This window comes from Zalophus californianus, chromosome 1, assembly GCF_009762305.2.
Source record: "Zalophus californianus isolate mZalCal1 chromosome 1, mZalCal1.pri.v2, whole genome shotgun sequence".
Taxonomy (NCBI): domain Eukaryota; kingdom Metazoa; phylum Chordata; class Mammalia; order Carnivora; family Otariidae; genus Zalophus; species Zalophus californianus.
In genome coordinates, this window is record NC_045595.1 from 215,774,362 (window position 1) to 215,904,867 (window position 130,506).

At 48.1% G+C, this 130,506-nt stretch overlaps 2 protein-coding genes across 10 annotated transcripts; one reads left to right on the forward strand and one right to left on the reverse strand.

Annotated features, from left to right (window-relative positions):
* The first annotated feature begins 407 nt into the window (after window positions 1-407).
* DIP2A (disco interacting protein 2 homolog A) lies at window positions 408-106,762 on the forward strand. 9 transcript variants are annotated; one of them, XM_027582434.2, is made up of 38 exons: window positions 604-694; window positions 24,470-24,541; window positions 30,124-30,243; window positions 35,188-35,307; window positions 36,650-36,880; window positions 40,358-40,486; window positions 50,640-50,759; window positions 52,217-52,414; window positions 59,562-59,653; window positions 62,723-62,833; window positions 64,078-64,201; window positions 64,450-64,559; window positions 64,949-65,051; window positions 66,627-66,691; window positions 66,925-67,018; window positions 67,653-67,772; window positions 69,310-69,424; window positions 70,730-70,869; window positions 72,718-72,854; window positions 73,234-73,314; window positions 74,015-74,142; window positions 76,573-76,687; window positions 83,439-83,640; window positions 84,518-84,627; window positions 84,704-84,784; window positions 87,465-87,588; window positions 92,974-93,095; window positions 93,189-93,300; window positions 94,424-94,533; window positions 95,023-95,153; window positions 96,502-96,670; window positions 97,259-97,429; window positions 99,799-99,860; window positions 100,514-100,571; window positions 101,886-101,960; window positions 103,294-103,468; window positions 104,001-104,124; window positions 104,789-106,762. In XM_027582434.2, the coding sequence occupies exons 1-38, from the start codon at window positions 604-606 to the stop codon at window positions 105,039-105,041; spliced, it is 4,695 nt and encodes a 1,564-aa protein (XP_027438235.1). In that variant the 3' UTR covers window positions 105,042-106,762. The 9 variants fall into 9 exon arrangements, 7 of the variants coding, with proteins under 7 accessions (XP_027438236.1, XP_027438237.1, XP_027438235.1 ...); XM_027582435.2 differs by lacking the exon at window positions 40,358-40,486 and having other exon boundaries at window positions 408-694; window positions 104,789-105,041; XM_027582436.2 differs by lacking the exon at window positions 36,650-36,880 and having other exon boundaries at window positions 409-694; window positions 104,789-105,041.
* An 8,716-nt stretch (window positions 106,763-115,478) lies between these two features.
* S100B (S100 calcium binding protein B) lies at window positions 115,479-122,227 on the reverse strand. Its single transcript, XM_027585030.1, has 3 exons — window positions 122,080-122,227; window positions 118,998-119,136; window positions 115,479-116,616 (listed from the first exon to the last, which is right to left on the reverse strand). The coding sequence occupies exons 2-3, from the start codon at window positions 119,133-119,135 to the stop codon at window positions 116,476-116,478; spliced, it is 279 nt and encodes a 92-aa protein (XP_027440831.1). The 5' UTR covers window position 119,136; window positions 122,080-122,227; the 3' UTR covers window positions 115,479-116,475.
* Between the last annotated feature and the right edge of the window lie 8,279 nt (window positions 122,228-130,506).

Sequence of the window (130,506 nt, forward strand, 5' to 3'; positions counted from 1 at the left end):
GGCTGCGCAGGCCCGCGGACCCCAGACCCCAACCCCGGAGGGCGGACAGGGCCGAACCTAGCGCGCGCTCGACCCGGGCAGCAAACTGGTCCAGGCGCCCAGCTTACCTGCCCGCCTCTCTCAATGGGACTCCGCAGGGCACTCGCCGCATCCTCGGGGCCAATGGGAGCGAGCCTTCGGTGTTGCTGGGCGGGCCGGCCGCTCCAAGCCCGGCCCACGACCCGCCGCGCACGCGCACTCCCCCTCCCGCCCTTCCCGCGGCGCACGCGCATTCCGTGTAGGGCCGGCCGGGAGGCCGGGGGCGCGCGGAGTGGCGGCGGAGCCCGCGCTCGTGCTCGCGCCCGCGCTCGTGCTCGCGCCCGCGCCCGCTCCCGCGCCGGTGCGGAGCCACTCGGGCCGCGCCCCTACCCCGTCGCCTCAACTCCCCGCCAGGCAGATGCGGGTCGCGGGGCTGAGGGGAGCGAGGTAGCCTTCGCCCGCGCCGCCGCCGCCGCCGCCGCCGCCGCCGCCGCCGCCCGGCCCTGGGCCGGCCGGGACCGCGGCCCCAGCCCCTCCCGGGCGTGCTCCGGCCTGGTCGTCCGCGGGGCGCGGCCAGAGCGGGCCATGGCCGACCGCGGGTGTCCGCTGGAGGCGGTGCCGCTGCCCGCCGAGGTGCGGGAGAGCCTGGCCGAGCTGGAGCTGGAGCTGTCGGAAGGTGAGCGGCCCGGATCCCACCCGGCCCTCACCCCGGACCCCGGACCCCGGGACCCCGGACCCCAGCCCGGACCCCACCCGGCCCTGACCCCGGAACCCCGGACCCCGACCCAGATCCCGCCCGGCCCTCACCCCGGACCCCGGGACCCCAGACCCTGGCCCGGATTCCGCCCCCCCCCCTCCCCGCCCTCACCCCGGACCCCCGGGACCCCCGCCCAGCCTTCATCCAGGACCCCGGCCCGAACCCCGGACCCCAGACCCTGGCCTGGACCCCCCGCCCGGCCCTCACCCCGGACCCCGGGACCCGGGACCCTGACCCCGGCTCGGATCCCCGCCCGGCCCTCGTCCCGGAGCCCGGGAGCCCAGACCCTGACCCGGATTCCGCCCGGATCCCGGGAGCCCCGCCCGGCCCTCACCCGGGGACCCCTGCCTGGCCCTCACCCGGAGAACTGGACACCACCACCCACCCACCCCCGCCTTAGGCCGCCAGCCTTTGGGTTCCCGGCGGGTCCCCGAGCCCTGCGGTTTGACTGGGTGGTTTGGCCTCAAGCACGTGAGTCTCGACGGGAATGACCATTTTTGTCCAAGCAGTAAGGCGGTGTTTATCCGAGCTCCAGGCTGCAGGTCTGGGCTTCCTGAGGGTGGCTGTACCCAGGACCTGTGAGCCCACCCCAGCCTGTGTGTCCGCGGCCCCCTGTATTACCGGGTTGTAGCAGCACCTGCCTGTCTGCGTCGTTCAGGCTAAAGGAACATATGCAAAGCACTAACACTTAGAACGAGGTTGTTGCCCCATTTCCGGAACTCTTAAAAATTAAAAAAAAGTTCAATGAATGGTTGTTTGTCAAAAATAGACTGGAGTAACTGCACTTCAGAGGTGGGTGGCTTCGGCATCTAGAATGATCTTTTTCCGAGACTTGTGTCCTGATGTTGTGTTTGGATTCATTGCACAAAGAGTAAGTTCTTGCCCAGTTACAGGGCAGCCAGCAGCCTTTGAGGAAACACATCTAAATGTTTAACTCTGTTTTTGAAACAAATGCATTTTCAGTTTTTAGAATCCATTTTCTCATAGTCCAGTTATTAAGTTTCAGGTTGGTAAGTGGGCTCAGATTGGGGCAGTGAATTTTTGAAAGAACCATCTAAATAAGTGTGTGCTTGCTTGGACTCACTGATTTAACACTCACCAAGCTCAGAGTGGAAGGTGCAGTTGTCACCTTTGTTTTACAGATAATACAGCATCTACTTGCAGCTGTTTTGAATTCAACACTGAAATTTTTTAAAGTTCTATGATACATGGCACATTTTTTTTAATGGAAGTGCAGTAAGAAGTGGGTGGATTTGAGAATTCTTTGTGATTAGATGCCCTTGAGCAGTCTGAAAAACTCAAATTAGGAATGGTTCTGACAGGAAGTACTATCCTGAATTTGTTGTAGTTCTTCATCAAGGGAAAATCATGTAGCTGCAGACTTTACACATTTCAGATATGGTTTTGTAGATTGCTCCAAATTTCTGCTCCAGTGTATTTGTTATTCCCTCAATTCTTGTTTTGTGGCTGTATGTTTGAGTGCTTTCTAGGAGTTGACAGATGAGGTTGGATCCAGTGAACAAAACGCTTCTTTGTTGCTCCGTTTGTGCTGGCCTCATTTTAGATGCGTGTGGAGGATGTAGAGATGAGTAGAGGGTGGGTGTACGGTCGGATGTGAGTGGAGAGAAACTGGAAAGCTAGCTTAGGCCGGGAAGGGTGTGAACAGAACCTGAAAGAGGACAGAGTGCATTGCGCCAGGGAGGCAGGAGCCCTGGCCTATGTCCCAGCTTCTAGACTCGCCTGACACCTTTCTTTTGGCCCAAATAGGTCTGTGATTATTCAGGCCCTGTGACACTTGGCCCTGCTCCCAGGGTGTTCCCACACCTTTGATGCTGGCTTTTTCAGCTTGCATCATGATTGTGTTGATGCAGGGCCTCCCTGTTGGACTTGGAGACGCTTTGTGATAGGGACTGTCTTAGGCCGACCTTCGGCATCTGCACACAGTGGCTGGCATCTGGTACGCGCCCCTGAACTTCCGTTGGATGATAGCAGCTCTGAATGTGGGTTTGGTCGGCTGTCGGGGAGGCAGCCGGCAGCCTTATGGACACCCGGTAGTTCTTGTGGAGAGTCAGTCGGATAGAGTACGTGAACATGCCTTGAAACTGGCAAGGTGTTATTAGTGAAGCACAGTCCTGAAGCAACCCAGGTTAGTCTTGTTGTCATCACTTGTAAATTTTGATCAAGTAGAAGTAGGAAGTGCGACTCTGTCCTGGGCCTCCCTTCCCCCCATTGTGTGTGCGGGGGATAAACTTCTAATTCAGAATAAAGTAATTTCAAAATAGGATGGCTTTGCAGTGCTCACGTTTCTCTGAGTGAGAACTTGCATAAAGTCTAGCGTTGACACTGTGCTAGGCAGGTTAGGGGAAGAGGGACTTGACAGACAAAATGCTGCCCACGTGGAGACCGGTAGTGATGGATACCTGGATAATCTGGAAAATCCTGCACAACTTCCTTTGGACTGTACACCAGACTAGTTGACTAGTAGTGATTAGTTGAGTATGGCCCTGCCTTTATTCATAACTCACGTGTGGCCTTTTTCCCAGCATCCTCACTGGATTGTCATCATTAACCACTGCAGTTGGGGTCAGCCCTTAGGGGGCTTCTGGTCTTAGAATACACTGATTTTTTCTGATAGGGCAGGTTTGTTGGCTTTATGTTATGGATTCCCAAGAGGGAAATAACTCTGGTCTTGGCCCCTAACTTTCCCAGCTGTTTCACCCTTCTTCGGATCTCCTAGGATGAAAGGTGGAAAGCAGAACCCCACTCTTCTTAGGCAGCCCCCAACCCCCCCATCACGAACACACACAGAGTTTACACGTGCGGCTCCTTAAAGTATATGAGAATGTCCGTGGATGAGAATGAGGTTATCAGACGTGTAACTTTGACTTTAAAGAAGAATTAATTCCCAAACACTGGTACTTTACCTATTATAGTGTCAACTTACCTTCTAAATAGCTCACAGCTCATTTGGTACTGTACAGTATCTTGGGGCTGGTGGTGCTGAACTGCTTGAAAAACCTGGATGGTGGGGGCGCCTGGGTGGCTCAGTCGGTTAAGCGTCTTCCTTCGGCTCAGTCATGATCCCAGGATCCTGGGATCGGGCCCCGTTTCAGGCTCCCTGCTCGGCAGGAGGCCTGCTTCTCCCTCTCCCACTCCCCCTGCTTGTGTTCCCTCTCTCGCTGTCTCTCTCTCTGTGTCAAACAAATAAATAAAATCTTTAAAAAAAAAAAAGAAAAGAAAAGAAAAACCTGGATGGTGGTGTCAAGTTGGTGCTTTGGTGGAGTGGCCTGCAGTGGTTTAGAAAGGAAATTCCTACACAATCAACTTTGTTCCACTCCTGTTTCTTTATTCCTATTCTGGTTAATAGGTCTATTTCAAAGCTTTACCTTTAGTCTGTTTCTTGTTTTACTGCATTTTGTTAACGTAGGGGCCTCAGCCTGGTTGCTGGCAAACAAAAAGGGGAAAAGCTCTGTGGGTGTAGAGGAAGGGACTTCTTCACAAAGCTTTTTTCCTCGTTAAATGTTTGTAACGTCTGTAATTTGTTATATAATTCTTATTTTTCAAAACAGAAGCCTGACATTGCCTTTACATCAATAAGCATTTGTTGTACTTCCTAAATATTTTGTGGTATATTAAAGTTCTCATGTCCACAAATTCTTTTCATCCATCAAAGCCCAGCCCAAACGCCTTCTCTGATGTGGCTACTTTCTTGGAAGTCTCATCACACTTGCTCCCACCTTTGGGATTCTTGCCACTTTTTGTTTTTTGTATTTGTTATTTGTATATATTCGTGCATTCAGTAATTGTTGAGAGCCCACTGGCAAGCTAATGTTTCAGATGTCAAAGGTCAGGGTTAGCTCCATTTCTCCATTGATCAGCTTTGCACACTGTTTTATTAAAAAGTAATGCAGATACGGGGGCAGAGAAGTGAAATACTTCAAAGGAAGTGTGGGGTGGAGTGAGTGAGCATGAGTGAGTGTGAGTGTGTGTGGTGTGCCCCTCCCCTCCCCGCCAGGTGTTCTCTCGTGTCCATTTCCTGGGTTTTCTTCCAGAAGTAATCTGCCCGTGTGGTTCCTCTGGGGGTCCCTGAGACCTTTTCTGGGCACCTGTGAAGGAAGACTATTTTCAGTGACACTAAGATGTCATTTCTGTTTCCTGTGTTTGTACTGATGGTGCTGACGGCCATTGTTACCTCACCTACTCCCCGCTCAGCAGCAAAAGTAGGCGGCACTGTCACTTACCTGTATCCTTCCTTGATGAAACAATACAAATTAATTTTCTTAACTCTCAACCCTTGAATGCCCATCTTCTTAATAGTCCATATGAGACAATGGGAAGTGCCTCCAAGAGCTCCAGGGCCTGTTGTGAGGAACAGCACTTGTGTGTCTTGAGTTGCAAAGTGAATGAGCCGCGTTTGTTGCAGAATGCCGTGTTTACTTGAAAAATGGGTGTTGGACAAACTGCAGTTTCCAAGACTTGGATATCTGGTGGACATTTTCTGGAACATAAATGAACGACAACAACTGTCAGAATTTATGGTCAATGATAATACTTGTGCTTTTGAACAAAAATTTTTATAAAACTTATCTGCACCATGAGCATGACAGCCTCTCATTACTTAAATACTTTTTTGATGAGATCAGTGGCAATATTAATGTCAGGTTTTGATATTATATAATGAAATGTGTCAACATTAGGAAGATCTATATAGTTCTGTGAACCAGTATTTTCTAAGTATCAGTGTATCATGTTACAAATTTGTGCACAGGTGAAAAGATCCATTCAAAATAATAGACCATTGGGTTGTAACACAACAGTACGAAAAGTTCATTGATACGGTTTTAGATTTTACATTGCAACTGTTCTGGGAGAAACTACCACTTGCCTAGTTTGGGTGGTGTGGTATTGAAGAATGTCCACAGTGATCTGTAAAGGCTACTGAAACACTCCGCCCTTGTCCAACATCTGTGTGAGGCTGGATTCACCTTGTAGACTTCAGAAAAGCCAGATTACAACAGGTTGAATGCTGAAGCAGATAAGAGAATCTATCCAACTGTTTTCTACAAAGCCAGATATTTAAGAGACTTGTAAAAGTGAAACAATACCTGTACTCACTGAATATTTTGGCTTTGGAAATCTGTTATTTTTTATTAAAATATATTTATGTTAACATGGTTTATTGTAAACAAATTCGAGTGAAATATTTTAAAAATTTCACCATTTTAATTTCTAATATGGTAAATGTTGATCGATATAACACAAACAAACAAAAGCTCTTTGGGGTCCTCAGTAATTTTTAAGAGCCTGAAGGGGTCCTGAATCCAAAACTTCTGAGAAGTGCTAGTCCATGCAACTCTAACAGAACTTTTAAGGAAATACCCAAATGTCCTTGTATATTTCTTTATACTTTTTTGTAACAAATTTTTTATCTGTTGCTGGCATAATAAGGATTTCTGTTTATATTTGTAAAGACAATCAGATGTTTTCAATTTATAAAACATGCTGGAAGATCTCTGAAAATTGTACTTACTAATTGCTTATATGTCCCCCTTTACATGATTCAGGAATATTCCCCTTTAGAACTTTTTTTGTAGTGAAGCATCCTAGCACAGTTGTCTCCTTACAAAATTTTTTTCTTTATTGAATTTTGATTTATACGCTTTTAAGAGTATCAATACTATGATTTCAGTTTTAATACCCTAAAACTTTGCACATACTGTTCATTGCCAACTAGTCTGAACTGTTGAATTCCTGCTTTTGTTTAAACTTCACTTTCTCTCTGGAGTTCTGCCTTGCTCTGAGGAACACCCGCTTATCCAGTGAGGTGCCTGCCACTTTGTGTCCTTGTAGTGCTCATTGTGTCACTCCTGTAGGAGTTATCGCACGATTGTATTTCTTTGTTTGCTTGCTTTTCTTTGCTACTTCATAGGGAACACTTAAAGAGGAAGTTTTGATCTGTTCGTCTTTATGTCTTCAGCACCTAGCATATTTTAGGCATTTTAATGAATGATTGTTTAATTAATAAAAGAATAAAAACTACACGTGTTTATTTTCAGTTTTTTAAAACTTTTATTACTTTTTTTTATCTTAATAATCTCGTTGCCCAATGTGGGGCTTGAATTCGTGACCCGAAGATCAAGAGTCACGCGCTCCACCATTCGAGCCATCCAGGCACCCCTGTTTTCAGTTGTAAATTAAGAATCATCTGTGCTTGATTGAATACTTAGCTTTTTTGGTAATAGTTTTTCAGATTCAGTGAAGCCATTCATCAGCAGGACAGACCTGTGTCTCAGGGGGCCATTGACCCAGAATTTGGTTTGGTTGCTCAGACTACCAGGAAGAAACTACCAGTGGAGTGCCCGCTGGTGTGGGGCTCAAGTCTCAAGTGCCATCTGGAAGGATCTTCCAGCCCCGAGGTGGCCGTGATCCACCCATGGCCTCACCTCTGGGCTGTGGGCCCAAACCACCTTCCTGCCGAGGCCACACTTCTGTTGCAGGAGTACAAAGGCAGGCTCGGGCCTGGGAGCCTGTGACTCCTGCTGGGGACTTTGGCTCACGGACCCGTGCTGGCCTGAAACCTTGTTAGAGCTGTGTGGAGTCTAAGGCCCTTCCTGCCCAGCCTGCCTGCCTTCCCTCTACCTCTACCAGGGATCACCTGCATCGTGTCAGACAGCGCTCCAGCCTGCGGCTTGCTCCCCGTTTCCCCTCACGGGCATTTCTCTCCTAAGTCTCTTGCATGTCTGTTCTGTCTTAGCATCTGCTTCTCAGAGGCTCTAAACTGCCGTATGGGCTCTCTGGTTTAGACCCAGGTTGAAAGGCTGACTTATGTGGTGTTGTGGGGTTAAGTGCCTGTCTCCCTTATCAATGGTCTGCACTTTGAGATTGTACCTGCCACATAGTCGTTGGTCTGTGTGTATTGAATTGAATTATTCCCTCTCTCAGGACCCTGTTGCCTGTGGCTGGCTCTGGTTTAGTTGTCCATAGTGACACTTCCTGAGGGCTGGGGCCAGATGCTTCTTGCTCTCTTCTGTGACCCTGCCACCAGAGCTGGTGTGCATCCACATCCACGGACGTCTGTCCATCCAGGCTCTGCTGAAAAGAAAGACAACACCTAGGACTGAGGGCAGTGGTTTTAGACTGGTGGCCAGAACACCCCAGGCAGGTGACTTCCGTGTGCCTGGGGAGGGAGCATCCCGACCACGTGGGTCGGCTGAGCGTGGTGACTCAGGTGGTGAGAAGGTGGTGGGTTGTAGGAGGCAGGCCAGAAAGGTGGCCTGAGCCTGGGCCCAGCCCGGTGGCCCTACTGGTTTCTACTTGAAGCGTCGTGAGGGATCACTGGAACTTGTGCTTTGACAATGTATGTCCTTGAGACTCACTAGCTGCTGTGTTAAGAATGCAGGGAGGCAAGCGTGAACTGGGGTCAGATCACTTAGGTCGTCTGGTCCCCTTCTCTCTGTAGACCCTTAGTCTTACAAAGTGGGGTGGATGTACATCTAGGACTTAGAAGTCTGCAAAGAGACTTGAGTGGGGTCCCTGGTCCCGAATGAAGAGTCTCATGGAAACATGAGCCTGGGGAATGGCGTCACCCCCACAGCCCATGACCAGCACCCACACTTCACGCCGTGCACCCCCGGGGAATGGTCGCCATTGTGTTGCTGCCATGCCTGTCTCTCTTCGTCAGGGTCCAGGCTGTGAGTGCTCCATCTTTTTAGTTGAAAAGTACGGAAGAGTCGTAAGTTTTGAAACACATTTTTATTTCATCTTTTCATGTGTTTTTACCTGATGTGATATGCAGCATGTATTTAAAATAAAAATGAATCCATACAAAGTATTGGGTCACTGTCCTGTGACATAGCTGAAGAAAGGGTGGGTGGGATGAAGGGGGGTTGAGTTACTTTATTCTGCTCTGCTAGTAGATCTTTTAAAACTAATTTTTGTGCTAGCACTTTATTTACAGTAAGCTTGCTTTTGAGTAAGACTGCAGTCTTTATGGATCAATCTTTATAGAGAAAATTATCTAACATTTCTGACATTGCACTTGTGTATTACAAAGACTGGGAAATTATATACTACATGGCAAAAAACAAAACAAAACAAAAGCTGTGTTTCAAAAATCGTTGAAAGACACAACACCTAAAAATAGTTGTCTCTGTCATCTATCGATAAAGAATCACTTAGAGTGATGCACCCAGAGTCCCTCTTCTTTTTCCACACAGGAAATGAATGGCTTCTGTTTTTGAGATTTCCTGGATTCTTGGGACAGCACCTCAAGTAATCACTGGGGCAGTAATCGTGCAGGGGTTTCCTTTCAGACTTTGGCTTTGTGTTACTCAGCTTTAAGGGAAGAATAGAAATCCTGTTCCTTCAGTTTACACTGACTATTCATGACTTGAGAGTACCATTTTGGAAATAGCAGAGAAAGATCTTTTGTTTCCTTTCAGATTTCAGAACTTTTTCTCCAGGATCTTTGATAAAAGACCTTTAAATTAAGTATCTGAAATGTGAAAGGACATATTCATGCTGTAAAAGCAGGTGAGTAACTCAAAAGAGCGTGTCATAGAGAGTTCCTATTAACTCCCAGGCTCTGTTTGCTTTGCTTATCTCTGAAGATGGAGGGTGTGGATTAGCCCTTTTCAGGAAACACTAAAATTAGGAGATCATTTAGAGATAAAGGTAATAGAAATGAGATAATCTGGCCTCATTATTAGGTAATCTTGGCGTCATGGGCTGAAATGTGTCCCCCAAATTTGTAGGTTGACGCCTTAACCCCGTGTGACTATATTTAGAGACATGTCCTTTAAGGAGGGGATGAAGGTTAAATGAGGTCATACGGGTGGGCTCTGATCCAGTGCGACTGGTGTCCTTCTTAGAGATGGCAGGAGTGTGTGCCCACAGAGGAAAGGCCATGTGAGGACAAGTGAGAAGGCGGCTGTGTGCAAGCTAAGGAGAGAGCCTCAGGAAGAACCAAAGCTGCTGACACCTTGAGCTCAGATGTCTAGTCTTAAGAACGGTGATAAAATACATTTCTCTTGTTTAATCCACCCAGTCTGTGGTATCCTGTTAGGGCAGTGCGAGAAGACCAAGACACTCTGTGTGTCACCCTGTTGCTCAGCAACACTCAGCGGACTGAGTGCCGAGATGCTCATGGCTTAGTGAGGCTGAAAGACATGTACACAGTGGCTGTATCGTAAGATGTGTGCAGGCCCCCAAAGGGGAGCAGCTCTCCTAATGGGCGAGCCGGGCTGATGGAGGAGATAAGAGTTTCTTCCAGCTTTATTTGAAAGCATGTGTGAGGAGGGTGTTGCAGGAGGGCAGGGAAGAACATGCTAGACAAACGATGAGCCAGAGCTGAGTGGGCTGGGGGATTTCCAGACAGCGCTCCCCCGGCACACGGGCAGACAGGGCAGGTTGGGAAAGGTGGGGGCTGGTTTATGGCAGGATTTATGCATCCTAGTGGAGAATTTGGACTGGGCTCTCTGGAGTCTAGACCAGTGTTGAAAGAAACTCAGGTGCCTCCTGCAGCCAGATGGGTATTACAGATGTGTGGGATGAGCAGGGCTGAGACAGGCACCTGTCTGCTCTAGAGTAGCACAGTAGAAGCTCCCATGCTGGTGGAAGTGGTTTGTGCTGCAGCCGCCACGGCCTCTAAGTACCATGGCAGCCGCTAGCCACATGCATCTGTGAAACACTTGAAATGTGGCTAGTGAGATTGGGAAACTGAAAAGCCCATTTAATTGACTTTTAATTAATTAAAATGTAAATTTAAAACTTAAAATTTTAGGGGTGCCTGGGTGGCTCAGTTAGTTAAGCGTCTGCCTTCAGCTCAGGTCATGATCCCAGGGTCCTGGGATCGAGTCCCAGGTAAGGCTCTCTGCTCAGTGTCATGTAAATAAATTTTAAAAAATCTTTAAAACTTAAAATTTTAAAATACTCCCATAAAATTAGGAATATAATAAAGATCTGTCCATCTAAACTTCTATTAAAATTACAGTGGTAAGGAAAAGACAAAACTCTTTGTAAACTGTAAGTTTGCTCACACAGACAAATCCCCGAGAATCAGTGAAGTATCAGGGCTAATGAGATTGCCACACCGATGCTGGGTGCAGGACTGTCCTGTGCAGTCAGGAACATGCCTTCACACCAGGAATAACAGATTTAAAAGAATCCGTTGGAAAAAGCCCCACCTTTCACAATAGCAACAAACTAATATGGTACCCAGAAATGTCCAACAAAAGATGTGCCAACTATCCTTTGGAAACTCACAAAATATCACTGAGGAGCTTTGGCAGACCAGAAACAGGAGAGCAGAGAGTATCATGCCATGCTGATGGGCGGAGAAGGGTACTCAATATGCAAGTACACGTGTTGTTCCTAAATTTGTCCGTTGTCTGACCCTAGAATTTGTGAGAGCAGACTGCCAAGAAGAGTAGAACAAAGTTAAGGCTCATTCCCTACCAGATAACCAGGTAGGGAATTTTAAACCTGTGGCAGTAAATAAATAAACATGGTGTATTGAGTTATGTGGGAGTGGACAGACCGACCTGGCCTCGGTGAGAATCATCAGAGTGGTGGCAGAACTCTTAGTACGGAAAGAACAGCAACCATTTGCACAGCCCGTGCGGATAACCCAGCAAAGCGTCTGCTCTGCTGAAAGGCATTCTATTAGAGGTGAGTAACACCATCAAAGTCTATCCTACACAGTTTTCTACCCCTGCACTTGACGATGGGGGGAAAACAGGAAAGATTGAAATGTGATACATGTGTGCTTTCAAGAACCCGTGAGATCTTGAAAACAGATGGCCGATTTTCTGTTTTTGAAAAAGGACTAAGGGGGTGGCTATTCTTAGGTGCTTTATTTGAAGTGGATCTTCCTGAACAGATGATGGAGTCATGTGGTGTTTTTAAAGGCAGTCAGCAGCGATTGAAATACTCCCGTGTGAACCTTCTTATGTCTCTGTCTCTCCGTCCCTCCTCCTTTTCTCTTGAGGATCAACAACAACGTTTGCTGGCAGCGCAGAGAGAGTGGGCTGTAGGAGCACAAAAACGGAAGCAGAAGAGTTAAAGTTGCAGTGATCTAGGCCGTGGGACGGAGAGCATGGTCTGACGCAGACCCCGCGGGTTTCAGTGTGAAGAAGCGGACGTTGGAGGAGGGTCTAGGAGGGTTCCAGAAAGAACGCAGAAAGCACATGTCTGTTTCGTACTGTAGAGTGTGGGGTGTCTGGGGGGCATCTGGATATATGTAGGACTGGTACTTTCTAGAAAGGCTTGTCTAGCGTGGAAATCTGAAGTCACTGGCAGGAAATCATGATTGAAGTGAATACCATGACCCTGTAGGGAGACCTCAGTAATGCAAAGAGGTCCTAGAACAAAACCCTGGGGAACCCACAGCCGTCAGGGAAAGACAGAGAAAGGGGCCACAGCAGGAGGAGGAGAAGCAGGAGTGTGGGCCTCCGTGTCTCGGACACGGGAGGGGCTTTACTACAAGGAGCGTCCCTGGGGACTGAGGATGTGTTAGGTCGATATTCATGACCACCATCAGGTAAAGATGACTCTCCTCTCCGAAATCGCGTTGAAATGATAGAAATTTTATTTATTAAACATTTTTTAAAAATTTATTTACTTATTTAAGTAATCTCCACCACCAACGTTGGGCTCAAACTCATGACCCAGAGATTAAGAGTCTCAGGCTCCTCTGACTGAGCCAGCCAGGTGCCCCAAAATGGTAAAAATTTTAAAAATGAAGAAGAAATTCATAGCAGTGTAGATTCTGGAAAGTCAGAAAGGTAGCTCAGAACAGTGAGCACCATCTAAGGAGGGAAGATGGGAAATGAGGCAGACCAGTAGCAGAAGGACAGTGTGTTCTTGGAGCCGAGTTGGGGGGGTTAGTAGCAAGGAGAGGGTGTGGTTTCCAGGGGTTTTCCAGAGACTGCCATGCCACTCCCTTAGAGGGGTGGCCAGTCGTTGGCGGACGGTGCTTAGAGGGCAGGCCTTGGCCCAGCCTCCCCCAGAGCAGACTCTCCACTTAGCCTCCTCAGGAGAGCTCGCTTGAATAGGAGGATAGAATGTGTGCCACTGAAAAGTTGGAAAAACACCAGAGTAGATGGTATTTAAGTTCTCCTTCCAGTTGCAAGAGTATTCTAAGTTCTGATCATGAGTGTCCAGTAAGAATCATACCTTTGTGTGACTTTATCTCACCAAGTAATGTTTAAAAGCATTCTTGCATTAAATGTCTGCTATTTTCATTTTTATTTATTTAAAAAAATTTTTTTGAAATAGGAGAGTGAGTCTTTAATTTTTTTATTTTATTGTGTTTTATTTTTAAAAGTAATCTCTACACCCAACGTGGGGCTGGAACTCATGACCCTGAGATCAAGAGTCAGATGCTCTACCGGCTGAGCCAGCCAGGCGCCCATCTGCTATTTTTAAAAGGTTTATTATCTGTTTACACGTTTATGTAATACAAACTTGTTGGCCAAGAGCTGCATATTTTTTAAAGCTTTTATTTATTTATCTACCTGAGAGAGAGCGAGCGCGCACGGTCGGGGAGGAGCAGCAGGAGAGGGACAAGCAGAGTCTGCGCCAAGCACAGGGCCCCACACAGGGCCCCGTCCCGTGACTTCGAGATCAGGACTCAAGCCAACCTCAGGAGTCGGATGCCCAACCAATTGGCTAGCCAGGTGCCCCGCCAAGAGCTGTATTTTCATGGGAGACTCTTGTTACCCTTCTCTGTGGCACTGCTGTCTGTCTCCTTGTATGTCCTAAATGGCTGTTCAGGGTCTTACTGCAGTTAAATGGGATAATTTAGATAAAAGCTCACGAGGACTGGGGAACAGAAGGCTGACATTTGCACTGCGCAGTCAGAAACTGTTGAGTGTGGATGACTGCTTCTTGTTTAATCTTTTTTCTAATATTTGCAGTCTTTCAAACGTATAAAAAAGTTGAGAGACTCATACATACCCACGTACCTACCACTTGATTAAGATTTTCTCACACTAGCTTCAGATCTTTGGCAAAGAACCATTACGGAGAGAGTGTAGGCCACACTCACCCTGATTCTAGTCCCCTTCCCCCGGCCCCCCTCCTGAGCTTGGTGTCGGATCAGTGTATTGCATTTCCATATATCCTTAAACAGTCCAGAGTGCTGTTTTGCATGGTTTAAAACTTTACATAAATCATCTAGATGAGCCCTTCTGAAACTTGCTTTTAATCTCAACATTATGTTTTTAGAATTACGGTAATGATTATGTTAATACGATATAGCTCTGACTCATTCTAACTGACAGCTTTGTGGCAGTCTTACATGATGACACCACGGTGTATTAATTTTTTCCCCTGAGTGTGTATTTTGTAAATTAGTGAACTATTTTTTAGAGCAGTTTTAGGTTCACAGCCAAACTGTGTGGAAAGCAGGGAGGGTTCCTGTGCACCCCTATTCCCACACGTGCCCAGCCCCCCCACTGTCACAGCATACATTCGTTCTGTCAGTGAACCTACGCTGGTACCTCATCCCCCTGGCTCCGTAAGTTGCCTTATGGTGTTGTATATTCTGTGGGTTTTGACATATGTTTAGTGACATACACCCACTATTTACCATGCAGTCCTGAGTGTCTTTTCTGAAAGCAATGAGGATGACCCATCTGCAAAATTGGCACCGGCATCGCCCCATCGTCCACGTGGAGGAGGGTTCTCCTCAGCCCAGGAGCGCACGCAAGTCAGCGCGGGGAAGAGCTCAGGGAGAGGGGTGGAGAGCGCCTTCGGTCTGGCCATGCTCAAATGATGGCTGCTGAAGGGAAGCATAGGGTCAGAGTGGGCTCAGTTTTGGAGTAAGTGAACCCAGGGCAGGTCAGGGCAGGTTTGAATCTCACTATCAGCTTACCCCGGCCTCAGCTCTTACTCTGTAGGTCAGTGTGCCGCTGCGAGGCCACGGGCGTATAGAAATGGTCATTCAGGTTCTCTGTGCAGCCACGTTGTTAGGGTAAATCTGACATTGTTGACCTAGAGATGCGCACCCTTCCCAGAGTGACTCAAGGGAGTACGTGTTCTTCATGAGAGCATAGCAGTTCTAAAGACCCACACATAGGTTTTTATTGGTCTCTCATTGTAACGCATTTCTTGGTAGTTCCCCCAGAATCGTGTCGTGATCCTTGGAACCTGTGAGCATTACCATATTTGGAGAAAGGGTCTTTGTAGGTGTGATTGAGGATCTTGAGATGAGTTACCTGGATTTTTGGGTGGAACCTAAGTGCCATCAAAGGTATTTTTAGAAAAGAGAGGCAGAGGCGGTGGGATGCACACAAACGGACGGGGCGGGGGGCACTGAGGCAGGCACTGGAGGGATGTGGCCCCGTGTCGGGGAAGCTGCAGGAGCCCAGGAATGGATTCTCCCCTAGAGTCTTCAGAGTTAGTGCAGCCTTTTTGTCTCCTGATTCTGGCTCGGTGAAACTGACTTTGGACTTCTGGCCCCCAGAACTATGAGTGAATAAATTTTCCTTGATTTAAGCCACCAAGCTTGTGGTAATTTGTTACAGCAGCTACAGGACATGAATCCACTCACCTCAAGGTCTGCAACATACTTAGAGAAGATGTTTTCTTTTTATTTTTTGTTCCATATTACCTCTTTGTGAATGATATTGGAGGTCTGAAATATGTTTGTTTTTTCCTTTATGGTTCGTAATCTTTGTGTCCTGTGTAAGAGTTCTTTCCCTACCTCATGGCCATGAAGATATTCTTTTGTGTTATTTTTAAGAGCTTTATTTTATTTTTATTTTTTATTTTTTTTAAAGATTTTATTTATGTGACAGAGACACAGCCAGAGAGGGAACACAAGCAGGGGGAGTGGGAGAGGGAGAAGCAGACTCCCCGCTGAGCGTGCGGAACCCACATGGGGCTCGATCCCATGACCCCCCCACGACTTTGGCTCAGGTCAGACGCTTAACCAGCTGAGCCACCCAGGCGCCCTGTGTTTTTAGTTTCTGTTTAGAGGTCAAATATATCTTTCATTAAATTTATTCCTGGATTTGAGATACAGAATTTTTCAGGCATAGAATTTACTTTTTTTTTTTTTAAATCACAGTCCTGCTTTTTAATTCCTTGAACATATTGATCATGGTTATTTTAAAGTTCCGTTATGTGGATTCCCTGTCTGTATCTTTCTATTATCTATTGGTTTTCATGGGTTGTAGTCACAGCTTCCTGTTGCCTATCGGCCAGACACTGTAGACGTAGCAATGATTTGTGACTCTAGATGTTTCTGTGTTTCTCCATAAAGGGTTTACTTTTGCTTCTGTCAGGTGGATGGACTGGGGGTGCATCTTTAATGTGCATGTGCCTAACAGTGGGACAGCAAACTATGTGAGGCAAAAACAAATAGAATTGCAAAGAAAAACAGATGAATCCACTCTCATAGTTGGAGACTTCAACACCCTCCATCAGAAAAGGACCCAGCAGGCAGAAAATCAGTAAGGACACAGTTGGATTCAACAGCATCATCTTATCCACCAGATAAAATGGACATCTACAGACTGTTTTATCCAACAACAGCAGAACACACCTCCTTCTCAAGCCCACATGGAGCACTCACCAAGACAGACCACATTCTGGGCCATAAAACACATCTTCACAAATTTAAAAGAACAAATCATACAATGTCTGCTCTCCAACCACAACGGGATTGAACTAAAAATCAATAACAAAGAGAACTCAAAATATGTAGAGATTAAAAAGCATATTTCTAAATAACACAGGTCAAAAGAGAAATTCTGAGATATTTTGAACTAAATGAAAATAAAAACACAACTTATCTAAATTTGTGGGGTGCAGCAAAAGCAGTACTTAAAGGGAAACTATAGCATTAAGAAGAAAGATCAAAAGTCAGTAACCGGATGGACATTGAGGGCATTATGCTAAGTGACATAAGTTAGGCAGAGAAAGACAAATACCACATGATCTTACTTATATGTGGAATCTAACAAAACAAACAGAGCTCATCGATACAGAGGACACATGGGTGGTATTTGAAAGTTGCTAAGAGAGTAGGTCTGAAGAGTTCTCATCACAAGAAAAAAAATGTACCTGTGTGACAATGACTGACTGTCCTTATTGTGTTCATTTCACAATACATACAAATATCAAATCAGGTGGTACACCTGAAGCTAATATAATGTTATATGTCATTATATCTCAGTTTAAAAGATCAATAACCTAAGATTCTTCCCTAGGAAACTACAAAAAGAAGAGCAGATTAAATAAAAAGTAAATAGAATAAAAGAAATAATAAGAATTGGAGCAGAAATCAGTGGAAAACCTGGTTCTTTGATCATCTGATTTGATAGATTTGATAGATCTTTAGCCAGGCTAATTAAGAAAAAGAGAGAGAGGGGCGGCTGGGTGGCTCAGTTGGTTGAGCGTCTGCTTTGGCTCGGGTCCTGGTCCCAGGGTCCTGGGATCCAGCCCCACATCGGGCTCCCTGCTCGGCGGGGAGCCTGCTTCTCCCTCTGCTGCTCCCCCTGCTTGTGCATGTTCTCTCTCTCTCTGTCAAATAAAATCTTTAAAAAGAGAGAGAGAGAGAGAGGGAGAGAGGACACAAATGACTAATACCACAAGTGAAAGGAGAAATCACACAGATCCTTTGGAACATCTGTATGAGAAATAGATCCTAAAGGATAATGAAGGAATACTATGAACAACTCTCTGCCCAAGAATTTGATAACCTAGATGAAAAAGGTCATCTCCTTGAAAGATACAATCTGTCAAACTCACACAAGAAGAAATAAACAATCTGAACAGGCCTATATCTAATAAAGAAATTCAATCAGTAATTATCTTTCAAAATAGAAAGCACTAGGCTCAGTAGGGTTCATTGGGGGAATTCTACCAAACACTTAAGGAAAGAGATAATACCAATTCTCTATAGTCCCTTTCATAGAATAGAAGCAGAGGGAATGCCTCATTCTATCAGGCCCCATTACCCTGATACCAAAACCAGACAAAGACATTACAAGAAGACAAAACTACAGGCCAATATATCTCATGAATATAGATGCAAAAGTTCTCAAAATATTAGCAAATTGAATTCAACAATGTATAAAAAAAATTATATACTATATCTAAGCAGGATATAGCCCAGGTCTGCAAGTCTGGTTCAGCATTTGAAAATCAGTTAGTTAATAGAAAATCCATCACAACAAACAGGCTAAAGAAAGAAAATCATATGATCATATCAAAGATGCAGAAAAAGTGTTTGGCAAAACTCAACACCCATTCACAATAAAACTCTGAGTAAACTAGGAATAGAGGGGGAACTTGAGGAATCAAGTTGATAAAGCGGAATATAAGACACCCGCAATTGGGCGCCTGGGTGGCTCAGTTGGTTAGGCGACTGCCTTCGGCTCAGGTCATGATCCTGGGGTCCTGGGATCGAGTCCCGCATCGGGCTCCCTGCTCGGCGCGGAGTCTGCTTCTCCCTCTGACCCTCTTCCCTCTCGTGCTCTCTCTCTCTCATTCTCTCTCTCTCAAGTGAATAAATAAAATCTTTAAAAAAAACAAAAGAAAAAGACACCCGGAACTAACATCGTACTTAATGGGGAAGAACTCAAAGCGTTCCCTGTAAGAAGAGATATAAGGCAAGGATGACCCCTCTCGCCATTCATTGTCAACATTGCAGTGGAAATTCTAGCTAATACAATCGGATAAGAAAAGGAAATAAAAGGTATATAGATTGGGAAGGAAGAAACAAAACTTCTTGTTTACAGGTAACATGGTTGTGTGTGTAGAAAATCCAAAAGGATTAACAAGCCCTCCTTCTCACCAAAACTAATACACAGTTATAGCAAGGTTAATAATGCAAAAGTCAATCACCTGCCCATATACCAGAACAAGTGGAATTTGAAGTTAAAAACACAATACCCTTTACATTAGCACCCCCCCCAATTAAATACTTAGGTGTAAATCAGGCAAAATATGTACAAGATCTATATGAGGCAAACTACAAAATACTGATGAAAGAAATCAAAGAACTAAATAAGTGGAGAGGTATTCTGTGTCCATGGATAGGAAGACAATATTGTCAACATGTCAGTTCTTCCCAAGTTGATCAATAGATTCAATGCAGTCCCAATCAAAATATCAGCAAGTTATTTTGTGCATATTGACAAACTGGTTCTAGTTTATAGGGAGAGGCAAAAGACCCAGAATAGCAACACAATTTTGAAGGAGATGAACAAAGAAGACTGACACTCTGATTTCAGGACTTAATATGAAGTGATAGTAATCAAGACAGTGTGGTGTTGTCAACAGGACAGACAAATAGATCAGTGGAGCCGAACAGAGAAGCCAGAAATAGATCCACATAAATATAGCCAATTGATCTTTGACAGAAGAACAAAGGCAATACAGTGGAACAAAGATGGTCTTTCCAACAAATGGTGCTGGAACAACTGGACATGGACAGGCAAAAAAATGAACCTAGGTATGGACACCTCACAAAAAGTTAACTCAAAATGGACCTCATCCCTAAATGTAAGAATGTAGAATTTTAGATAACATAGAAGAAAACCTAGATGACCTTAGGGATGGTGATGACTTTTAGATACAACACCAAAGGCACAATCCATGACATAAATAATAAACACTCTGTTAAAAATAAAGACTTCTGCTCTGCAAAAGACACTGTTAAGAGTAAGAGAAGACAAGCCATTGACTGGGAGAAAATATTTACAAAAAAACACATCTGTTGATAAAGGACTGTTACCCAAACACACAAAACTCTTAAAACTCAACAGTAAGGAAACAAACAACCTGATGGAAAAAACGGTCCAAAGACCTTAATAGACGCCTCACCAGAGAAGACATACAGATGGCAAATAAGCATATAAGAAGATGCTCCCCATCCCAGGTCCTCGGGGAGATGAACTCGGCTGCGCACCTACGAGAATGGCCACCATCCAGAACACGGACACCGGCGAGCGCTGGGGAGGACGTGGAGCGACCGGTGCGCTCGTTCACGGCTGCTGGGGAAGCAGATGGGGCAGCCACCCTGCAAGGCAGTCCGGTGGTCTCTCACAAAACAAAATGTGCTAAACAACCCAGCAATCACATTCTTTGGTATTTACCCAAAGCAGTTGAAAACATACGTCCACACAAAAACCTGCACACAGTTGTTTACAGAAAATTTGGAAGCAACCAAGATGTCCTTCAGTAGGTGAATAGATAAATAAATTGGTCCATCCAGTCAATGGAATATTATTCAACACTGAAAAGAAAGGAGCTGTCAAGTCAAGAAAAGACATGGAAGAAACTTAAGTGCATTAAGTGAAGTCAATCTGGAAAGGTTATTGTATGATTACAACTCCATGACATTCTGGAAAACTGTGGAGACAGTAGAAAGATCAGTGGTTGCCAGGGCTTAGGGGGTGAGGGAAGGATGAATAGGCAGAGCACAGAGGATTTTTAGGGCAGTGAAAACACTCCGTATGATATCATAATGATGGGTATGTTATTATCCATTTGTCCAAACTCATAAAATGTACAACACAAGAATGAACCCTAACTAAGCTTTGGGTAATTACTATGTATCCATATAGTTCATCAATTGAAACAAAGCGTACCACTCTGGTGGAGGGTATTCATAATGGGGGGGGCTGTGCATGTGTTAGGACAGAGAGTGTATGGGAATTCTCTGTACCTTGCCCTCAATTTTGCTCCGAACCTGAGACTGCTTTAAAATATATATATATATATATATAAAGCTCTAAGTAAAATAAAACAAAAGATAGAAGGGGAAAAAATGCCAACCTTCTGGAAAGTAAATCTGCATGCCCAGATGGTTTCACTGACAAATTTTATCACTTAAAAAAGAAATAACACCAATTTTATATAGTCTCTCCCATGTATTTTTAACTTTTATTTTGAAATAATTTTAGTCTCATAGGTTGCAGAAATAGTATATAGAATTCATTCAGTTTTCTTCAATAACATCTTATATAACCAGAGTACATTATCAAACTATTTTCCAAATATTTTTAATTACAGTTATTGTGCTAAAAATGTAAAGAATTCAGAAGTGTATGAAGTAAAAACTATTTCTCACACCCACCTCAAGCTAAATAAACAAATCATTATTAATAATTTGTTGGGCATCCTTCCAGACATTTCTTGCACACACAGAAATATATACACTTACACACACACATAGTTTTATTTATTTGTTACCAGAATTAAATCATTCTTTATGTATATAGTTTTCAACTTGTTCCTTTTCCCCAATAGTATATCATGAATCTATGTAAGTGATACCCATCCCCTGCCTTCCAAATACCAGGGTATTGTTTTAGGACCAACAGTGTTATGTAGTAATGATGTATGGCAGCATATTTTCTTCCTTTTTTTTTTTGGACAATTAGGTTGTCTCCCATTATTTGTTGTTATATATGATGTGCTCTGCCTTCCTTGTTGCTGTGACCTTAAGGAGTTATTGAATGCTTTTGAGAATAGGCTTTTAGAAACTGTGGTGTCTGGGTTGGGATTTGGAGATAATTATTTGCAATTTTGCATTTGTAATCCTAACTGACTTTGGTTTGCGGCAGTGGAGGTCATCCTGAGCCACATACCATAGCCCTACCTGGAGAGCTGGTCAGAACAGCTAGCAGCCCACAGACCACCAGAGAAGGGTGGGCCCTGGCATCTTCCCAGAGTCCCCCAGGCACCTGGGTGCTCAGCCAGGGGCGAGCTTTATTGTGACCGAGATTCCCTTAGGCAGTCGGGTCAGGGAGACTCCAATTTTGTGTAGACAATTGGGGAGTTTGGCTCTGCTGTTTGTCTCCTGAGTGTTTACTGAACTTGGGTTCAGAAAATTTGGATTTGAGTCCCTTTTCTTTTTTTTTTAAGATTTTTATTTATTTATTGAGAGAGAGATAGAATGATAGAGAGAGAGCATGAGAGGGAGGAAGGTTAGAGGGAGGGAGAAGCAGACTCCCTGCTGAGCAGGGAACCCGATGCAGGACTTGATCCCGGGACTCCAGGATCATGACCTGAGCCGAAGGCAGTTGCTTAACGGACTGAGCCACCCAGGCCCTTTTCTATTAGCTTATTGGTTTTGCGTCTGCACTGTCTTTTGTTTTTTTTTTTTAAAGATTTTATTTATTTATTTGAGAGAGAGAATGAGATAGAGAGAGAGAGCATGAGAGGGGAGAGGGTCAGAGAGAGAAGCAGACTCCCCGCCGAGCAGGGAGCCCGATGCGGGACCCGATCCCGGGACTCCAGAATCATGACCTGAGCCGAAGGCAGTTGCTTAACCAACTGAGCCACCCAGGCGCCCTGCACTGTCTTTTGGAATTCCTCCTTGCTCTCTGTGTGGGGTGAAGTGTGCATTCAGTGGCGTGTTGGGTTAGTGTCTAAGTTGGATGTAAGAAATATGGTAACTGGTTACACATGAAGATGCGTAGCTTGGTTATGTTCAACTGGTTCAGTGAGAAGACACAAGACCACTTTTGCAATATCATAGGCATGAAGCAGGGAGCTAACATTTCATTTCTGAATGCTCCCTGGCACCTTCACCATGGAAATGTTCATTTGAAATGGGAACCAAAGAAGGAGCTGTCTCTAGGAAATAAATACTTAACTTTTAAATATCCTGGAAAATCAGTGCTCTGCTTTTAAATAGGGGTTTATCAGTTTTCGTGTCATGTAACTATATAGTTTTCATTTCAACTTGTCTTAATTACATATTTTTGTATATTTCAGAAGAAGCATAATTTTTTAGTAGATACTGCTTTAAAAAAATACATGTGCTTTAAAGTTGTTCACAAGTTAAACATTAAGAAGCTAAATTCTATAGGGATGCCTGGGTGGCATAACCGTCTGCCTTCGGCTCAGGTCATGATCCCCAGGTCCTGGGATTGAGTCCCACATCCGGCTCCTTGCTCAGCAGGAAGACTGCTTCTCCCTCTGCCTGCCACTCGCCCTGCTTGTGCTCTCTCTCTCTCTCTCTATCTCTGTCTCTCTGACAAATAAATAAAATCTTAAAAAAAAAAAAAAAAACAACAGCTAAATTCTACAATCCTATCCTGGCCCGGCTTGGTGTCTGTGAGTGTGCAGTGAGTGGGTAGGGCAAGGACAGTGCACCCCAAGGGCCCTGGCTGGTAGCAGCGGATTAGTGTGCTCACTGCGTCGTGGACTGGCTGATGTTAAAAATGGAGTGCTTAGCAGAAAAAAATAGAGTGAGATTTGCAATATCATGCCATTCAGGTAAAGCACAAATACATGGACACAAAGCAGTATACATTCTGCAGAACAAATTCAAATTAAAAGACTAGTTTGCTGTAGGGGTGGTAGGGGAATAAAGTGGGGACAGAGGGGTTAATCAAGTGCAGGGTAGGTGAGATACACAAGAGAGGCTTGGCAGGGAGGGCCGGCTGAAGGAGCTAGGGTTAAAGCAGTGCAGACCCACTGGGAGCTTGCGGTAGTCTGGCCTGGACCAGAGAAGCCGTCTGTTGGGAGAGCAGGACCTGGTGCTCCCCGACCCCAGACTCGTCTTTTGTAGGATGGTATATGAATGTCTCCCCAGAGTCTTCACTTAGATGGGAGACATTTTGACACAACAGATCCTGCAGTCAGGAGATCATGTATAGGCCATGCTTGGTGAGGCCCCCGGGGATGGCGATCCTGCTCCTCTGACTGCCAGCAACCTGGCCCTGGGCTGGTTTGGTGGGGTAGGGACTGGGAGGGGAGGAGGGCTTCAAAACAGTAAGAGCTTTCTATTAAAGACAGTTTGCCCAAGCAAGCTACTAGAGGAAATTGTAATATATATATTTCTGGTCTAAATAAAGTCTCGAAGACACGACAGATTCCCGTTGAGCATGCCAAGTTCTCTCTAGGAAACAGATGTGCACATAGCTTGAGAAGTGTTTCCATGAAGACACACTTCCTGTCTTGTTCCTGGCTGCTTTAATTCGTTTTTAGGCTGTTCTTTATGATCATTTGTCAGAACAGCAGTCCCTGTTTCCGAGTCCTTGCCCGGGGATGCGCTTTGGCCTTACACCAGTACTTGCACACATGAGCCTGCACAGGACTCACTTGGCGATCTTGGTAAAATGCAGGCTCAGGTTCATTCTGGGCGATGGCCTCAAGAGTCTGCTTCTCTTTCTTTGTTTTTAACTTTAAAAATTTTTATTAAATTTTTTTAGAATCTGCATTTCTGACAGGCTCTTAGGGGATGCTGATCACAGTTTTTTAAAAATCAAAGTATTATTTACATACAATAAAATCCACTCTTCCTGGTGTGTAGTTCCCTGGGGTTTTGACGAACACATATAGTCATGGGCCACCACCACCGTCAAAACAGAACGGCTTCATTACCCCTGAAAATCCCTCATCCCCCATTGTAGTCAGCCCTTCCCGCACCCCCATCTCTTGGCAACTACCATCTGCCCTGTCCCTATGGTTTTATCTTTTCCAGGATGTCCTATAAATGGAGTAATTCAGTTTGTAGCCCTTTGAGCCAGGCTGCTTTCACTTAGGAAGCTCTGTCCAAATTGTGTATATCAGAGTTTGTTCCTTTTTTCTGCTGAAGAGTTTTCTGTTGTGTGGCTGCATCAGCGATATTAGTGTTTCCAGTTTCTCCATTATGAAGTATTTTTTCATTCAAAAACTTTGGAACTTTGGAGGAAATATAATCATCTTTTGCCACTGTCGTTTTAGGTGACATCACTCAAAAAGGATATGAAAAGAAACGGGCAAAGCTGCTTGCACGCTATATCCCACTTATTCAAGGTAAAGTCAGCATGCTCAACTGTTTTGTAACAGTCAATTTTCTCACCGAACTTGACCTAAATATGGATTTAGAGTTTTACATTAGTATGTTTCGTATTTTATTAAGGAGGACTGGGCAACGTGTCCAATATTAAATAATAAAATCCAAATCCAATGTATCTAATATTAAATAATATAATCCACAGGTTATAATTTATAGCTTGGGTTTGGTATAGATCTCATTTCCAAATAGGATTTATGATCTGTTTATGATTGTAGAATACGATTCTTTCTGTGATTATAGTAAGGAACATCCCCTTACTTAGGTTCAGAACAAATGTTGTAAAGTGTCAATTCTTCCTACCTTAAATTGATCTGCAGAGCTAACACACTTGTCATTTCAACAGGTTTTTTTTTTTTTTTTTTTGGTGGAATTTAACAAGCTAATTCTAAAATTTACGTAAAAGTTTAAAGGGCCAAGGGATTCAGAATGTGCTCAAAAAGGAAGAACGAGGTGGGAAGATGTGCCGTCCCGGGATAAGAAGAATTACTATCACGCCCTCGCCGTGAAGACGGCCTGGTTTGGAGTAAGGGCAGGCAGCTGGCTCAGCAGAGCAGGCCCCGGAGCCGAGATGCAGACGTGGCCCGGGCTGGGGGGGAGGGGCGGCGTTGCAGGGCATGGTGCTGCCACAGCTCCCTGTCCTCACAGAAGACTTATGTCACTGGACACAACAGTGTCCGCATGGAAGGGCCAATAGGAGAGGCAAAAGCTACGGCGTCTTAGAAGATTGTACAGGAAAACGGTCACCATCGGAAGATAGGACCTCACGAGTCACTAAAGGGCCTGAGCTGTGACCCTAAGGGAGGGAGCGGTGACTGTGGTTAAATTAACAATGTCATTTCATCCAAAGTCACCATAAAGAGATTAAGGGCAAGTCACACAGTGGGACGATGATTGTAACACAAATAATTGAAAAAGGACTAGAATGCAGAACGTAGAAGGCAGCACTGTCCCATTTATTGACTTTTGTGAGAGTGGAAATGTTCTGTAACCACTAGCCATGGATGGCTCTTGAGCACTTGAAATATGGCTAGACTGAATTTTTAATTTAATTGTAATTAATTTAAACTTAAATAGCCAGAAATTCCCCTAACATGATTTTTCAAAAAGCGCAGGAGGAAACTGGGCTGGAGCCTTGAATTACTGTTTCGTAAGTGGCAAGCCTACCAGCCGACAGCAGAGAAAGATGTTCCACCTCAGTGGGAGCTGGAGGGACGTGGATGAAGCCTGTAACCTGCATGGGTTGTGGAGGGGATTCCACCAGTGGGGTGTGCACCGCTGGTAGAGCTGAAGAGGGGCAGTGGTGCCCGGGACAAACTCCGGGACGCTCGCACCTTGCCCTCTCTCTGTGCACAGCAGTGTTCATTAGATCCCTGAACTGCCAAGAGCTCAGACGTCCAGCAGCAGAACCCCTCCAGGGGGAAGCTTGAAGACCCCCGCGCATCAGCAAGGATGAGTCTCACAAACATAACGGGGAGTGAAGGAAACAATCCGAAGGAGCGCGGCCACTGCAGCCTAGAGCAGCACGCCGACTGCACTGTTCAGGACTCGTGTGGGGGAACTCGTGTGGGGAGCCTGTGTGGGGGAGAACCCGTGTGGGGGAGAACCCGTGGGGGGGAGCCCTTGGGGGGGAGAACCCGTGTGGGGGAGAATCCGTGTGGGGGAGAACCCGTGTGGGGGAACTCGTGTGGGGAGCCCGTGGGGGGGAGCCCGTGTGCGGGAGAACCCGTGTGCGGGAGAACCCGTCGGGGGGAGCCCGTGTGGCGGGGAGAACCCGTGTGCGGGAGAACCCGTGTGCGGGAGCCCGTGGAGGGGAGAACCCGTGTGGGGGAGGACCCGTGTGCGGGAGCCCGTGTGGGGGAGAACCCGTGTGCGGGAGCCCGTTGGGGGGAGAACCCGTGTGCGGGAGCCCGTGGGGGGGAGAACCCGTGTGCGGGAGCCCGTGGGGGGGAGAACCCGTGGGGGGGAGAACCCGTGTGCGGGAGAACCCGTGGGGGGGAGAACCCGTGGGGGGAGACCATGGGGGAGAACCCGTGGGGGGGAGCCCGTTGGGGGGAGAACCCGTGTGCGGGAGAACCCGTGGGGGGGAGAACCCGTGGGGGGAGACCATGGGGGAGAACCCGTGGGGGGGAGCCCGTTGGGGGGAGAACCCGTGTGCGGGAGAACCCGTGGAGGGAAGAACCCGTGGGGGGGAGAACCCGTGGGGGGGAGCCCGTGTCGGGGAGAACCCGTGTGGGGGAGAACCCGTGTGAGGGAGAACCCGTGTGGGGGAGAACCCGTCGGGGGGAGAACCCGTATGGGGGAGAACCCGTCGGGGGGAGAACCCGTGTGGGGGAGAACCCGTGTGGGGGAGAGAACCCGTGTGGGGGAGAACCCGTATGGGGGAGAACCCGTGTGCGGGAGAACCCGTGGGGGGGAGAACCCGTTGGGGGGAGAACCCGTTGGGGGGAGCCCGTGTGGGGGAGAACCCGTGGGGGGGAGAACCCGTGTGGGGGAACCCGTATGGGGTTGGCAGTGGGTTCACGAAGCCAGCACGCCGTGTCCTCGTGGAGTGAGGTGGGGACGCAGGGGGCTCCTGAGGCGCCTCAGTGTCCCTTACTGCTGCCGTTGTCCCATTGGTTTCTTCCCCGTGTAAAAATTTGTAAATGGAACACATGGTTTGTCCTGCCGATATCAGTATGATAAAGTTTACAAGAAACCAACAATAAAAAGAATATGTCCTGACATTCGTTAATCCAAAGCAAAAGCAATCTCTGAGTAAAATGGGAATTGAAGGGACTGTTAGGGTGTCTAAAACCCACGCGACAGGTGTCACCAGCAGCTGTCCGACTAAGTGACACACACTGTGGCATCTGCACCCCAGGCGGGGGGAGACGCCACTCCACTCCGGGGGCCGCCGCCGCCGCATGACGGGGGAGCAAAGCAGGACAAATAGAGCAAACGACAGTCGTCTGCACGCAGAGGTGGTGGTGTGTGATACCTTGGGACCACAGGTGACTGCCCACCATAATGCTTGTTAATACCTTAGGAAGAAAGTCACAGAACCTATATTAGGGTCATAAAATCTATATGAAAGAAATAGCCAAGGCCCTAAAATATGAAGAAAGATACTGATTTCCTCAATGGAAATTATAATTTCCAAATTAATCTGTGGACCTTATGTAGTCCAGTCTGAATACCACTGCCTGGTTTTATAAAATTTCCAAACCTGGGATTGGAAATAATAACCCATTTGAAGGAGAAAGGTTCCGAGAGTAGCCAATACATCTCTGGGAGAGACTACTAGTGAGGATGGCCTGGCCTCCAGGCATTAAACCTGGTTGTGCCCATACAGTCACATCAAGAGGGTGTTGGTGTTCGGGGCAGAGGAGCCAGCCGGTAGCCGGGAAGGCGGTCTAGCAAAGACGCAGGAGAGCGCTGAGGAGGAAGCCTTGTCTTATGGCTGCTGCCCTCGCGGTGGGTGCCGCCCGAGCTGGGTGCTCTCCTCTCTATGTGGCATCAGCAAACAGAAGCTTCCGAAGGATCAAAGCTCGAAGTATGTTTGTGGTTATAAAATACTGTAACATTCAGGAGGGTATTTGAGTCACCTTTGAGTGGGGGTTGCAAGATGGGAGACCTGGAAGTTAGAAAGGAAAAGAAAGCAGGTATGATTCATTGCCTAGAGATGAAAGTATTTCCCAGTGGCTGAGCTGCCACCAGCCGGGGCCCAGCTCTGGGGTGCGTGCGCAGGCCGGGGTCATGACCCCAGCAGACCGAGGTTCTTGCAGCTCTTTCTCAGGAACTCATTAGCTGGATGAAATGAATAGAAATTCAAAGAAGAGGAAATGACGATGTTCAACCCCACTAGTAGATATGGAAGTACAGATTAAAGTGAACCATTTTCCTCGTATCAGATTGGCAAAATTCTAAAAATCTTTCTAAACACCCAGTGCTGACAAGGGTGTGGGGAAATGGCACTTTCATGCATTGCTTGTGGGCATGCAAATTGCTGTAATCCTTTTAGAAAGTTATCTCTTGGTACCTGTAAAACTTAAAAATGTACCTGCTCTTTCTTGTGATAATTTCCCATCGGGCTTACATTTTTGTGCAATAAACGAATCTATCTCAAAGAATAAAGGCACCCATATTTTGGAATGCAAATGTAAGGATGTCCATAGGCATGTATCCATCATGCATAAGGTTCTGTGTATTCTCCATTACGAACTTTAAAGTCATTTTATCCAGTCACAGGAAACGAGATGCCAATCACAGTGCTGACCGGTATTGCAGTACTATGTGTTTGTGTATGTGTATGCTCAAATTTTGAAGAGCTAAACACTGATTTCCAGGAGTGTTCCCATCTTCTAGCTCTGTGTAACTAAACACCCCAACAATGCAGTCCCTAAGCACCAGTGATGACATCTGTTGTGCTCACACATCTGCAGTGTGGCCGGGCTCTGACGGCCACTCGCCCTGTCCACAGAGCCGAACCTGGTGTCCTGGAGGCAGTGCTGAGTCTCCCCGGCCACTGTGGTCTCCACTGTCCTTTCACGTGTCCTCTTGCTGCATTGTCTTCAGGCCACACAGGGTTGCCTCTGCCACACTGTGTCCAGCAGTGGGTTTGAGGCAGAGATAGACAGCCTCTCTTCAGGAGGTGATAAAGGCTTGGCAGACCCCACGGGGCTGGAATGCCTACTGGCTACTTTGATGAGATGTCTGGAGCCAGAGACTAAAGTGAACCTTTATCACTCTGATGAAGCATGACGGAAGTCTGACGCTGTGCTGTTCTCAAAGGTCAGCAAATTAGAGCTCAGACAATACCACGGATTCTGTTTCATGATCCTGCATGCGTGGGCCCCGTCCATTTACTCGCCACACTGTCCTACGGGCCTGTGTGGTCAGTGGCCATGGAGGGTGGCAGGCTGTCTGGGTGATGGGTTTGCAGACAGCAAGCAGGGAGGCGCCCCAGCTGAGGGCGTCAGTGCCTGAGGTCTCTGCACCCTGTGCTCTGCGGTTGTCACGGTCACGTGCACCCCTCACTCGCCAACACTGTCCCACATTTCTGCCTGTGTCCAAGGGCAGCTGGTCCGCCCCAGGGACTGCTTCGTGGGATGCTTTTTGGGGAGTTGGCTGACATCATGGGCAGTGCCAGGGAAAGTGACGCAAGCCATTGCAGATTCAGGAAACATTTACGATGCAGAAACACGCTTTTGAAGGACCTTCCCAGGAGAGTCTGCCCCAGGTGGCCACATGTGCTGTGCTGGTGGGCTCAGGGACACTGTGTGATGGTCGCCCTTTTTGCGGACGGTGGACAAAGGCAGGGCAGGCTGGGCACTTTCAGGATAGAGAGCTGGAAGTGAGTATTCATGGCTCTGTTCCCAGCCTCCAGATCCAGGGGTCTTCTGGGCTTCAAGGGCCACTGCAGGATGCATGTGCCCAGATTATTATTACAGTGTGTTCAGTATAGCAACACAGGAGAAATACGTGCTGTTTCAAATGGATTTTTCCATCATTGGAAAAGCAAATTGTTTACACAAGCTGTTCGTACAAAATTGTGTTGCAGGAGTAGATCCATCCCTACAAGCAGAGAACAGGATCCCCGCTCCCTCACAGACCACAGCTGCCGTGCCCAAACAGCAGAAGCCGCGGCCCACCAGCTCCCGGGACGAGCGCTTCCGGTCAGGTAGGGACCAGAGTGGGGGTAGCCCTTCCCCCCTTCCCGCCCCCCGCCCCGTGGACTTGGCTATAAATGGCTGCTAAAGAAATTGTTCTCACTGAAGTATAATTTACCACATCATGCTACTTTTCAAGAGAAAATCTAACCTTCCCACAATCACAGGATCTCTTAATATAACTGTAGGGTTGGTGGTCTCTCCCCAGGGGATGCTTATAAAAACCCCTAGAGAAATTGTCCTCCCCCCCACAATTAATATAATTTCTTTAAACTTTTTGGTCCCATTTTTCTACCTCCAGCTTTGGATTTGGTATTAGTAATTTTTGTATGTTATGGAGCAGCTTTACTACTATAGGTATTTTTACTATCTTTTCTTTTTCTAATTTTGGAGATTTCCTTCTAAGGAGATTTCTGCCACTCTGTGCTTTTATCAATATTTAAATTAGCCTGTGATATTTTATTTGAATGATCAGAATGCCCATTGAAAAGATTCATGTTTTCAACTGTAGGTTACATGTCAGTAGGTTTGGGGCACCCTGCTTCACCACCCTGTGTGATCATACATTTCCTTTCCATTTAAGCTCTTTTGGAAAGCTTTTTTTTTAATGATGAAAAACTTTCAACAGAGATAAAGAAATGACCATTTTGTTTAAAGAATATCTCAGAGGAATGTTAAGATTTTATGTGTTACTGTAACATGGGAGTGTGATGAAGTGACGAGAAATTTTTGATCGGATAATTTCCTACTAATTTAACATACATTCGTCACACTGTTAATATTTTCTTTTCTGATTATATAAATAATACATGCGATATCAAATATATCAGGTTTAAGGACAAAAGTAAAATCACCTGAACTCTGAATCCTGAGACAACCACCCTCAGCATCTCACTGAGCAGGTGCACACAGACACCTGCAGGTGCATGTGGAGGGTGCACGCGAGGGTTCGCACACCGCTGATACCCGCATGCACACACATGCAGGTGCACACACGTGCCCACTGATACCCACAAGCACATGCAGATACTCGCTTGCACGCACGCACTCCGTGAACGGGGTCATAGTAAAGGCCCCCTTTCTCTCCTTTCCTTCCTGCCTTCCCTGCTCCCCCCCACCCTCTGCTCCCCATCTGTTTCCATGTGACAGATGTTAATAAGCTGTGAACTTCATTCTGATTCTAATTCTTTATTTTCTGAATACAAGACCTTGATCATAACTGTGATTTGCTGGTATTTTCTCTGAGGTTTTGTCTTGTCTTTGCATTCTTTTAAAGCAGCTTTTGAAGAGCAGAAGTTTTAAATTTTATTTTATATTTATTTATTTAAAAATTTATTTTGTTTTTTAAAAGATGTTATTTATTTATTTGAGCACACACACGCGTGCACACGAGAAAAAGAGAGAGAAAGCAGCAGTAGGGGGAGGAGCAGAGGGAGAGGGAGAAGCAGACTCCGTGCTGAACACGGAGCCCAATGTGGGGCCAATCCCACGACCCAGGATCCCCCAGGACGAAAGCAAAAGTGAGTTGCTTAACTGACTGAGCCACCCAGATGCCCCTAGAAGCTTTTAATTTTAATGAAGTCCAACTTACCATTTGTTTGTGTGTTTGTTTGTTTTTCTTTTTAGTGGATAATGCTTTTGTTCTTGTATCTAAAAAATCTTTGCCTCACCTAAGGTCACAAAGATTGTCACCTCTGTTTTCTTCTAGATGTTGTATAGTTTTATGTTTTAGCTTTAGGTACATGATCCATATTTTAGTTGAGTTTAGTATTAGTTCAAGGTATGAATCAGAGCTCATTTTTTTGCATGCAGATACCCACTTGCCCCATCATTTGCTGAGAACACACTGCCTCTACCCCTCTATCTAGAAACACCCGCACAGGTGTACGCTTTGCTATTTCTGGGCTCCGTCCTGTACTGTTGATGTATTCGTCTATCTTTATGGCAAAACCATGTTTCGGTGATTATAGCTTGGTAATAATTGTTGAAATCAGTAATGCTCTTCCTCCAAGTTTTGTTGCTTTGTTCCTTACTGTTGTTCCCTTGTCTGTAATGTGACTTTTCTCCTCTGGCACTGCTAAGATTTTTTTCTTTATCGCTGGTTTTGAGTGATTTGGTTATGATGTACTGTTCTCATCGTGGCAGCCGTACTTTCAGTTTCAAAGGGGAAAGAACATTTTATTGATATTATAAGTAAAAACCTAGTGGAAATAGAAGAAAAGAGAAATCTGCGCACAGATGAGGGAAACAGTAAGCGGTAAAGGAGGGCAGGACAGAATTACATCCGACCGGTGCTTACAACACCCAACCTTATCAGCTGGGGAGCCCCGTGGAGACACCCGGAGTGGAGTCCCCCTGAGAGGCCTGGGCGGCTCGGCCTCCCTGCAGCTGAGACTTCCCGCTGACCATCCCCATAAGGGCCGTATTTATGGGGCCAGTGACGGGGTCTGAGGTTAAACATTGGCGCACCTACGTGCAGTTTGGAGTGAGCTGCATTTCTGTGTTCTCATGTCTTTACATCTTCCAGGAGCCTGGAATATAATATATACTCTAATTACATGTCTGTAATTTAAAGTAGCTCCATGATTAAGTCGTTCAAGTAATCATGGCAAATGTAAGAAGCTAGAAAACGGGTTCAGGGATGGTCCTTGCTCTGCTCTTCCTCCTCTACTCTGTGAGATAGTTCATGAGGGAAAATCAAAATGGCTATAAACGAATAAGCAGGATCCAGTTTGGACAAGGGACAGAGGCGGGCATTTGAGCTGACCCTCGCGCGTGAAGAAGTCAGTGTTGGGAGAACAAGGGGCCGGGTCTCAGCAGGAGCTAATAGCTCTTGGTGTCCAGACCAGAAGGGCCCATTTTGACCTGGAGGCCAGCTAATGTCCGCTAACCAGGCTCCCGAGGTGACTCGTGCAGCATGAGTCTCACACACAGCATGCTTTAGCCGGCCTGCCTACATGCAGGTTGGGGTGGTCCGTGATGTGGGACAAATCACAGAAACCTCCATGCATACAGTACATGTGCCTTGGTGTGCGTAGTTTTATGTTTCTTGGGTTTGCTGAGCTTCTTGGATTTGTTGACTTAGACCCCTGTTGTGCTGGTATCACGTCGATTTTTAGTTTTCTGTTGTTTTACCTGTATTTGTGATTGTGTTGGTTTCTAAGACTGCAATAGGATTTAAAGTGTGTGCTCACGGTTACTGCCGTATTGTTGCAGGGGCTCCTGGATTTGTCTGTCTCTCTCAAACACCTTCTTATGTCTGGGAGTATTTTTATTAGACCCTTATGTTTAAATGATAATTTGGCTGAATTTGAAATTCTAGGTTCAACATATTTTTCTTTAGTACTGTGTTGCCTTCTTGCCCCCAGTAGTTGGTGTTGTAAGCACCCGATCTGATGTAATTCCTTTACCCTTTTGAGCTGTAGTCAAGATTTGGAAAAATTAGAGATTAGAAATGTTTGTATACGTGCCATATTCCTTCCTGAAAATCTGTTGAGTAATGTGAGTCTATTCCTTGATCCTTCCAAGGTGATTCGGTCTTTCTCTCTGGAAGCTTATAGAATTGTTTTGTTGTCTTTGATGTTTGTAAATTTTATTTTAATACATCTGTGTGCAGATTTTTCATCTTTCCTGATTAGCACCCTATGGGCCATTTCACTGTAAGGGTTTTACATGTTTTAAAAACATTTTGTTGGAGAAAAATTTAAAGAGGTACAAAAGTGGACTTCCTTGCGTAATAACCCTCTGGACTCATTGTCCAGATGCATAGCCCCAGCCATGCTCAGTCTTAACCCGTTTATCCACAGCCCACCTATGCCCTCCCTTCCCACATGATTTTGAAGCAAATCTCAGAGATCATGTTATTTCATTTAGATGTCATAATATTCTTGGTGTCTGTTTCTGAAAAGGATCATGTCCTTGTGTCTCTAAAAGATAAAAACCACTATCACAAAATAAGTTAAAACAATTCCTTAATATCAAATATCCAAATGTTCGTATAGTTTTTAATTTTTTATTTTTATTTCAAATAAAATTTTAAGTAAGCTCTATGCCCAACGTGGGGCTCAAACTCATACCCCAAGATCAAGAGTCCCATGCTCCACCGACTGAGCCACCCACACGGAGGGAGTACCGCATAACAGTTAAAGACAAAATATCACATGTGTTCGTGCTGACACTTTCCATTCAGATCCAGGAATAGAGGCTGACCTCGCTTCCTTTCTGGGTTTGGATCTTCTTCCTCATGAGTGTCTTGGTTCCCAGGGATGGTAGCATTGCTGTGTGATCGCAGAAAAGAGTTTGTATTTCTTTTCTTTCTTTCTTTTTTTCTTAAGTAGGGGAGCCCAACACAGGGCTTGAACTCAGGACCCCGAGATCGAGACCTGCGCTGAGGACACTTAACTGACTGAGCACCCCCAGGCGCCCCCAGAGTTTATATTTCCTATGCATTCTTAGTAGATATCTCCAGAGGAACAGGCCAAAGGGTCTAACTATGTACTCAAAAGTCATTTGGAATAGTTTAGGCCAACAACTGGAGACACGTTTAGGTTCATGTATTCCATTTTATTTTTAATTTGGGGGATTTCTTTTTTATATAGTTTTGTTTTGTAACTGAAAATATTTACATGGGTCCAAATCTACAAACAAAGGAACATTTAAAGAAATCTAGGGCCAAGGTCATAGACCATGCTTATTTTTTTTTAATTTTTAAATTTTTTAAATTTAAAATGAATTAATTAGCATACAGTGTATTATTAGTTTCAGGGGTAGGATTTAGTGATTCATCAGTTGCATACAACACCCAGTGCTCATTCCATCACGTGCCTTCCTTTATGATAGGCCATGCTGATGTCTCTTTCACATTCAATGAAAACAAAAAAAAATATAAAACTTAATTTTGTTACTTCCTAAGCAGTCTTGTAGAAAGTGTCTTTATTGCTCTTGTTTTTATGTAGATGTTCACACTGAGGCAGTGCAAGCAGCTTTGGCCAAATACAAGGAGAGGAAGATGCCTATGCCTTCAAAAAGACGTTCTGTTCTTGTACATTCCTCGGTGGAAACCTACACGCCTCCAGGTATGGACGAACCATTGGCTTCTGTGGGGTTCCACAGCCCTAACCTCACAGCCTTCCTTTACCTCTCTGACCTGTAGTAAAGATTTGGAAAAATTAGGGATTAGAAATGTTTCTTTATGTGCCATATTCCTTCCTGAAAATCCGTGGTATAGACAGTGTGACTCTTACCCATTGGTGCTTGCTTTCTACAGGACTTTTGGGTAGATTTTAATTCTTTTACTAAGATGCTATTTATGCTTTTTAGTCAAGAGAGGAACCTCACATCAATGTTCCTGGAATACTAAAGTTCTCTGATTTAAGAATTTTAAAATTATTCTCATCTTATTAATGACTGTTTACTATGTTAGATAGTTAAATAGGAGAGTATAGGTTATTAGGAGGATTTTAAAAATTTATTGTTGTCTTGTTGTCATTACCTTTAGAAATGAGAACTTTTACATGGAGCTTTTCTTTAGCGAAGGTGGTGTAAGCTCTGTCTACACCACACCCGGTGTTGGTGATGTGTGGCACTCTGCACTGCTTGTCTTGTTTTTGAAGTCACGAAACATGGCAACATGAGTTTTTGGTTTGATGATGTAGTGAAACCCAAATACACCAGATTTACAAGACAAATTGGTGGTTTTGGTAACAATTCCTTTCTAAAGAAAAATAAAAGTTTATATTGTTGAAAAAATATTCTAGAAATAGCTGTCAAATTATTGTTTCTACTAAATAGATACTACCCACTTTTTAAAAAAACTTTTTAATAATAATAAAATACACAGTCATGGTGACTTGCTAGAGCCTTAACAAACAGTTAGCCTTATTGACTGAAGCAGTTGTCTTGGGGAAGGACTTGTTCTCAGAGCTCACTGCCACCTCCCCTAGGAGGACACAGGTGGACAGGGGGCGGCCTGGGTGGGCTGGGGTTGCTGCCCCAACGGCTGCACTGCCTCAGGAGGCCGGCTGAGCCTTGTGTGACGGTTGTGTGGGGCGTTCGCTCAGATGAGCACTCAACACTTGGGGACCCCACCAAGGAGTGTGCTGAAGCCATTTAGGGCTTGGGGTTGCCTTCAATCCCGGCGTGTAGTGCTCCCAGACCATCCTCTGGGGGAAGCTGGGCTTGTGAAACCACTTTCCCACTTTCCCAGGTAGGGCTCCTTGGATCTTACAGCCGGGCAAATGCAGGCCCTTCGAGACTGAGGGCAGCCTTTGAGATGACCCCTGGGCCAGGCTGGGGCACAGCGGTGCAGGTGTACAAAGCTTGCCATGTGCAGGCCTGGGAGACACAGGTGCCAGTGTGGGAACTCCGCCCTCCTCCCTACTCATCCCTACATTATGCCTGTCGTCATTTTAACCACAGACACATCATCTGCCTCAGAAGATGAGGGCTCTTTACGGCGACCCGGGCGACTCACCTCCACTCCGCTCCAGAGCCATTCCAACATCGAGCCCTGGCTCGACCGGGTCATTCAGGGCTCGTCCACCTCATCCTCTGCATCCTCCACCTCATCTCACCCGGGAGGGAGACCCGCCGCCGCTCCCAGTGCCGCCGCCACCACGCTCACAGGCCCCGCGGCCCACGCCCACATAGGTCAGTAACGAGCTGCCACGGCCTCTCCAGGACGGGGTGCCTCTGCGCCCATCAAGATCCACCTTCTCTTTTTCATCTGGAAAGGTCATTTTGGGAACAAAAGTAGTTCTTGATGCTTTTGTGGTTTGGCAATCGCAGACCGTGTGGTTTGTTGGCCTCCCTGTGGGCCGCCGAAGTGGTGGTGTTTCTGGATATCCTATCTCCTCCTGCTCTGGAGGGGTGGCCTGGTGCAGGTGGCAGGTGTAGGGTGGACGGTCCCCAGACGTGGCCTCAGTTGCTCCTGATGGCCACCCTGAGCCTGCTGCCTCTGTGTTGTCTCCACCTTCGCTCTTTGCCTTGTGAGCACCACTGTGGAGCCAGCAGCGGGGCAGGGGGCCGGGACTGCAGCCACGGTCCGGCCTTCCTAACGCCACATCCCAAGTGAAACAACCCCTCGCCCTGAACCGCAATGTCCGGCAAAGCTAAATCATAAAGATGTGTAGGTCTTTTCTAAATCATCCATTTCTTTAAATTACATTAATCTTAGAAAGGAAACATTGCAAATCTTTCATGATTTGAAATCTTATTTGCCGGACCGTAGCATAGTTCGCCGCACGTGAGCTGGTGCACGGGGCTCGCGTCCATTCTGCACTCGTGCCCTAACGATGCGTGTTTCTCGGGGGGTGCTGTTGGCACTGCCGCAGACTTCTCTTAACCCCCACGGTTTTCTGCATGTGCAGGGAAGGACAGAAAGCAGGCTGTTTGTCCCTTGCCTGAGATCACACAGCTGGCCCAGGGCTGGCACAGTTTTCTTTGCCGTGAGTTCTGCTAAAACTGTCGTGGTGCACCACGCCCATCACAGGCCGTGTCTCTGGCGGTCTCCCCAGAGCCTAAACGCCCCCAGGCAGATGCGGGCTCAGGGGCTGAGCTGCTTTCTTGTGAAATCTTGGTCATTTGGCTGCCCTGGGAGTAAACTGGATGAGTCTCAGCATCCTCTGTGGACACATCACGGATGCTCTTCACTGTTTATCTGTTGAGTCAATACAGGAAACCTGCACGTTTCTGTCGAGCTTGTGTCTTCCACCATGACGTGGGCTCACTGCTCCCAGCACACGGAGAAGCTACTGAGGGCCCTGGGGAGCCACCGAGGCTGGGGGCTTGAGGGCAGAGCCCTTGGGGAAGCAGCCCCCGCAGGCTGTTCTGACAGCGGCCCTGGGTGTCCTGCTGATGGGATGGCTGTGGTCACTCCCCAGCTGTCCTCAAGGAGGGCTTCCGGGGAGAGCTGGAAACACGGCCTTCACACCGATACATTTTTTCCTCTGTTTGTCACAGTGATTTCACATATCGGAAATAGATATCTCCAATGGGAGGAAAACGGTGTTTCTGAATATTCTGTTACCTGATTTCTGCTTCCTGATACTCTGTTCTGGGTGAGATGGTGTAGAAAGTAGAACCGCATTAGCATTGCCGAGATGTTGCAAACCCTGCTTCCTGGTGGGTTGGAGATGAAAGCGGATGTAGCATGAGCGGCTGGCGGCAGCTCAGAGCATAGAGCCCAACAGCCCTGGACTGTCCTGTGGCCGTGGGGTCTTTTCACAAAGCCCGCGGAGGTGGGGTGTGTGTGTTCTCCGTGAGGGGGGCTCTGGGGGCTGACAAGGGGGACTCCTCGCCGCGTGCGCGGGGGGGCCCTGACTCTGGCAGGTGTGGGTGTCCCACTCGTTTGGGCTCTGCCACGCCGCGTGTGATCTGTTCTTGTAAATTCCAGTAATCCTCACTGTGCAGTGTAGCCTTCTTCTGCCAAATGTTTTCTGGGTATAGTTGACTTGAGTTCCTGAATCTGAAAATACTTACCTTCCTGCTCCTTATTATAAAAATCATCCTTTTAGTTTTTAGCACTGGGGAATTCTTCAGTTTGGACTAAGGAAAGAAATATAGAAAGAAGAAGGATATATTAGGTAAAACAAAATTGAGGTACAATATATTAGGTAAAGGTAATTTTAAAAAAATATATCATTTTCAATTTTGGATTAAAGAAATTAAATTAAATCCATAAAACATTGGGACACAGATGTAAATACCTATATTTAAAAGTAGTATTTTCAGTTATAGCAGTTCATTTTTATTTTGAGTATTGTTTATTTTTATGTAGTGATTTTAAAACTACTTTGTAGTTAAGATTACCATTTATGCCTTTCATGAATATTGTTAAAATCACTTACTCTTTTTGCTAGACTTGGAAGGTTGGGGAAATTTCTTTCTAAACTAAAAGAACTTCATGATAGGCATACTTTAAAATGCTAATTTCATCAACATCACACTTTCTCACGGGTTGTGAAAACCCTGTCATTAAGTTAGATTTTTCCCAATGGTGTTTTCTGATATGTAAATAGTTTGGGTTTTGCTTCCATATAATTTCATCTTTCTACATATTTTTAAAAAATTTTGGTTTGCATTTTGCCTAGGTGATGAACTAATAGGTAAACGATCAGAATTTAAAAATCAGAAGCAGCAGAGTGGCCCCTGTGGGGGCAGAAACACGCATCAGAGGACCAAAGGGACGGCAGGTCTGTCCCGCCGGCCCTCATACAGACGCCGCGCTCACGCTCACACTCACACTCAGGCTCATGCTCACGCTCAGGCTCCCGCTCCCGCCTCAGAAGCTTCCAGTCAGCTGGCACTCCAAACAGATACATGTGCCGTACGGTACATATTAAACCCCAAAATGAGCATTCAGACAATGGAAGGAATGACTTCAAACATTTTCTGCATCTAACGTCGTTTGTCTTTAACTGTGACATTAATATCTTGCGCTCTTAGTACTTGACTGAGGTCCCCCAATAGTGAGATGTGTTGATCTGGAAGCAGGGATCATTTTTATCTTCATAGGCTTATTCTTTGAAGCCTGAAAAGGTCTTGTGTCTTTGTGACATCCAACATAGTTTTCGGGGGAGTAGGGAGTAGTTTATAGAAGCCTGGCTATTTTTTTCATAATACAACGAAAATAGTCCAATGACAACTGATTTAAAATGTGTCTCTGATTCATTGAGATTTCTTACTATTTTGTTTTGAGAGAGAGTGAGTGAGAACACAGAGGGAGAGGGAGAAGCAGGCTCCCCACTGAGCAGGGAGCCCGATGAGGGGCTTGATCCCAGAACCCTGAGATCATGACTTGAGCCGACTGAACCGCCCAGGCGCCCCCTTCACTGAGATGTTTGTCTAAAGTTCACTCATGCCTGCCAACGCATTATCATCGGAGGTTCTGGCCGAGATCCCTATGAGAACCACGTGCATACAGGTGTCCGCAGGCTATGTCTGGGAGTTCAGAGTTCACAGGGTCCCGATGTGTCTTGGTCAACCAGAATAACAGAATGAATCAGATATCAAATTCCTTGCTTAGAGCTCACCTGCTGAGGCTTTCCTTGAATGGGATTTAAAGAGCAACCTCATCCTCTTTGAAGCAACAGCCGCTTTCATTTGGGGTTTGTTTTTCCAAAGCAGATGTGCACTCCGCCCCTCCGGATGTCACCACGGGCCTTGGGGAGCTTTCGCACCGCGAACATCCGCAGCTGGCTTCTGTGCGAGGTGTCGCTCGGGGCTACAGCGGGAGTGTCCTGGAAACGGCTGGTGGTGAGCATGCCTCTCTTTGTCCTTTTGAAACAGCAGAGCACAGCCTTTCTCTTCAGGTATGGAACGTGGCTTTGGTGCATTTGCTTTAGCAAACCTGAGCCAGCCATTAGCTGTAATTCTTCAGTGCACGAGAACGGAGGCCAGCGTGTGCGGGGGACGTTACAGAGAGTGTCGTGGGGAGAAGCAATCGGCAACATCTCTGGAATGGGTCAGATGGGGAACAAGGAGAGCAGGGAGGAGAAAGCCTCCACATCTAAATTGGATGCCAAAGGAGTTTAGATCTACAAAATAGTAGGAAAACGAGAAGCCGCGGGCAGTCTCTGTTGCAGACTCCACGTGGCCTTAGTGTGAGAGCACCCTGCCTGTGACACGCTGGTCCCCACAGCCTGAGAAATGGGCATAGCGGCAAGCCTGGTTTCTGACTTACAGGCCAGAAAGGCCAGTGTGACCCTCACAGTGTCCTCATTCACACTATTTCCTTTGGAAACAGTTTCCGGTGTCTTTTATCAAAATCACGTGAAGTTTTCTTTCCAGTGTACCAGATTAGAATTGCAAAAAAATTCAGAGGATCTTAGATTGAAGGTTTTAACGTGTATTTTGATATTCTAAGCAGTAAATCCAGTTTTGTCAAGGTCTTTTAGCTCCTTGTCCAGATGCGACAGGAAAATACTGAGTCAACATGAAGCGGGCTTTCCATTGGTTCGATAGATTTTTTTTTTATTTGATTATATTTAAAAAATATGAGCTTAGTTGAGGTATAACTGACCTGTAATCAGCTGCACATATTTAAAGTATACAATTTTATAAGTTTTAAGCCATGTGTGTACACCTGTGAAAACCATCCCTATGATTAAGATAGTGAACACATCCATCTTCCCCCTCTGCCCCTCCCCTCACATCCCCTCCCAAATAAATGAGTAAATAAATAAATAAAAAAAATCTTGGGGCGCCTGGGTGGCCCAGTCGGATGGGCATCTGACTCTTGATTTCGGCTCGGGTCATGATCTCAGGGTGGTGAGATCGAGTCCTATGTGGGGCTTGCGCTCAGCACAAAGCCTGTTTGGGGTTCTCTCTCCCTCTGCCCCTCCCTATGTCTTGCTCGCAGGCTCACTCTCTCTCTCTCCCCCCCAAATAAATGATAAATCCTTTTTTAAAAAAAGATAGTGAGCACATCCACTGTTCCTAAAAGTTTCCTTGTGCTCCTTTGTAAACCCGCCCTTCTGCCCCTTTTGGCTTCCCCCAGGCTTCAGGCAACTTCTGATTTACTTCCTGACAATATAAATTAGTTTGCATTTTCTGGAATTTTATATGGATAGAATCATGCAGTATTTCCTCGTAGATTGTCTGGCTTCTGCCGCTCTACATAAGTACTTTGAGATTCACTCATGTTCTTGGATGTATCGATAGTTTGTTCCTTTTACTGATAAGTAGTATTTCATTTTATGGATGTGCTGCACTTGTTCACTTGCTGAGGGGTATTTGGGTTGCCTCCAGGTTTTGGCTCTTACAGATAAAGTCGCTGTAAATATTCTTATACAAGTTTTTGTGTAGAAGTATACGTTCACTTCTTTTGGGTCAATAGCTAGGAATAGAATGGCTGGATCATATAATAGGTTTATGCTTAACTTTCTAAGAAATTGCCAAACTGATTTCCAAAGTGGTTGTACCATTTCACATTCCCATGGCTGGTGATGAGAGCCCTTGTTCGCCCACATCCTTGCCTGGAGTTGGTATTGTCCATCTGTTCATGTCACCCATCCTACTCGGTGTGTGGAGGTATCTCATTGTGGTGTGAATTAGCATCTCCCTAAAGACTCGGGAAGTGGAGCATCTTTTTATGTGCTTATTTACCATCTGTATGTCTTTTTAGAAGTCTGTTCAGATCTTGCTTATTTTTTTAATGTGATGTTTTCTTGTAAGTTTTGAGAGTTCTTTATATATTCTGGATTCAAGTTCTTTATCAGGTATATAATTTGGATTTTCTCCCAGTCTGTGGCTTGTCTTTTTTTCATTCTCTTAACAGTGACTTTCAAAGGGCAGAAGTCACTAATTTTGATGAAGTCCAGTTTACTCATGTTTTCTTTTATGGATCCTACTTTTGTGTCTTATCTAAGATATATTTTCCTAACCCAAAGTCATAAAGGTTTTCTATGTTTTCTCCTAGAATTTTATAGTTTTAGGTTTTACATGTAGGTATAAGATGCATTTTGAGTTAATTTTAGTGTAAGTACAATATATGGATCAGAGTCTGCTTTTTCGCATGTGGATGTCCAGTTGTTCCAACATCATTTGTTATAAGCCATTCTTTCCCCACCATATTTCTTTGGCATCTTTAACAAAAATTGGTAGATCATATATGAGAAGGATCTGTTCCTGGCTGTCTGTGCCATCCCATGGCTGTTTGTCCATTCTTACACCAATCCCATGCTGTCATGGTTACTGTGGTTTTATAACAAATCTTGAAATCGTACAGTTTGTCTTCAAACTCAGCTTTTCTTTTTTTTTTTAAAGATTTTATTTATTAATTTGAGATAGAGCAAGACAGCAAGCACGAGCTGGGGGGTTGGGCAGAGGGAGAGGGAGCAGCAGGCTCCCCACTGAGCAGGGAACCCCATGTGGGACTTGATCCCAGGACCCTGGATCATGACCTGAGCTGAAGGCAGACGCCTCACCAACTCAACCCCCCAGGGCCCCGCACACTCTGCTTTTCATTTTACAGTTTGCTTTGACAAATTTGGAATACCAGCTCCTCTGCATTTTAACATATATTTTTAAGTCACTTTGTTTGTTTCTACCAAAATTCCTGCTGGGTTTTGATTGATAGTTCATTAACTCTGTAGATCAATTTGGAGAGAATTGGCATCTTAACAATATTATATATTTCAGTTGATAAATACAGTGTATCTCTCCATTTATTTGGCTCTTATAAAATTTTTTTCAGCATTGTTTTGTAGCATTCAGTATGCAGGTATTGCACCTATTTTGTTAAAATTATCCCAAAATAGGTTATATTTTTGATGTTATTGTAAATAGTATTTTAAATTTTTTCCAGTTGCTTATTACTGGTCTACAGAAATGCAGTTGGTTTTTGTATGTTGGCCTTTTATTAGTTCCAGTAACTTCTTTGGTAGATTCCTTAAGATTCTCTATGTTTGGCCATATTGTCTATGAATATGGTTTTACTTTTCTTTCCAAACTGTCTTTAGGAGCATTTATGTTTCTGGCTTTATTGCAGTGTAGGACTCCCACTAGTGTCATTGAGAAATGTTGAAAGAGGATATAACTTGCCTTGTTTCCAACTGTAGAGGGAAACCATCCACTTTTTCATGTTTGAATTATGATGTTAGCTGTGTGTTTTTCAAAGGTGCTCTTCATTAGGAAGTTCTCTTATTTTCCTAATTTCCTGAAAATTTTTATCATGGTTTTTGTTAAATAATTTTTTTTTTTTTTTAAAGAGAGAGAGGGGGAGAGGGAGAGAGAAAGTTCAAGGGGTGGGGATGGGCAGAGGGATAGGGAGAGAGAATCTTAAGCAGACTCCACACCCACCACAGAGCCCAACAGGGAACTCAATCTCACGACCCTGAGATCACAACCTGAGTCGAAATCAAGAGTCAGATGCTTAACTGACTGAGCCACCCAGGCCCCCCTGTTTACTGGGTTTTTTTTGATCTGTTAAAGTCACATATGGTTTTTCTTTTGTAGTTTGTTAATGTAGTAAATTTCATTAATTAATTTTTTGAATGTTAAACCAAAGTTATATTCTCAGGATAAACCCCACTTGGTTATCATGCATAATTATCATGCATATTTTTTTTCTGTATTACGGATTTGATTTGCTAATACATTTTGTTAAGGATTTTGGGTCTATGTTTAAGATACATAGTAATCTGTAGTTTTTTTTTTTTTTCCTTGTAATATCTTTGTCTGGTCTCGATATCAGGATAATGCTCATCTCAAAATGAACTGAGAAATATTCCCTCCTCTTCTACTTTCTTATAAGAGAAAACTGACTTTTCTATTCTTGAGTCAGTTTTGTGTATTTGAAAGAATTTGTTCATTTCATCTGTTCTCTCCAATTTAGGCATAAGTTCATGATATTCCTTTATTTTCCTCTGATGAATATAAATCAGTGGTGGTGTCCCCTCTTATATTTCTGGTATTAGTAATTAGTGTCCTCTCTCTTTTTATCTTGATCGTTCTAGCTAGAAAGTTAATTGAATTTTATTTATCTTTTGAAGAACTGGTTTTGGTTTAATTGGTTTTTTTCTGTTGTATTTACTTCAAATCTTACATTTATTCCTATCTTTTTTCTACTTATTTTGGGTTTACTTTGCTTTTCCTTTTCTAATTTCTTGAGGTGGAATCTTACATCATTAATTTAGACCTTTCTTGTTTCCTAATGAAAGTATTTAGGGGTGCGTGGGTGGCTCAGTTGGTTAAACATATGACTCGATTTCAGCTCAGGTCATGATCTGAGGGTCATGGGATTAAGGTCTGCATCGGGTTCCATGCTGGGTGTGGAGCTTGCTTAAGAGTCTCTCTCTCCCCCACCACTCTGTCTTCAAAAAAAAAAAAAAAAAAAGGCATTTAAAGCTATAAATATATTCTAAGAGCTGTTTTAGTATCCCACATATTTTGATACATTTTTTCCTTTGTAATATTCAATTCTAGATATTTTCTAATTTCCCTCATGCTTTCCATTTTGACCCATGATTCATTTAGAAGTGTGTTGTTTAATTTCAATGGATTTCCAAATATTTTGGGTCTATTTCTCTTACTATATTATATAATTCAACTCTGTGTAAATATATTAAAACTTTTTAATGACCCAGCACATGGTCTGTTTTGGGTATTTAATGCTGTCGGGTAGTTTTTCTGTAAATGAAAGTTACATCCAGTTGATTGATACTTCAGTTTGAGTCTTCTCTCTCCTTACTGATTTTCTTTGTACCTTTTCTATAACTTGCTGAGAGGCATATTGAATTTCCAACTCTAATTGTGGATTTTTCTGTTTGTTTAGATCTGTCAGTTTTTGTTTTGTGTATTTTGAAGTTCTGTTATTAGCTGCATACATATTTAAAAATTGTTCTGTCGTGATGAATTCGCCACTGTATAATTGTAAAATTATCCTTTGTGATATTTCTTATTCTGAAATCTTCTTTGTCTGGTATTATTATGGCTGGCTTCAGCTATTTGATGAGTATTAGTTACATGGCAAATCTTTTTATCCTTTTACTTTTACCCTACCTAGGTCTTTAAAATTGAAATGTGTTTCTTATAATTAGTATTTTATTCATTCTTGCATTTTTCTTTAAGCACAGTCATTTACTTCATTGGAGTGTTTGGATCACTTATAGTCAGGTTTTTTTGTTTGTTTGTTTGTTTTTTAAGTGTGCTTCACGCCCAACATGGAGCCCCATGTGGGCCTGAAATCATGATCCCGAGATCAAGACCTGAGGTGAAATCAAGAGTCAGACACTTAACCGACTGAGCCACCCAGGCGCCCCTATAGCCCATTTTAAAGATTTTATTTTTATTTATTTAGTTAGTTAGTTAGTTATTTGAGAGAGAGAAAGAGCAGGGGTGGGGTGGGCAGAGGGGCAGAGGTAGAAAGACAATCTCAAGCAGACTCCATGCTGAGCATCCAACCAGATGGTGGGGGTCAATTCCACAACCCCGAGATCACGACCTGAGATGAAACCAAGACTCGGATGCTCAACTGAGCCACCCGGGCACTCCCCCTATAGTCCATTTCAATTAGTGATTTCGTTGGGTATAAATCTATGATCCTGCTCTCTTTTCTCTGTTTGACTCATCTGTTAATTTTACTCCTTTTTCCTGCTTTCTTCTGGTTTATATTCTGTTCTATATCTACTTTTTTTTTTAGTGGTTACTGTAGAATTTACAATATTCATCACAGTATGCCTTCACATGATATTGTGTATACTACCTCAACTACTACACTGACTGACGGCAAAGATGGTTTTTTTAAATAGATGTTATTGGGACCATTGGAAAGCTTGTTGGGAAATGTTAAACTCAGATCCTTCTCCCATACCACTGAAAAGGTAAAACTCCAAAAGAATCAGACATCTAAATATAAGAAATGAAGAATAAAATGAAAAAAATTGGTGAATTCTCTTTAACCTGATTATAAGTAAAGGCTTTCTGAATTTAACTAAAAATCTACATGCAATAAAAGTAAAGATACATGAATTTGACTACATGAAACTAAAAAAATTCTTTACATGGCAAAATACCCCATAAAGAGAGTCATAAGAATTGACAAATTAGGAGAAACTATTCACAGCATCTGTGATAGTTAAAGCTCTGATGTTTCTAAAATAAAAAGCTTTTTTTAAAAAAAGATTTTATTCATTTATTTGAGAGAGAGAGAGAGCAGAGAGCGAGCATGAGTGGGGGAGGGGAGAGGCCAAGGGAGAAGCAAACTCCCTGCTGAGCAGGGAACCTGATGTGGGGCTCCATCCCAGGACCCTGGGATCATGACCTGAGCCGAAGGCAGATGCTTAACTGACTGAGCCCCACAGGTGCCTCAAACAGACTTTTAAAAATAGGAAAAGACCCAAAATCATATGGATTGCTGGTCAGCCAATTATGGTGTATGGGCTGGCATCCTGCTTTTGTAAATAACGTTTTATTGAGACATGGCCATGCCCATTCTTCCAATGTCGTCTTTGCCGCTTTCGTCCCAGAATTGCAGAGTAGGGTAGTTGCACCCAAGACTGTGCTCACTGCCCAAAATGTTTCCTATCCAGCCCTTTAAGAAAAGTTTGCCAACTCCTAGTATAGGAAAATGGGCAAAAGATAAGAACAGCCAGTTCATAGGAAGTTATAAAAATAGCTCTTGAACATCATGTTCAGCCTTTTTCATAATTGGGAATGCAAAAGAGTTAAACCTCTTTGGAAGAGAAATTGGTAAAATATACATAGGTACTTATATTTGGACCCAGCAGTGCCAATGTAGGAATTTACTCTGAACACACATTTCCAAAAGTAAGGAAATACATCATATGCAAGGTAGTTCTTTGCAGCACTACTTATAATTGCAAAATTTTGGAAACTCCCTACCTCTCCAAACCTCACAAACTGGTTGAATAAACCTAGTATAGTCTCACTATGGAGCACAATGCAGCTATCAAAAATGATGAGAAATCTCCTCATGCTTGGAAAGAGGTGTTTTTCCAGATGTGGATAAGTAGAAGAGCAAAAAGTAAGAGAGCAGTTATAATATGCCACCTTTTGTGTGAGAAACAAGGGAACATAACGAAGCATATATCTGTATAGAAGGAGCACTGGAAGGACAAACCAGAAAACACTGAAGTTGGTCGCCCCCAGAGATGGGCGTGTGGGTGGGTAGAAGGAGTTCAGGAGGGAGTGACATTTCTTTGAGTTTGTCTTAATATAGTTTTGACTTTTAGAAGTTTGCTAATGTAATACAAAATTCAAAGCATAAACTTGAAGGATGGGAAGAGGAGGAAAACCCGTAAAACTGGAAGCAGGTGGAAATCAACCCAGTCCTCTTCCCGTGAAGTACCATATAGCCACGTCTAAGGGGGTGATGAGAGGAGAGGGAGCTACGTTATGAACACAGTGTTGGACTCACACCTGCAGTCTTGGCGAGGTTCGTGTGAACAGCAAAGAAATCTTGAAGTCTTGCTTGTAGGTTTGTGTGGGTAGAGCAACTTGGAGCTCATTTTATGTACATGATGGTAGGGAGCAAAGGTATTAATGTTGTTGGGAGCCAGCGTTCTTACTGCAGAAGAAAGGGTGTCCCAGTATGAATGGGAAAGGCAAGAAGAAGCCCGTGGGGAAGATTAGGGTTGGAAGTGTTGCTGTGTACTCATGGTTCCTAAGACCTAAATATGTATCTGTTTGCCCTGTCTGTGCACACCTGTGCAGTGACGTCCAGGTGTGTGTGTGTGCATCCATGACTACACACGTGTGTACATCCGTAGTACACTTCTCTAGCTCTGTATTCCACAAGTAGCACTGGCCACACTCAGTGGCCAGATCTCAGTCTTGAACATCTTTCCCACTCAGAAGGACCAGGGCTCCTTAGAGAAATAGCTAATTCCAGGGCTGGGGCAGGGTTAGCATAACATGACTCTGAAACATCTTATGACAGAATGTACAGCAGTGCTTTAAAAAAATGTACGGGCCACAGGGGGAGCTGCCTGGGTGACTCAGTCGTTAAGCGTCTGCCTTCAGCTCAGGTCATGATCCCAGGGTCCTAGGATCGAGCCCTGCACTGGGCTCCCTGCTCGGAGGGAAGCCTGCTTCTCCCTCTCCCTCTCCCACTCCCCCTGCTTGTGTTCCCTCTCTCGCTGTGTCTCTCTCTGTCAAATAAATAAAATCTTAAAAAAAACAAAATGATGGGGGCAGGTCACCAATCAGTTTGCACAGGATCCCACTTGCTAAATGTGGGATAATTTGTGCCTCAAAATAGTTAAGAACCATAATGCCTTTTTTAAAAAGATTTATTTATTTATTTGGGAGAGAGGGAGTGACAGTGACGGATAGTGGAGGGGAGGGGCAGAGGGAGCAAATCCCAAGCAGACTTCCCGCTGAGCATGGGGCCCAACCTGGGGCTTGATCTCACGACCCTGAGATCACAACCAGCTGCACCACCCAGGTGCCCCAGATCCATAATGCTTTATAACAATTGAGCAGTCACTGAGTCATTCTTAATGAACGATAGACAGACAGACAGATAACAGCATGCTGAGTGTCAACAGGTAAATTTAAATGAGGTGCTAATGTTGGAGAATAATTTTGCAACCATTGCAGTAAAAACTGCTTCTGACAAGAATGATCCGATGGCTACTAAAAGCAGGGAGAAGGTTCCATGAGGATTGGGATATTTGTGTGGTCTTGAAGTGCCTCCTCACACACTGCATATTAGGTGCAGAAGAAAACATAGTGACAATGTAGTGTAGAAGCTGGGCAGCATTTTGGGTGAGGAAGATCTGTCTCCGTGAGGGTAGCTGGCTGTCCCATATATCTGGACGTGATATTCGGGTAATATTTCAACCTGGAGCGCAGCACAAATTGAATTATGAGAAAACCTCAAGCAAACTCAAAATGAGGTATGTTCTACTTATAAAAAAAAAGAACTGTATTCTTTCAAAAGTCATTGTCATAAAGGATGAAGCAATGTTTCAGATCAAAGGAGACGAGACAGGTGATGACCCAGTACGGTGCTTGGTTCAGGAACGTGACTGGCTCCAAATTGGAGGACGGGGGTGCTGCGGGAGGACACCGGTGCCGGCTGCCACACTTGCGCTTGGACGGCTAGCTGTGTCTGAGGCTCGGGGCCCTGCTCATCTGTCCTCCACGGAAGTGCTGCCCACAGCCTGTGGCTTTCTTCCCACTGCGCTCACTTTAGAGCAGCCTCACCCTGGCGGCTGCTGTGGCTTCTGGGCGTGTGCGCATGTCCCTGCTTGTTTTCACCCAGCAGATGGGGAGCTGCCTTTCTGCTGACTCTACATCTCCCAAAACATTGTTTCTGGATAATTACTGCGGACACCGAAGAGCTTTTAGTGTATGTGGCTGAAATCTCTTGATATTTACTATGTTAGAAGTTAAAACTAAAGATTTAAAAAATATTTATTAATCCATTTAAAAATAGCAATAAGAAACTCATCACATCTTCACATAAGTAGCAACATTTATGACAGAATTTCTAACAATTTGGCCGGAAGAATGGGCCTGTTTTCCACATTGCCTGTCTCCCTCGCCGCCGGCATGGTGGAGACACCTGGCCCCCGTGCCTCGTCCCCGATCAGTCTGTTGTGGCTCACGCTTCGTGGGGCCTCTGGAAGACTCGCCGTGCCCTGTGAGGAGGGAGGGAAGGGCAGTGACACCCCCGTGTGGCCCCATGAGCCCCCTGAAAGGGTCTCTGGACCGCTTTGAAGATCACGAGCTTAAAAAAAGTTCTAGTTCCCGGAAGGCCTTCAGTGAATATTTGTTGAATGAGTTAATGAGTTCCAAAATGACTGCACGATGGGGCCAGTGCTTGGTTGGATTTATGAGTTCCAACCTGTGTGCATTGTTGGTCGCTGAACCCTGTCTCCATGTCCTGTCTCCAGAGGGTTGGCAAGCTCTGGCCTCAGCGCTCCTCTTTCCTTGGCAGGTGTCCCTGTGAACAGCAGAGTGTCCTCCAAAATCCAGCAACTTCTCAACACCCTGAAGAGGCCGAAGCGCCCTCCGCTGAAGGAGTTCTTTGTGGATGATTTTGAGGAGCTGTTGGAAGGTGAGAGATCTCGGGTGGGCTCCCGTGTCAGTGTGAACAGGGTGGCTGTCCTGTTAATGTGTGTTATGTGTGGTCACTCTGTGACGTTACAACACAACCAAGTGACTCTCCGTGTTTCCAGCCCCGGGGTCACCGTGTGTCACGTTACATGAACAGGGAGAAAACGCGTCACTCCTGGTTAAGGGACTTAACATTTCTCTGTGCCTCTAATCCAGTGCTTAGTGCTTGATAAGAATACTCCTAAGATTTCATTTTATTTACATTATTTAAATTTTTTTAAAAGTAGGCTCCATGCCCAACGTGGGGCTTGAACTCCTGACCCTGAGATTGAGAGTCACACGCTCCACCAACTGAGCCAGCCAGGCACCCCCATTATTTGAATTTTTATTTAAACTTTAAATCTGAAATACTTGTCTTCCCATGGTTTTAAAGTATATTTTTAGCATGGTTTTGGCCCTTTTTCAGAAATTTAGTCTCTCATTTATGAGTGAGATATACATTTAGGAAAAAAGAATACAGATCTATTTTTAAAAGAAAATTACCAAGAAGTAGAAAGAAGTATAAATCTGTAAGAAAGAAATAAAGTCTAGTACAAGGTATGAGCGTGTAATTGTGTTCCAGCCGCAGGGGCGCATGGCTGGCTCAGCCCCTGCCCCCTCGTGCCTCTCCTGTGTCGTGTTGCTGCCCCACAGACCACTGCCAGGCATCTCCTCCTCACTGAGGATTAGGCACAACCCTTAGGTCATTGTTTTCCCCTTTATAAACAGATGACGCCTTTCAAATTCAGAGTTTGGTGGTAGAAATGGTCTTCGGGGAGTCTTTCTTGCACTTGGGCCAATGCTGGTTACACAGCCACTGGAAATGTAATCGATTATCCTTTATTTTTTTCTTTCAACATGGTGATGGTTGTTTTGAGTGCCCAAACTGAGATGGTGATTCTACTCACTTTCATCCTTGATAAGTGGGACTAGTGCCTTTCCCTCAGGTGTCATCGTTGGCTGTCACCCCACGCACTACCGCCGTTCTGGGGATTGGCCCGTGGGGTCGGGTACAGTGTCCCACAGTTTCCATATGATGAGTCTCCATCTGTCCTGTGGTCCATTGGTCTGGGACTATTATAATGATAAGGAAATCTAAACAAGTTATTGTAACCTTCTTACAGTTGGTATTTTTTTTCTTAAGAATTTATTTGAGAGAGAGCAAGAGCTGTGAGAGAGAGACATCAGGAGCAGGGGGAGGGGCAGAGGGAGAAGCAGGGTTCCCACGGAGCAGGGAGCCCGATGCGGGGCTCCATCCCAGGACCCTGGGACCACGACCTGAGCTGAAGGCAGACGCTCACCGACTGAGCCACCCAGGCGCCCCTCTTATAGTTGGTATTTTTTAAGAGAAAGCTTAAAAACAGAATGTATGCATGGTCCTATGAAATGCTGATTTTTAAACTTCAATTTTGCTTACAGTGCAGCAACCAGATCCAAATCAGCCAAAGCCTGAGGGAAGCCAGATGGTGGTACTGAAAGGGGAACCTCTGGCTGTGGGGGTCCCCTGGCCCCCATCCCTGCTGGCTGCCCTGCAGCGGTGGGGTACGACGCAGCCCAAAGCCCCCTGTCTGACTGCCTTGGACACGGCTGGGAAGGCCTTCTACACCCTCACCTATGGCAAGTGTTAAAAGCAGTTGGGCTCTGGTTTAGCTGTAAAATGTTACATGTCATACAGCACAGACATACAGTTTCACGAACATGCTAGAACAGTTCCCAAGAGACCAACACAACTGTCAGAACAACAGAACATTGCCTCACTCCAGGTGCCCCTCCTGGACCACTGCCCCTTCCTCCCAGCAGCGGGGATTCCTCACTGACTGATGGCGACCAGCCACTGCTCTGGTGTCGAGGTTCACATCCAAATATGCACCTCTGAACAATGGAATTTGGTTTTGTCTCATTTTGAACTTTGTATAAATGAAATCATACAGTGTGTATTTTTTTGTTTGGCATCTTTTGGTTCTGTATTATATTTTTATGTAACACAAATCATAAGCGTCTGGCTTGATGCATTTTCACGGAGTGAATGTGCTCCTCTAACTAGCACTCAGCTCTCGAGCATTTCCAGGTCCCTAGGCCCCTTGTGTCCCTTCCAGCACATACATCCTCACAATGATGGTTGAACTGTCCTGATGCTTGTGGACATTTCTGGCTCTCCCTGTCCAAGTTTTATGTAAATGGAATTAAGTGAAAGGTGTTGTGTGTGCATTCTTTTGTGCAGCATTGTGTAGGAGACTCAGCCATGATGTTGTATGAAACTCATTGATGGATGTGTTTATTGTATGAATATGCCAGAAATTACTTGCGTACTCTACAGTAGATGGACCTTTCCACTGGGGCTATTCTGTATAGTGCTGTTATGAACATTCTTAGGTGAGTCCGTTCGTGCTGGGCATAAATGTACATGTACGAGCAGCCGTGTTTGGCTTTAGGACACACTGTTACACCGTGTCCAGACTGTGTGTGCAGACTTACCGTTGTTCCACACCCTTGCCAACACTTGATCTTGTCTCTTTATTTCATTTTAGCCTTTCCTGTGTGTGTTTTATGGTGTCATTTATGGTAGTAACTTATTTGCGTTTCTCTGATGCCTAGTGATACTTCTGTCTGTTTATTGGCTGTTTGAATACCCTCTTTTATGTACTATCCAGATCTTCGGCTTGTTTTTCTATTTGGTTGCTAATGTTTTCTTCTTTGTATGTTTCAGATACATGTCTTTTGTCAGACTTGTTTTGCAAAAGTCTTCTTCCACTCTGTGGACTGTCTTTTAACACTTTTATTTGCGGCTTTAGATAAATAAGAAGTCTTAATCTAATTAGTCTAATTTATCTATTTTTTTTCCCCTTTATTTTAGCGGCTTTTTGTCCTGTTTGCCAAACCTAAGGTCACAAAGATATTCTCCTTACTTTTTCTTCTGAAAACTTGCTTTACTCTTCATATTTAGGTGTCATGATTCATCTTCAGTGTAGTTTGTATGGTGTGACATTGGAATCATTTTCTTTCTTAGTGAATGTCTAATCGACCTAGTACCATCTACTGAAAAGGCAGTGCTTCCCCCAGGCAGATCAGGTGAAAAGACACATGTGGGTCGGCGGCTGCCCTCATGCTCTTTTGTCTGTCCGTGCTCCCTGAATGCCTACAGCTTTATGAGCCCTGGTGTCTGGTATAGATGCCCTTCAGCTCTGTGATTGTTCCTTACAGTTTTCTTGACTATTCTTGGCTCTTTGCATTTCTAAGCCATCTTTTGAATCAGTTTGTTAATTTCCAGAAAGATTCCTGCTAGGATATTGATTGGCGCTGCATTGATTCTGTAGTTAAAATGTGAAGAGAATTGGTACCGTTACAGTTACGGAATCTTCCAATTCACAACTGTGGAATATTTTCCCCTTATTTCAAGGCCCCCTTTAATTTCTCTCATTAATGTTTTATACTTTTGAGTACAGAACCCTTGAGCATCTTTCATTAGATTTATTCCTCTTGAAATGGAATGATTAAAAACTTTTTTCTGCTCATTTGTTGCTTGTATATAGAAGTGCAGTTGATTTTTTAAATGGTGATTTTTTAAAAAAAAGATTTTATTTATTTGAAAGAGAGAGAGCACAAGCAGGGGGAGGGGCAGGCAGAGGGAGAAGCAGACTCCCTGCTGGTGCAGGGAGCCTGATGTGGGGCTTGAACCCAGAACCCTGGGATCATGACCTGAGCTGAAGGCAGATGCTTCGCCGACCGAGCTTCCCAGGTGCCCCTAAATGGTGATTTTATATCTAATAATCTCATTAAATTAACTTACTAATTCTTTTTCTGTTTGTTAATTAGTAGTTTGTCCATATATCTTTTGGATATCCTATGTTCAAAGTCATGTCATCTGTGAACAAAGACACTGTTATTTTGGCTTTCCCAATACTGGTGTCTTTTATTTCTTTCTTGCCTCACTGAAGAGCTAGAACCCCAGTACAGTGTTGGGTAGTGGGCATATGCTTGCGTGTCCAGCTCCGGTGGAAAGCTTTGGGTCAGGAAGTATGATTGCTATTTTGTGGTAGAAATTCTTCGTCAGATGATGGAAGTTCCCTTCTATCCCTAGCTTACTAGAAGTTTTGTTTTGTTTTGTTTTAGCCGTGGATGGCATTGAATTTGTAAAACACTTTTTCTGCTCTGTCAAGGTGATCGCATCTTTCTCTCTCCTCCCCACTTAATTTGATGACTTACATTGATTAATCTTCAAATGTTAAGCAGCCTTGGCACTCCTAGAATAAATCCCACTTCGCCATGATATCTTTTTAACAAATGTCTGAATTTGATTCAGCCAGTGTGTTGTTTAGGATCTTTGCCTCTGTACTCATGAGAGCTCAATCTGTAATTCCTCAGAAAGGCGCTCACTGCCCGCTGTGGTCTGCTCACAGCTCCCACCTGTTGAATTGAGGTTTCTCTCTCTCTCGTCCTTCTGGGACTTTGATTATACTTACACCTTTTTTGAATCCCATATAGCTTTAATGTTCTTTTTCCTATTTTGTTTTCTTTTCTATGTATTTGGTTGACCCTTGAACAATACAGGGGTTAGGGGTGCTGACCCCTGCACAGTTGGAAACCCAAGTATAAGTTTTGACTCCCCCCATAACTTAACTACTACTAGTCTGCTGCTGACCAGAAGGCTTACTGATTAACATAAACAGTTGATAACACTTATTTTATATGTTGTTTTTATTATATATTGTATTCACACAATAAAGTTAGCTAGAGAAAAGAAAATGTTGTTAACAAAATCTTAAGGAAGAGAAAATACATTTATAGTATTTATCAAAAAAAAATCCACAGGTAAGTGGACCTGGGTGATTCGAGGGTCGTCTGTACTTCAGTTTGGAGATTTTTAAATTTTCCTTTATTCAAATTCTCTAATCCTGTCTTCTGTGAAATTTTTATTCTATTATGAAATTCCTGATGAGTTCTTAATTTTGATATTGTCTTTTTAGTTTAGAATTTTCACTTCTACATTCTAATTCCTATTCTAATTTTCTAGGAAAATTCTTTATCATTCCATGCATTGTCTTCATCCTTTCCTTTATTTCCCAGAATCCATACATCCCTTACCATGATGGAAAGTTTCTGTCAGCCAGCTCCAGGTCAGGTCACCTCTGGGCCTGTTGCTGTTGTCTGTACTTTCTCTTGGTTTTAGTTTGGGGAATTTAACTTTGGGATGCCTGGTACCTTTTTGATTAAATGTTGGACATTGTGTGTAAAAAGTTATGGAGGTTCCAGAGGAGGTTCCAGATGATGTCCCCTCCACGAGAGACGTTCCTCCTTCACTCCGCGTGGCAGGTAGCTTGGTGGCCTGTCTCTGCCATGCAGTTGGGGCTGGCTCAACCCCCCTCTGAGCACCTGTCTGTCCTTCTCCTCCAGGGTTCCCCAGCCATGGCTTCTGTCTCATGTGCTACGTAAGGACTCCACTTTGCTTCTCAGAGGTTTTCCACATGGGTTTTCGGCCCCTGTTGCTCACAGCCCCAGGACCCAGTACATTTCCGAAGGGGAGGCTGGCTGGGGTGTCGTGGCTTCCAGCCTCTGCCAGAAGCTCTGCTGTTATCTTCATGCCTCAGTGGCAGTGCTCCATGGGCATGAGTCCATGAGATACTCTGTCTCCGGTGGGTGCCAGGGCCCGCATAACCCCCAGCTGTGCACGTGGGTCAGCTCGCCTTCCCAAGGGTTTTCCCTCTCGAGCCTTAACTCCTCTAGTTGTCTTCGCTAGATGATTTCTGCATTTTATCCAGTTGTTGGATAAAATTGTTTTAGGTGGGAGCCCTGGTCTGCCACCAGTACTGTCTCCTGTTTGGAAGCAGAGTCTTTTACCATTATGCTTTTATGATTCATATTATTGTGTATAGTTGTAGCTCATTCATTTCTGTCTAAGAACGAATAGATCAGAATTTACGTATTGGCTATAATGTTGATATCCAGTTTTGGCTCTCACAAACAATGCTGCTAAGAACATTCTGGGGTGTGCCACCTGGTACATAAGCATGCATGTTTTAGGGTATGTACTCCTGAGTGGAAGTGTTGGGTCTGGGATTATGCATATCTTCACATTTATCAGATGATGCCAAACGTTCCCAGTTTACACTTAACCTGATCAGTGGGTCAGTCCCATCTGTTCCCCATCATCAGGCTTCCTGGGGCTAATCTGGTGAGAATATGGTAGTAGTATTTCATTTTGGTGTTAATTTGCATTTTCCTGATCACAAAGTAGATTGACATCTTTTCCTGTTTTTTGTTTTTTTTTTAATCATTTGGGTTTTCTCTTTTGTTAAGTACTATTGAATCTTTTGCACATTTTTTATGTAGGGTTATTTGTGGGAATTTTTGGCGTTTTCTGGATACCGGTCCTTGTCAGTGACATGTGCTCCTGGTGTCCCCCACTGTGAGCCTACCCCACCCACTGCTGACCAGTACCTTAGTGAGCAGAAGCTCCGCCCAACCTCACCTTCCTTTATGTTCACGGTGAATGCTTTCGGAGTTCTCCTTAAGGACTCTACCTAAGCCAAGGTCATACAGTTATTCTGTTGTCTTGCAGTAGCTCTGCTGTTTTGCCATTCACATTTAGATGTACCAAATTTGCTGGGAATGAGTCTGTGTACAGCGTGGGGATGGGTCCCAGGGTCCGTTTTTCAGGACAGGTAGCCATCCGTCCCATTCTCATTCCCACAGGGCCACCACCCTTCTCCAGGCCACCTGTGTCATAGATGGAATTGTCCACACATAGTGGGGCTGTTGCAGTTCTTTGTTTTATCCCATTGAGTTACTATACTACCCTTATTTTTTTTTTAAGATTTTATTTATTTATTCATGAGAGACAGAGATAGAGAGAGAGAGGCAGAGGGAGAAGCAGGCTCCCTGCCAAGCAGGGAGCCCGATGCAGGACTCGATCCCAGGACCCTGGGATCATGACCTGAGCCGAAGGCAGACGCTTAACCATCTGAGCCACCCCGGCGCCCAATATACTACCCTTATGCCAGCACCAACTTCCTGAATTACTGTGGCTCTATAGTAAATCTTGACATCCATGGAGGAAGTCAAGAGATTCATAATGTACCAGTCACATATGCAAGTAATGCAAATAATGACAGTTTTGTTTCCAACTGTTGGCCTTCTCTCTCCACCCTGCCCCCTTACTGCGTCGGCTAAGACTTTCAGTAAAAAGGCAGATGTCCTTGGCTTGTTTCTACTTCCCCAGGGAGAGCTTTCAATATCTGACCATTAATTCTGATATTTCCTGTAGGACTTTTAAATATGGGCTTTACCAACTTTAAGGAAATTTCCTTTCATTCCGAATTTAAATCATTTAAAATCCTGAATGATTGTTCAGTTGTTTTACCTTTTTTCACCTTTGTTAATGTGACAAATTATGTTGATTTTCTGTTAAAACTTTTTGCACTTTTTTAAGATTGATTTATTTATTTGAGAGAGAGTGCGTGAGAGTGGGGCAAGGGGCAGAGGCAGAGACAGAGAGTCTTCAAGCAGACTCCCCACTTAGTGTGGAGCCCTAGGTGGGGCTCAATCTCACCACCCCAAGATCATGACCTGAGCCAAACCAAGAGTCAGACGCTCAACCTATGAGCCACCCAGTGCCCCAAAACTTTTTGCATTCTTGAGATAAACTGACTTTGTCATGATACATCATTCTTTTTATATATAGCTGGATTCAGTTTGAAAATCTGGATTATCAACATCTTGAATTGACCTTTGTATATAGACAAAGGCAACAGTGTTTTGAGTTGAATATTTTTTTTCTCACTGATTTCTCAGGTCCCACAGTTCACTTATTTCATAATGTTGCACCCATGTTTAGTTTTATTTATGATGAAATCTGAGCACTACTCGGGGGGCATGGCTGCTCAAATTGCATGTGGTCATTCCCCAGGAATTTGAAAGGGGCTGAATCATGACTCTTGTGTCGCTTCTTTGGTACTATGTAGGGTCGGTGTTGAGGCTGCTTCAGTGTTGGGGATGGACTCGGGTTTTCTGTCGTCCTACCCCATTGTTGCCCCTCCTCAGTCTACCTCCCAGAGGCCTTTAGACTTCCTTCCCTTCCCTTTGTTTCATCGTCCATCTTCCTCAGTGACGTTGTCCTTTGTTGAGCGTTCACAGCTGCGCTCTGTACGTGAGCCTGCGTGCCGGAGTGGCGTGTGCCCGGCAGAATCTGCTGGGCCTGAGGGCTGGGTCCTGGAGGGACTGACGTCTCCTGGACGGTCTCCCCTTGTGTGAAAACTGGAGATGGAGATAGGACCCACCTCATGAATTAGAGAGGTTAAATGAATTCTATGCCACTCATAATCATAATAAGGGATGTAGTTGAGAGATATTTAATGACATGAAAATGCATCCGAAATACAATGTTGACTGAACAAAGCAGAGTGAAGTATGATCCAATTTCTTGAAAATTGCACGTACATGTATATATGCTTGTGTGTGTGTGTGTGTGTGTGTGTGTACATAACCAAAAGAATGCTGACTTTTTTCTGTTAGTTTTTCTATGCTCTAAATTTTCTATAATAAATTCCTGTTCTTTTTTTGTATTAAGAAAAATAAATCCATAAGTTATTTTTAAGAGAAAACTATGATGTTCATTACAGCATTGTGCAAAATAGTTATCAGTTGGAAACTACCTGAATTTCCAATAATAGAGTGATGGTACATTATGGGATATTGTGATTGCTACATCAAAATGTTATTTATCAGTTTCTTAAATTTTACATTGCTTAGTATTTTTATTTTATTTTAGGCAAACTTTGGAGTCGGAGTTTAAAACTAGCTTATACTCTACTTAATAAACTGACTAGTAAGAATGAACCACTACTTAAACCTGGAGACAGAGTAAGTAACTAGAATATAACTTATTGGAGTGAGCAAAAGCAAACTCTAAAAATATGTCTCATTGAAATCAGTATTCCATCAGTTGGTTAGACTTATAGCATTAATACAAGGGGTTTAAAGTCAGCAAAGAAAAATATTAAATATGGACAAAGTTTATGACGATGTATGTAAGATGATGGTTCTTTTCATTCTTCATTGCTCATCCACTGACTCTTCAACATCTTTCCTCTTTGACTTCATATCTATTGATTTTAGTAAAAATATTAATATTAATAAAAATTGGATCCCCAAAGCTTAAGTTTTATGAGTAAACGTTGACCCTACTTGGAAATTCATCTCTTCCTCTCGTCCATGTGGCCAGGCAGCCCCCTCTTAGCTCACAGCTGAGGTAGAACATGAAGGAGGCTAGAGGCTTATTAGTTCCTTGTACTTACTACACTGCCCAACATTGTTGCAGTAGCCACATGGGGCCATTTAAATTAACCACGGTTAAATAAAATAAAAAATTTAGTTCCTCAGTCACCCAAGCCACTTTTCAAGGGCTCATGAACCACATGTGGCTAATAGCTACCACATTTGATAGCTTGGAGATAGAACGTTTCCGTCATCATAGGAAGTAATGTTGGTGAGCATGGCTCTGGGCAAACTGAAGCAGACGCAAGGAGCGCAGGTAGACCAGAACGTCCACGATGGAGGGCAGGAGACTCAATAGTGAGACCCCCTAGTGAGAGGGCTGTTGTGGTCAGATCGCCCCACAGTGAGACTGTAAGTTTCAGGCAACTCTTTGAGTGTCCACTCTAAAAAGAACCAGTCACCCAGGACATTTGAAGAATGTGAAAGAAAACAACCAACAGGCAAAGAAAAGAAAAACAAGAAAAGGGAAAAGTGGGGGGGGGGGGAGGTGGAGGGAGGAAACAAACCTGGAAGAAAGTCACATACAGAAAATAAATTTTTTTTAAAAATTAGTCTTAATATCCCTGGAGAACTAAGGTGAAGATACTGCTCCACAAAGCAAGACAAAGATGCTAGTGGGGAAGGCTAGGAGATGGCAAGTGGGAAGGACGGAAGGACAGAAACTGAGCCTTGGTCAAGAAGGGCCGGTGTCCGGCTGGTAGGAGTTCCAGACGGGAAAGGGGACAGAGAGTGGAGAATTTTAAGTGGTGGTAGTAATGCCTGTCAACATCCTGAAGCGGGAGAGGGAGAGGGCCCGCAACAGAGCTCCTCGCCGCTTACTGAGCAGGACCAGGGTGCAGCAACCAGCCTCCGAGCTTCGGGTGGGCAGGAGCGAGCCGTGGTGCAGGGCAGCCTGGGAGGACAGAGGCCCCAGGCCGGGGTACGCGGCTGGGCATCTGGTAAGACTTAGGACGACCTGACGGGTTGGCTACTTAGAAAATACTTTGGGAAGGTATTGAACATATCTGGCGGAGCACTTTAGAGCATATTGGCCAACAGATACATGGAAAGCAAAGCAAGTAGAGGTGGCCATTACCATCAGCAGATGTGGACTCGGCTGAAAAACGGGAATTGTCCGAGAATGGTACTTGATATGTTGTGCTTTAGAATGAAACTGTAAGAGTTCCTGGTTTATGTTGTGCTTTAAAATGACTCTAAGAATCACTAATTTATTTTTCTTGAAAAAGATTCCTGCAAGGACAGAGACTTCCAGATACCCTTCTTGACTCCTGAGAGAGTCCGCGGAGTTAGGTTAATTATGGAAGATTGACAGATCACGGTGAATGAGCTAACTGTCAGATGTGGGTGGCCAATTCATCGCCCTGTGGGAAAAAGAGTTTATAAAAGTGAACAAACACAACTCTAAATTCTCTAAAAATGTTTTTATACCAAACATCTAGTCTCAAAGCTATGGGTCACAGTTCTGGTGCAACCACTATTAATATCAACTTTTAAAGGAGAGCTTTGCCCTTTTCAGCAAATTAACTTGTTAGAAACTGGATTTCCAGACCTCAAGGAGAGAGTAGAGGTGTAGCTTAAATTGTGTCTTATCAAGTAGTTATACGTAGCCCTTGTTTTGTGTTCTCAAGGGCCCGGTGTTAGCATCTACTATCCTGACTTTATCACTTAATGGTTTCAAGCACACTTATTACAATATTTGGGGTTTACAAAAATCTTATTCCATAAATAGCTTTTAATTTTACCTGATGTTGTTAGAAATGGCAGCTGCAAGGATGGGGAAGAGAAAGGCAGGAATGGAGAGGGCTGGGAACTCCTCTACAATAAAGGGAAATAAAGTCTATACTGAGACATTTTCAACAATAGAATATAGCAGTGTACGCATAATACTTAAAAATGGGAGAGTAAATGGCAAAAGGAAGATGTAGGATGTTTTGAAGAGGTTGCCTTGGGGAGTGAGGGAGGCTGGAGCATGGGGGTATTGTTTTCCATTAGTACTTTTGTCATCTTAAATTCTGTGTTTTTAAAATGTTTTTGATAAAAATGAAAGTGTAAGATGAATAAAATAGAGCATGTAACTTAAACAGTAGCAGCATGGGGACCAGGGGACTCTGCAGTAGGAGCGGCGGTGGGGGTCTCCGCTGATTGGTCTGGTGCCCTCCCCCCTCCCTGTCAGTACATTTAAGTCTTGAGTGAAGATCTGATCGACTAAAACTTTGGTGTTAGGATTTTATCTTCTGGAAGGTATTTTGGGTATAATTTGGTGCCGTGCCCACTCTTCCTGTTGCTGTGGGTGTTTTTCGCCCGGGCTGACAGATGTGGGTGGTGTGCCCCAGACAGGCAGCGTGCACGGAGCCAGCCAGGTCTCCGTCCCACGCCAGACTTGTGCTGGACTGCCGTTAGGCACAAACGCTCCAAATTATTTTGTTGCTTGTAGAATAAAGACCTCAACCTGAAAACTATTTATGAAAAGTTACATGGTTGAGGAAATCTAAGGACCAAGAATTAACCCGCAAATTACATTTTCTGAACTACATTTGAAAAGCCGTAAGATGATCTAAAATGTCCAAATTCCATCTAGTCAGCGGGTGTTCTGAACATTGAGATGACGGCATCATTCGTGAGTGGATTTCATGGATTTCCTTTGTACTGTTGTAGGTGGCCCTGGTGTTTCCGAACAGTGACCCTGTGATGTTCATGGTGGCATTTTATGGGTGTCTCCTGGCAGACCTGGTTCCTGTCCCCATAGAAGTGCCATTAACAAGAAAGGTAGCTAACTTGGTCGGGGCTGTGGGGCTCCGGCCCTGTGAGGTTCTCTTCAGAGGCTGGCGCTTTGCTGCTGGAGCGGCCTGGCAGCCGGGCGCTGTTCTGAGTGAAGAGAGGGAGGCAGGCAGGCAGGTCAGGGCTTGAGAGAGTGTTAGATGCGGAGTCGGCTGCAGTCCGGCTCTCGTGTGTCTTGTTGTGAGAGGGACTTTAGAAGCTGTAGACGGAGCTATTACGTCATCTCTGTGAATTTTTCAGAACAAATGGTGCGTGTTTTTTCCTCTGATGGATAGAATTTACGATCAGATTTTGTTAAACTGTCTCCCAAAACCATACACTTATTGATAATAATTCTCATTTCTTGGGAATGAGTAAGTCACACTGTGACATATTGTAACTCCTTCTCAGTGATAGTTTTGAATATGTGAGGTGGGAATTTGCTTGCTTTTCTGTCTGCTTACATAACAGCAAGCAGTTTTTATTACTGACAAATGATTAATGTGGGGGACTTGGTGATGTTCTAGGGAGCTATTACATTTCAAGTATAAATGTCAGTAATCTGATTATTGAAAAAAAGTATTTTAGGAATACACAAGGCACGTATTTTTAGAAAATTAGAGTTTTCTACCCTATCAGTGTTCAGGTAGTTAAAGTAAGCATTATCAGCAACAAATACTCAAGAATCCCAAAAGTGAAGTTTGACATAAAACCAGTACACCCGAGGATAATATACGATGAACAGATATTTGAATACTGAGAGAGATTCTTCAGAAAAAGCAAGATTTGTCAAACTTGCAGGAAGAAAGTGATAAAACGTTACTGGGGGATATGTATAAAAGAAGCGTTGACTGGAAGGAAATGTGCCTTTCTGTGGGAAATAAGTAATTGTGCTAAAGTGTTAAAGGTTGGGCCTCCCCAGATTAATCTGCAAATTTTAAAGATGACTCAAGTGGAAATTTCCATGCTATTATTTTTGGTTTATTAAAATGCTGCTAAATGTCATTTACAAGAAAACACTGAGAGATTAGCCCATTATCCAGAACTTTCTATTTCATTGCAAAAATATATCTTTTAAATTTAAAAATGATTCTATTTAATTTCCATGAAAATAGAGTATATACCCATTTAGGATTCAGTTGTAGAAGTTGATGAGGGCGAATGAAGGTGAAGGGCTCAGCCTTCTTGGTGGGCCTGAGCGGTGCAGGGCTCACTGTGGCAGCCCCGTGAGCGCCTCGCTGTGTTTTCTGCAGGATGCTGGCAGCCAGCAGGTCGGGTTTCTGCTGGGCAGCTGCGGCGTCGCCCTGGCCCTAACCACGGACGCTTGTCAGAAAGGCCTGCCCAAGGCACAGACAGGAGAGGTGGCGACTTTCAAAGGTAGGCCCCCAAGGGCAGGGGAGGTGTCTCCAGCAGGAGTGAGGTCCTTGTCAGAGGCCTGCATGTCCCGCTTCCCCCTGGTTCAGAGTCACTGGTCGGAGGCACCTACTGAATTAAATATAAATTAATACAAAGTGAACGGACGGAGACTTGTGTTCCCCAGGTGCGCAGTAGCCGGTAGCTGTGTGGTGGGTGGCTTAGCCCTGAGGCCCGCTGACCACTCTCCTGGGCCGTCTGTACCCTCACAGGATGGCCCCCGCTCTCCTGGCTGGTGATCGACGGCAAGCATCTGACCAAGCCCCCCAAAGACTGGCACCCGCAGGCCCAAGATGCAGGGTCTGGGACTGCCTACATCGAGGTAATGGCCTCGTCTAACTCAGAGCACGTTGAAGCAGCCCCCACAGGCTCAACTCTTGTTTCTCATGAGTGTAAGCTGCCATTTATTTTAGATTACAGGCTTAAACTTACCCTTCTGTTTGATCTTCACCCCAGAGACAGAAAGGGTCGGCAGTTATGGGGGAGCCCGCATGCACTGCTGTACCCAGGCACTTACCCCAGGGGTGCCCCACTTTCCTCTGTGGGTGTCACCCCAAGACTCACGGCGTATCGTGTGCTCCCGTGTGATGGGATGGTTAGTGAAGGACGGACAACTGACCACTTCTTTTTAAATTCTGCCAGCCTCCCATTCAGTCTGCTGTGACCTCCAGAGGCATCACATAATGGATTTTTTTTCTTGAAATCTTTCAGTATAAAACCAGCAAAGAAGGCAGCACAGTGGGGGTCACGGTGTCGCACGCATCCCTGCTGGCCCAGTGCCGGGCTCTGACTCAGGCTTGCGGCTACTCAGAAGGTAAGGGCGTGCAGGCCCCTGGGGACTGTGGCTGTGTGTCGGTCTGGCCCTTTCGCCCAGGTGGGGCCAGAGTGCTCAGAGCTCTCTGCTTGTGCTGGGTGCGTGGGGGTTAGGTCGCCCAGGCAGGCCCACTCAAGGTCCTTCCCAGTACATGTGTGTGTCTGTTGATCTTAAGGAGCATGAAATTCACATACCACCACTTAGGCGTGGTGGGCGGTTCCGTCTGTGACATAGCTGAGGGGCAGTGTATTTTGTACTTGATGGACCCACTTTTGTATTACTGTGGGTTTGGCGTAAACTGTCACGCATGCAAATACACAAACGGAATCTTGAAAGTCATAGATTTTCTGTTGGTGATAAAGGTAGCACCTCCCCCCATTTACTGTTAAATATCGGATATTTAACTTAGAACTGTTATTTTAAAAAACTATAAAACGATAGTTTCCCTACTGTAACAATACTGGAATTGAATAAAACTAGAAAGTAAATTGAATGGTATGTTTTAAATAACTAAAATACACGTGTTTAAAAGTAAGGGGAAAATAAAAATAAAATAAAAGTCGGGTCGCTGCAGACTTCAGTGGAGATTTGGAGAATGATTTTAGTTATATTCAAGGGCCTGAATAATTTTTTGAAAATTGGATCTATTAAGTCACATGGTGTCCTTTTTCTGGACATGTGTATATCACGTATCATTTGGGGGCTTTAGCAACAGAGGGAGCATATACATACAGAACTCTAGAAAGCAGTCTCATCTCCCGGCACAGCAGACTCATGTTCACCGTTGGTGTCTGTCCTGAGGGGTGCACCTCAGGGTTGCTGTGGCTTCGGTTGGGGGGCCTCGAGCCAGGTCCTGCAGAGTACAGGGCTCTGTGGGCAGCCCTGGGTCACCACCCTTAGTGGAGGAGAGCAGAGAGAAGGGACAGCTTTCTGAGGGGAAGCGACATGAGCAGCATGTGACATTTCCCAAAGATGCAGGGTGGTGGCCTCGGTGTGAGAATGGGGGAGTCTGGATGTACAGTGAGAAGTAAGCACATCCGTGTGCAGTGGGAGAGTCTCGAGGGGTCGCTCAAGTACACGCTGTTCCTTATGTTTTCACATTAGTGATCAGCATAGCTCTGGTTTTTTTTTTTTTCAAGATGTTTAAGGATTTTTATTTATTTATTTGAGAGAGACAGAGAGGGAGAGAGAGAGCACGAGCAGGGGGAGGAGTAGAGGGAGAGGGAGAAAGCAGACTCCCCGCTGAGCAGAGAACCTGATGAGGGGCTCGATCCCAGGACCCTGGGATCATGACCTGAGCCGAAGGCAGACGCTTAACCCACTGAGCCACCCAGGTGCCCCAGCATAGCTCTGTTTTAATCCAAAATTGTATGACTGACTTCTGAGTTTTTCTGGTAATTTGAATAGATAACCAAGACGATTGATTAATTGGTACGTGGTATTTGGAAATGCTGTGTATGTTTCCTAGAGCTCTTCATGTCAATCAATGATGTGTTCATCTCAGAGTTTCTTTAAAAATGCACATGACTTGTGAAGAGGGTCACAAGTGGTTTAACCATCTTTGTCCACTTTCAGCTGAGACATTAACAAATGTGCTGGATTTCAAAAGGGATGCTGGTCTGTGGCATGGAGTGTTAACAGTGAGTGTTGTATGCTAATGATCTAATGGTTGGAATTGAGGGATCCTAATGCTTCATATCAATAGATGACACCAAGCCCTATTTTTAGGTGATGTAATTAACCCTTATCTGAAGTGAAGTGTCATCATGAGGAGGGCGTTGATGTTATCTTTGCCTTCTCTGGCATGGTGTGGCCCTCTGCTGTCTGCACCTGAGCAAGGCCTGCCCCTTGAGCACCTCCGTTTCTTCCACAGAGTGTCATGAACAGGATGCACGTCATCAGCATCCCGTACGCGCTGATGAAGGTGAACCCTCTGTCCTGGATTCAGAAAGTGTGTTCCTATAAAGGTAATGGGAAATAGCACCGTCATCTGACTCATCCTTCATTCAAGAAGTCACTTTGATTTAATCCTTGGTGATTCAGAAAGTAATAAAGCCGACATGCGGAACTGCAGGGATGAGCTGAGGAGCCCTGACTGCCTGCGCGCACCATGACCAGTCGTGGACTGTGCCTGTCCTGTGCACATGGCCTGGGCGGCCCTTGTCAGGGGCAGCCCCGTGGCAGCTCTCTTCTGCAAACACCATAGGCTACTAATTTTGTTCTCTTGAAATTTTCTTTACAGCCCCATCAGTACTCCCGGTTCTCAGTAGTGGAGATGGCTTTAATCTGAGGTTAGGGCTTTAGAAGCCACCAGTGTGCTAGAGCTGTTGATTCCCAGGACGCAGTGTGGACAGAGGGCCATGGGGCTGCCCGGAGGCCTTGCCCTCTTGCCCCCTGCCTTCGTCAGCCACAGGGCTTCCTCGTCCCTCGGGCTCTGCTCCAGCAGGCCTGGGGGCCCCTTCGTAACTCCCTGAGGCTGGGCCTCAGGTTTGTCCTCACACTCACTCGTCCTGGGGACCCGTGTTGACTCGGGTGTGTCTGTGAGGAGCAAGGGTGCCGCTTGCCCGTGACACAAGGCACTTCTGTGCTCCCCCTCTGCAGCCCGGGCCGCGCTGGTCAAGTCCCGCGACATGCACTGGTCTCTCCTAGCTCAGCGAGGTCAGAGGGACGTCAGCCTCAGCTCACTGCGCATGCTGATCGTGGCCGACGGCGCTAACCCCTGTGAGTAAGCGCAGCCGAGCGAGGGTGTGGCCATGGCCTCCCCTCCACAGGCCTGACTTGGGAGGGAAGAGGTTCAAGTACGACATGCCAGGAAGTAGCACTGAGGTGTTACATCCATAAATGTCCTGCCGTGTGCTGGGCCACACGCCCTCTTGATGGGGACTCACTGGTGTATCTTGTGCATGTTTATGAGGCACTGAATTTAAAGCAATTTTAACACCTCGGACAGAAGCTACAGTAACAAATGACCGGAATGTGGTTATTGCCTGGGAGCCTGTCCCAGCTTCTTGTCCTTGGCCCCTGTGGCCCCAGCGATCGGCTCGACCTCCTGCTGGGATCTCCCCTGGCGTGCCGCTGTGCACCCTGGGCTCTGCGCAGGGTCTGAGTGTGGCTGCTTGGCGACGGCTGTCTGAGGCCTGCCGTGGGGTGTTCCCTGGGGAGGCGCGGTGGACCTTTGCGGGGTTTCCAGGCGGCACAAAGCCCTTGACCAGGTAGGAGGCTGTTCTCGCTTTAACAGCTATGTGCCGCTATTTTTGCATTGAAGCACCTGGACTGGGGGCTGGCCTTTCATCTGTGAGGAGGGCCCTAATAGCCCTGCGCCCCTGGTCCCCCACCGCCCAGGAGGGCACCCTACTGTCCAGCTCCTCCACCTGTCCCTGGGCCCAGCAGGGCCCCTCCATCCTGCCTCCAAGATACCCAGGGTTGGGTGCCCTGCATCCCCACGCCCGCCTGAACCCAGTCACATGCCTGGTCCTGGCCTCACATCCCTGCAGGTCCTCCACTCTGCTGCACCCCCAGCAGCTCCTCACCGGGCACCGGGCTCACCCTCCTGGCTGCAGACCCTGGTCCCCCACAGACCTTAGATCCTGCCACTCCGCGTGCCCTCCAGTGCCCTATGGCACTGAATGACTGGGTTGTCTTGTGTGTCCTCTGCTGTCTGCCGGTGCCCAACAAGAACTGGATGCAGTGCCCCTGCTTTTCCACAAGCCTCGCTGTGGCAGGGTGCCTGAGGGTTGTGGTACAGCCCTGGGGTCCCAATGGGTGCAGCCCCGAGCAGGTGGTGCCCTCCTGCCTGGGAGCTGAGCTTCCATATCCATGACACCTCAGACTGGCCGGGGCGAGTCGGGGAGAAGCAGGGGTAGCCCGGGGACAGTGTGTGGGCTGCTCCTGTGGGGCGTTACTTGGCCGACCCCACAGCCCTGAGGCACTTCCAGCAGCACCCGGGCCTCGCCATGAGGGAGGTTTGCCCCATAAATGCTCCTCGGTCACCTCCCAGCAGCAGACCTGTGAGGAGATGGGGCGAGGGTGGGGCTGGCCGTGAGTTAGTGCTCAGACACAACGCAGAGGTGCAGCAGAGGCCTTCCCTGAGAGACGTCCAGCTCTTACCTGCTGGTGGTTTCCACGCGCATCATGTTTTCCATGGAAGCAGCCCCACCCCTCCCCATAAGTCTCCTGGAGCTCGTGTGCCCGCGCGTTGGTGTCAGGCCTGTCCCTGTCAGCCCTCCAGTTACCCCACGTCTCCCTCTGTCTCACGCAGGGTCCATATCCTCCTGTGATGCATTCCTCAATGTCTTCCAATCCAGAGGGCTGAGGCCTGAGGTCATCTGTCCTTGTGCCACTTCTCCTGAGGCGTTAACAGTTGCCATCCGCAGGTGAGGTGGTTGCTTGCTCCGTCTTCCTCATGCACCTGCAGTACCCGTGCTGCCGAGTGTGGGAGTCTGCTCTAGGCAGGAGAGTTCACGAAGCAACGCCGGGCCAGCTTCCCAGGCGTGTGCACATGGTGGTGGGGCAGCCCCGGGCACCATGCCCCCCGCCCTGGGCTGGTTGCGCGTCTCACTCCAGCCTGAATCCGTGCCGGGACTTGGGTAGCGGCTCCCTGGGCTGTGATCTCTGGGCTTGTTCTCCCTCCGAGGGCTCCTCTTCCTCCTTGGCCTTCAGAAGTGTCGCAGCCCGGCGCCCTTCCCTCCCCTGACGGGGGCCCCTGGCATCTCCAGTGCCCGGCAGCCAGGGACGGGGCTGTCCCTGCGGGGCTGTCCCGGAGAAGCACCCTGGCCCAGCGCTCACCCCCGCGCCCTGCTGAGGAAGCCCCACGCGGCTCCTGCAGCTGCATTCTCTCTGCGCTCCTCCCGTCTCAGCCCGGAGGGTGGGGTCGGGACCTCAGAGCTGGCAGCTCTTGTCCTTCATGCTCCCAGCGGGCCACCTTTTCCTTCCCGGGTCCCCCTCGCACCCTAGGGCTCTTGTCCGCGGCGGCCTCTGGGTGCCGTCCTGGGGCGGAGGGCGGCGTGCTCACAGTTGAGAGTGTCTCTGCATTAGTTTTCTACTCTCAACCCAGTTATTAGAAAGCCAGTCATGGTTGTGGTCTTGTGTTGTATTAGTCTGTGCTTTCATATGTGCAAGCATTAAATAACCCTAAAAGTTTAATAACTTAGCAAGAAGAAGAACATCTTTATCCTTCACAAACCGTAAGGTATTCCTCATTCCTTTGCTCTATGGTGGCATCAGACACTGTATTTCTCCTGCATTCTGCGTCAGGAGTTTGGGAAGGGCTCCACTGGTGGTTCTGGCTTGCAGTCTCTGGTCTCTGGACTGGATGTGTTGGGGGCTGCTCCGGGCTTCCTCGGGGCCTCTCCTGCTGCTGCCCAAGGCTCCCAGCAAGTGTCCCAGCACAGCCAGGCAGAAGCTCAGTCAGCTTTATGACCTCTCTGGGGAGGTCACAGAGTGTCACTTAGACTCTGGCCACAGACCCACCAGATGCCCCTGGTGGGGGCGGAGTGTGCAGGTGCCCATGCCGAGCAGCGTGCCGCGTCTTCAGGAGGCCTGTCCCCCACGGCCAGCCGTGGGTGGTGCAGAGCTGAGGCTTTGGTGCAGCATCATCCTGCAGGCAAGCTGGGCACGGATCCCTCCCTGCCACGGGTGCTGTCCCCTCGTCAGTGCGTCTGTCTGCTTTTGTCTTCCAGGCCGCCAGACCTGGGAGGACCTCCACCAAAAAAAGCTGTCCTGTCGATGAACGGTCTCAGTTTTGGTGTGATCAGAGTTGATACTGAAGAAAAGTTGTCTGTTCTTACCGTTCAGGACGTTGGTCAGGTGCTGCCGGGAGGTAAGGGACGAGCTGCAGTGTGTCCAGTCTCGCAGCTGCTTGACGTAACAGGAGTCCTGAGTGCTCCAGGCTTCGTGGGAGTGATCTGCAAGCTCACAAGCAAAAAGCTTCTGAGCAGCGGTTTTCCATGTATATTGGGGTTTTAATTTATAGTGTTATTTTTTGTTTTCTGCCTGCCTCTGTATTAAATTTAAGGTTGCGCAAAACCAGGAGGGTCTGTTGGTGGCCCCTGAGCCGGATGTGTGGTTCTCCGGTGTCTGGGAGCTGGAGCGCTGACTGCGTGTCAGGCACGGGCGTCATGCTGCACACACATGGAGGCACTGATCAGCTCACAGCACTCCAGAGTCTGCAGACAGCGTGATCACCGGGTGCCACCAGCCAGGGTAGCAGGGATGTGTTCGGTCAGGAGCATGACTCGGAAGGTTGCAAGAAATTCCCATTGCAGCCTCCTGGCCCCCGGGCCCCCTGGACCTGAGTGCTGGCCCTGTGGCAGTGCCGCAAGGAGAGGGTCGTGGAACGGCCTGCCTGTGGTCCTCCTGTGGAGCGTCGCACAGGGAAATGGAGACCTGAGCCTGGCCCTGGAGGCCCGGTGACAGTTGTGAGCTGGGGAGGCTCTGTGCGTGCTCTTCTATGGTTGCACCTCACTGTGGTGACCTCGTGGTGGCTCGGCTTCCTCCTCGCCATGCGGGCCCTTCTGAGATTCATGGGCAGCTGTCTTGACCCACGCTATGTGCGTGTGTGTGCACAGTGCTCCCCCCCCGTGCAAGTTTGCATGTGTGTGCGTGTGTGTGCACAGTGCTCCCCCCCGTGCAAGTTTGCATGTGTGTGCGTGTGTGTGCACAGTGCTCCCCTAGGAGTGTGTGTGTGTGCGTGTCTGCGTGTCTGCACAGTGCTCCCCCAGGGTATGTGTGCGTGTGCACAGTGCTCCCCAGGTCATTTGTTAGTCGGGACCGTTGCAGAGCTGACGTGTTGAGGGCTGGCGGTGTCTTGTTTTCAGCAGAGACTTAACCTTTCACTATGTTCGCCCCAAGGGGTTTGTGGCCTTTTACCATTTAGGTCAGGGTCTCTGCTGCAAATGCAAGCATGTGGGAGTATCTGGCTGTGACCTGCACACCAGCGTCCCCCTCCAGCATTTGTGAATGAATGGAAACCAGTCGATGAGCCCTCTTCTTTGTCCTCTTGCTAATTACCATCCTGGGAGAGGAGAGTGTGTTGGAGAACACTCGAGTCAAAGGAAGGGCCATGCCCAGGTGGCCACAGGCTTCTTAATCCCTCACTGGGTAACTGAGTTTCCTTAAATGGACCACTGCACATTCTGGTGTGCATTTCACTCTTCCCTCAGAGGCTGGTTTTGGATGCCTGCTCTGTGGCAAGGCTGGGTGGCCTGGAACTGCAGTCATGCCTGCTCTGTGGCAGGGACAGGCACGGTCCCCCATACCCAGAGCGGGCGGCAGGCAGGCTCATCAGTGGGGAGCTGCTTATGACAGTGGAACAGGAGGTCGCTGGGCTATGGGATGGGCTGTGCGGGGCTACGGCATGAGACGGGGTCAGGAGGGTGACACAAGGAGGGGGCACGGAATGTGTCCATGAGAGAGCAAGTGTCCTGTCAGCCTGAGCTTATGATGTGCAGGATGCATCGTGCTTCGGTTAAATACTACGTAGGAAGCAGAAGGACATACACCTGGATAGAGCGTGTAGTATGCACGTCCGACAACTCGTTGTAAGAGTAGACTGCGTGTGTGATGTTTTGTTTCCATAACTGCAAATGTAGCGACAAGTAGATCTTTGCGAATGACCCATTTACGTGTATTTCTTGTGTATGACTTTGGGGGTTTTTCCTCTCTTTAGCTGACGTATGTGTTGTGAAGATAGAAGGTACCCCTTATCTCTGTAAAACCGATGAAGTTGGAGAAATATGTGTCAACTCCAGTACCACCGGCACAGCGTACTATGGGCTACTTGGAATCACTAAGAGTGTCTTTGAGGTTTGTACCTTTTCCTGCCCTTTATGTTGAGGTGAATTCCATAGCATCAGTGGAGTGTGGGGGGTGAGGCTCAGCGGCTCTCCAGCCCTGACGGGAGTTGAGGTCAGCCCGGGAAGCCAGCGCTCCGCGTGCTTGAGGGGCCAGCTGCTGGGCACAGGGAGATAAGGGGGTCACAGGAGGAACACAGACCATGCTGGGTGCGGGAGCCCGAGGAGCATCTCATCCACTGACATAGACTCCGGCCTTGGGGTGGCCTGTTCCCCACCAGGGATCCTTGGGTGACGGCCCGATCTGGGGAGCCGTACCCTGGCCGGCATCTGGCCGGTTGGTTAGTTGTCCATGGGGCACAGCCTAACGTTCCCCTCTCTGCTCTGCGCAGACCATCCCGGTCACGGCAGGAGGCGTGCCCGTGTCTGACAGGCCTTTCACCAGGACGGGGCTGCTGGGCTTCATCGGGCCTGTGAGTATGTCCTGCTGCCAGGACCTGGGCCTCCAGACAGGCCCACACCTCAGTAGAGGGGATGCTGTCGGCATCCAGTGCGCATCTAGGGGCCAGGGATGCTCTCTACATCCCACAGTCCACAGGACAGCACCCATAACACAGTACTCTCAGCCCAGAATGTCCCTGCCACTGACTTTGGGAGCCCTGCCTGAGGGCAGGGGCAGTCAGAGTCCTATACAACTTCACCTTTCCTGTGCAACCCCCCCGGCCCCCCATGTCCCCTTGTCTCCACCCCAGCCCACCAGGATGCAGGACCCTGTGCCCCCCCCACCCCCCCATGTCCCCTTATCTCCACCCCAGCCCACCAGGAGGCAGGACCCTGTGCCCCCCACTGCTGCCCCCCCATGTCCCCTTGTCTCCACCCCAGCCCACCAGGAGGCAGGACCCTGTGCCCCCCCACCCCCCATGTCCCCCTGTCTCCTCCCCAGCCCACCAGGATGCAGGACCCTGTGCCTCCCACCGCTGCCCCCCCATGTCCGCTTGTCTCCTCCCCAGCCCACCAGGATGCAGGACCCTGTGCCCCCCCAACCCCTCATGTCACCACGTGGCAGGACCCTTGGTTTCCATGTGCCATCAGCTGCCTGTAGCAGCTATCAACTGCCTGACCCACAGGGCCTGCCTGCATGTCCCAAATCCTGACCTGTGTCCTTGCTTCCAGGATAACCTGGTCTTTGTCGTGGGCAAGCTGGAGGGGCTGATGGTGGTTGGAGTTCGTAGACACAATGCGGATGACATCGTGGCCACTGCACTGGCCGTGGAGCCCATGAAGTTTGTCTACAGAGGCAGGTGATGCGCTGCGGGCCCCTGTACTATGGCTCTAGATCCCTTCTCTACTTGAAGTTTGAGAATCTGTCTGCAGTAGAAGCAAAGTCCAGTGATTGGAATACACAAAACCTAAAAATTCCTGTTCATCAGAAAATCTTCACAAGGAAAAGGACGATCTTTGCAGCCAGGAGCCCATTAGTGTCCTCACTGCCCACAGGGCTCATGTGGTTCTTTGAGAGGACAAGGTCCAAGGAGCACCTGCTTTAGGACCCTGGACCCTCAGACATGCAGATTGAAACAGTAAAGGATCAGTTTCTCTGAATCACCAAAGGTCAACTCTCTTTTCTACTGAGGTTTAGCGAGACACATGGAGGGCCCTACCTCACTCCTGGGATGAGCAACTATTCAACTTTTCTGAATGTGTAAGGCAAGCACTTTCTGACCCTGGACAACTGGGGGTGAGGAGGGAAGCTGTGTCTGGCTCTGTTCAACTCCTGAGCTCTTAAGCCCGAAGGAAGCATCCCCTTCTCCTAGCTGGTCCACCCAGCTGGCTGCATTTTTTAATTTTCTTCTTCTCAGGGGCGTGCTTTATTACTCAAACTAGGGTACCTGTGAGCCTGGCCAGACCCTGCCTTTGAATATTCCTTAAAGAAATCATTAGGGAGTTCTGTCAAAGAGTGTGTGCTGCTGACCCTTCTCATAGGTTGGGATGACAGGGGTATGGGATGGCTACCAAGGAGAAACCAGCAAGGCAGGCCTGTGTGGGTGCCTGAGTGGGGGCTGCCAGGACCTGGTGACCTGCCCTCACAGCAGAAACAGGACACTGTTAGTGTGGGTGTCCGTGGAGATAATGTCAGGGTGGCCAACATCTGCTTCTGGGGTAGATTAGGGAGGGCCCCAGGACCTGACAGGACCTGGAGGTGCAGGCCCTTCCTCAGCAGGCAGCTGACAAGGTGTCGCCATCGTGGGTGATTAGTGGGGGTGCCAGTGATTGCATCAGCCATGGGCCGGAGTACCTGCCTGTCCCCACCACCACACCCACCTTGAAATAGAGCCACAGGGGTGACTGGGTAGCTCAGTCAGTTAAGTGTCTGACTCTTGATTTCAGAGTCCAGCTCAGGTCATGATCTCAGGGTTGTGAGACTGATCCCTGCACTGGGCACGGAGCCTACTTAAGACTCTCCCTCTGCCCTCTGCCCTCTGCCCTCTGCCCCTCCCCTGTTTGTGCTCACTCACTGCTCCCAAAAAAAATAAAATAAAATAGAACTGGAGCTGCAGCTGACAGAGTGTGTGCTAGAGGAATTATAGTTATAGCGTACACAAAATGAGTCCTTTGTTCTTAAACACAAACACAATAGATGGAACAAATAGCAGGATAGACACAGCTAGAGAAGGAAGTGATAAACTGGAAAGTCAGATTAAGGAAGTACTCCAGAGGTTAAAAAAAAAAAAAAAGTTTAAAAAACCAAGGAAGGGTTGGCATAGAAATAGCAGACCCGAGGGGAGGGCACATGCATGGAGGGGAGGGCAGCGTCTGGGCAGCAGGAGGCTGGGTTTGCGGGACTCAAGAAGGGTCTGGCATCAGGGTCAAGCAGAAGGCATGAGACTCCCCAGTGCTGGGGCCAGCTCGAGAAGGTGGCAGTGCAATGATGTTTTTAAGTTATTAAAAGGAATTTTTAACTTAGATTTTATGTTCATCCCAATTGTCACTTAATTGTGCAGTTGTAATAAAAATATTCTTGGGATACTAAGAGAGACACATTCAAGATGTATGAAAGCAGGGGAAATTTAGTGCTGGGTAAAATGTGTGTGTGCACGTGCACATGTGCACACCAGCCAAAGGGGAGAACAAGAGAAAGCAAGCTTGTCCATGAAGGCCCAGAACTGGGGCAGTAGGTGTGTGACGTGCTGGGCTCAATGGGGAGACCAGCTTCTTGTCCCATAAGGAGAAAGAGAACCACGTCCAAGTGTAAGAGGCAAAAGGCAGTAAATACAGAGAAAGGGAGAGTGCTGAAATCCCTAAAGTGAGGCGGGAGAAACAAGTCCACTTACACCACAGTAAACACGAGGACATGAACACATTAGTGAAAGAGATTTACCCAGTAAGATTAAACAATACACCTGATAGTATTTCTAGACAAAGATTTTTGCACAAAGAAATGTAGCACGTGCATCGACATTATAATTAAGGAACATTTTCTTTTAAGATCTGTGCCTGGTTGTTTTGCTTTGCACCGGAGTCCTCTTTGTTTTCTCGAATTGGAACTTATTTCAGCCGTACTGTAGGAGACCAGGGACTGTCACTTCTCCAGGTCTCAACAAGCAGCCCATGGTTAGATTGTCTTTTCAACACGAGCATGTCTGCACCCTCTGTTTCAAGGGAGAGGAAGCGTCTGCGTCCTGTTTGGTGTCCTTTGCGGGGTGGTCATTTTTGTCCTCGTCTTCCCCCAGGATTGCTGTGTTCTCCGTGACGGTGCTGCACGATGACCGGATCGTCCTTGTGGCTGAGCAGCGGCCAGATGCCTCCGAGGAGGACAGCTTCCAGTGGATGAGCCGCGTGCTGCAGGTGCGCCCCGGCAGCTGGCCCCTGTGTCTGCGAGTGTGGTTCCGATGAGTCCAAGTGCACAGGGGTCTGCATTCCCTTCCTTCAGAGCCCGGCCTGCCTGCCCCTGTCTCTAGCTCAGTGCCGAGCAGCCCAGATGTCTAGCCGCCCCACACAGGATCACGGGCTTGACTACTGAGAGCTGCAGCCTTCCTCCACCCTGTGCTGCCTGCACACAGTAGGCGCTTAAGAAGTTGGGCTTTGTAAAGATAAGGGAACAGCATTTTGAAACTGTAATTCCGTACAAGGGTTAGTGTGTCCTAAAACAGCAGTCCCGTGACTCTCCTGTCGATTAGGATGATATCCGTTGAGACTGTTACTTAGCTTCGGACCAAGCCATGGCCACAGGGGACCGGGGGGGGGACTGAGAGCTTGTGTGCCACCACAACGGTGGTGGTTTCCAACGTTTTGTTATGACAATGTCAGAGCTAGAGCGAAGCGGAAAGCATGGCGCAGAAAGTTCCTAATACCCATCTCTAGGTTCTGCAATGGTTGACACATCCTCACACTTGCTTGTCCCACATCTGTCCTTCTGCCCACTCCTCAGGGCATGGTGTGGGGTGCCACCTTGCCCTGCACCGCATGGTGGCCCTCATTTCTTTAAATACTGAACGGAGTCCAGCATACTATTTTGGAGGGAAGGAAGTAAAATTTACATTCAGTAAAGTGCACAAACTTTACAGGTACTGTCCAGTAGGGGATTTTCAGTTGGCTTGATGGGATGCAATTTCTATGTAGAATGAGCCCATCTGTAAGTGTGCAGGCGCTAAGTTTTGACGACAGTGTGCACCCATGTAACCAGTGCACCACGGTAATGAAGACAGAAGATCTCCTCCATGCCGTGGTTCTCCCGTGTCCCCCACCTCTGCCGCACTGCCCAGCCCGAGAGCCGCTGGTCGGCTGTATGTCCGCACGCGTGAGTGGCACAGCGTGTGTCCCTTTCTACCACAGACACTTTCTACCACTTTAGGTAAAAGGAATCACACACTGTTTGCCGTTCTGTCTGGCTTCCTTCCCTCAGCATGGTCCTGCGATCCCTTGTGTCGTGTGGATGGGGTGGCGCATTCCTCCTGGTGGCCAAATTGTGTTTCTCCGCTTATCTGTTCACATCCTGCTGGATGTTTGGGTTGCCAGTTTCTGACTGTTATGAATAAAGCTGCTGTGGGGAATGGTACAAATGTTTGGGTGAATTTCCTCTGGTACCCTGCCATCTCCAGGCCAGTTGTGTGAAGTGGCATGAAGCTGTTAGAAACAGGCATAGAGCGGTCCACGCATCAGGGAGACCAGGTGGCCCTGAGCTTCAGAGTAGTGTTTTCCCGCTAGTATCTCACAACATTTATTTTTAATAAAATTTTTGATATTTTATTATGGAATATTTCTAACACAACAAACAAGAAGAAGAGTGTAATTGATGTGGGGAACAGAGGCAGAAGGAAATGTAGATAAAAGTAAATGTCCCTATAACCTGCAGCCCGTTGACGAATACTCGAGGCGGGCAGAGCGTAACATTCCTCCAGGAAGCTCCTGTCCTAATGTTGATGCCTTGTTACAGGGAAAAACAACCCTAGCTTGACAAGAGCCAGGCCTCCAGGATCCTGTGAGTCTTCTTCAGCAGATCCAAGTCCTTTTGGACACCTCCCTTTGCCCTCCCTCCCCCAACTCCCAAGTATATGATCAGCCACCCCTCACAGCCCCGGGGCCGCAGCTCCTTCTGCCCACGGGTCCTGCCCTGGTCCCGTCCCTGGGCTTTAATAAAACCACCTTTTTGCACCACAGACGTCTCAAGAATTCTTTCTTGGCCGTCGGCTCTGGACCCCACCAACCTCACCAATATTCAAAAACTACATCATAATAGCCCCATGTTCCCATAACCCTGTTCAACAGTTATCAACCCAGGTCCTGACTGTGTCCCCACCTGGCCTCCCCCCTTCTCCCTTAGGAGTGTTTTGAAGTAAATGCCAGACATCGCATTTATCTGTAAAGATTTTATTATTTCTTTAAACAAGGAATACCATTATCGCATCTCTAAGAATTAACAATAATGTTCTTACTTTTTAAAAATTGAGATATAATTGGGGCACCTGGGTGGCTCAGTCAGTTAAGCACCTGCCTTCAGTTCAGGTCATGATCCCAGGGTCCTGGGATCGAGTCCCGCATCAGGCTCCTTGCTCAGGGGGGAGCCTGCTTCTCCCTCTATCCCTCCGCCCTGCTCATGATCTCCCTCTCTCTCTCTGTCTCTTGGATAAATAAATAAAATATTTTTAAAAATTGAGATAGAGGGGTGCCTGGGTCGCTCAGTCATTAAGCGTCTGCCTTCGAGGGGCGCCTGGGTGGCTCAGTCCTTCAGCATCTGCCTTCGGCTCAGGTCATGATCCCAGGGTCCTGGGATCGAGCCCCGCATCAGGCTCCCTGCTCAGCGGGAAGCCTGCTTCTCCCTCTCCCGCTCCCCCTGCTTGTGTTCCCTCTCTCGCTGTGTCTCTCTCTGTCAAATAAATAAATAAAATCTTAAAAAAAATTTTTTTAATTTAAAAACTGAGATATAATTGATGTATAATACTAATTTCAGGTGTACAACATAATGATTTGATATTCGTATCTACTGTGAAGTGATTACAGTAAGTCTAGTAGACATTCATCATCATACATAATTACAAGTTTTTTTCTTGTGATCGAGAACTTTAAGATCTACTCTCTCAGCAGCTTTCAGGTGTACAGTACAGAGTTCTTATCTGTAGTCCCCGTGCTGCGCACTACATCCCCAGACTCTCTGTTTTGTAATTGGAGGTTCGTACGTTCTGACACTTTCTCCCATTCTGTCCACCCCACCCCCACTCTGTCGGCCACCAGTCTGTTCTCTATCTGTCAGCTCAGTTTTAAGATTTCACATGTAAGTGAGATCATGTGGGACGTGTTTTTCTCAGACTGACTTATTTTGCTTACACCCTCGAGGTCCGTCCACGTTGTCACAAATGGCAGGATCCCGTTCTTTATGGCTGAGTAACACTCCATTGTGTACACACCGTGTGTTCGTTATCCGTTCGTCAGTCCGTGGACACATGGGCAGCTTCCATATCTTGGCCATTGTAAATAATGCTGCAATAAACATAGGGGTTCATTTATCTTTTTGAATTAGTGTTTTTGGTGGGTTTTTTTGAGTAAATACCTAGTAGCACAATTGCTGGATCGTAGGCTAGTTCTATTTTTAACCTTTTGAGGAGCCCCCGAACTGTTCTCCAGAGCGGCTGCACCAGTCTGCAGTCCCACCAACAGTGTGGGAGGGTTCCTTTTCCTTCACATCATTGCCAGCACCTGTTGTTTCTTGTGTTGTTGATTTTAGCCGTTCTGACAGGTATGAGGTGATACCTCATTTTTTAAAATTTGCATTTTCCTGATGATTAATGATGTTGAGCATCTTTTCATGTACCTGTTGAGTATGTGTATGTCTTCTTTGGAAAAATGCCTATTTGGATCCTCTGCCCATTTTTTAATTGGATTGTTTGTTTTTGCCATTGAGTTCTGTGAGTTCTTTATATATTTGGGATAGTAACCCCTTATCAGATAAATGATATGCAAATATTTTCTCTCAGTAGGTTGTCTTTTCATTTTGTTAATGATTTCGTCTGTTGTGCAGAAGCTTGTTTGTTATATGTTTGCTTTCATTGCTTTTCCTTTTGGTGTCAGAGCCATAAAATCATCAAAAAGACTTGTGTCAGAGAGCTTACCACCTATGTTTTCTTCTAGGAGTTTCATGGTTTCAGGTCTTATGTTCAAGTCTTTAACCAATTTTGATTTTATTTATTTATTTTTAAAGATTTTATTTATTTATTTGAGAGGGAGAGAATGAGAGATAGAGAGCACGAGAGGGAAGAGGGTCAGAGGGAGAAACAGACTCCCTGCCGAGAAGGGAGCCCGATGTGGGACTCGATCCCGGGACTCCAGAATCATGACCTGAGCCGAAGGCAGTCGCTTAACCAACTGAGCCACCCAGGCGCCCCCAATTTTGATGTTATTTTTGTGGATGGTGTGAGAAAGTGGTCCAGTTTCATTCTTTTGCATGTAGCTGTCTAGTTTTCCCAGAACCGTTTATTGAGACACTCTTTTCCCCATGGTATATTCTTGTCTCCTTTGTCACAAAGTAATCGACTATATGTGCTTGGGTTTATTTCTGGGCTCTCTATTGTATTCCATTGAACTGTATGTCTATTTTTATGCTAATATCATATTTTGGTTACTAAAGCTTTGTAATATAATTCAAAATCATGAAGTGTGATGCCTCCAGCTTTGTTCCTCAAGTTTGCTTTGGCTACTCAGAGTCTTTTTTTGGATCCATACAAATTTTAGGATGATTTGTTTTAGTTCTGTGAAAAATGCCATTGGAATCAGGGATTGCACTGAATCTGTAGATTACCTTGGGTAGAATGGACATTTTAAAAATACTAATTCTTACAATCCATCAGCCTGGAATGTCTTTCTGTTTCTTTGTGTCTTCAATTTCTTTCATCACTGTCATAGTTTTTAGCATATAGATTTCTCACCTCCTTGGTTAAATTTATTTTATTTTATTATTTTTGGTGCAACTGTAAATGGAATGGTTTTCTTAATTTCTCCTGATGGCTCATTCATTAGACTAGTGTACAGAGACACAACAGATGTTTCCTGTGATTTTACTGGATGTGTTTATCAGTTCTAACAGTTTCTGGTGGAGTCTTAAGGGTTTTCTGTATATAAGATCATGTCATCTGTAAATAGTGATGGTTTTACTTCATCCTTTCCAATTTAGATGCCTTTTATTTCATTTTCTTGCCTTATTGCTGTGGCTGGGACTTCTAGTTCCATGTACTTATTCCTGATCTTAGGGGGAAAAGTTTTACCATTGAGAATGGTGTTCGCTGTGGGTTTGTGAAATATGATCTTTCTTCATTGAGGTACATTTTCTATACCTGCTGTGTTCAGAGTTTTTATCCTAACAGTAATTTCTTGTTGTAATTCTATATCTAGTCACTATTCAGACTCTCTGATTATCTAATGTTTGTTTGTTAGATTCAGGATCAAAATGAGGTAAAAAAAAAATTGTACTTGGTGGGGACAAGGTCTTTAAGTCTTTTTTAATCTACAGATTCTTCCTCTGTCATAGTTTTCTTGTGGTTAGTTTGTGGACAAAAACAAGTTGTTTGTCCAGTATGTTTCTTTAGCCTGAGCTCTGAAGATTGTGTCTCAGATCTATCATTCAATACAGCCGTCTGTCGCCTGTGGTCATCCTGCACGTTGTGGTTGGATCAGACTCAGGTTCAGTTTTCTGGCAAAAATTCCTCCTGGAAGGTGGCATATGATTCTGGCTGCCTCTGTTCACCACCCTGGCGTCACTGATCTGTTAGGACTTGACAGCGGAGCAACCCTGATTATGAAGGCTCACTGGAGCAGCCTTGGAAGTTTCTCCTCTGGAGAACGCATGCCCTCCTCAGTCACCCAGGGGCCTGGAGGCAGGCTGTGTAAGAAAACAAGATCAAGGATTGATTTCAGAGTAGTAAGGTGGTTTCTTAGAATCTTCTTCAAGTGACCGCTGAGTTTCGTTTATTTGTTTCACTAAGAACTAGTGGATGCAAACATCGTGGATGTGATTCAGTCTATTATAGTTTTTTTATTTTTCAGTGGTCAGTGGGAGCCTCTTCAAGTTGGCTCTTGAGTCCTTCTGATGTACCCCTGGAATTCTTTGAGGCCATAGCAGAGATGAGGAAGCTCAGATGCTTGGGGACAGGCAGTGTGTTTTGCATCCTAGACCTGTCATGGCCAGGACCCTAGGGACCCTGCTACTTCATAGGGGAAGTGGAATTGGGGACCACCATCTGGGCACTCGATGTTGCCGGCTTCTTCACTGTTTCTGGGCTTTCTTCAGTGGACAGAGTAGGAAATGATATCTGTTTGTAAGAGTACCTACATCATGAGTCTATGCTGCTGGTTCCAGCTCAAATTCAAGACCACAGAATTTTTACTTAACTCACTGATTCCTTGCTCCCACACTGAAAAATTGCAGACATCAACAACTCATCAGAGAATCACTCATCTGCCTCAGGCCACGCTATACTATAGTCTCAAAACAACGGTCTCCACACTCCCTCTAAAACGTGAGATTTCTGAGAGCAGCTTAACATTTTTTTGCAGTTCTTTTTGCCCATAGGGCATATCTCATTAGGGGTGGACTAATCAAATTACCATGTTTAGAGTCACTTTAAATAGATTCTCTCTCTGGGGCTTTGCCACCAACCTAATTCCAGTTCAGCTGAGTTCATTTCTTTTATTTCACTTTCAATTGTTAGGGATTGCTTTTTAAAATTTCAAGTTTTTTGGATGTAAAATACATACATGGCTCCAAAGTCAAATCTGAACACAAGATAAATTCTTGTGTTCTGCCCCCCACAGCTGCGCTGGCTTATCTAACTTTCCTTTCTTTAATATGTGCAGTTTCAGATTTGTGTATATGTGCACACATAGTATGTGTGTGTGTTAAATGATAGAAACGTATATGCCTGTCCTTCCATGTGTTCTTGTTGGACAGAGTGTCTCCACGATCTTTAGAGTTGCATGCTCTCACCTGGTGTAGCTCCCAGCCTCCCAGCCCCTCGGCAGCTGTGGGTGGGTCAGCCTGTGCTTGCCTGCAGCTGGGTAACGCACTGGGTCTCAAACGCCGTCCCTCCGATCTCGTGTTATTCTCTTCCAGGCCATCGACAGCATCCACCAGGTGGGCGTGTACTGTCTGGCCCTGGTTCCTGCCAACACCTTGCCCAAGGCTCCTCTCGGAGGGATTCACATTTCTGAAACCAAGCAGCGTTTCCTGGAGGGGATGCTGCACCCATGTAATGTACTAATGTGCCCTCACACCTGTGTCACCAACCTTCCCAAACCTCGCCAGAAACAACCAGGTTAGTCCTATGTGGCAATAGCTGTCTGTTCAGTCTCAATATTGGTGGCAGCCACACTCGTGGTTCGATGGTGCAGCCCTCGTGGGGCCTGCATCTCTGGGGCTGGGGTTAGGAGCCAGACCTACATCAGGGCAGTCACCACCTCCTGCCTCCCTGGAGCCAAGCCACAGATGAGAAAACTTTACTGTGTCACCTGTGTGGTGGTTCTCAGCTGCCTGTTAGGACCCATCTCAGTGACCAAATGCAGGCGTGGCATCTGAGGCTTGGAGGGCAAGGGGGTGGCTCCCTGGGAGTAGAGGTGCGGCCCAAGAGCTGACGTGGAGCTCAGGGATGGAGAGAGTGCGGTGCTGGGGGCCGGACCGCCGGGCTGCTCCCCGCGGCTGACACCTCAACGGCCTCCACGAATGGTCTCTCCCTTCCCTGATTTCACACATTTAGAAACTAAGTTTAAAGACTGGCTTGACTGTTATTTTTGTTCCTTTGGTTATGTAAATTTTTTTATTTTTCTTTCACTGATTATTGAACACATAAGATATCATTAAATAAAATGCATTTACTCAGGAAGGTTTAATTTCCTGTTTTATATGTAAAATGTGGGAAAACCGTGTAGTACCCTGAGCGTGTGGCTGTGGGTGAGGTCCAGTCATACCCCCAGGTATATGCCAAATGGCGAATTTCTCAGTCTGGGGTTGCTTGTATTTGAGAGAGAGACGCTCTTTGCCGCTCACCATGACCCTTACGGCTGGCTTCCTGAGCGTCAGCACCTTAGTGAAGAGTGAAACGCCTCATTCAGATAGAAAGTGTTCCGGCAGTGTAGTCACCGGACGGTCCTGTCCCCGAGCCACCACCTGCTCACTCAGAATCCCCCGTTTTCCAGAGGTGGGGCCGGCCTCCATGATCGTGGGGAACCTGGTTGCCGGGAAGAGGATCGCACAGGCCTCGGGAAGGGAGCTGGCTCACCTGGAGGACAGTGACCAGGCCAGAAAGGTAACGGCCGGGGCCCGGGGGCACAAGGAGGGTGCCCCTCCGCGAGGCTGCAGACTGAGTGGGCCTCTCTGCGCAGTTCCTGTTCCTGCCCGACGTGCTGCAGTGGCGGGCACACACCACTCCCGACCACCCGCTCTTCCTGCTGCTCAACGCCAAGGTGAGCCAGCTCCCAGTGCTCTGTCCCCCAAGTCCTGCCCAGAGAGCGCCGTGCCCCCAGCCACCCGCCCCACCTGCTGTTTTCTGTGTGGGGAGCTCAGCAGTCACCTCGGTCACCTCAGTCAGGCAGTGACATTTCTGGTCAAGTTAGTATTTAACAGGAAAATGCTCCGTCAAAAACAGCATGCTTGTAAAGACTCCTAAGTGAGCTAAAAGGAAATGTTTATTTTGTAAAAATTAGGAATTTAGATTTTTTTGTTTATAGCTTTAACATGACAAATGCTGTTTATTGCCCTGATCCTGGGGTAGATTCAGAAATTCACTTCCATGATTTTGGCTACCTCTTAGTTGATTACACTGTACCAGGAGTTCTCAGGATAGAAAGGAGGTGCCATAACCCGCACATCCAGCTTTGGGCCAGCAGACAAAATATAGAAACATGACAAGTTAAATAACCATAAAAATCCTGCCTCACTCAGATGCATCTCACACAGGCCGTGAGAACGTTTGCACTTTGACACAGTAAAGGGCAGGTCGCTGTGGTCTTAGAAAATGCTGGTCTAGCTTTTGTTTCTGCTCATTACTGCCCATTGTTTCTTCATTTAAAAAATATTTATTGATACCTGTTAGGTTCTGGGTGTTAAGTAAGAGAAAAAGCGTCCTGCCCTCAGGACGCTTGAAGTGAGTCTTCCCTGCTGGAAAACTAGTCCGTAAAAGAGACTTTATGTTCTTTGTTCACCGTGTATCCACAGATCTAGAATGGTGTTCAGAAAACATTTACTTTATCATTGATTGAGTTCTAGAGCATGGAGACAGCCAATAATTAACAAGTGGCCAAGGTAAAACGAGCTCCTGATGGGAACCCGAAGATGAGAACAGCAGGGGTGTGGCCCCAAGTGCCAGGGGCTCCGAGGCCAGGTGCTGGCTGTTATCCCGAGGGTGTGGCTGGAAGCCTGCTCGGGACTGAGCTGTAGGCGCGTGTTTCGTGGTTCTGAGTGGCTCCTGTGGGTTGCAGGAGGGTGAGTGTGGGGCGGCAGCTCAGAGAGGAGGGGCCCTGGGGTGGGGGCCGCACAGAGTTGCCCACCAGGCATGTGTGGAGAGGTAGATGTTTTGTTTTTTTTTTTAAGATTTTATTTATTAGAGAGAGCACACAAGCAGGGGGAGCGGCAGAGGGAGAGGGAGAAGCAGGGAGCCTGACGCGGGGCTCAATCCCAGGACCCCAAGATCATGACCTGAGCCGAAGGCAGACGCCTAATGACTGAGCCACCCAGGCGCCCCGAGGTAGATGGTCTTTAAAGCCAAGAGAGAGCTCAGGAGGAGCCCGCAGAAGACTGGGCCTGGCCTTTTCCAAATCCCCTCAACGTCACTAGTAAAACTTGGCATTTCTTTTAGTTTGTCAGCCTTCTTCTGTTTTGAATTGTCCTTGGGTCCCTGAGGACATGCTGGCCTCTGAACCTAGGAGGAGGCCTGTGGCCGTGTAGGTGGCCATCCAAGGGGACTGGCAGGCTCTGCCGGCTCTGACGTTCTGCACCTCAGCTGGGCTTGGGGGAAGCAAGCCCAGCTCCCTTGCACGCAGCCTGGCTCTGCAGACAAGCACGTTGGCCTCCGTAAGGGAGAAGGGAGGGGTTCTGACTTTGGCTGGTCTGTTCTGGGGCATTATGTTTAGACCGAGCTGCACCTTTAATAGCCTTCAGAAGGACTAAAAGCTCTGAGGCCTGCCCAACTCCAGTCAGCCAAGGGAAGGAGGCCTTTGCTGGGAGCTGGTGTCCTGATGTCCTCGGCAAAGACGCGAGGCGAGTGAGCGAGCGAGCCCGTGCTGCCCGCAATGCTCTGTGTCCGCCAGGTGCTCCAAGAGGGCAGGCCACCGACCTGGGGGAGAGGAAGTTCAAACACGCACGACCATGTAGCTTCCAGATGTTTGTTTATTGTGCATTCTTATGTGTATTTATATTCAGGATAATGGTTGTTTCTGGGGAAGGAGAGGATGAATTAAGGTTGGTATGCAGAGTGGTGATGATATGTTTTAGAAAACAAATTTAAACATTATGTGGCAAAATATTAGGTAAGGAGAACGTGGATATTTATTCTATTATTCTTTATAATGTTATATTTAACCGATTTTATCAAAAAGGCCAAAAGAGTTTTCTTTTTTTAATTTAATTAAATTTAGTTATTTATTTAAAAAATTTTTTTTAGAGAGAGCGCGAGCGAGCACACGGGAGCGAGTTGGGGGTGGGGCAGAGGGAGAGAGAGCACCTTAAGCAAGTGACATGCCCAGTGTGGAGCCCAACGTGGGGCTCGATCTCACGACCCTGAGATCGTGACCTCAGCTCAAATCAAGAGTCAGACACTTGACCAACTGAGCCAACCGGGCGCCCTCAAGAGTTTTCTCTAATGGCTGAGACTCAGGCTGTCCTGGACAAGCAGCATGCTCACTGCTCCAGGCTCTCTGGAGACACTGCACAGCTTGTCCCTTCCCTGCTGGAGAAACAGCCGCCTTTGGGATCTCTCCCTGAGATACAGACGACTAGGAACGACAGCAGGTGTGTCCCGAGAACTGGTGCAGGTCCTGGGCCCTAACCACAGGAGTTCAGGGCACAGGGCAAGAGCAGTGTGTGCTCAGATGCCCGAGGAACAGACCCACCCCCAGTTCCCCGCTGATGCAGGGACCGCCTTCCTAGGGCAGCGTCACCAGCACTGCAACCTGCGTTCAGCTGCACAAGAGGGCAGAGAGGGTGGCCGCCGCCCTGATGGAGAAGGCAAGACTGAACACTGGGGACCACGTGGCTTTGGTCTACCCCCCAGGTAAGCACACGGAGACCTCTGTCGGCTCTGCGCTCACGGGGACACTCCGTTACTATAAAGCAGACACCCCGTGACCTACAGCCAGGTCAGAAAACAGGTCTTGGCCAGGTGTCCCGGGTGTCCCCAGCACAAACCCCTCCACTCCCCCGGGAGCAGCCTCTACCCCTGAGCTCTGTAGCCCTCTCTTCCAGGTCCCCAGCGTCTGAGCACCCAGTGGGACACCCTGCACATCGGGTTAGTCTGCCAGTTTTCTTTACGTCCGATATGTTTGCAGTCTCTTTTAATCCACAGGCTCTCCCTCTCCCCTCTCTTTTTAATTTATTGGTGGAAGCTCCGGGTTGACTCTGCAGAGGGCCCCAGTCCCGGTGCAAGCCAGCAGGTTCTTGGCTCCCGTCTTTCCTGCAGGTTGGCAGCTAGGTCCTGGCCCTGGGTCAAACTCGGGTCTGGTGCCTTGGCCGACTCCAAGTGCTGTTGAATTATTTCATCAGGGACCCATGTTGGCTTGTGTCTCCTTTTGTGGCGTTAGCAGCCACTGTTGGTGCTTCAGAGTTCATTCATTCATTCATTCTTTAGGGTCACAAAACAGTGATATTCTCATTCTGTCATTTCCTGTTTTCATTTGTTGGCCATTAAACTAACGCACAGGAACTCCCTTCATCTAGCATTTGGCTCCCCAGTGGTGGAATCCCTATGTGCTGATGCTTTCCCTCTGTCAGTCTTGTGTATTCCTGTCACACTCCAAAGCTGACCGGCCAGTGGATCTAGAAATACATACATCACTGTGAACTCGGGGATGAAATGACATTGTTGGGTTTCAGTCCTTTGCAGTTAGTTTCTTTGTCAAAGCTCAGGTCATCCCACGTTCGGCCAATAGGAGCCCCTTCCGGCTGGTCTCACGCGACCACAGTCTGCTGCAGGCTCGCGTCCTGCCCGTCCGACCCCAGATCTAGAGCCAGCCGTCCCTCCATGGAGACCCCAGTGCCCCCAGAACAAAACCTGGGCCTGAGGGATGCGCATTTCTTCCAGATTGACTGCTGTCTATTGGCCTTTCAGCGAGCAGAGCTAGGAATTACAAATAAATGCAATTGTATCTCTTAGAGAGGCAGTACCTTATGAGTTTATACTGTCACATCCCATTTAATTCAGGACTAAACCCCTCCTACCTTGTATCTCCCATTTTCCATACCGAGGATCCTGGTTCTTCAGAACAGGGAGATGATGGAATTCACATATCCCATAATCACTCAGTCACTTAAACCTGCATCACATGCAGCATTCCCAGAATAACAGCACAAATACTGTAACCACCTAAATGAAGTTTGGAAACAGTTTAAAATTTTTGCACATGCTTTTCTGCATCTCCACCGCACCACCCGCCCCCACACACAACCTTGTTGCTGCCTTGTGTCTGCATTATCAGAGGGATGGATGCACGGCCCTTACAAATCCAGCCTCTCGGCTTCTCCTCCTTTGCTTTCAGTTCCCCCCAGAGCTGTCTGTCTCCTGGTCACGCAGGTTTCTGATACTCGTTCTCTGACTGGTTTCTCAGGAAGCAATCCTAGGACCAGTGGTCTCCTGAGTTCTTGGTTGTTGATAATGGTTTGTACACTTTGTGATTGTTAAAGAACAAAATCCAATGGGGTAAATTTTGAAGGTCTGGTTGGCTTTCTCCGGTGACCCCTGAACCCGGCCGCCTGCAGCCTAGCGGGCAGAGAGGAGCCCCGGGAAGCCGCCCAGATGAGAGACGTTCATGGGCAGGAGGGAGCGGGACGGGGACCTGATCCCGGGAGGGCGCGGGTTAGTTGGGCAGGGTCACTCTCCTTCAGGGGACCGTGGGGTCTGCCGGACAGACGACCTTGCTCATGCCGACCAGGGGACTCCTGAGGGACGCTGAGCTCCCGTTTCTGGGAGAGGCCGTAGATGTAATTAGGTTAAGTCTCGGTTTGGTGACCTGGGGCTCCGCCTGCTCTATCGGATCTGGCCCCTGGTCTGGAGGTGTCCCTTCTGTGAGTGTGTTGTTTGCCTGTTAGCGGGTCTGGCGCACAGGGCCGTGCACTCGGTGTCTCTCCCTCTTGTGGCGACTCACACCTTCGCTGGAGCGGGACGCCTGCGTCTGTTTCTCACGGTCGTATCCGTGTGCTTCTCCAGGCTCACAGGTCAGAGTCCAGCTCTTCTTCCCCGTTTGTGAGTCATCTGGCCTAGAATCTTGCAGGCTTCCCTTTTCAACTCAGAGAAAGGAAGCACGGGGCTGCGCCCAGGGATGGGTCCTGCTCACTGTCTTGCCTGTTTAATCTTGGGGTTCTCCTCTTCATCTCAGGAAAATATTCTTCCTCCTGACTGCTTTTCCTCCCTTTTCCCTGCGTCCAGCACTCTTCTGACTTGTGGTTTGGATCTACCCTCCCCGTCGGGTGCCTTCTCTTGAGTGTGCTCTGTGCTTCATCTCTGGGCCACTTGTCCAGGCCCCTTTTCGGCATCTCTGGGGGGACCCTGGGTTGCATTCAGCACTTCTTCCTGCGGGACTGCTGCTGCTGGTGGGAGCGGGGCGCCTCTTTCCTGGGGGACTGCCACGGCGTGCGGACGTCTCCCCTTCCTGGGGCCTGGGGCAGGGTGGCAGCCTGGTCTCTTTCTTGGCACACATACCTGGTAACTCGAATGCTCCCAAACTCACACTGGCATCACATTCTTTCTCCTCCTTCCATTCCCTGTGATGTGGTTTGGAGTGTCGTCGGGGTCCAGAGCCGACGGCCAGGAAAGAATTCTTGAGACGTCTGTGGTGCAAAAAGGTGGTTTTGTTAAAGCCCAGGGACGGGACCAGGGCAGGACCCGTGGGCAGAAGGAGCTGCGGCCCCGGGGCTGTGAGGGGTGGCTGATCATATACTTGGGAGTTGGGGGAGGGAGGGCAAAGGGAGGTGTCCAAAAGGACTTGGATCTGCTGAAGAAGACTCACAGGATCCTGGAGGCCTGGCTCTTGTCAAGCTAGGGTTGTTTTTCCCTGTAACAAGGCATCAACATTAGGACAGGAGCTTCCTGGAGGAATGTTACGCTCTGCCCGCCTCGAGTATTCGTCAACGGGCTGCAGGTTATAGGGACATTTACTTTTATCTACATTTCCTTCTGCCTCTGTTCCCCACATCATCTGGGCTGTGAGGGTACTTTTCCCTAGGGTGAGCTCAGTCCCCACTCTTCAAGTACCCCTGGGTTCCAGGCGTAAGGCAAGCTTCACCCTGACTGAGAGGGGGCAGAGACACGGCTGAGCTGGAGCTCCCTGGCCCCGAGCTGTCTACACTGACTGCAGTGGTGCCAAGCCCTGGACTCAGGGCTGGGACTGCAAGCACGCACAGCACGCGGGAGTGCGCCCACAGGGAGCCCGCCCACAGGGAGCACGCCCACAAGGAAACGCAGGGCTACAGTAACTGGGAAACACTGGGAAGGCTTTACTACAGGAAAAGGGAAGGAAAGATGGGTAGCAAACCAGTGCGATCTTGGTAATTGAGAATCCGGAGGGTGAAGAGAGGGAGGGGCCTGATGCTCTTCTCTACTGTGGAGTATGTTTGACACTATTCTTAAACCATTTTTAACAACAAAAAAGAAAATGCATGCTGAAGGTCTAAATTTACATCTGAAAACATGTCAGCAGGTGGAGAGTATAGTAGCTGGAGGCTGAGCTGGGGTCCCCGTGGGAGGGCCCCCCATGCTTTGTACTTGCCACTGGGTGTGTTGTGTATTTCTTGGGAGTGAAGGGGGTGGCCCAGGACTTTTCCAATTTCCAAAGGGGTGTATTGAGCCAAGGGATTAAGAACCCATGCTCTCTGGAAGCTGCGGAAGGGGGATGCTGGTGGGGTCAGAAGGGTTCTCCCCACCTGTGTACCTGGAAATATGTGCGTTCAGGAAGCAGCATGAGTTTTGTGAGCTCAAGGAAGTGGGCTCCTGTCTGTGTCTTCCTCATGTGCTGTGTTGAGAAGCGACCATGCTGGGTGTAAGAGCTCTCATATGTGCCCCGGTCTGCTGGGTGTGCTCAGGGCCCTGCTCTGACCATGCTGAGCAGCCCTGGCCTCAGTGTCCGTTATTAATATTGATGGAGCACTGGGAACTTGTAATCTGGTGAAACCCACCAGCCAGGTTAAATGGGACAGTTATTTTGACCCTGGAATTGAAATAGCCTGAGGCTGGTGTCTTGTAGCCTGAGAATGCCAGGTGGGGGCCCTGTGTGCTCTGAAGGGTCTCCAGGGTGTGTGTGTAGGGGGGGCAAGCGTCTCAAGCTGGATTGAGTTCAAGATGGGAGCATAGGTTTTAAGTGTGGTATAATTCCCCCTAAGACTTAAACATTTAGAAATCTGAAGGAACATTTGGTGGTCACGTGTCATGATGTATAGCTGAGAGCCAGGAGGGATGCCCAGGCCTGAGAACAGATGTGCGAGGAGTTGCAGCCTTCCAAGTTTCCATTTCTCCAAGGGGGCAGACCCCCACCTCATGCTCCCCATCACCTCCTGTAGCTCTGTTCTCCTTGGTGGGCAGACCCCTCCCACTCCCGTGTTCCCTCCTTTTCAGAGCCGGGCAGCCCGTCCCTCAAAAAGTTCCTACTTCCCTTGCTCACCTACCCTGCACTTGGCCCCCGTGCACAGGAATGGTAGGCCTAGTGCTGCTCCCGGGCTGGAGACCTCCTGCCCTCGGTGCCCTCCTCTGTGCCACAGACACACCCTCTTCTACCATCCAGCCTTTCAGGATAGTCTCTCTACATCCCTCATAGCGCTTTCTACAAATATGATGCCAGCAGGTCGGGTCTGGGACTGGGAGGGAGTCCTGCAGGACCAGCCAAGATCGGAATGAAATAGAGTTTATTGAAGGTGTAGAGAGCGCACAGCTATGGACAGAGTGCTTGGGAGACTCTGGGAAGGAGAGAGTCCCATCTTTGTTTGGGGTGTTGGGGGTTTTACTGGGGACTGTGGTATGGTGTGCATGTCCTCTCAGTCATTGGGAGCTGATTTAGGGGATGTTCCTTGGAGCCAGGGGGCCTTGGCTTAGAGATGTCTCTAGAGCTGAGGGTCCAGAATACTCCTTCTCACAGGTCAGATCGTTCCTTAGATGTTACCTATTCTAAAGAAATCACTAACTCCTCGTCCCTTACAAGGGGGACCTACACCATGTGCATGTGTAAAGTGGGGGTGCAGGTCTTAGCAAGAATAGAGGCAAGAAAGGGAGCAAAAATCAGATGGTTGTGGGGCCCTTCGGTTTCCCTGTGTCAGTGCCATGTCGGTTTGCGTAGTCGCGGCTTTGTCCGGATGGCGCTGGGCTGGGACGCTCTCATCCGTTCGGCCCTCCGTGGTCCTGCGTGCTGTTTGTCGCGTTCCGCCCATACTGCCCCTCTCTGACCACGTGTCTTCGCAGGGGTGGACCTCATTGCTGCCTTCTACGGCTGTCTGTACTGCGGCTGCGTGCCCGTCACGGTGCGGCCCCCGCACCCCCAGAACCTCGCCACCACGCTGCCCACTGTCAAGATGATCGTGGAGGTGACCAGGGGCGGGCGGGGGCCTGTGCCGTCCACCGTGTCATCTCTCCCAGGCCCGGGTCCCGCTCACACCTTCAACCCCCGTGCTCTGCAGGTCAGCAAGTCCGCCTGCGTCCTCACCACACAGGCCATCATGCGGCTGCTCAGATCTAGAGATGCAGCCACCGCCGTGGACGTCAGGACCTGGCCGACCATTCTGGATACAGGTGCGGGTCCTCGGCGCCTGCGGTGTGTGCGCTGGCCCCCGGGACACACCACCTTTCCTTTCTTTGTTGTACGGATTCTACACTTGCCACCAAACAATAAAAGTTGGGTGGGAGCAGCTGAAATAGGTGGTGAAGGGCCGCTCGCCTCTGGGCCTCCCTCACAGCGGGTCCCCTGCACCTGCGGGGCAGAGGTCCTTGTCGGCAGCCGGTGTGTCTGCAGACCACCCCTCCTCGTGCTGCTTCCCACGCCTGTGCAGCAGGTGGTCCCACAGCACACACCTCTGTCCTTTGTCCCGTCATTGGTGAGTGCCGCTGTACCCCATGAGATGCTTGTGGGCCAATAGCAAGGGCTGTAAACCCCTGGACCGCTATGCCTCAAGCCGTGAGGTCAGCCTGGGGCTGAGATGCCCCAAACTAGCAGCACCCCACAGGCTTTGTTGGTGAGCTGTGGTGCACAGCCACAGGGGGGCCAGCCAACGAGCAGGCAGGCGTCCCTCCTGACCCCCGCACCTGGCAGACATCTGCCCTTGCACTCCAGGGCAAGCGGTCAGGGATTGTGTTGTCTGTGGCCACCCGCCCGGTACCCATCTACCGTCCTGGGGAGCTGGTCCAGGGCAGCCGGTGTGGGGCCCTGGTGGCTCAGGAGCAGACTGGCTCCAGACAGTCCTGTTGCTTGGCCAGCTTGCGGCAACGTAGGCTCCAGCCCTTGCCTCACTTGAGTCCACCTCGTGGTCTTACAGGAACGATGAAGCAGGGAGAGCCCTGGGAGCCTGCCCATAGCTCTCGCTGTGGTCGGAGCTCTCACTAATAATAGTGGTTCAGCCACAGGCTCTTTGACCTTTGGCAAGTCCTTGCTCCTCCGAACTCTGGCACTGGTAAATGCACCTCGCCCACTGTCCCTGGCACCACGCACTCAGAGCAGTCATGGTGGGTCTGCTCCACATGACATTTTCCTGAAGGTTAAAATGAGCTTCCCCACGTATGCACATGGCCTGCTGTCTCCAGGCCTCCCTCCTGTTCCGCACGGGCTCTCCCCAGGACTCCCCAGGTACGGATCATGTTTTCTTTCTCCCTTTGAGAGCCTGGAGTAGCGTTAACATTACTGGGGTCGCTGCTTCAACAGATGACATACCAAAAAAGAAGGTGGCGAACATTTTCAGGCCCCCGTCTCCAGATGTGCTCGCATACTTGGACTTCAGCGTGTCAACTACGGGGATATTAGCAGGCGTGAAGGTGGGTCCTGAGGTCATAGCTCTTACTTGCTTCTGCCTCTGACGGGTGGGGAGAAAGGGTGTTGGGTGCAGGTTTACACAGGTCCCCACTCTCATCCACAGCTGGAGGCAACAATAGTGTTCCTTGAAGTTTGTGTTAAATACCAGTAAACCCTCAGAATCAGGTTAGCCCGAGAACTGTGCATATTTTGATGTTTTATGGTAACAGCTAAACTTTAGAATTTATAACTAGCTTTGGGAGCGGGTGGCTTTGATGAGTCTGTCTCCTTACCAGGAGCCAGGAGCTCCATTAAATTTTTTCATCTTCTGAAATCTCATTTAGAAGGTCTTTAGTGTGCCATATCCTGTGTATTATTTGGTTTGAATGGGGATTTGAGCCAGCCATCCTTTAAGGAGGCAACTGTGTCTGGCTGCATGGTTGACAGGCACTGCTGTTCACTTTCTGTCTTCCCTCACATCGCTGACCAGAACTTCCATTTTACTCCTTAAGATGTCACACGCAGCCACAAGTGCCTTGTGCCGCTCCATAAAGCTGCAGTGTGAGCTCTACCCCTCGAGGCAGATCGCCATATGCCTTGATCCCTACTGTGGCCTCGGCTTCGCCCTGTGGTGTCTGTGCAGGTGAGTGCTGCAGGTGGTGAGCAGGTGGTGAGCAGGTGAGTGCTGCAGGTGGTGAGCAGGTGAGTGCTGCAGGTGGTGAGCAGGTGAGTGCTGCAGGTGGTGAGTAGGTGAGTGCTGCAGGTGGTGAGTAGGTGAGTGCTGCAGGTGGTGAGCAGGTGGTATGCAGGTGAGTGCTGCAGGTGGTGAGCAGGTGAGTGATGCAGGTGGTGAGTAGGTGAGTGCTGCAGGTGGTGAGTAGGTGAGTGCTGCAGGTGGTGAGCAGGTGGTGAGTAGGTGAGTGCTGCAGGTGGTGAGCAGGTGGTGAGTAGGTGAGTGATGCAGGTGGTGAGCAGGTGGTGTGCAGGTGAGTGCTGCAGGTGGTGAGCAGGTGAGTGATGCAGGTGGTGAGTAGGTGAGTGCTGCAGGTGGTGAGTAGGTGAGTGCTGCAGGTGGTGAGCAGGTGGTATGCAGGTGAGTGCTGCAGGTGGTGAGCAGGTGAGTGATGCAGGTGGTGAGTAGGTGAGTGCTGCAGGTGGTGAGTAGGTGAGTGCTGCAGGTGGTGAGCAGGTGGTATGCAGGTGAGTGCTGCAGGTGGTGAGCAGGTGAGTGATGCAGGTGGTGAGTAGGTGAGTGCTGCAGGTGGTGAGTAGGTGAGTGCTGCAGGTGGTGAGCAGGTGGTGAGTAGGTGAGTGCTGCAGGTGGTGAGCAGGTGGTGAGCAGGTGAGTGCTGCAGGTGGTGAGCAGGTGGTGTGCAGGTGAGTGCTGCAGGTGGTGAGCAGGTGAGTGATGCAGGTGGTGAGTAGGTGAGTGCTGCAGGTGGTGAGCAGGTGGTGAGCAGGTGCCCCTGCACCTTGCCTGCCTGCAGGACTGGAATCACTTGTGTCATTTTGGGGGCCTTAACATTCATTTTTGGTGCCCAGGCAGTCTAAGATGAACATGTGAGTGGGTTCATTTGGGGGTGAAAAGGATCGGAGCCTGAGTTTGGAACTGAGTAAAAAGAGTAAAAATACATTTTTCACTACATATAAACAGTATCCGTTACCAGTAATAGGGAAGAGACTACTTAATTTCAACAAATACTAGGAGGTAGCAACGGATCTCTGGAAGTAGAAAGCCAGAGTCTGCAGCCAGCAGGTTCTGTCCCTAACTGTGACTCTGGATCCTTCCAAAGTGCTTAGACGGAGACCACACCCCTGTGTCACCCCCTGCTCCCCACAGAATTTTCTAGTGAAACTCCCACTTGAATTAGGGCCAAGTTGTGCCCAGTTCTGGCTTAGAAAGAAGTGTCCTCGGGGAAGGAAAGAGGCAGAGATGCAGGTGGCCAGGGCACCTCGTGGGCGGTCCTGACCCCCTCCCTGCACTCTCCCAGCGTCTACTCAGGACACCAGTCCGTCCTGGTGCCCCCACTGGAGCTGGAGAGCAACGTATCCCTGTGGCTGTCTGCCGTCAGCCAGTACAAGGCCCGGGTCACCTTCTGCTCCTACTCGGTGATGGAAATGTGCACCAAGGGCTTGGGAGCGCAGACGGGCGTCCTCAGGGTGAGTGAGCGACCCTGCTTGCTTTCCTTTCAGAGTGTCCAAACCAGGGGCTCCTACTTGTTTCTAAACGGGACCCTGGGAACCTTAAGCAAAGACCCCCAAGATCTGTTCAAGCCATTTGTGGAAATAGAGTAGAGCCACACTGGCTCCATGGTGCTTTATCCCGGACCCCACCATGCTGCGAGCTCCTCGCTGTGCCCCTAGAGGTCCCTCCCTTCCTCTGCACACCCCACACATCAGAGGATGGTGTGAGAGCCAAGCAGGGGTGCAGGGAGCAGAGTGCGGTGGGCAGGGGAGCCAGGGTGGGGAGGTGGGGCCCATACAAGTTCTGAGTGCACCATGGGGCCCAGGGGCCTGGAGCAGGGGTACAGGAGGCCAGGAGTGGGTGCAGAGCTGAGGGGCCCCCTCCAGTGCTTTCATGCTTAGGACCCTGGGGAACTGAGACCACCCAGTGAGACCCAGGGGAGGAGGAGGCTGGGGTTTGTGGTTTGCTTCCCGCTCACCCTGCTCCTGCACCAGGTGCCCCTGGGGGTGCCCCGCCAAGCCTTCCTCAGATGGCTCAGGACCATTCCGCCACCCCTCCCACAGATGAAGGGGGTGAACCTGTCCTGCGTGCGCACCTGCATGGTGGTCGCAGAGGAGAGGCCCAGGATCGCGCTCACGCAGTCCTTCTCCAAGCTGTTCAAGGACCTGGGGCTGCCAGCACGTGCGGTGAGCACCACATTCGGTTGCAGGGTCAACGTGGCCATCTGCCTCCAGGTAAGGCCTGCTGGGGAGCCCCCCCTCCTGCCGCCCTCCTGCCGCCCTCCATGTGCTGTCCTGCCTTCTGGTCCCTGGTCCCTGCTTGTCCTCTGAGCCTTTTATGTTCACTTCCATATGTCAGTTCAGCCTGTGAGCTGGAAGGTTTTATTGTAAAAGATATTCTAGTCTCCTAGATGAACAAAGGCTCATTTGAAAACAACACGTTCTTGAGCAGCGGCTATTCACTTACCTGGAAAAATCTCTAAGGTGGATACAATATGTAGCTAATTTTTTTTTTTTTAAGATTTTATTTATTTATTTGACAGACAGCGAGAGAGGGAACACAAGCGGGGGGAGTGGGAGGGGGAGAAGCAGGCTTCCCACGGAGCAGGGAGCCCGATGCGGGGCTCGATCCCAGGACCCTGGGATCATGACCTGAGCCGAAGGCAGACGCTTAACTGTCTGAGCCACCCAGGCGCCCCTGTAGCTAATTTTTTAAAGCTTATGACATTTACCAATTTTAAATGGAAACATTAATTAACGTGGTGGTTTGTATTGCCCCAAATTCATTTTTGAAACATTAAGGTATTTTACTTATTAAAAGGAAAACACGAAGTTTCAGAAATTGAACAGCTAGAGTATGTCTAATGCTGCTTCAGATGGCTGGCTGTTTTCCGGATTTGGTACTAGTATCTGCATTTCACTTCTTCGTAAAAACATACTGAATGCCGGGCGCCTGGGTGGCTCAGTTGGTTAAGCGACTGCCTTCGGCTCAGGTCATGATCCTGGAGTCCCGGGATCGAGTCCCGCATCGGGCTCCCTGCTCAGCAGGGAGTCTGCTTCTCCCTCTGACCCTCTTCCCTCTCGTGCTCTCTGTCTCTCATTCTCTCTCTCTCAAGTAAATAAATAAAATCTTTAAAAAAAAAAAAACATACTGAATGCCTTCCTCACGGACACGGTATAGGAATTACGGGGTGTGGAAGAGGCATCCCTGGAGCCCGGGCCTCTGCGCAGCCTTGGTCCTTGGCACCCGGCACACCTTTCCTGGGCCAGCCTGTCCCCGGCCCAGGGCCGGTCTGTCACGCAGAGGCCGTCCTCCTGTTTTCCGGGCATTTCTGCTGATGTCCTCCCCGCCGTGAAGACTCTGCTGGCCTCTCCAAGCCTCAGACCCTCGCCCGTGGCAGGAGGAGGTGGGCTGGGGCCCCCTCCTCACGTCCCTTCCTATTGTAGAAAGTATGACCAAGTGTCAGGCTGTTGATGCACAGTTCAAGGCTGTAAGTGAACACCTTCCTCTCTGCTCAGCATCTAAAAGCCGGTGCCCTCTTTACTCGATATTTGAAGGTGTCTGTACCATTTGTCGGCACGTGGGATGCCACGTAGGATTGCCAGACTCTTAATGGGTTGTTCACATTTGCGCTTTGAGATGCAGTGACGTATTTTGCTTTCTCTTACGTGTGTTTCTCACGTGGCCTGTTGCTTCCTGTTTGTTTCCTGTGGCTGTCTCCTCCCTGTCTCCCTCTGCTGGCATTCTCTGCCTCTGTCAGCCCAACAGGCTGGGAAAGCTGGCTGAGCAGGTACGACCTTGACCTCAACCTCAAGGCACCTCTGTGCTTCCCCCAAGAGTTCCTGTGGCTTCTTGTGAATTCCAGACAAACGCATGTGTCTTTCCTGTCTGACTTTGCTCACAGTGGCTGTTATTGACATATTACAAAAGCTCCTTTGAAACCAAGTGGAAGAGCAAAGCCATTTTCCAAAAGAACGTACAGTCCTAGCATTGCCCGTGGAGGAAGGGCCATGTTTGGTCTCAAAGAAGACACTTGTTTTAACCAGGGCAGACGTGGGTTACACTGTCTGGGGTCTTCAGAGAGTGACGTCGAGCAGAGTGTCCATTTAACTCCATGTTCCTTATCTACTAAATGGGCCCTAATAGCCTCGGCAGGGTCAATGCCAAGTCTCCGAAGAGAGGCGAGAAGGGTGAATCCCCGAGAGAGCCTCTACTCTGCTCTGCCCTTGGTAGAATCCAGTTGGCCGGCGAGAGGCCAGGCCTGATCTGACGGCGTGGCGGAAATGCCCTCCAAAATCTACGGTGGTGTTTCTACCATCGCACGGAGGGTAGGGACCAGCGGGAACACAAAGCTGTTAGAACTGACGAGTAAAATTGTAGGATTTTGCTGGACGCTCCACCTGATGTTGTTGAGCCAGGTAGATGTTTGGATGGAGGGCGTCCGTGCCCGCGGGCAGGCTCACTGCCCCGGGCAGAGCTGCTGCCTTCCTGGGTGTCCTCTGGGGACCCGGGAGGGGCTGTCACGCGGCTGTGCCCGTGTAGAGATGCAGACGCGCTCCTGCAAACCCGATGAAGGGAGGTTCCTCTGCTGCTCTCCTTTCAGGGCACGGCCGGCCCGGACCCCACCACCGTCTACGTAGACATGAGGGCGCTGCGCCACGACCGGTAAGGGCCCATCCACACCCGCAGGGGAACTTGTGTGGGCTGATGGGTCCCGAGCCGACCTCCCAGCATCCTGTTGTGAGCGGCTGGCTGGCTGGGTCCCCTGGGGAGCCTGGGCTGCCTTCTCGGCCCCTCGTGTCAGCACAGCTCAGGCAGCATCCCTGAACCTGTGGTTCCCACCCCTGGAGGGATGATGGGAGTTACCCAACACCTGACATGGGTCGTCTTACGGGGTAGAAAACAAGCAAACCAGCCAATGGCAAGCATGTTTTTCCCATGATACCATTTTAAGACTGGACTTAGCGTTTTCGTCAGTAAATGTGCGCTGGGGGCCACCAGTGTGTCCCTGTGGGTCTGGTCCCTCCCAGTTCCGAAGCTGGGTCCTGGTTCTGGACCCTCAAACGTGGCCACGCTGCCCCTTGATGTAAACAGCGGTGGAGCTTCCTGGGGGTGGGGCCAGCAGGTGGGGGGGGGGTTGGGAGGAGGGTGCAGAGAAAGCTGGAGCCAACCCCTGCCCTGAGTTGGAGCCAGTCAGCAGGCAGTCACTGCTCCAAGGTCACGGCAAGGTCATGAGTCTGAAGGCGAGGCATTGTCCATAGACCAACCTTTATAGTGACAAGCAGTTTCTGATGACCTTTTCCCTTGTTAATTTTCAGGGTACGGTTGGTAGAACGGGGTTCTCCGCACAGTCTGCCATTGACGGAGTCTGGAAAGGTAGTGGGAGCTGGAACTTGGCCCTTGGCGGGTTCCGAGAGTTCAACATGTCCCGATGGACACAGGTCGATGGGGGTCGCAGCTGGGCTGATGCGGAGGGCTCCTCTCCTCCTCATCACTCACACAAGGACATCAGAAAGGAGGGAGGGGCAGAAGCCCAGAAGGAGCTCCCACTGGGGTCTTGAGGCTGCTGGGCCCCTTCGGTCAGGGCCCCGATGCCCCCAGGGGGATCTGGAGAACAGGTGTTCTCAGAGCCAGGGAAAGTTCGAGGGAAAGAAGAGCGCCCGCATGGCTTTATCAGGCGGTGTGATGCAGTGGGGGGATGGCCTGGGCTTCAGGAGACAGCAGGGTCAAGGGCAGGGCTGGGTGCCCAGCGTCGCAGCCAGGAACAGATGGCCCCGATCTCAGGGCTTCCCACTGCTCCTGCAGTGTGCCGGTGCTAGGCCGAGGGCAGAGAGGTGGCCCGTCCTGTTCCTGCACAATCCCAGAGGCAAGAAATGGAGGTTGGCACGGCCCACACAGCCTGGAAGGGCCACCCCGATTCTGCTCCCACACCATTAGGGTCACAGCGACTGCTAGGGACAGGGCAGTGGAGACGGCAACAGCACAAGAGCCTTGTGCCTGCAGAGGGTGACCAGGGTCGGGCTTCTGAGGAGGGACAGCCACAGACATGAGGCGCAGAAGGCTCTGCTGGTGCAAAGGTCCTGGGGTGGGAGTGTGGGCCTTGGAGGGGCCAGTGTGGCTGGAGCTGAGCTGGGGGAGAGGAGGAAGATGGCCATGGGCGACAGAGCCTGCATCCCCATGTTCCTGTGACCCTTGACCCTCCCTCCCATCTGCCTGGAGGTCCCCACTGCCATCTGTTTTGTATGTGGGGACGCCACCAGACAGAACAGGTGTCCGGGTGGTCTGACCAGAGCCAGTGCCCCTGCCTTCCTGAGCCAGCGGCAGAGTAGGACTGACTCCATGTCTTCACGGGTGGCTCCCCAGGCCAGGCTGGGGCTCACCGAGCCGGCACACAGAGCCCTGGCAGTGGCCCATGGCGTGTGGATGGCACCCTATACCTGTGGGCCCCTGCAAGGAGCAGGTTCTCCTCGTGTGGCCTTAGTGAAAGACCCCAGGTGTGGGAGATGCTTAAGGAGACCCTCCTTACCCCTCTCGACATCTGAAATAGGGTCCATTCTTAGGAACTGGGATAATTTTGCTAAGATTCACAATTTATTTTTGTCTATTAAAAAGTCTCTTATTTCTGTGAAAAATCGGTGTCTGATTTAGGTTCGCGTCTAACCCTCCTGATCACTCACATCCTCTTTCCAGATCCTCCCTGGGGTGAAGGTCATTATTGCGCACACTGAAACCAAAGGGCCCCTTGGAGACTCACACCTGGGAGAGGTAAGGTGGGGGGCCGGAGCCCCCACGGTCTCAGCAGCTGCCCCGACTCGTCTCCCCAGTCTGTCCCAGAGTCGGGAATTCTCAGCCGTTTGGGGTCACACATACTTTGGAGAAGCTGTTTTGCTCCTGCCCCTACTGCACCCATTTGTGTGGGCGGGTCCCGCTGGGGTCCCGCAGGATGAAGCCCACCCCAGGGTTTGCTCTCCGGCGAAGGGGAACCTCAAGTTTTGTGGGCACTGGGAGGCCCGAGGAGCTGTCCAGAGACTGTGATTCCCCTTGAAAAGCAGTCCCCGAGGGAGGGGCTGGCTGGGGGCAGACATAGGCTTGGGGGGGGGTTGCTCTGTGTCCTTAGGATGCAAGCTTTGTGGGAGTCACTGTGCCGACACAATGTGTCGTGCATGGGAGTGGGTCCTGAGTGACTCGGGGCGGGTGGGACCGTTCCCTGGGGGCTGGGGGCCCAGGCCGCTCCGTTGTGGTGGGAACGTCTCAGGCTTCCAGTTCCAGCCTCTGTGGGCGAGCACCAGGTGGGCACAAGGACCACTGTGCTCTGCTGTGGACAGCTTCTGGGGTCCTGGCAGATGGGGTTCAGGGGTATTTACACAGATGCTGCCCAGTTTGTCTGATGGGGGCCTTCCAGGGGTCGCTCAGTGTCCTGATTGTCCTGACGGCTCCCGTCCGGGGTGTAGTCAGCATGGGGCCGCCCCTCAGCCCTCCCCCTTCCTGGCCAGCTGGACCCAGGCCTGTTAGGGCAACAGTTTGCCCCCAAGGTGGTCATGGAGGGTCTGTGCCAGGCTGGGAACCTGCCTCTTAGGGCAGGAGGCCCTGTTGGCCACCCCGTGTCCTCTTTGAGATGCCGTCTGGGGGGTGTCTAGAATCAGGTGCTCAGTCTGGGGAGCTGACTGTGGGTCCTGGATGGGCCCTGTGTTTAGAAGGACACCCCAGGGGACCCCACAACACTTGGTACCGCTAGCCCGTGTGCGGCCGACGGCTGTGTGGGTGTGTGTAGACTCGGCATGTCCGCAGGGGAGGTTTGGCAGCCATGCCTGCTCTGTCCTGTGAGCCCTCCCTCCCTTCACCTGTCCCCGAGCAGACGTGCGGGGGCTCCCAGAAACCTTCCTAGGGCAAAGAGAGGAATGCTTCACTTAAAGGAGAGAAAAGTTGTTTGCTTGCTTTTCGTGCCTGGAATTTTAACTTCATTCACAAGAGAAAAGAGCTCGCTCTCCCGCCGCCTCTGTTAAGTGTTTCCTTAAGCACTCTGGGCTGGTGACGTCTCCTGACAGTCTGTGTCCAGCATTTGTGATGTGCCAACATTCTCGTCCTCTGAGCCCTGCAGATCTGGGTGAGCAGCCCGCACAATGCTACAGGCTACTACACGGTGTACGGGGAGGAGGCACTGCACGCCGATCACTTCAGTGCCCGGCTGAGTTTTGGAGACACCCAGACCATTTGGGCGAGGACTGGCTACCTCGGTTTCCTTCGAAGAACAGAGCTCACGGATGCCAGTGGAGGTGAGGGTTGCCTCTGGACCCGCCGCACCGGTGCTGATGTGTGTTGGGGTCTGTCCGCACTGCCCGCGAGCCGCAGCATCTCAGACATCCTGCTGGCTCACCTCGCCCTTTGCTGTGAGCTTGTGTCGTGAGGTGGGGGGGGCAGGGATGTGCTCTGGTAGCAGTTTTCTCTGAAAATGGCTATTTTGCCCCTGTGGCTGTCCCTCACTGGCCTTGGGGTGTTGGTGACAAGGCCACCAGGCCCTCCCCACGTGGGACCCCTGAAAGCTGCAGAGTCCCTTGGGCCACCACAGTTTGCCCAGATCAAGTCAGAACTAGGTGTCCCTGCAGATGCTGTTTCATTCCAGAGATGGCACAAAGTATTTTACAGTGTGTGTTCACACCCTGACGTGGGTCTCCTGAGGGGGTGACTGGCCGGCTCATGGGCGGGAGGCTCAGTCGTCCCACATAGCATGACTCGGGGCTGACACGGATGCAGATGCGCCCGGTGTCCCCTGGGTGTCCTTCTGAGGTGTGCGAACCGTGTTCACAGAGCGACATGACGCGCTGTATGTGGTCGGGTCTCTGGATGAGACGCTGGAGCTGAGAGGCATGCGCTACCACCCCATTGACATCGAGACGTCCGTGGTCCGAGCCCACAGGAGCATCGCTGAGTGGTGAGAGCCATGTCCTGCCTGGCCCAGCCCGCCTCCAGCAGCAGACCCCAGACCTCTTGCAAGCTCTTTCCTTACCTCCTAATCAGTCTCAAAACGTGAGGTCCCTCAGTTATCCTGAAGTGTTTCTGCTTTTACTTGAACTTTTTATTTTATTTTTTAAAGATTTTATTTATTTATTTGAGACAGAGAGAATGAGAGAGAGAGAGCACACGAGAGGGGGGAGGGTCAGAGGGAGAAGCAGACTCCCCGCTGAGCAGGGAGCCCGATGCGGGACTCGATCCAGGGACTCCAGGATCATGACCTGAGCCGAAGGCAGTCGCTTAACCAACTGAGCCACCCAGGCGCCCTTACTTGAACTTTTTAATTGAAATGGTTGCGACTCCTGATGTCTTCCCTTGGTGGGGAGCTTGAACTGGGTCAGGCACAGCTTTCAGCATCAGCTAATACTCGGTTCTTATTCAGGGCTTTAATTGGAATAGAGATTCCTAGAAAATGCACTTAGCCTAACCCTTGCATTGTTAGTGATGTTAAGCTGTGGTGTAATGTCAGCAAACGTTTGTGATTTCTCTCACTGCTCTCTTTTTGGCACTGTTTCCCGCATGTCCGTGTGGCCCAGAGGCCTGTGCCTACCCCCCATGTGACGCTGCCTGTCTTGTCCCTGCAGCGCCGTGTTCACCTGGACCAACCTGCTGGTCGTGGTGGTGGAGCTGGATGGGCTGGAGCAGGACGCACTGGACCTGGTGGCTCTGGTCACAAACGTGGTGCTGGAGGAGCATCACCTGGTTGTGGGCGTGGTGGTCATCGTGGACCCTGGTGTGATTCCCATCAACTCGCGGGGCGAGAAGCAGCGCATGCACCTTCGAGACGGCTTCCTGGCCGACCAGCTGGACCCGATCTACGTGGCCTACAACATGTGAGCGCAGCTCCTCAGCCCTGTGCCTCCCGCGGCGGGAACCGGCAGAGGCATCGGGCCACCAGCGGCCACCAGGAGAAGGGCTCCAGTCCTCCCGAGCGTCGCGCCCCATCTTCCTCTGCTTGTTCAGATCCGTCTCCAGGCTCCCCAAATCTCACTTGGGAAACCGCTTCCTGGACCATCTGAAGAAGTGTCTTGCTCTTGGAGGACATTTAGGAGAGCAGGAATGTCAGTACTTGAACAGAGGGCTGCGTGAGGGGAGAGGCAGGCCCGGCTCGGGGAGGGGAGGCATTGCAAGTGCGCTACTGTGTTGCAAGTTTGCACTTTTTTTAGGCTGAAAATATAGTTCTTGAATTTAAAAATTCAGTTATTTATTCCCACTTCCTATATAGAATTCATGCTAGGAAGAACTTGAGGCCCCTAGTCCGTGTGCTTCACTTCTGTTTCACAGGGAGGAGCTGAGCGAGGGCAGCAGGTCCTGGCTGCAGCCCCCCCACCCCTCCCCCACCCCTGCGCTCACAGGGCGCTTCCTGTGCTGGTTGGATGTGGAAATGTGTGAGAACGCGTGTGCCCGATCGTCCGCGTTTGTTGTCACTGATCCTCGGGAAGTGCCACTTGGGGCTGTCAGGTTAGATGCTTGCTTTTGGGCAGATAAACCAGCATTTAGTCTTAAACCACTTCCTAGGTTTGTCACTTCATGCTGTTTAGTTAACTTCCTCGTTTTCCTAACACCACCGGATAAGTCCTTCTCAATCCGTGGAATTGTGTTGAATTGTTATTTTTATTCCTATGAACAGACTTGGGGGCATTGGCGGCAGTGCCTGGGGCGTTCAGATCCTCGGTGCTGCTTGCTGAGCACCCTGCACGGGCTCCAGGGGCCGTGGACAGAGCCTTGTCCCCCGACCCTGGACTTCACAGTTTGAGTTGTGTGCCTATAAAACTTGGCCAAACTGCATTCAGTTATTTTATTCAAACCTGATGAAACTGACTGATCTAACATTATAGTAAAGCTAAATCAAAGAAGAGAATGTAAAATCCTTTAGATACTTAAAAGAATTTGAAGCAAAGCTCAAATCTAAGATTATTTTTATATAGCTCTTAAAGAGTATGTTATGAAGTTGTGGGGTTTTGGGGGGATTGAGTGTGGGAAAGTTTATGAATTATGCATGCTTCCTAGGAACAACCAGGTGTTTCCGGAATTAGCCTGGAGCAGTGCCTAACAAAGCTATTATTAATTCTCTACCATTTTAAATTCACCACCAAATGAGCCTGGCCAGCTGGGCCAACTCTCACATCTCTTATTTGGCTACAGGTAGCACGTGCGTATTAGTTCTGTTTGCCTATGGTGTTGAGCTGCCGTGTAATATGTTACAACATACTGGAATCCTAATAAGCCTATTGTAATTATGTACATAATCTGTATAACTTATTGTTTGACATACAGAGGTTCTAGCAGTGGACTAACGGACATTCCTTGTAATAGAGTGACCGGTGGGGAAAAACTACCTAACCCTAATCTCAATGTTGTAGTTTTATAGCAAACAAATATTGTAAAATTTTTGTATTGAGAGGTCAGTGGCAGTAAGACAAAGTGTCTTGTAAATTAAGATTTTAGGAAGCGCATTAAAATGTTTTAAAATTACTCTCTGGGAATTCTGTATATCACAGTATAATTTTTTTATATCATTATGTTAATAAAAGGTATTGACTATTTGTAATTCTGCACTTTGAAATGTGTGAAATGTTTTTTAAATTATCCCAAATAGGATGTATTTTATTATGCATTCTTTTTTCTGAATATAAAAGCTTTTATGCTTACAGCATAAAATCTACAAAGCATATTAAAGTGTGAAGGAGAAAATTATGATCTCCTCTCATCCTACCTCTGCGAAATAGCAGCATTCGTATCTGCTAAAAACCCTTTCAGGGATTAATTTTTTCTTTATTAAAATTTTTACAAAATTAGGGTCCTATGCTTTTATATCCATTTTTGTACTTAATAAATTACAGACTTTGAATCTATCACATATATTCTTCTACATGTTTTAGCTGCTGTGTGCCATGACTGACGGTAGGTTTACCCCTGCTGTCCGCTGGTGGTGGGTGACGTACGTTAGCCGCACTGGGTACCCGCCCGTCCGCAATGGCAGTTGCTGTCTCAGACGCAGTTCCTGCAGGGAGAGTGACCAGGTCAGAGTTCATCCCAGTTTGAAAGGCCATGTGGCAGTGACCTCTTTCCAGCAGCCCCTGGTATTGGCAACGGACTCTTGGCCAAGATTAAAATAAGTCCTTGCCAAATTGATGGTCAATTAAGTGTCATATCTGGTCATATTAAGTATGTTTTCATGTGTCGTTTTGATTTCTCATTTGATTCATTCTATTCAGATCTGCCGATTCTTACTGTGCTCAAAGGTTTTTTGGTTGATTTGTAGGAGCCGTTTTATATGAAGGATTATAATGTCCATATAGGCCATACTGTGTCTAGTAGGTCATTTGGTCGATTCTGTTTGTTTTAGTTTAGGTTTGTTTTTTGTTTTTTTTTAAGATTCTTATTTGAGGAGACACATAGAACGAGCCTGAGTGGGGGGTGGGGGGGAGAGCAGGGAGGAGAGGGAGAAGCAGACCCTCCCGCCGAGCAGGGAGCCCGATGCAGGGCTCGATCCCGGGACTCCAGGATCATGACCTGAGCTGAAGGCAGACTCTTAACCACTGACTGAGCCACCCAGGCAGCCCAGTTTAGGTTTGTTTGGGTTTTTTTTTAATGTTCTAAGTATTTTATGCTAACTATGGTTACTTGTGCTTAATTTCAGATTATGAATATAGCTGTTTTGTTTCAAAGTGATTCTACTAGGATGGTCAGCATAACCATAATCTGCGCTTGTGGAATGGAGCCTCTACTTTGGGTGAGATACCACTGAGGCAGGGGCCCGATCCCCCGCTCGCCCAGCTCGTAAGATGCTGGTTCCCTGCCAGGAGAAGCGAGCTGAGAAGACCTGACGGTAGTACTGTCCCCAACCCCACGGATCACCAAGCTCTGAGAGTGGGTGTGTCCCTCAGAAGTGTGCCGTTGTTCCCACTCCTGGGTCCAGAGCCCTCCCCTGTTGGGAGAAGCAGGCTATAGAACAGGTAACTCCTTGTCTCTTCCCAAAGGAACTGACTGCATTTGCACCAGAGCATGGAGAAGTTCAAGCACAAGGGCACTTTCAAAAACAGTAGGAGTTGTGGTGAAAGGCCATTGGAAAGAGATTCAGTGAAGGTACTGGCTGAACTGTAGGCCAGCAAATTTTCAGGAGAACCAGGGAGAGAGGCTGGGGAAGAGCCCTCCTGGGGTTAGAACAAATCTCAAACACTGACCCTGGGAGTTGTTTCCTCTGTGAATCCCACATTGGGTCAAGTTAGGCTCTAGAGCTATCCATACCTCCCCCACCCCAGCATTGCTGAAAACAATAGAACAATCAGCTGGTATTGCTTGAGCTTAACAGCCAGGTGTGGTCAGTGAAAGAGCCTAGAGTCCTGCCCAAACCACTATCACCCAGGGTGACTGTGGGCATACCCACCACTGCACCTCCCAAGGAACAGGAATGACACCAGAGGCTTACCACTGCGTGGAGGGGGCCAGTCACTACACACGACAACAGCAAGCCCAGGGTTGGAGGGCTGGGTGGTAGAGGGAGGGGCAAGAACCCAGAGTTGCTTCAGTGTACTATCTAGAATGTCTAGATTCCCCCCCAAAATTATGAAGCATGTAAAGAAAAGAAGCATGATCTATACACCAGGAAAAAAGAAGACAACAGAAACTTCCTATGAGATCAACCAGATGTCAGATTTAAAAAAGACTTGAAAGTAGCCACTTAAAATATGTCACAGAACTAAAGGAAGCTATAATTAAGGAAGTAAAGGAAGGTATGATGACAATGTCACATCAAAGACTATCAATAGAAAGATCAAAATAAAATGTATAATATTTTATATAACGTGTATACATTCCATAGATGTCACTCATATATTACATAAATAAGTTATATAAATATATATCTAAAATATACAATATATTTACATACATAAAAAAACCAAATGGAAATTTCTGGAGTTGGTAAAGTACAAGAATGTAAATGAAAAATTCACTGGAGGGGCTCAACAGTACTTCTGGATGGGGAGAAGTTTCAGCACACTTGAAGATAGATTGATAAAGATTATACAGTCCAGGGGCGCCTGGGCGGCTCAGTCAGTTAAGTGTCTGCCTTCGGCTCAGGTCTTGGTCCCGGGGTCCTGGGATCGAGCCCCGCATCGGGTTCCCGGCTCCGCGGGAAGCCTGCTTCTCCCTCTCCCACTACCCCTGCCTGTGTTCCCTCTCTGTGTGTGTCTCTCTCTGTCAAATAAATAAATAAAATCTTTAAAAAAAAAAAAAAGATTATGCAATCCAAAGAACAGAGGGGGAAGAAAGATAAAAAAGGAATAGAGCCCCAGAGAAATGTGGGACACCACTAAGCTCACCAGCCATGTGTAATGGGAATACCAGAAGGCGATGAGAGAGAGAAAAAAGCAGAAAAAAATTTGAAGAATTAGTGGCTGAAAACTCCCCCAAATATATTGAAAAGTACTAACCTACATATTAGGGAGCTGAAGAAACTTCAGTTTGGATAAACACAAAGAGATTCACAGGCATACGCTGATGATCCTTGAACAACATGAGTTTGAACTGCACGGGCCCACTCATACAGTGATTTTCTCTCAGTAAATACCATACAGTACTGTCCATGTATTTTTTTTTATGATTTTGTCAACATTTGCTTTTCTCTAGCTTACTTTATTGTAAGAACACAGTCTATAAAACACATAACATATAAATATGTGTTAATTGACTGCTTACATTATTGGTCAACAGGAGGCTGTAGCAGTTAAGTTTAGGAGGTGTCAAAAGTTATACATGGATTTTCAACTGCACAGAGGTCACCATCTGTAACCCTGTGTTGTTCAAGGATCAGCTGTACAGTAAAGATGCTGAAAGTCAAAGGGGAAATCTTGAATGTGCAAGAGAGAAAAACTTGCCCCTCACAACGAGACTGACAGCTGAATTCTCAGCACCAATCACAGGCCTGAAGACCCTGGGAGGGCATTCAAAGAGTCCAAAGAAAAGAACTGTCAACCAAGAATCATGTATCCAGCTAAGCTCTTTCAGAAGTGGAGGCAAAATAAAGACATTCCCAGACGCTGACCTGTATCACCAGAAATATTAAGTCCCTCAGGCTAAAAACAAGTGATCCCAGATGGTGATTTGAATTCAAATGAAAAAAAAAAAAAAAACAAGGAGCACTGGTAAAGATAGCAGTAATTACATAATTATAAAAGATGATATAAATGCATGTTTTTCTCCTTAACTAATTTAAAAAGAAATTGCATAAAATAATATGTATATTATGTAATGTTGGTCTTATACATATAGAAATATAGTGTCTATGTAATATTTTTGCCAATAACAGCACAAAAAAAGTGGCTGAGAGCAAAGCTGTAGCAGGCTACTTCACAGATGGTAAAGTAATAACTATAAAAATGTATTGTTGGGCTTATGACATTAATAGATGTAATATGCCTAACAACCATACCACAAAAGGAAGGAGATGGAATAGACATGCAGGAGTAATGTTTGTATGTCTCACTGGAATTAAGCTAGTATAAATCTGAAACTGATTCTGATACATTGTGTATGGTAGGCCCTAAAGCAACCACCAAACAAACAGCTCAAAAAATATCATTCAAGAAATCTACAGGCTTCATTAGGAAATATTCAATAGGGGCACCTGGGTGGCTAAGTTGGGTAAGTGTCAGACTCTTGATCTCAGCTCAGGTCTTGGTCACAGGGTTGTGAATTCAAGGCCCCTGTTGGGCTCCATACAGGGCATGGAGCCTACTTAAAAAAAAAAAAAGAAAAGAAGAAAAAAGAAAATATTCACTTAATGCCAAAGGAAGTGATAAAGGAGGATTCAGAGGCACAAAACATTAAGTGTGAATGGGTGAGGGGCGCCTCAGTGACACAGTTGGTTAAGCGTCAGACTTTTGGTTTTGGCTCAGGTCATGATCTCAGGGTAGTGAGATCAGCCCCACCCCTCACCCCCCAATCTAGGCTCCACACTCTCTCTCCCTGCCCCTCCCACTTGTGCTGTCTCTCTCAGATACATACATACATACATACATACATACATATATACATACATACATAATAAATCTTTAAAAGAAAATAAAACCCTTTAAATGTGAGTGGATGAAATAATTCAAAAGGCAATTATCAGACTGCGTATATATGAAAAAAGACCCAAGTATATGCTACTGACAAGAGACATGCTTTAGATTCATAGATACTGACAGATTGAAAGTAAAAGAATGGAAAAGGGTAATTCTTGGAAATAGCAGCCATATGACAGGTGGAGTGGCTAAACTAATATCAGATAAAATAGACTTTAACACACAAAAAAATTTGCTAGACGAGATAAAGAAGGACATTTTATAATGACAAAACAATTCATCAGGAAGGCCTAATAATTATAAATATATATGCACCTAACCATAATAGATCACCAGAATACATGGAGCAAAAACTGACAGAAACGAAGGAAGGAGTGATAATTGGAGATGTCAGTACCCTGTTTTCTCTCTATGGACTAGAATAACCAGGCAGACGACCAACGAGGACACAGAGGACCTGAACAGCAGTATAAATCATCTAGACACAGGCATCTACAAAACACTCCATTCAGGAGCAACAGGATATGAATGCTTCTCATGTGCACATGGAAATTCTCTAGGCTAGACCATATGCTACACCATGAAATAAACCTCAGTAAATTTTAAAAAGATGAAAATCATACAAAGTATGATCTTCAACCACAGTGGAATAAAATTAGCAATCAGCGGGGAAAAAATTGAGAAACTGACAAATGTGTGGAAGTTGAGCAACACATCCCTAAATAACCAATGGATCAAAGAAGAAATCAAAAGGGAAATAAGAAAATACTTTGAGATGAATGAAAATGAGAACAACATATCAATGCAGCTAAAGCAGTGCTTAGAGGCAAATTTATAGCTATGGATGCTATATTAAGAAAGAAGATCTCAAATCAATAACCTAACTTTCTACCTAAAGACACTGCAAAAAGAAGAGCAAACTAAGCCTAAAGCAAGAAGAAGGGAAATAATAAAAGTAGAAATTAATAAACAAGCAACACGTGGGGCACCTGGGCAGCTTAGTTGGTTAAGCATCTGCCTTTGGCTCAGGTCCTGGGATCGAGCCCCACGTCAGGCTCCCTACTTGGTAGGGAGCTTGCTTCTCCCTCTCCCCACCTCCTGCTCATGCTCTCTCTTGCTCCCTCTCGCTCTCAAATAAATAAAATCTTTAACAATAATAATAATAAACAAGTAACAGAGAAAATCAATGAAACAACTGGTTCTTTCAAAACTGACAAAACTTTAGGTTGACCGAGAAAAAAATAAAAGACTCAAGTTACTAGAATCATAATAAAAGAGAGGACATTACTACCAACCTTACAGAAATAAGCAATATTCTAAAGGAATACTATCAATACTGGTATGCCAATAAACTAGATGAGAGGACAAATTCCTAGGAAGACACAAATTACAAAACCTGACTCAAGAGGAAAGGGACAATCTGAACAGACCTGTAGCAAGTAAAGATAAAGAATAATTTAAAAACTACCCACCCAGATGTCTTCACCACTGAAATCTACCAAACATCTAAAGACAATTTAATACCAGTTCTTCACAAAATCTTCCTAGAAATAGAAGAGGCCAGTATTACCTGATACCAAAACCAAAGACATTACAAAGACTGGAAAACAAAAGATCAATGTCTCTTACAAACATGGACAGGAAAATCCTTAAAAAAAAAAGGCAAAGAAAATCCATCAACATACAAAAAGATACATATACCATAACCACGTGGGATTTATCCCAGGAACGCAAAGTTGGCTTAACATCTGAGACTCAATCAAGGTAATCTACTGTATCAATAGAATGAAAAACAAAACCACATGATCATTCCTAATAAATGTAGAACACCTGACAAAATCCAACACTCCTGGAGTAGAAGTTACTTCACTGCACCTATAAGCCCCAGCTAACATCTTGCTTAATGGTGAAAGACTGGATGCCTCCCCCTAAGATCAGGAACGTTCATCAGGGTATCACACAAGGTGTGGCCACCAGGAGAGGAGGTGGGGGCCGCTTCGGGTTATATCCACACACCATCCAACAGCCTTTCCTAAACGAGGCAGCTACAGTCTGGGGGCCTGGCTTCTATGAGCTCCCTGCTCTGGATCCTCAAATATTGGGGATGCCAAGGTCTCCCCCACCCTCGTCAGCTCTTGGGACGCCCATCATTCAGGGAAGGTGGCACAATTCTAGAAGGATCTAGGCTGATAGTGCTGTTTTACTAATCTGGTCTTTCCTAACTTCTCCGAGGATAAGAATCACCTACATTCTTGTTCACGCAGCCTCCCAACAACCACCGCCCTCCCCGGCCCGGCCCAGATCTGGGAGGCCAGGTGGCTGGATATCTAACAAGCTCCTGGTGGGGGGATTTGTGCTGGGGGTCTGCACAGACAGCTCTTCCCCCCCACGGCCCACCCCCAGCCTCTCATGGAGGGGAAAATTTCACCTGTGTGACAGGTATTCCAGGAACCTCCATGTTACATGAGGGGCCCTGGAGGTGGGGGGCCTTCAGAAAAGCTTTGTTCTTGGGGAGGTCCCCGCCTCAGCCTCGACCTCAGCTCTGCCCCACACCCCACTGCACCCTGTTCCCTCGGCAGGGCCAGGGCTCAGGAACTCAGTGGTCTTCCATGGCTGGCTGAAGTCAGGAGCTGATTTTCCCTCCTAGATGGGTCATTCCTCCCAACAGCCTGCCTTGTCCCCGCAGGCCCCTGCCCACCTGGGGATGCCTGGGGCAGCTTCTGGGTGGTCAGCCCCGCGCTGCCCGCCAGGGGCCGTGTGGGGACCATAAGTACCCAGTCGCGGAACTAGCCGCAGCCCGCGGGGGAAGACAGGTCTCACTGAGCGGAGGTCAGGGGAGGACGACGGGCATTTCACAACCAGGAAGCGTGGTGGTTGGCTCGAGGAGGCCCCCGGGATCTCCGGAGGTGCTTGTGCAGACATGCTGAGGAGAGCTTCCCTCCTTGGGGTGAAGGGGCACCCCCTGGGTGTGGGGTCCAGGGGCACACTCCGCGGCTGCCATGGCAGGCTCGCCGGGGGCCGGGCCACTCCGGTTGGTTCCTGTCTGGCCTGGAAGCTCGGGGACATCTGGGAACTGAGTCACCTTGAGATTCTTGGACCGAAGCGGGCGAGGGAATGAATGTCGGGGACTCACTCCGCCTCTGGCTAGAGCAGTGGGGCTGTCCTTCCGTGATGAATGGAGAAGGGGCTGCCCCGTGGGCTGCTCACCCCAGAGCCGACCCACCGCCCTCCTCCCTGCGCTCGCGGACCCCTTTGTGCAAGGCACACGCCGGCCCCAGGCTGAGCGGCACAGCTGTGCGGGACCCTCCGGGCCTCCCACACCTCCTCCTGCATTCCCCACCCCCACTGTCCCCTGCCCAGCGGACTCTCCTTCACAGCGGCCCCTCCCCCTGCTGTGTCCTCGGGACCTGCCCACAGTTTCGTCATAACTGGCATGTCCCTGATTGCAATTCCTCTGCCAATCCCACAGAGCCCCCTTATGCTGGTTTATTTTCAAGGACATCTTGCAAGGCTCGGTGATGCCAGGACAGTGGGACAAGCAGGTGCCACTGGCCACGTGGGGAGCAAACCTGCTGGAGCCCAAAGGACCCTCCCGGATGCCTGCACTGAGACGGGGCCCTGCCGTGGGCGGTGGGCACGCCAGCTGGGGGCGTGGTCCCTGGAGATGGCTCCTAGGTGCTGGCGTCAGTCCCCAGCCCCAAATGCCCGGGCAGCCACGCGTGTCTCGGACCCTCTCCGGCCTGCCCAGTTGCCCAGTCACCGCGGGCACATGACCCATCACGGCCCCCTCCCAGGCAGGAAGTCTGGGGCAGCGGTTGTCCCACCTGGTGCTGCCCTGCCCCTCAGCTGCCTTCCTCACCCCCACCTCACCTGCCTCACCCCCTCACCGCCCACCACCTCCTCCTCCTCACACCCACCCTCCTTACCCCTGCCTCCCTGCCGCTCCCCCACCCTCCCTCACCCCCCCACCCCCACCGCTCTGGGCCCCTCCTCACCCCTCTGCACGCCGCCGCATCTATGCTCGTCCCTTCACACCCCACCCCGCTCACCCCACCCCCGTCCAAGGGCCCCTTGCCTTGTGCACCTGCCCTGGCTTTGGGAAGGCCACACGTGCATGGTGATGAAGCCAGGCCATCACTTTCCTCCTCCTTCCAGTTCGGCAGGTGTTTCACTTCTGTTTCATGTTTAACGGCTGCGGAGACTTGTTATAGTACTCTTTTTATTTAGTGCAAATATAAGCAATCAATTGGCTTATGAATTTCCAAATCTGTGCACTTAAAAAAAGCAGCAGAAAAAGGGGGTAGATAAGGCTAATTTGAATTTTCTGGGAAGTGACTGTTAATATTTATAAGTTGATTATTTGAAATTTGATTTATCTGAATTCGTGGATACCAAAGCACATAGTTCAGCTTTCCACGTACACTGACTTCACCAACAGCCGTGGGCAGGCCCTGTCTCAACACAAATGCATGAGGGTCAGGGCACTTCCCAGACAGCAGAGGAGGCCACGGGAATGGGACCATGCCCCCCCCACCAGGCCACACAGCCAGCAAGATGAGACCCGAGCAGAAGAGTCCCACAGAATGTGGAATTTTGATCCTCAGTCCTGGTTAGAATTAAAATGTCAGTACTTGATGGTTCGTGAGACACATTCTTCCTGCAGCACCGTGAGCAAGGGATGTCTGCCCAGCACCCACAGCTCACCTCGGGGAAAGGGACCGGAGCGTGACCGCACTCTCTGGGTAGCCAGTGGCATGTCAGACTACCTCACGACCCCAGGTTTCATCTGCACAGATGATAAACCAATTTAAGGAAGGGCAGCCTTTCAAAGGACAGTGGGCAAAGCTTTGTATTTTTGACTTAAGGAACCACAAATGTTCAGAGCCATTTTTGGTGTCAGTTTGGTTGTTCTGGGTGAGGATTCTCCACAGCCATGACTGCGGGTTGAGCACACGCTCTCCTTAACGGTTATTACAAGAGTCCCGCGGACCGTCAGCTAACAGAGCAGAAAGAATGGCGGGGGCCGTTGAAATCAGCCCCGGGAAAGAGGTCGTCGATTTTTCATTGACAAAGCAAATCAAGCTTCCTAATTAGCTACAACATGGCTGGAAAGCTCAGCTCCTACTAGCCTGCAAGCCCTTGCTCTCTGCTTGTGTGACCCTCAACAGCCACTGAACACAGTAGCTGCTCTTGCTGCCTCACTCGTGTTCAAAGAACTCGTGGCAGGCGGTGGTAACCATGGCAACGAAGGCCATAAATTCCTGGAAGTCACATTCGCCGTCTCCATCACTGTCCAGAGTTTCCATGACTTTATCCACGACCTCCTGCTCTTTGATTTCCTAAGAGATAGAAGAGAAATTGCCTAGCTTGTTTTTAAATGGAATGTAGGGCCATCAAAACACGATTGAGAGTGGGCTGGCTTTCATAATTTGTATCAGAAGCGACTTAAGATATAAAATGCAAAATACCAGAAAGGTTTTTCACGTGACTGGGGACTCTTGGCTGGGCAGAAGTCTCCGGGGGTCCGCGCTGTCTCTTCCACCTGTAGGTCCCATGGGACCCGAGCTACTTGAAAAAGACTGAATGGAACAACCAGAATCTGAAAAACCGCAGCTTTGCTATCACTGTACTTACAACAAAAACACCCGGGAAGGGGGGATGCGGTCTACGTACGCCTGAGCGTGGTATAAGCAAACGTCCTGGGAGAAAACATGAACTTTTGGTTCCCCCTAAGTGTGTCACTGCTTCTGGGAGTGGAAGTCCTTAGAGTGAAGGCTTTCAGTGGGTTTCCATGTTTTGGAAAGTTGTTCTTTTCCTGGAATGACTCTTGGCAACAGGTCCTAAATTTGTTAAGTCCTGTGTTCTCTTTGCCCCTTCCGTTGCTTTCTGGGTGTCATGGGACTTTCCTGCCGGTTCTGCTGCCCCGAACGAACGGGGTTACAAGGCCCAGAGGGGCAGGCACAGGGCAGGGCTGCAGGTGCGGTGGGAAGAACGTGGCACCAAACACCCAAGGACAGCGTAAGAGCAGACTGCTCAGAATTGCCAGTCCCCGGAGCAGGAGAGCTGGGCCCCAAGCAGCCAGGGGTAAGGTCCACGAGCCGCCTTGAATGTGGAATATATGCAGGATTGATTCCAGTGGGGGTTGGGCGGGACCTGGAAGCATCTGCCAAAGAGGGACGGGAAGCGCGGTGTTTCGTTTACATTATGGATTTGCCTCCAAACCGAAATTACCCTGATAAAACCGGGCCAGCAAATGTTGACGATATCTTGATACATTTACTATGAATTGTTTGTCTTTTACAAATTGTGGTTCCCACACGCTAAGCTTTTCCTGTTTTAAGATCAATAATTAATAACTATTATTTTACACAATTTATATTATTTTATAATAATTTTATAACTATTAATTATTGATAACTGCTTGTTGGGCTTTCACTATAGGTTCAAACACTGTCTCATTTCACCCTTAGAACAACCCTCATCTACAGAAGAAACCGGGAGTTTTGGTTGTTAGGTTAGAAGTTGGGATTGGTGGGAAACTGAGTGGGCAGGTGGGACAGTGGAACTTGAACTTGAATGCCTGAGAAAATCCCAGAATCAGCCCAAGAGACGCCCATCCCCCCAAGCCTGCAGGCAAGTCCTCGGATTTGGTGGTGCCCCTCACAGCGACGGTGAGTTTGGGTCAGGGTGCGGACAGGAGAATCCCAGCCAGTCCTGCAGACGGCGGGCCCTGCCTTGCTGCTGGAACCTGGGGCACCACAGTGAGCTCAGCGGGCTCAGGAGGGCGGCTCCTTGTCACCGGGCGGCGGGGCCACACGCCTGGTGCTCTGGCACCATCCCCGGAATTAGCACTGGGTCAGATCTTGGCGCCCTGGTTGGTCGTCTGGCCATTTCCTGTGTGTGACCTGGGTTCTGGGCACTAAGGGAGAGCCAGGGGCCAGGTGGATGTGGTTCATCGCCTCAAGGGCATGGGACTGGTGTGCAGTGGAGACGGTGGCCGACCTGAGGGCGGTGGAGACGGGCAGGGAAGTGAGTTGTGCACATACTCCCCCACAGGCTTGTCAGGACCCCTCATGCAGCCTCCTACATTAGGGGCTCTTGCTCCATGGGTGCTCCCTAAAACCCTCCAGGCCTCCCCTCTTGTGCCCTCAGCACGTAGGCTGCGGCCGGGGTTGATGCGCCGGGTTGGGTGCCCCAGAAGCGGGCCTGTGTCTCTCCCGATAGTGAACACAGTGCGTCCTCAGTAAACACTTGCTGAGTGAATGGCATCTTTAGTCACCCCGGCGGCTGCTGATCACGCAGCTAAAGTGAAAATAGTCCTTCTCCCCAAGTCAAGACCTTATGTTTAACATCTTTCTCGTGTGTTCATTGTGGCCCATGATAAATCATGAGTATATTTTCCATCCCATTCCGCCATCATTACTGCTGTAAATCCTTAGATTTTTCAGACAAAAGTCAGCATTATTTGGAACCTGTTCTTTTGCCTTTGAGACAGCAGTTTTTCCTTGCTGTTGCAACTATACACAAAACAGATGAAAATGAGAACGGTGGGGCCATCTGAGCTAGCGTCTAAAGTGAGGGTTCAGTTGCACAAACACGTTTTTAGAAGCAGCCTACACTGGAATCACCTTCAGTGCAGCTCAGAAGAGAAAATGGACAGGTGGTTTTATAAGTGGACAGGAGAATGGATAACCTGTCGATTTTAAAAATCAAGACTCACCTCTAAAAAATGGGAGAGCTCATTGTTGATGAGCTCCTTGAGTTCCGATTTCTTCAGCTTGTGCTTGTCACCCTCCCTTCCGGAATACTGATGGAAAACATCAATGAGGGCCACCATGGCCTTCTCCAGCTCAGACATCCTAGGGGTCCACAAAGGAAAGATGCCCTCTCATGCTTTTTGCCTTGTTTGTGCACAGAATAGTTAACATGTTGGCTCTACAGACCTCCACCCAGAGGAGGGGGCTAGACCGGCCTTGGCTCATCCCCCCTTCAGGCAGAGGGCCTCTGTCCCAATTCTCCTAGCAGCCTCTTGGATCCACTCCCGCCGGCCCTTCCCTTCTTCATCCCTGTGGCCACACCCTTAAGTTCCCACACCCCCTGGCTTCTGTGTGGTTTGGCCAATGGGGAACTTCAGCAGAAAGACAGGGCCACGCAGGGAGGGGCTCTGGGGGTCGATTCCTGCTTCCTCCCCAGGAGGCTACCCTCTGCCCTTACCAGGCTCAAGATGAAGGGACAGAGTGCAGGGGAGCAAAGCACTGACTGTGAGCTGTTAGAATTAACTAGAAAGAAGTAAGGTGACCAGGAACAAAACGAGGCTACAAAAATCAATAGTGCCCCTGTATTCTACCAATAAACAATTAGAAAACAGAGTAGAAAAATCCTATTCATAAATCCATAAAGCAACACACACATACTACTTAAGCATAAGTTTAGCAAGAAAAGTGCAGGTCCTGGGGTGCCTGGGTGATGCAGCCGGTTAGGTGTCCAACTCTTGGTTTCGGCTCAGGTCCTGATCTCAGGGCGGTGAGATCGAGCCTCAGGCTGAGCCCTGCGACCTGGGAATCTGCCTGGGGTTCTCTCTCCCTCTGCCTCTCCCCTCACTTGCTCGTGTGCGTGTGTGCTCTCTCTCTCTCTCTCTCAAATAAATTAATGAAATCATTAAAAAAATAATAAAAATGCAGGTCCTTCCAAAAGACTCTAAAGATCATGAAATGCGGGGCGCCTGGGTGGCTCAGTCGTTAAGCGTCTGCCTTCGCCTCAGGTCATGGTACCAGGGTCCTGGGATCGAGCCCCGCATCGGGCTCCCTGCTCCGCCGGGAGCCTGCTTCTCCCTCTCCCTCTCCCCCTGCTTGTGTTCCCTCTCTGTGTCTCTCTCTCTCTGTCAAATAAATAAATAAAATCTTTAAAAAAAAAAAAAAAAGGATCGTAAAATGCAGGAACTCACTTTCCTTTGAAATAATATATAAATTTAACTCATTTTAAATACAAGTTTGTAAGGCAATCTTTTTTGACGGGTGTGAGCAACATGAGCAAAAACAGCTGTAAAGCTGAACTGGAAAAACAAATATGGCAGAAATGCTGCCGATATTCTTGAAAAAGGAGATCAGTGAGAGATCAAAGAAGACCTACCAGAAACAAAAACGCCCTAGGGTTACAGGCCCGAGGGTTGGGCTGGTTCTGAGGAAGAAGAGGCAGAGCGCCACCAGGCACGTCGCATTCCCGCGGGGCCGCCAACAGCCTCCGGCTCGGGGAGGGGGCCTGTCCATTGGTGTGCCGGCGTGGGCCTGGAGGTGGGGTCTCTCTGCCGGCACCAAAGTACACAACTTCCTACTTCCCTCACCACCTGAACCTCAGACCGGGGCCTGAAAACAGGAATATGTTGGATCCTGGGACTTGGGTACATTTTACAAAGGACGGCTTGTCAACTGTTTCACGAAACTGAGACATTCAGCCAGAGACGTCTACCGACATTTGGCCTGGAGTCTTTGCACTGTCACAGCTGAAAATGGTTACAAGAGCTACATCTAATTGTTGAAAAGTCGGTCCCATGTTGGATACGTCACTTATATCTGAACAATAAATTGGAAGAAATATTTAACATTTTATTTATTTCTGATTTCTCAAAGGAGAAAGCATTGAGGATTTCTTGCTAAAGTCACCCTATTAATAATCAATATCCTTTGTTTTGCTCTTAAATCCCTAAAAATCAGATTTATCACACGTGGTTGGGACAAATCACATAGACTAACATCTTTAACCTTTCATTCGTTCTTACCCTTTGCACCCAGGTTTTCAATGATTGATTTTGTTTTTTGGAAACAAAACAAAGAACCCAAGAAACATTTGCATCATTCTGATGTTTCTCAAAGACTGTGATCATTTGGGGGAAGGAGAGGCTAAATTATTTTTTCATAAGGTATGACTAGTGGGATTTTTTTTTTTAAAGGAAAGGCATAAAACATCTATTCCATGTTTGAAAACTCCGTATAATACGATTTTCTTAACCACACAAAAATTAATTAAATTTTTTTTCCTTTTAAATTCTTCCCTGCTTTAAAGCTTATCTTTTAAGAGAAATGGCAATCAAATATCCATATTTCCTTTCCACTTAGTTTGGTGAGTGTTCTCCTGCATTAATCTCTTTATGTGGAAAGCGAGAGAGCTTCTGGGCTTTAACTCCCTGTGGAAGGACACATCACACATGATGTGGGAAGGGGTCCTACCTCCCTGAGAAACCCCAACACTGAAGAAAGTTAAACCTACCAGACCCCCAATTTCTTTGACCCCGTTTGTAATTTACTTGTAAAGACCTCCCAATTGTCATGTAATTTTTTGGGTGGTGTCCAGGCGGACCCTGACATTCCCCGTTGAGGGAAAAGAGAGAAGCGGATGCACACCCAGGACAGAAGCAACAAGAAGGGAAAACATTTATTTTTGAGGTAGGGCCAGCCTAGCTCTGGTGGCCGGTCATTCTCCTCCAGCAGGGAAGCGAAAACCCTACCCTTCAAAGACTTAGGGCAGAAGCGACATTTGTTAGTCCTGCTGAGGAAATGTCAGCAGTCACCTCTGAGCCACGGGACCTGAGGTTTCTCTGATTTATGGTTTAAAACTCAGGCAGAAAAACCCTCTAGCTGTCTCGAGTTGAGCAGTCACGTCCACAAAGCAGTAACAGGATTCACATGTGTAAGATGCTGCCAGTTATCCTAAAGGGGCTTTTGAAGCTACCACCTTGTCCCCAGCCCCACCCTCTGGGTTCCCTGTCCCCAGAAAGAAAAGAGCAGGTTCTCCCCGAGTGTCCTCACGTCAGTGGCTCCTGCTAGCTGCTCCCGTCCCTCCTGGCGGCCGCGTCCAGAGTGGCCTGAGCGGCTGTGGGGCGGCGTCTTATCCCTTCCCGGCAGTGGGGCCCGGCCGGTGCAGCCCGCTGCGGGCACAGGCAGCCAATGGGGGCCGCGGGGGGGCGGGCGGGGGGCAGCGGGCTGCCAGGCCTGCACACAGGGCCGCATTGAGCCGGTGGCCACCCGGGGACTTGCCCAGGAGCCAGGACTGCACTCTGGCCAAGGAAGAGAAAGTCCTGGGGGGCAGGAAGTAGGGAGTCAGCTTTTTGTGCTGTTTTTTTAATTATACATGAATATTGATGTTGCTCTAAAGGCAAGGTTGGGGGTGGGGAGAGGAGAAAGACTGAGTCATTGATTCAAACAAAGCAAATGCTCAGCCAAGACTGCAGAGCTTCCAAGTACAGGCTGAACACAAAGACTAGGGCCCCGCGGGCTGCTTTCCAGGGGAGAGGCCCCTGCACGGCCCCTGCACGGTCTCCTTCCCCACCCCCCCACCCCCCCACCCCCGCCCCAGAGCTAAGCCCTGCTTCTGCAGGGACTGAAACCGATGGCAAAGTAGATACCAAGTGCTTTCAGGGGAAACTCCTCATTCAGTGTGGTGGAGGGCAGTTGCCAGGTGCACCCCAAGGCCTCCCGCCCCACCCGGTGTGAGGTCACAGACTGTTGGAGCTGGACAGTGCCCTGGACGAGTCCTGCCCAGCCTCGGAGGGTGCCGGCGGAATGCCCCTCTCTGGGGCCCCATAACCAGCTACGGGAGAGCTGGGTCCAGACTCCCCATCCCCCGTCTTCAGCAGCACCTTTCTTGAGCTGTTTCCAAATGGAAACCCAAAAGGCAGGCATTCCTTTAGCCAAATTATACAAAAAGCCATGGCTTCAAACTCATCCAAGGACGTCTGGACCAGACGCGGGGTCCTTCTGCTGACTTGGGTTCACAGTGCCCATGGAAGGATCCGTACACAAGACGTCTGTGGACACAGCTGTTTTGTCATGATCTGTTTTACCAGGAAATTCTTGACTATTCAACACGCAGCAGTATGTCCTGGAAACAGCACTGGGCTGTGAGCCTTGGGACTTGAGCTGTCCCATCCTGGACCCCCAGCCTGGGCCCACACCTCCGTGAGGTTGGACCTGAGTATGTGGGTTGGGCCTGCATCCTCAGCTGCCCCACAGGCTGATGGCCCCTGAAGGACCATATGCTGTGTGTGCTCCGTAGAGCAGGACTTGCCCGAGTCCAGGGAAGGAGCGCCTGGCCCCAGCTGGTATGTGCCAGGCACTAGGGACGGGTTCACCCTGTGGTCACCCCTCAATGTACACAACACAGCTTCAGCCTGCTCCTGCAGGAGAAAAGCAGTTTGGAATCTATTCATCCAACCACTGGACGCCTGAGTGTGGGGCCTGCCCTCTGGATACCCACACCACAGCCCTGTGGGACAGCCACATACGGTGGGCGTGCCCACCCTCTTGCAGGCTCTGTGGGAGCAGATGGCGGGGAAAGGGTTGCTGGGGCTCACCGGCACAGAGAGGAACCAGCATGCGGACGAGAGGGGCTTTCAAGTGCTGCGGGGCCCCCAGGGCAGCATCCTCTCCCGCTGGCGCTCACAGACTGAGACTTCAGCAGAACACGGGAACATGACCTCGCCTGCTGGGTATCAACACCACCTCTTGACAGACGAGTGACCGCGGGCAAATTACAACCATCCCGGGAGAGGGATGTTCATAGCCCTCATCCGCAAGGTGGTCTGGGGCCCAAAGCTCCTCCTTGGCCTTTGCACTTCCAGCTGACCCTGGCTTCCTCTCCAGACTCCCCAGTTTGGGGTCTCATCTCATTACACTGGACCCCTGGTCTAGTCACACATGACCTGCATACCCACTCCCGACCTGCAGCTCTATTCCACAGGAGCGGCCTGTCCTAACGCAGCAAGAACTACGTTCTTGAGTAGAACACATAGCCTGTGAATGACGCAGAGGGACATCCCAGTACTCAGAAGGCCTTGGTCCATGGAGATCTTTGGCAGTGGATGGACAGCCTACTCAAGCCGTCCTTAACCCGAAAGACAGGAAAAACTCCAGGTCTGGGAACCAAAATCTGACTTGAATCACCACCATGGAAAACCACGGCCTCTCTCTCCCAAGTTCCCAGACCTAAGTCGGGTCGAACCCCAAGTCTTTTGAGGGAGGGCAAGGCCTTTCAGACCCTGTATTGCCACTGGTACACATCAGGAACTGTCCTTCACGCCGTCCCCAAGGGACCTGCAGCTCCTTGCTAATGTGACCACATAGTGGAAACATTAAGATCTAAAAGGAAACGCTTAGAGATCTCCAGGGATTATTAGATATGGGCTCTGAGTGGACACTAATTCCTGGGGCCACAAAATGGCACCATGGCCCCCTACTCCCAGTAGGAATTTGTGGTGTTCGGGTGACAGAGTCTTAAGTCGACCAGCTCACAGTGGGCCCAGGTGGTGCAGAGAGTCTCCCTGTAGTTATGGTTCTTGTCCTCTCTTCTATTAATGTAGTGTATCACATTGATTGATTTGCAGATGTTGAACCACCCTTGCAGCCCAGGAATAAAGCCCACTTGGTCGTGGTGAATAATCCTTTTAATGTACTGTTGGATCCTATCGGCTAGTATTTTGGTGAGGATTTTTGCATCCGTGTTCATCAGGTATATTGGTCTGTCATTCTCCTTTTTGGTGGGGTCTTTGGTTTTGGGATCAAGGCAATGCTGGACTCATAGAAAGAGTTTGGAAGTTTTCTTTACATTTCTATTTTTTGAAACAGCTTCAGAAGAATGGTATTAATTCTTTAAATATTGGTAGAATTCCCTGGGAAGCCATCTGGTCCTGGGCTCTTGTTTGTTGGCAGATTTTTTATTACTGCTTCAATTTCCTTGCTGGTTATGGGTCTGTTCAGGTTTTCTATTTCTTCCTGGTTCAGTTTTGGTAGTTTATACATCTCTAGGAATGCATCCATTTCTTCCACATTGCCTTATTTTTTGGGATATAGTTGCTCATAATATGTTCTTATAATTGTATGTATTTATTCAGTATTGGTTGTGATCTCGCCTCTTTCATTCATGATTTTATTTATTTGGGTCCTTTCTCTTTTCTTTTTGATCAGTCTGGCCAAGGGCTTATTAATCTTATTAATTCTTTCAAAGAACCAGCTCCTAGTTTTGTTGATCTGTTCTACTGTTCTTTTGGTTTCTATTTCATTGATTTCTGCTCTAATCTTTATTAATTCTTTTCTCTGCTGGGTTTAGGCTTTATTTGCTGTTCTTTCTCCAACTCCTTTAGGTGTAAAGTTAGGTTGTTTATTTGAGACCTTTCTTGTTTCTTGAGAAAGGCTTGTATTGCTATATACTTTCCTCTTAGGACTGCCTTTGCTGTATCCCAAAGGTTTTGAACAGTTTGTTTTCATTTTCATTTGTTTCCATGAATTTTTTCAATTCCTCTTTAATTTCCTGGTTGAGCCATTCATTCTTTAGTAGGATGTTCTTTAACCTCCATGTATTTGAGTTCTTTCCAAATTTCCTCTTGTGACTGAGTTCAAGTTTCAAAGCATTGTGGTCTGAAAATATGCAAGGAATAATCCCAATCTTTTGGTACCCTTTGAGACCTGATTTGTGACCCATTATGTGATCTATTCTGGAGAATGTTCCATGTGCACTGTGTTGCTTAAGGATGCATGTTCTGAATATATCTGTGAAGTCTATCTGGTCCAGTGTGTCATTCAAAACCCTTGTTTCCTTGTTGATCTTCTGCTTAAATGATCTGTCCATCGCTGTGAGTGGGGTGTTAAAGTCTCCTACAATTATTGTATTATTATCAACGTGTTTCTTTGATTTTGTTATTCACTGGCTTATATAATTGGCTGCTCCCATGTTAGGGGCATAGATATTTAAAATTGTTAGATCTTCTTGTTGGGTGGACCCTTTAAGTATGATATAGTGTCCTTCCTCATCTCGTAGTATAGTCTTTTGTTTAAAATCTAATATGTCAGATAGAAGGAATGCCACCCCAGCTTTCTTTTGATGTCCATTAGCATGGAAAATGGTTCCTCCCCCACTTTCACTCTGGAGGTGTCTTTGGATCTAAAATGAGTCACTTGTGGACAGCATATCAATAGGTCTTGCTTTTCAAAACCAGTTGTTAAGGCCCACCAGAAACAGTTTGCTTTCACCTGGCAGGGCCAAAGGCATACCCTCAGTGTTGTCCCAGGGATACGTCAGCTCTCTTGCTCAATGCCAGAATATTGTCAGCAGAGACCTCGATCATCTTGGCAGCCCACAGAGTAGCACACTGGTCCACTCTGCTGACAATAGTGTGCTGGTGGGGTCTTATGCCTGCGTAAGACATCTGCCAACTGGACACTGGGAGATAAGCCCCACAAAACTTTAGGGGCCACCACCTCAGTGAAATTTCAGGGGTGGTGTCAGTGGTCTGGAATATGTTGAAATATCCGCCAGGAAGAGAGGCATAGCATTTGGTTGGGTTTGGGGATTTTAGATATGACATATACTACATCTGTGTGTGCTACTTCAACTTAGGAGGCTGGCATTTTCCAGTGGGAATCAGAGCAAGTTTAGGCAGCAGGGCAAGCTGCTTTGCCATTGGTTCTCAGGATCCTGCAGATCCGGTGATATTCAAAGTGTCTATGACACATTCAGATGCAGTATGGACCCTCTGACAAGCCTGATAGGAGGATCCCAGCATGGGTCTCTAGGATTTTGAAGCAAGTCTGTGTCCTGTTTGGCAGCTAACTATTCTCATTTTGAGAACAGCATCTGGTTTGCTACTGGCCTTAGTGGAGACGGAACACCTAAGCCAGAGACGTCTGGAGACCACACAGTTAAATGCTGTCTGACCATGTAGCCATAACTTTGGGTACGTGTAACAGCAGCATATTACCAAATGGAAATGCCTAGGACACATGAGCAGGTGGCTCAGACTCCTTGGACACCAACTGCTGTTGCATCGATGCCCTTCTCTCTATCCATGTTTGTGGCTTCCTGGGGTATTTCTTATAAGCTGTTGACTATGGAAGAAGAAACTTGAACTGGCTTGCAGGTGGGTCTGCACGATATGCTCGCACCACCTGAAGGGGACAGATAGAGTAACACACCCCACTCAAGGGGCGCCCTGAAGGACAGTGGTGAAGGGGATCCTCTCAGGGACGGTACTCCAAGCAGTGCATTGGGTTGTCCACTCTGTCTGGAGTGAGAAGTGGCCAGGGTATGGATCTGTATTCCTTCATGGGTGGTTGTTAATGATTTGGTTGGTCACTAACTTGGAAGGAACAGGATTGGAAGATTGGTGACAGGAAGGCTCTGGAGGAGGCATGCACATGGACCTTTCTCAAGGAGCACAGTCTGTGAATACATTTGTGTTCCAAGTGAGTGGCTGCCAATGGCCATGCACTGCAGAAGAGGCTCTTCATAACCAGATGGAAAATGATTGGCCCTCTGGGTGTCAGCCAGCTCTTACCAGACCCACTCCAGGGCTCGCTCAGAGTGCCTGTGAACGGAGTGGCCATGTGGCAGGGATGGAGATGTGCATGTGCTCAACAACGTGGACTTCCCCTCACCAAAGCTGACCCGCCTCCTGCTGCTGCTGATTCTCTGACCTGCGGACAGTGAACCCTGTGGTGACCAGTCAGATACCTGGTGGCAGGTTGATTATGTTGGACCTCTTCCATCATGGAAGGAGCAGAGACCTGTCCTCACTGGAATAGATGTGTATTCTGGATATGGATTTAACTTCCCTCTTTATATCGCTTCTGCCAGCGCCAACATCCACGACCTCACAAAAGCCTTATCTGCTGTCATGGCATTCTGGACAGCATTGCATGTTATCAAGGAACTCATTCCACAGCAAAGAAAGTGCAGCAGTGGGCTCATGCCCATAGAACTCACTGGTCTTGCCCCATGTCCGCTAACACAGAAGTGGCTGACACAGCCAAAAGGCAGGACGGCTTCCTGAAGAGTCAGTTATGGGGTTCTCTCCTACATGCAGTCTACACTTAGAATCAGGGTCCATTATGTGCTGCTGTGTCCCCATCGCCAGGATGTGTGGGTCTGGGAATCAAGAGTTGGAAGTGCAAGTGCTCCTCTCATTAGTACACTTAACGACCCACTGGCAGAATTTTTGCTTCTTGTCAACGTTGAGACACGGTTTGGAGGTCTTGGTCTCCAGAGGACTGTGCTTCCACAGGGGTCATAGTGGTGGTCCCACTGAGCTAAAGCCTGATCCCACCACCTGGCCACTTTGGACTCCTTATTCCTTCCGAACCATCAGGGAAATAAACAGTTAATCCACTGGCTTGAGTGATTGATCCCAATGGCCAAGGGGAAGTTGGGTCACCACACAGCAGAGGTAAGGAGGACCCTGGAGCCCCGGGCACTTGCTGGGACGTCTCTCAATACTTCCATGACCAGCGGTAGGGATTAATAGAAAACTGTAGCAACCTAAATAAATAAATAAATAAATAAATAAATAAATAAATAAATAAAAGTAAAGCAGGACTATTGAGGACTCAGGTCCTTCAGGAATGAAGGTTTGGGTCATTCTTCCAAAATAAGGAACCCAGAGCAGGTGCCCCCTGAGGACCAGGGAGGTGTGGAATGGGTAATTGAGGAAGGAAGCCAGGAGTGTCAAGGGTGAGCCCATAAATGGGGTCTGTGGAAGCTCATGATCTGCACGTGTTTGTCACCAACTGTGCTATAACCACCTTCTTCTTTCTTCTTCCCAGTTTTTATTTTATAAATAAGGTGTTGGAGGTTAGCATTTCATGACTTTTTAGGTAACTGAATTTCCAGTAGAACCGTGGCTGAATCTGGGGAGAATTACTACAGCTAACAACAGTACGGTGCCCCTAGGGCCGTGCAGCTTCTCGTTTGGGGAGGAGCTCCTTCACTGGGGACAGAGATGGTTGTGTTTCTTTAGGCAGAAATAGAGCACCATTCCGTTGTTGCCAGGGGGTCCATGTGGGTGTGCGGTGATGGATGCTGAGTAGCCAGATGGCTGGACTTGCCCACTGTCACGTGCGGCCTCTTGGGTCTGACTCTGCTTTGGTCCGTTCACTGTGATTGCAGCCCCTCCTTTCGGTGAGCGGTGAGTGTGGGGCTGAGTTTTGCAGCGAGGGCGCGTTAGCAGGGGCTCCTCCTCTTGCTCCCAGTGGGGCACGTTTTACTTTGTCTCACTCCTGCTTCACTGTTCTTGACAACATCTGATGGTGCTCCAGCCGTGTGTCCGGAGAGGGCAGTCCTTGGTGACTTGGCCGCCTGGCCTGGCTCCGGTGGCTACTTTGCCCTGGCTCTCTGACGTGGACACCAAAGAAGCTGTGTTCATATCAGCTTGCTGCCCCCTCTGCATGTCCACCTGCCCTCCTCAGCCTGCTTGTTCCCTGGAGGTTCCCTGACCTCCCAAGAAGGAGGTCAGTACCTTCTTGATGCTGTCATTGCAGAGCTCAGGCTTGCACCCAAGATGGACCCCAGCATCCTCTGTGCACTGGCCCAGCAGCCTGGGGTCACCTGGGCTCCATAAGGGTGTGTCAAGGACTATGAATGGCTGTGATTTGACCCTGCTTGTGAGCCGAGGACATAGCATGTCATTGTTTCATAGATGTTGGTAGAAGGCCCAAGGTTCTGGGTCAGAGATTGCTCAGGAACATCAGCAGCCGAAGCTTTATGTTTGTGTGGATCCCTGGCTCCTGAGTCCACAGCTGTGCAGCAAATAGTCCTGGGTGAGGGTGTACTCATGCAGGGCTTGTGTTCTCAGAGGGCACTCGGAGCCTGGGGGACTCACTGCCATCTTACGGAGTGGTGATGAGGCCGCCCTGCGTGGTCCCTCCTCAAGGGTGCTCCCTGCAGCCCTGAGAAGCAGCCACGGCCTTGCATTCTTGGCGTGTCAGCAGTAGGCACAGGGACGCTTGGGCCTCTGGCGGTGCTCCCAGCAGGTGTTCCCGCTGGCCCAGGCCTGTGGACCGGCTCTGGCCTGGGCAGCCAGCACACTTCTCTGACAGCACAAACCCAGCCTTGCGGAGGGGCTCCTCTGCTAAGTCTGCCCTCCCTGGGGTGTTCTCCCTCATCCCTGGGAGGCCCTTTAGATTTCTCTGCATAGTTTTGTTGTACTTTCATAACTCTTTATGTCAGCTGTGCTCAGACTGATGCACTAGGTAACAAGAAAAACTAAAAGGTTTATTAATTTTTTACTGCTCTTTCATTAGGCAAAAATGATTTCAAAATAAAAAAAATTTTAAGATATTATATGGAGGGGAGCCTGGGTGGTGCAGCTGGTTAAGTGTCTGACTCTTGATTTCGGCTCAGGTCGTGATCTCAGGGTCCTGGGATCGAGCCCTGGGTTGGGCTCCACGCTCACCGGGGAGTCTGCTTGA

Excerpts from the sequence above, each read along its gene's own strand:
- DIP2A (XM_027582434.2), top strand. The coding sequence starts at position 604 with ATGGCCGACCGCGGGTGTCCGCTGGAGGCGGTGCCGCTGCCCGCCGAG. Across the intron at positions 52,415-59,561 it reads CTTCTACACCCTCACCTATG|GCAAACTTTGGAGTCGGAGT; the intron begins GCAAGTGTTAAA and ends ATTTTATTTTAG. Across the intron at positions 104,125-104,788 it reads CACAGGAGCATCGCTGAGTG|CGCCGTGTTCACCTGGACCA; the intron begins GTGAGAGCCATG and ends TTGTCCCTGCAG.
- S100B (XM_027585030.1), bottom strand. The coding sequence starts at position 119,135 with ATGTCTGAGCTGGAGAAGGCCATGGTGGCCCTCATTGATGTTTTCCAT. Across the intron at positions 116,617-118,997 it reads AGCTCTCCCATTTTTTAGAG|GAAATCAAAGAGCAGGAGGT; the intron begins GTGAGTCTTGAT and ends TCTATCTCTTAG.